General features: G+C 45.0%; 8 protein-coding genes across 13 annotated transcripts in view; 4 read left to right on the plus strand and 4 right to left on the minus strand.

The window, feature by feature from the left end:
• Positions 1 to 27898: 27898 nt before the first annotated feature.
• Positions 27899 to 29593, plus strand: rxfp3.3b (relaxin family peptide receptor 3.3b). Its single transcript, XM_085280948.1, has one exon. The coding sequence runs from the start codon at positions 28036 to 28038 to the stop codon at positions 29191 to 29193; it is 1158 nt and encodes a 385-aa protein (XP_085137074.1). The 5' UTR covers positions 27899 to 28035; the 3' UTR covers positions 29194 to 29593.
• A 1750-nt stretch (positions 29594 to 31343) lies between these two features.
• Positions 31344 to 34082, plus strand: LOC146571678 (uncharacterized). Its single transcript, XM_085280947.1, has 5 exons — positions 31344 to 31522; positions 31857 to 31948; positions 32327 to 32521; positions 32610 to 32686; positions 32943 to 34082. The coding sequence occupies exons 1-5, from the start codon at positions 31372 to 31374 to the stop codon at positions 33580 to 33582; spliced, it is 1155 nt and encodes a 384-aa protein (XP_085137073.1). The 5' UTR covers positions 31344 to 31371; the 3' UTR covers positions 33583 to 34082.
• Positions 34083 to 51820: 17738 nt separating this feature from the next.
• Positions 51821 to 60418, minus strand: calml4b (calmodulin-like 4b). Of its 2 annotated transcripts, XM_085280952.1 has the most exons (5): positions 60365 to 60418; positions 60259 to 60289; positions 57422 to 57562; positions 56209 to 56397; positions 51821 to 52159 (listed from the first exon to the last, which is right to left on the minus strand). In XM_085280952.1, the coding sequence occupies exons 1-5, from the start codon at positions 60365 to 60367 to the stop codon at positions 52062 to 52064; spliced, it is 462 nt and encodes a 153-aa protein (XP_085137078.1). In that variant the 5' UTR covers positions 60368 to 60418; the 3' UTR covers positions 51821 to 52061. The 2 variants fall into 2 exon arrangements, with proteins under 2 accessions (XP_085137078.1, XP_085137077.1); XM_085280951.1 differs by lacking the exon at positions 60365 to 60418 and having other exon boundaries at positions 60259 to 60354.
• A 1324-nt stretch (positions 60419 to 61742) lies between these two features.
• On the minus strand, positions 61743 to 69338 carry LOC146571680 (ceroid-lipofuscinosis neuronal protein 6 homolog). The gene is made up of 9 exons (XM_085280950.1): positions 69200 to 69338; positions 67998 to 68163; positions 66786 to 66906; positions 66439 to 66537; positions 66162 to 66350; positions 65533 to 65588; positions 65192 to 65314; positions 62557 to 62685; positions 61743 to 62193 (listed from the first exon to the last, which is right to left on the minus strand). The coding sequence occupies exons 2-9, from the start codon at positions 68075 to 68077 to the stop codon at positions 62046 to 62048; spliced, it is 945 nt and encodes a 314-aa protein (XP_085137076.1). The 5' UTR covers positions 68078 to 68163; positions 69200 to 69338; the 3' UTR covers positions 61743 to 62045.
• Positions 69339 to 69701: 363 nt separating this feature from the next.
• Positions 69702 to 76330, plus strand: fem1b (fem-1 homolog b). The gene is made up of 2 exons (XM_085280949.1): positions 69702 to 69950; positions 72215 to 76330. Exons 1-2 carry the CDS (start codon positions 69703 to 69705, stop codon positions 73848 to 73850), a joined length of 1884 nt encoding a protein of 627 aa, XP_085137075.1. The 5' UTR covers position 69702; the 3' UTR covers positions 73851 to 76330.
• A 1048-nt stretch (positions 76331 to 77378) lies between these two features.
• LOC146571682 (integrin alpha-11-like) lies at positions 77379 to 113560 on the minus strand. 2 transcript variants are annotated; one of them, XM_085280954.1, is made up of 30 exons: positions 113475 to 113560; positions 106101 to 106212; positions 99765 to 99874; positions 99326 to 99417; positions 98688 to 98802; positions 98485 to 98612; positions 97973 to 98121; positions 97238 to 97382; positions 96959 to 97124; positions 96704 to 96774; positions 93631 to 93775; positions 93063 to 93211; positions 92800 to 92943; positions 91166 to 91369; positions 90938 to 91068; positions 90148 to 90320; positions 87004 to 87143; positions 86807 to 86917; positions 83932 to 84017; positions 83635 to 83839; positions 83459 to 83557; positions 82727 to 82803; positions 80353 to 80436; positions 80153 to 80249; positions 79960 to 80073; positions 79475 to 79558; positions 79274 to 79384; positions 79025 to 79120; positions 78171 to 78284; positions 77379 to 78040 (listed from the first exon to the last, which is right to left on the minus strand). In XM_085280954.1, exons 1-30 carry the CDS (start codon positions 113521 to 113523, stop codon positions 77960 to 77962), a joined length of 3582 nt encoding a protein of 1193 aa, XP_085137080.1. In that variant the 5' UTR covers positions 113524 to 113560; the 3' UTR covers positions 77379 to 77959. The 2 variants fall into 2 exon arrangements, with proteins under 2 accessions (XP_085137080.1, XP_085137079.1); XM_085280953.1 differs by having other exon boundaries at positions 79475 to 79561.
• A 9732-nt stretch (positions 113561 to 123292) lies between these two features.
• Positions 123293 to 126324, minus strand: LOC146571683 (sperm axonemal maintenance protein CFAP97D1). Of its 2 annotated transcripts, none has more exons than XM_085280973.1 (5): positions 125994 to 126324; positions 124141 to 124221; positions 123922 to 124040; positions 123638 to 123821; positions 123293 to 123465 (listed from the first exon to the last, which is right to left on the minus strand). In XM_085280973.1, exons 1-5 carry the CDS (start codon positions 126003 to 126005, stop codon positions 123376 to 123378), a joined length of 486 nt encoding a protein of 161 aa, XP_085137099.1. In that variant the 5' UTR covers positions 126006 to 126324; the 3' UTR covers positions 123293 to 123375. The 2 variants fall into 2 exon arrangements, with proteins under 2 accessions (XP_085137099.1, XP_085137098.1); XM_085280972.1 differs by lacking the exon at positions 125994 to 126324 and adding an exon at positions 125415 to 125962.
• An 8813-nt stretch (positions 126325 to 135137) lies between these two features.
• The window catches only part of LOC146571684 (zinc finger protein 609-like), a 32102-nt gene continuing 25603 nt past the window's right edge, over positions 135138 to 141636 (plus strand). For all 3 annotated transcript variants that reach the window (XM_085280958.1, XM_085280955.1, XM_085280957.1), the window contains exon 1: positions 135138 to 135548. The gene's annotated coding sequence lies outside the window, so the exon portion shown is untranslated. The remainder of the gene's footprint in view (positions 135549 to 141636) is intronic.

Here is a 141636-nt window from a genome sequence, read left to right on the forward strand (position 1 = left end):
GGCGACTGTTTTTCATATATGCATGGAGCTACCTGCCAGAGAGCAGCAGGTAAGCGCATAGTCCCTCCTGCTAGCCCTCAATGTCTAAGTGTATTTAACATTGAGAGGTGGGCAACGACGCCAGGGGTGGGGTGTACACCCTGATGGTACTTTGGACTCCGTGTATCGTGCCCACCCCCAAGATCTTATATGTATGTGTAATGAGAGTGTGAGTAATGTGAATGTCTAAGTTGTGGGATAAAATTGAGGCAGAGGCAGCCAGAAGGGGACAGAGGGGGGGGGGGGGGTAGCCTCCTCTGCACCCTGGTGACATACCCCTACTCCAAGGCCCTGCATGTGTGGGTGGTTGTGGTGGAGCGGGAAGAGAGAGGCAGCTGGAGATGGGGAGGGAGGGAAGGGAGGAGCAAGTGACTCCTCCCTGGGGCCAGCTCCCCCGCTGACCCCAGTAGGCACCCCCATACTCCGCGACCCGCCAGGGAAAGGGGGCCCAGGCCCATCCAGACCGGGGCCCAGTGCAGCAGCGCCCCCCCGGCCCCACAGAGCCCGGGACAGTCCACCCAACCCCACCACAGAGAAAACTGCACCCACCCCACCATCCACTCATCTTCCAGACTACATGAGACAATAAACACCCAGGCTGAGATCTTCCTCCACCTCTCCTGTATCTCCCCCTCCTGCAGAGAGAGTTCCTGAAGAGAGTAAAGCTCCTGCAAGATGTGACAATCTCCCCCACCAGTTGAAGAGCCCCCCAGGTGGCTCGACGCACCGGCGGCACACTGCCCCAGGCCTGGGCCCCCATGCACCCACCCGCCCACAACCCCGGCAACACACCAACCAGGGTCCAAGCCCCCGAGGCCCGGCCAGGGCCCCAGCCCAGAGACGGAGCGCCCCCAGAACCTCACGCCCATCCCGGACCCATCCAGGGGCAGCCAGGCTACCAGGTCAGTAACCCACGTCCGTCAGCACAGACCCTCCCCTAGCCCCGCTGCACGCAGCCGCGAGGAAACAGTCACCTGAGAGCCAACAGAGCCCCCAACCGGACATGACCGCTACCCCGGGTTGAGCCCCCCAAGGAAGATGCCTCCGGGGAACCCCCCGACGCCCTAAGCCTGTCCCTACCCCCACACCAATCACAACAGTGAAGGCGGGACCAAACTATGACCCCCCCCACCCCCACTAGGTGATGGAGCTGATCAAAGGAGCCCAGAGCAATTGATCTGATGTGGTGGCAGAGGCTGTATCAAGGCTAATGTAATCTAATAGATAATTTCTATATTGGTTAGAATTAAGATTGTTTTTATTTTTCCAGTTCATGAGGACTGTTTTCTTGGCTATGCATAGGGCAGTGAAAACCATATGGGCGATATTCTTTTCTGAAGTGACATTATCTAAGCTGCCCAACAAACACACTAAGGGGGAAGTTGGAATGTTACATTTCAGACACTTCGATAAGTCTTCACATATCTCGCGCCAAAACTTCTGAACTGGTGGACAGAACCAAAGAGCGTGGATATAATTGTCCGGTGAATTGGTTTGGCAGCGTGAGCAGTTGTTGGTAGACGTAAAGCCCATCTTGAACATCCGATGACCTGTACAGTGCACTCTATGTAATATTTTGTATTGAATTAATTGAAGACTGGGATTTCTAATTAGATGAAAGGTTTTTAAGCAAATCTGAGACCAGAAGTTTAGGTCTAAGTTAACTGATAAATCCGCTTCCCATTTTGCAATAGGAAGGGATATTGATTCATCTGTTTTAGAAAGCATTCTGTATATTTTGGATAGTAATTTGGGGGTTTTAAGAGTAAGAAATTGAACCACACTTGGTGGTGTTTGTAGTTCAACTTGACTGAGGTTAAATTTCTTTTTTACTATGGATTTAATTTGTTGATATTCTAAAAATCTTTTCTTGTTGATCCCATATTGTGCAACTAGTCTGTCAAATGAAATAAATTCTGTTCCTTCTAGTATATGTTCTAAATATTTGATTCCTTTATCACTCCAATCTGAAAAGTTTATCATATTATTGTTTTGTAATATGTCAGGGTTGTTCCAGATAGGTGTACGTTTGCATGGGATTAATGAAGACGCCGTCAATTTTAGAAACTCCCACCATGCTGTCAGAGAAGAGCTGATGTTGATGCTTTTAAAGCATTCATGTCGTTGGATGTTTGAGCTGATAAATGGTAGGTCTGAGATCTCTAGATTATTGCAGAGTGCTTGTTCTACATCTAGCCAAGGTTCATCTAAGAGGGTGTGTTTTAGCCATCGTGAGATAAACTGAAGCCTGTTGGCTAAGAAGTAGTGCTGAAAGTTAGGTAGTTCTAGTCCTCCTTTATCCTTGGTCTTTTGTAGTGTTTTTAAGCTTATACGTGGGGGTTTATTTTTCCAAAGGAATTTGGACATACATGAATCTAGAGATCTGAACCAATCTTGTGGCGGTTTAGTTGGGATCATTGAGAATAAATAATTTATTTTTGGTAAGACCATCATTTTTATAGCGGCAACCCTTCCCATGAGTGATATGGGTAGACATTTCCATCTAGCCAGATCATCTTCTACCTTCTTTAAAAGTGGGATATGGTTTAATTTAGTTAGATCTGCAAGCTTGGGAGAAACATTAATACCTAAATATTTTATATTTCCCGATTGCAGTGGTGTAGAAGAGGAATTATGGAGGGAGCAATTAATCGGTAGAACTGTAGATTTTGACCAGTTAATTGAGTAATCTGATATTCTTGCAAAAGAGTTTATCAATTCAATCACCCCAGAGATATTGGTTTGTGAATTTTGGGGAAAAAGCAACACATCATCCGCATAAAGGCTGATTTTATGTTCCACGTTCTTGCATTTTATGCCCTTAATTACTGAATTCTGTCTAATTGCTGCTGCTAGTGGTTCAATAAAAATTGCAAACAGTGAAGGGGAGAGTGGGCATCCCTGCCTGGTGCCCCTCAAGAGACAGAAGCTGGAGGATGTCTGGTCATTTGTTCTAACACAAGCTGTTGGGGAATTATATAATATTTTTAACCAGTTTATGAAAGAGGATCCAAAACCAAATTTGTGTAAAGTTGCAAATAGAAATTTCCAGTTAACTCTGTCGAATGCTTTTTCTGCGTCTAAAGAGAATATTGTAGTTTCTAGGTTTTTACTGTATGAGTAGTCTATCAAATTAAGTAATCTACGTGTATTTGTTGATGAGTGCCTACCTTTTATGAAACCAGTTTGGTCAGGATGAATTAAGAGGGGGGTTATTTTCTCCAGTCTCTTTGAGAGAGCTTTGCAGATTATTTTAAGGTCTACATTTATAAGGGATATTGGACGATAGCTTGAGGGATATACAGGGTCTTTGCCTGGTTTTAGCAGGAGATTAATGTTTGCAGAATTCATATTTGATGGAAGTCTGCCCTTTTCTTTAATTTCCAACAACGTTCTGTAGAAAACTGGTGCTAGAATCGACCAGAATTCTTTGTAGAATTCTGCAGGAAAGCCGTCTGGACCTGGAGCCTTATTATTGGGCATACTTATCAGGGCTTCCTGGAGTTCACCTGGTGTCAGTGGTGAATCCAGTGCCATTGCTTGAGTGTCCAATAATTTTGGAAGAGTTATGTTGTCCAAAAACTGATCAATTTCTTTTTTAGATGGGTTTATTTGTGGTGAATACAACGTTTTATAGAAATCCCTGAAAATGTTGCTTATTTGTATCGGTTCATATATTGTGTTCCCAGATGAATCTTGAACAGCACATATAGTTGTTTTTTCTTTATTTATTTTTAGCTGGTTTGCTAGAAATTGACCGGATTTATTACCATGTTCATAATTTTGTAGGCGTAGTCTTTGTACTAAGAATTTTGTTTTTTTTATCAATTATCTCATTTAATTCTAGTTTTGTTTTGCGTATTTTGTCCAATGTTTCCTGATCTTGGTGGGACGCGTAGGCTTCTTCTAGTGATTTGATGTTTTTTTTCTAATTCCTGAATATTTTTGTTTTCTTTTTATGTGATGAGAAAGAAATTATTTTACCTCTCATCACAGCTTTCCCTGCTTCCCATAGAACAGAAGCTGATGTTTCGGGAGTGTCATTATAGTCCAAATATGAAGTCCACTCTTTTTTAAAATATTTAATAAAGTCTTCATCTTTAAGTAGTGATATATTAAATCTCCAGTTTTTTCTTGGCGTAGTATTATTCTTGTGCATTAGTGTTAAAGATACAGGACCATGATCGCTGACAGCTATAGGGTGAATCTCAGTGTCTGAAATGTCGTTCAGCAGTGAGCTGCTGACCAAAAAATAATCCAGACGAGAGTAGGAGTGATGGACATGTGAGAAAAAAGTATACTCCTTACTGGTGGGGTGAAGGGAGCGCCATGCATCGCAAAGACCAAAGTCGCTCATATACTGTTTGATTATATTTGTGGACTGCCAATTACGCTGAGTTCCCGCTGTATTGAGCCTATCCATGTCTTCATTTAGTCCAAGGTTGAGGTCTCCTCCAAGAACAAGTGTGCCATCTAAGTGTTCAGAGAGTGCACTGAAAAAACCGTGAAAGAATGAGGGATCATCAACATTTGGACCATATACACTTGCAATACATAGCTTTTTATCACGTATAGATAGTTTAATGATTAAGAATCTGCCCTCTGGATCTATAACTGTATCGAGTACTGTGAAATTAATATTTTTATGTATTAAAATTGCTGCTCCCCTTTGTCTAGAATTATAACAAGCTGAGAACACATTAGGAAACTCCGGTGTTTTAAGTTCATTCGAACCTCTAAGAGGTCTGTGGGTCTCTTGTAATAGGACAACATCCGCCTGTAGTTTTTTGAGTTGGTTAAATATTTTTAACCTCTTTACTCTGGAGCCAGCTCCATTTATATTCCATGTAATGAACCTCAGTGTACCCATAGATGTTTGTGTATAACTAGGGATGTATGCTGTGTGCGTTGCTTAGACAGGTGGAGAGAATACGTCACTTGTTCATAAATAAAGAGAAGGAGAGAGAGAAGAAATGTGTGGCGAGATGCTCCCTGAGTCTGACTTTGTGTATGCATAGTTACTAATATGAGTAGGCTTGGCTTAAGTGTGTGTGTGTATCTTATATGACTGTGTGCGCTGTCTGACTGATGTAAATGTGCTGCCGTTGAGCGCATGGTGCGTATGTGTCGAAATAAAGGATGTTTGTGGATGAGTGTCGAAGCAGGTGATCGAGGCAGTGAAAGGAATAAAGAAAGAAACCAAGGACAGGGGTGAGCAGCATAAAACCAAGAGGGGGAAAAGAGAGGAGGGAAAGAAAAAAAAAAAAACAGAAACAAAACGTAAACATTCCAATTAAATCACTGACGGAGAGTGACGGTGTTAATTCTGCTATGAAATCACACTTTAAGATGCGATTTGATACTAGTAAGTTAAACAGATGTTAATGCAAGTTAGTGTGAGTGGATAGGGAAATGGTGTAGCTGATTCTTATCTGGTGTGAGGTTAATACAGCCACGGAGTGATGTTGGGGTCGCAGTGGAGCTGTCCGTCCACGTACAGCCGGTCCACAGCGATGACAGCGCGGGAGCCCTTCTGGATGAAGCCGCGTCGGATTGGGAAGAGGACCCTGCGTCGTTCCAAGATCTCTTTGGGGAACTGGTCGTTCACGCTGAAGTCCGTTCCTTTTAATTCCCTGCCGCGGCTTTTCACATGTTGCTTTTGTTTGAAGTGGCCGAATTTGGCCACGATAGGACGTGGTCTCCCGGCCGTAGCCCGAATGGGGCCGAGGCGATGTACCCGATCGAAGACGATGTTCTTCACAGTGTCCTCCGGCAGCTTCAGGTGGGTTTTGATGAAGCTTTTTACCGTGGTCTCCGCGTCCTCTCCAGCGGCTTCTGGAATACCAGAAAATACCAGATTATCACGCATGCTACGAGCTTGTAGATCGATAACTGTTTCTTTTATTTTTTTATTTTCTCTATTGAGCTGGGTAACATTATCTGTGAGACATTTCACCGACTCCCTTAGCGTGGTATTTTCAGCAGCGAGCGTTTCCACCTGCTGCTGGCTGAACTCCAGGGATTCTCGCAAGCATTTAAATTCTCGGTGAAGAATCTCCACCAAGGACAGCCTTGCGTCGAAACTGGACAATCGCTTGTCGATTGACTCCAATATGTCGGCAATATCTTTGCCGGCTGGCGATGTTGAGCCGGGGGAATCTGCCGGGCGTTGTCTTTTCGACGACGGCGTCTCAGGTTTGGCCGGGGAAGCTGCACACGGGGTCTTCTTCATCACGAGATCCTGAAAGCACTGATCAATGTAATCTTGGAGAGTCTCTAAACTCTCCCCGTTGTTCTCCAGGGTGTTGGAGATTATTTAGACAAATAGTGTTAGTTATAAGACAATTGATAAGTGTATTTGGTAATGCTGAAGCTTAAATGAATTTGTTCAAATCTAAACTACCATTTGCTTTAATTTTCCGCCAAAATCTCCGGCGTCTGACGTCAGTTACAACATGAGTCGCTTACCTTGTCCGTCACTTCCGTCACTTACTCACCTGCTGCCTCACTTCTCCTTCTCCTTCTGCAGGAAAAGCATCAGATTAATTCAAGTTGATTAATAGGCTGGTGTGAAAAATTGCTGCCACCCCCCCTGGTAGTTAGAATGACTCGGGGGTGTTGATTCATTTAAACTAACATAATCATCCTGCTGCAACCAGGTTTCTGTAAGGCAGAGTAAATCAATTTGTTGATCAATTATTAAGTCATGTCCTAACAGACTTGGAGGAGAGAGACCTAATATTTAATAATCCACATTTCACTGTTTTACTCTTTGGTTCAGATGTGGATACTGTATTGTTCCAATTACCAGAGTTAGACCCCCGGCGGGTGTGTCGCCGAGTGGGGAAAAACGGTTAGACACATGAACAGGTTGGTGGTGTACCTGGGGCTTCTGTTTAGGACTATGCTTCCTCCTCACAGTCACCCAGCCGCCCTCTTTCCCCAGCTGCTTAGGGTCTGCTGGGGAACAGCTAGCGGGGCCTACGCTATCTTCGGCTGCACCAGCTACAGGGACATGGCTAGCTACGGGCGAATGAAGGGTGGGAAGCAGAGTCTCTAATTCAGTAATCCTGGCTGTAGCGGCAAACTCGGTCCTTCCACGCCGCTTCTGTGGGACGTAAAGATTCTGACTCGTGCTCTTCTTGAATCGCTTGTATGCCTTTTGGTAGCAAAAATGAGGCAAATGTTTAAAACAAAAGAGAAAATTTATTTGTTCCATAGAAACCGAAAAATACAAAACAAAGGCCTCTGGTGGGAGCTCCGTTTCCGTTCCTTTTGTTACAGTGAAACCACAATAAACGGCAACGGTCAGAAAACTGTTGCTCCACGTCCTGCTTACTTGCCTAAGCTTTCATCGCCCCCACATGTGGGCAAATACACACCCCCTTTACGACATCTTTCTGAGGCTGAAACCTTTTCCGATGTCCGCCAGGAGGTTTTCTATGATGCAGCCGTCGTTCTGCGGCACAAAACCTTTGATTATTTTCCCATTCTCTCCTTTCTGTCTCTTGGACTCTTCCTCTGCCAGCTGCTTCTTTCTCTTCTCAGCCTTGGCCGCCTGTTCTGTCCGAGTTTTGTTTTCCTTCAGCGCCTTGATGAAGAGTCCTCGGAAAGTCCTGATGGTACCGAAGAGTTCCTCCAGTGACAGCTGATTGGCATCTTCACGTAAATAGACAGCCAGTTCACCCTTTTTCGTCTCAATCGTGGCGAATCTCTCGTTTAATTCTCCGAACAACTCCAGATTTGCCTCGAGAACTTTTGCATACTGCTCCTTCACAATAAACGGCAACGGTCAGAAAACTGTTGCTCCACGTCCTGCTTACTTGCCTAAGCTTTCATCGCCCCCACATGTGGGCAAATACACACCCCCTTTACGACATCTACCAACACTTTACAACAACACAAAAGACAACAAAGCAGGATCAATTTATGGAGCACAGCATATTACATTATAACATAAAATAATGAATATTATAACTAGAAAGTCAAATTAAAGATCACAGCAAAATGTTGGCCTAAACTGTCTAAGCTCCACCACTGGCCTCCAGAGCTGCAAATATGCTACATTTGTTACAAGTATCATTACTGCTAAAGGAGGCCGAGGAGTAACTAAACATCTGACATAATGAGCAGGAAAGTGCAGGAGGGACAGGTGAAGAGGCCATGCTGCTAGCGAGTTGGCTATGAGCTAAGCTAGCGTACAGACACAGTAACTGAATACTTTGGCTATAAATTAGGTAGTGAATACACAGAAATGTGCTTCGGATGAAACACGTGAGGATTATACTATGAAAACAGAAGTTATAGTTAACAGAAGTTTTTAATTAAATTGCTATGCAGATAAGCTACTCAAAAACAGCACTGTGTATTGGAACAGGAAGTAATACTCTACTGCTCGCCTCTGTCAGTGCGCTCCAAGGGTGGTTGTGGCTACAATGTAGCTGCCATCACCAGTGTGTGAATGGGTGGATGACTGGATATGTAAAGCGCTTTGGGGTCCTTAGGGGCTAGTAAAGCGCTATATAAATACAGGCCATTTACCATTTGCAGAGAGATGTGTTTGTGGTTGCATAGGGAAACGGGTGATCCATGCAGTGAAAGAAGGGCCGGGGACAAGGACAAGGGTGTGCTGGAGGGATGAAAGAAAACTGAGATGGGGATAAAAATGTAAAAAATAAACTGGGAATATTGTAGTTAACGTATTAGAAGAGAGTGACTGTGTTTTAGCTGTTATGGCATCACATTGCATTAGCAATTTGACATAATCTATTGTTAATCAATTGCAAATGTTAATGCAAGAGTGTCAGAGCAAGAGAAAGGAAAAAGGGGAGTGAAGTGGATTCTTTTCTGGAGTGAAGAAAACTGACTATGGTTACCGGTCTGTCTGCAGTGTACAGGGTGAAGAGGAAAGGGGCGAGCACTGTTCCTTGTGGGGCCCCCGTGCTGCAGACTACCACCTCAGACACACAGTCCCACAGCCTCACATACTGGGGTCTACTGGTGAGGTAGTCAATAATCAACGAGGACAGCTGATGGTCCACTCCTGCTCCCTGCATCTTCTCCCTTAGCACTTAAGGTTGGATTGTATTCAAGGCACTGGAGAAATAACAGCGCACCTGGTGCTCTCCAGATGAGAGAAGCCCCCAATGCAGCAGGTAGGTGACAGCGTCATGGGTACAGATGGTTTGTACCGTGTCTTCCACTCTTGACACTTAGCTCCAGCTCTACAGCCCCGTCTCCTCCGCCGTAACTCCCTGGGGATCTCTGGTCTTTCTCTGGGGTGAATCAGCTGGTTGCTAAGGGCTAACAGCTGATCCCGGGTGTAAACAATGGAGCCGATGTTTGAGATTGCTCTCCACATACTGGGGTTAAACAGTCTGTATATGATCAAATAACACAGAAATAACTTCAAGCTGTTTCTGGCTAGCATTCTTGTGACAGGTTACATGGAAAAAGTGAAAAAAGCAAGGAAAAGAAATTAAATAATTTAAAAGAACAGAAGTTGGTCAGAGCTCCTGTAACTGTAAGCCTCTCCCAAGGTGCCATCAGGGACAGCCTCGAATTGAAACTGGACAATCGCTTGTTGATTGACTCCAGGATGTCAGTAAAGTGGCAGGTGATGATGTGCCGAGGGAGTTTGCCTGGCGACATCTTTTCGATGACTGCGTCTCAATTTTGGCCGTGGAAGATGCGCTCTGGGTCATCATCACTCTGTCCTGGAAGCACTGATTGATGAAACCGTGGAGAGCGTCTAAACCAGGGGTCAGCAACCTTTAACACCCAAAGAGCCATTTGGACGCGCGTCCAGTGTTTTAATGTCTCTGGTTTTATTGCTTGAACGTAGGTAAAATGGTAGATTTGTGTGGTTAAAATCGCACATTACACCCACAAACATAAACGGGCTTCGATTCAGGTCTGCTGTCACCGAGCTGATGATGTGTTGGGGGAAAACTCTGTAAAAAACCCAGGAGAAATAAAGACACAATGAGACAAAGTTACTTTCTTTATCAAACGTGTACACGGGTGAGCTGCTAAGAACAACTCACACCATGCACAGTGGCTTGGTAATTTTTATAGGCACAGAGCACAGAGACAGTGAGAACAGGATAACAAATAATAAACAGATAAAATAAAACAACTCCATATATGGTGCTAGTCTCGTCAGCAGAGGGCTAGGGAAGATAAAACAATCTAAAACAATATGTCCCAGAAACAAGATGTGTTTGCTGGGAAAGTCTAAAAAGATAATTCTAAACTAATCTAACCATAGGGAGAGGGCAGACAAAAGGCATCTTTATACATTTAAAAGAAGGTAAAGAAACAGAATCATTTTTCCTGTAACATTCCCTCCTGTTTTAACTTATTTTAAATGTATACAACAATTGTCTGTGAAGGTTATTTATTAAGTATCTTAAGCAATTTTTTAATTTTCAAAATGTCAGCATAGCAGAAATGGAAGTCATCTGGTCTAAAGAATAAAACAAAAGAAAATAATAAAAAGAAAAACATAGTAAATGAAAATCATAGTAATTGAAATAACAAGTGGAATAAACAAGAAAAAATAATAAAACTAAAACTACAAAAAATAAAAGATAAAAACCTTATTTTAAAACGAAAACTACAAAAAATAAAAGGATGAAAACTAAAATGAAAACTTTGTATTTAAAAATGATGAAAACTTCATATGTAAAATGAAAACTTCAAAAAAAATACAAGGATGAAAACCTTATACTTAAAATGATGCAAACCTTAAATTGAAAACTTTATATGTAAAATAATGAAAACTTCATATTTAAAATGAAAACTTCAAAAAATAAAGGATGAGAACTTCAAAAAATAAAAGGGTGAAAACCTTATATTGTACCTGCATAAACTACTAATGTGTTAATCAGTGCATGATCACTTGAAAAAGGCAGAAGTCATTTTTAATCACCACGTCATTCATTAGCAGTTATTACAAGTTCTCCTCTAACAGAATTGCAACGGGATGCTGTTCTTCTTTAGGCACGGCAACATAAGCAGTCATTGTAGTTGTTATCATCTTTGAAATCATTACTCTTAGACATGGCGGTGTAGCTGCTCCAGATGTGTGGTCAGTGACATATTTTTGCAGAATGGAAAAATTCTGCAAAGTTTCATAAATGTCTCCTCCAGTTTCGTATCCATCAGGGATAAAAGTGCAACATGTTTCCCCGATCAGCTTGCAAACTCCTCCTTGTGATGCTGTTAGCAGGTCTAGTGTCAGTCTGTTCTGCAGCACCATCGTTCTGATGGCCTGCTGTTCTCCTGCTAAGGCGGTTCCCAGGGTCTTAGTCAAGTTGATGTGTCGTAGCAGAGCATATCGGTTGATTTCCACATGATCCCGCACCTCGGCAACTCCAATGCCGGGGATCAAGCTCTGTAAGAATTTCACTCCTCCTCAGATGCGAAACTCTGGTTCCTTTACTGCTTGGTGCCGTCCGTGCACATCCTGTCTGGTAATGAGTCTTTGTTTGTAGTATCATTCGGTAGCTGTAGTTGGAGCGACAGTTGAGGCTCATCAGTGTCGCGTTACTGGCACAGGTTTCGTTGAGTGAACAGTCCATACACTTCCTCTCGTTCCTCGGTGGGCAGAAAGTGTATATGTATTTGCATAGCAGTCAGTTTTATTATTCCAGTAAGCTGTAGTGTTCATAAACTGCCACCAGAAATTAGTGGCATAGCCATGGGGAAACTTGGTGTACTTTCCTTTGTCATACAGTGTCTGCCTTTTCTCCATATAACGTGACTTGTTGTCCCTCACGGAAGCAAAGGTGAGGAGCCCGGCCATGGTCAGGGCCGCTGCAGTTGTTAAGAGCCACCACCTCATGACGACGGGACACACCCTCCTGTCGCGAGTAGACCCCCCGGCCAGGAAAGCTGACCCCTCCACCGGGCGAGATCACAACAAGTGGGCAAGCCTGCCGTCAGCTGTGTTTAGATGGCTTCACTTACTGGCTCTGATGGATGCAAGATGGTCGTTCCGCTATTTTGCAACCTCCAGTTTTTCCTTTGGAGCACTTTGATCAGAACCCAGTCACCGGGCTGTGATCTGCAAGACACTTGATAGACATCATTACATTCTTCGTCATTTACAATCATCTCTTTATTTTCCTACAACTTAGACATACATTTTGCTACTGAAATTGTATCTGCCTTTTTCACTGGGTAGATTTCTGGCCACTTTGAGAATACATCTATAACCACTAGGGTGTATTTTTACCCTTGGCATTCATTTAGCTCAAAGTCCATATGGATTGTGTGGTCTCAGGTTTCCCTGAGCATTACATTTTTGACACGTCATGCATGTTCTGACAAATTGTTTTGCTGAGGTTTCAAAATTTACAGTGTAGAATTTACAGTGTAGAAATGAGAGTTGACAATACTGGTCAGTCCCCCCGTTGACAAATGCGTACAGCCATGAGTCACTAATGCCGCCATTTTGTGGAGGAATTTTGGCAACACTAGCTTGCCATAACACATCATTAAGTCGTTTGTCAGAACTGCACCGTGTTTTAGCCATTTTGCCTGCTCTGCTGTGCTTGCTGCTTTTGTTCATTTTTCAACACATCCAGTGGAATCTGATGTGTGTTCACTGCCATCAATGTGATGTTTGCCTGTTGTGCCGCCTATTTTGCTGCTCTGTCAGCAAAATTGTTGCCTGTAGTAATGAAAGAGTCAGTAGGCGTTGTAAGAGGTTGGCATGCTGGTTTGCCAGTTGGTGTAATCATTCCTCTGGTTTTCCAGATTTTTTGCAAAATGATGCACAGCAGAGAAAACATACTGGCTGTCTGTATGTATGTTTATTAGTTTGTCTTTGTGTATTTCACATGCGCAACAATCTCGTGTGAAGTGACCTTCCTCTCCACGGTTCTAGCAGGCGTTGTCTCTATGTTATCTGCTGTTTCTGCGTGGCTGTCTGCGGCCTTGGTGTTTGTGACTTTGCTCGCCTCTCTGTTCCTGATAGCCACCTGCGAATTAGTGTTTTAGTCTGTTGTCAACAGTCAGCCTTATTTTTAAGTTACAGAATGCTTCTCCCTTTTTTTGTTTTTTGTTTGGGAGAATAGATGCAACTCTACATTTTCACTTAAGGCAGTTTTAGATAATTTCTAGTTCTTCAAACAATGCATGGATCTCACACATTTCAAACTTTCAAGTTAGGGTTGTTTCTCATTTATACAAATATATATATTTAACTTTGCATTGCTCACAGCTCATAGCTCACAGCTCTAAACCTAGGCATTTTTCAATCATATGCCTAATCACTATGTGTCACTGTGATTCTCAAGTATTGTCACAAGTTCGTTTAAATTCGTTTCCAAAACCAACAAAATAATCAAACAAAACCAAAAAACATAAACGTGTCAGGACACAAAAGAAAAAAGAAAAATGCTGCCACCCGAACAAGGCAGAAGTCTGCATATGTTGGCTTGTAATAGCATGCAGCTTGTAACATGGTAGACTAATGTGCCTGTGTTAATTCAGCTCCATATTATTGTGTGAAGTTGCACTGGGTTGGGAGTGGTTTTGTGTGTGTCACATTTTTGGTGAGCCAATGGCTGGAATGGGGTTGGACTAATTAGAGGCAGGTGTACTTGATTGCACTGATACACCGGTCTTCTTATAGCCCACACTACAAACACTGCTGTGTTGTTTTGTCTCTCTGTGCAGGTATGTAATGTGATGAAATCAGATATGTTTGGGATGGATGGGTTTTGCCCTATGAATTTTATATTAGGTGTGTCGTTTTGTCTCTCTGTGCAGTCCAGGGCCTATTATATGCCACAGCCTAAAGGCAGCAGGGTTGCAGAGGCTTGAGTGACCACTGACTATATGCTTGCAGGGTGGTGGGTCTCCAAGGACAACTTCTAACCCTGTTAAAGGCAACATGTGGGGTGCAACTTGGCTGTGTGGCATAGCTGGCTCTGGCCTTGGGACTGTGTGTTTTTATACAATTCATAAGTGGGACACTGGACTGTTTTATCTTTTATCTCTTGATATATTTTTCATCAATAAATTATCTTTTAGAATTTTATTGACTGACATCTTTTTGCCCACGACTGAGACGGTTGGTCAGACCTACAGTCTTTCTTTGGCAGAATAGCAGCTTCTGCTCTAAAAGAAACAAATAAATAAAAAGAAAAGAAAATGTGTAACATGCTCATCAGCTTAGCAGTGTCTACATATTTAATTCAGCTTCTCAATCCTGTAGTTTTAGCTGTTGTCTACAGGGTTTTGCTTATTGGTTGTTATTATAGGTGTGCTCTATATCTCAGCAATGTGTCATTCTAGGATGATGGGTTTCAAGCTGGTCAAGTGCCTCTATGCACTTCATTAGTTTAGTTATTCTCCGTATTGTCTTCATCTCACATGTCATTACACTGAGTTTCAGCAAACCTTAAGCTTGATGCAGACTACTGCTTAACAATTATCCACCTCACATCATAACCGATTAAGGTGCCTCTTCATATTAATATTATGTCATTGTTAATATTATCCTCTGTCTTATATAACAGCAATAGCATATTATAATATTTTATCAGTGTGTACCACTATACTACTCCTGAGCCAATTTGATAGTTAGGATCATCTTATTCAGCAAACAGATAATTTAGAATTCATCCAATCTGCGGTCACATTTGTTCTCTCTGTTGCATGGTGGACCAGGCAGTTCTATTATAATATATTATTTATATTTTATTTTGTATCCATCAAGGGCTTCAGATGACCTGCAGAATCATCCTTTTCCCAGGGTGGAGACAGTTACCTTTTCACACACTGTCCTTGGCTGAACAATGACACAGCCTTAATATACTTTATTTATTTTATTAAAATATTTTCGTGTGAATTATTTGCTTTATATTCATTTTATACATGCTGGGCATGGTCATCATGCCAACTGTGCTTCATTGTTAATATCACTTTACAGGTTGTTATCCTTGCTATTATTAATTTCAAATACTCTAAAGATCATTTCTACTGTAATTTTCCCTTTGTTCATCTTTATTTCGTACTCTGTTCTCCCGACTGTTTATATTTTTTCTTAAATCTCTCAGTTTACAGACACTGTTTTTGTCCGGCGTCTGGACTTTTCTTTTCTCACCACTGCTCGTCAGCAGGAATGAGTTTTAATGTCACTTGCTTGATTACCCATCTTATTTATGTATTTACTTATTTTTGTTTATTAAGTAATATATACACGATACAGCTGCTATCACCTTCGCTGGTATTAGAGACGAGAGTGGTTGCTCACACGCCCTTCTACTTTCGGACTATTTCCAAAAGCGGTGTGAACTTTACGAGACGGAACTCGACCGTTCTCTCAACTCACCAGCACGTCAGTGAATAGCAGTAAAAGAAAAACACAGTAGGAGCAGCTCAGTCTCTTATTGGACCGTGAAAATTCAGCTTGCTCCGTTAATTAAAACAATACACACACACATTCACATTCACACCTATTCGCGCAATCGGAACCCTTATAATAAGGGGAGCTGCCAGTCTTTCTGTAGACGAGCTACTTATTCCCTAGACCCTGTCTAGACCCAGCTGGGGGAGCTACCCAGAGCTCCAAACCTAACCCACAGAAGTGGGGAGCTTCCAGTCGACGAGCTCCAAGCTACCAGCCGACGAGCTACTTTAAACCCACAGAGGTGGGGAGCTTCCAGTCGCGACGAGCTACTTTCGCTATTTTAAATTCCCTGAATTTAAAATACGCTTTTACGCAAGATTGTGTCAGTGTGTCTGTATCTACCTGGTCGGTGTCGCCGGGTCTGGTCCACCTCGATCGGGCCCCACCACCGTGGGTCGCTTTCTAAGACGTTGGCCAAGACCCGAATTTAACGCTCTTGGTCTTTTTCCACACACCTGGTGTGTGGGCTGTCGACAGGCGAACAACGTGGACTGGTCACGGAGATGGGACACGATGGAGGTGCTCCGGCTCCGAAGGACCAAGAAATGTTGGGGGAAAACTCTGTAAAAGACCCAGGAGAAATAAAGACACAATGAGACAAAGTTACTTTCTTTATCAAACGTGTACACGGGTGAGCTGCTAAGAACAACTCACCCCATGCACAGTGGCTTGGTAATTTTTATAGGCACAGAGCACAGAGACAGTGAGAACAGGATAACAAATAATAAACAGATAAAATAAAACAACTCCATATATGGTGCTAGTCTCGTCAGCAGAGAGCTAGGGAAGATAAAACAATCTAAAACAATATGTCCCAGAAACAAGATGTGTTTGCTGGGAAAGTCTAAAAAGATAATTCTAAACTAATCTAACCATAGGGAGAGGGCAGACAAAAGGCATCTTTGTACATTTAAAAGAAGGTAAAGAAACATAGAATCATTTTTCCTGTAACATGATGTCATTCACCTTGGGCGATTTAAACAATGATAATTATGACAAGGGGAACCTCTCGCAGTAAATAATACAGTTCAAGACTCACTGCTAACAGTTCAATGTGTGTATTGCACACATCCGGGGTCCCAGTCTGCTCTCACACACCTGGTCCAGGAACTTTTTTTATGCAGCGTTTCATGTCCTTGTTGGCGTCGCAAGCTCGTCCATCTTATTCACCAGCAATCTGACGTTACCAGTCACTACTGACAGGAGAGCAGGACGAAATCTTTTCCTCTCCAGTCATCCTGCTTTCCCGGCTCTGCAGCCGTGGTAGTTCCTCTTGATCATCGTGGGGATGACGTGCTGAACGCCAGCGCGGCTATGCCATCTGAGTCCCAGCAGCTGTAGCCAAAGGAGCAGAATGGCGTCGCAGTCATCACAGAGGAGTTGTAGTTTTAGGAGAACTGCGTTTCCAAGTGAATAAAAGATTACTTGACTGTGCAAGAAGTATGAACTAAGTAGTGGAAAACAAAGAATAAATAAAAGGAACAAAAAAGAGTGAAGTAGCTTTAAAAAGCAGAGAGCATGCCAGACAGGCTGCCGTCCGAGACGAGTGAAATTCTGTTCAGTGCTCAGTTTCATCTGGAGCTGCAAAATGCAGTCGAAGCCTGGCCTGTCATCGTGGAAAATGATAAGATTCTTATATAGCGCTTTTCTACTCTCCCGGAGTACTCAAAGCACTGTATACAACATGCCACCTTCACACCCATTCTCGCAAGCACTTTCTCTATACTTAGTGCTTTCTAAGAACATTCACACACATTCATACTCCGATAAATACATCGGAGAGCAACTTGAGGTCTTGCCCAAGGATACTTGACATGCAGACTGGAGGAGCCAATGATCGAACCACCAACCTTCCAGTTATCAGTAGGTGACCTGCTCTACCTCCTGAGCTACAGCCACACCAATGCGGTAGGCACAGTGAACAGTGTGCTGTGGAGCGGGCCACACACTCGGACATATTATTAGATCTGGCTGTGTAAGCTGTCGATCCAGCCAAGTATTCTTGTCTGTTTCTTCTGGTGAGGTAATACTCAGGTACTTTAGTAAAGGGTCATTAGGTAATTTGAGCATTTGTTCAGGTGTAATGAAAGTGGGAGTGGCCTCGGTTTGTGGTTTGAAGTTGACACATGGTGCAGTTTGACCTTTATTGTACCCACTGTCTGTTCCTGTCTGATCGACTCCTATGATGAAATAAAAGGATGCTTGGTCTGCTGAAGAATGGGTTTTGAGTTTTAATAGTCAGTAGTAATGGGTTCAGACCAGTACCAGTCCCCAACTGGGGCCTAATAAAAGAAACTATTACTAATCTTTACCTTACCAGCTGTTGGTTTTGTTTGTGGGTCCCAGTACGCTGGCTGGAAATGACCAAAAGTTATGAGTTGCTGCCCTACGTTGAGGAAGGTCTTGTTCACAAGTGAGCAAGAGGGGAATGAGAGATCGACGGATGGATTGGGACTGGAGCTGCAGTGATGAGCCGCTGTACCAGTCCATCATGGTGAAGTCATTCAAGAGGGGCTCAGAGTAGAACTGCTACTCGTCCACATCGAAAGGAGCCAGATGAGCTGGTTCGGGCATCTCGGAAGGATGCCTCCTGGATGAGGTGTTGCGGGCATGTCCCAGGACCAGGACACACTGGAATTCCCCTGGATAAGCTAGAAGAGCGAGGTCTGAGGTTTTCTGCTCAGGCTGGCAGCCTCCACGACCCAGCTGCAGATAAGTGGGAGAAAATGGATGGTATAATTGTTTATATCAAATTTACAGTATTGTTTTGGTAATAGTGCGATAATGCAGCTCGATTGTCTAACTTGAGGTCTGTTCTGTAGCAAATCCAGAAGAAATATGTTGTGGAAAGGAAATCGTTTGCTTGGAGGACACCAGGAGTTCAGTGAAGATGGTCACCTGCAGGTTCAAGCTCATTGCATCTCCAACCCACGTCCACTCAAGGGAAGTTAAAGACTTTCTTCTGCACTTACTTTTGGATCACAAAAATCCATGACAGTCATTCAGGCAGTAATTCCTGGACTGGAAACAAGCCATCCTTAAGATATTACAGCATGCCAGCTCCTGTGTTTGAATGCAAAACAAATGTGTAGTTTACTCTAGAGACAACCCATATGGAAAAAAACTTATAAAAGACTTTCGTCAGATGTGGCCTACTTCATATAGTGAATCATATAAGGCTTCTATGATCTACTCATGAAAGTGGCCACTTTCTCATCACTTTCATATATTGTTTTAGTAAGTATCCAAAACATACAAGTTTCATTTATATAATTTTTCAAGGGGTCTTATATCTGTTTTCACTCTTGTTTGCTTTTCATACAAGTTTCACACAAGACGGATAAAAACTTTATAAGATTTATATAAATCTTTTCCATATGGGAATAAATACTCGTGTGTGTGTGTGTGTGTGTGAGAGAGAGAGAGAGATTAAAAATAACAGTACAAGTAACTGAACAAACTGTAAGCGGCCTGGGAGATAAGAGGTAAACAAGGCGAGTGCTGTACCACTGATGCCAATAGATGCTTATCTGTGGAGAAGGATGCGGTGGGAGCAGCTGTGAGGTCAAGGAGAATCAGCTGCAAGCAGAGGATCATTAGTGATTTTTACTAGAGTTGTTTCTGTACCGTGAAATAAACGGAAGCTGAACTAAAACTGTCCATACAGGTTATTTCCAGTGAGATGATGATGATGATGATGAACCTGTGCAGCCACTATTTTTTCCAGAACTTTGGCTAAGAAAGGCAGATGTGAAATTGTCCTGAAATTGGTTCACAACCTTCCAATCTAAACATTCTTTTTCAGTATTGGGGTTATTATTGCAGTTTTAAGAGAAGATGGAACAGAACCAGATATAAGAGAGGAATGTATTGGCAATCAGTGGACCAAGAGAGGGGAGTGAGAGTTTAGTAAGATTAGTGGATCAAGTTTACACAATGACTTTAACTTAGTAATTATGGAAGATGGCTGAATTATTGTAGGAAGTTCAAATTTGGATAGAGAGGATGACAGTTGAGTAGGACAAAAAAATGCAGATAGAACAATTGACTATATCACAGGACGAGGCCAAGTGTTGGTGAAGAATCTCAGAAGCTGCTGTGGAAATATATTTGTTTGTTGTTCAGCAGAACAGTGTCCAGTATGTTGGCTGATAGACTTTTTGCATTTGCAAATAAAAGTTGGGCTGATTTTAACTCATTTACAGGATTTGTTGTTAATTATTCTGTTTGAATCATACCTACATACATAGTGTTTTGGGGGTTTTTTTCCTGTCCCGTTTGGCTCTTTTGCCATCAGAATTATTTTCTAAAGGTGAAGAAAGATGCCCAATGGATTTACTTTACCAAATTGACCATCCCAGCCTTGCCATAATGGTCCATTTGATTCACCTTTTATTGTTTATTTTATTTATTATTTTCACTTGCTAGATACGGGACAGACTTGACTGGGGGAAAGAGAGGAAAAGAAAAACAGCTGAGAAGAGGGACGGGGGAGAAGGGCAAAAAACAAAAACCAACAGAATAAGCAGAGAAAAAAAATGCATATATCAATCACCTGTTGAGAAAGGGAAAAAAAACAAGCAGAAGAAAACGAGAGCAATACAATAAACAACATCACAATGATATATGGGAATATGGCAGTAAATACTAAATATTAAACATTATTGTGCAGCACATAAGATCAACAGAACACAGTGTGCTTTGAGGTAGGAGCCAAAAAGGGTGCAGTTTGTGGGTGTGATCACCCGTGTGTACACCTGTGAGCATGGACGCGCTTGTTTTTTTTAAAGGTTCCTTCATGTAACGATCTGCTAGGGAGTGTGGGGGGGCCACAGCCCCGTCCTCCAGGGTATGAAGCAGGTATGGAGGAGATCAAAACTCCAGACATCCAGAGGCCCCCAGAACACAAGAGACCAAGGAAGACCAACAGAGGGGCAGCCGCGCCACTGTCCCAGTAAGAGCTGAGGAGAGTCCCAAATGAGGGCTCACTCAGCAGCCGCGGAGCAGAAGCCAGGGGGAGTTGCAGGGAAGCGCCCGTGAGCTCCGCCGGCCCCCAGCTGCGCCTGAGTGACCGAGCCCCAGGCCGAGAGGCCGGGGGCACCCCACCTCCGAAGTGGCCCGAGCGAGCCCCAGGCTCCAGGCCCCGACAAGCGGCCGCCAAGGAGTGAGCCGGTGTGTACCTGGACGCCCATCCCCGGACACAAAGAACCACCAACGCACCGATGTCTGAGGGGGTCCGCCACTGGGAGGGGGAGTGGTGGTAGGGGGAGATAGGCCTCCAAACCTTGGAGGGCCTGAGATGTCCCCAGAGAGGTGGCGCCTGACACCCAACCTGACATATAGACACAGACATACAGGCACACACAGATACAAACATCCATTCCCACCCTCATGCTCTCATATGCACTTACTCCACACTCAACCAACGTGGAGACAGACATAAAGAGACGCTGTACACACAATCACACTCCCCAAGCGTACTCTACAAACCGGGTCTAGGTACCCTTGCCCCTGGAGGGGGGAACTGCACCCAGACCCAGGTGGTGTTTCCCTTTTCCCTGCGGTGGGGGGAGGCAGACCACCCCGACTCCGCAGCAGCAGGAAGGCTCCACACTCCAGACCGCAGTCGGACGGCCAACTCCTCCTCCTAGCCCCCCCGCTCCAGCAGGTCGCAGAGAATGGGGGTGAGAGAAGACTCCAAACCTCCCTCCACCCGCTCATTGTAGTGTTGATGCATGTTTGTTCTAAGGTGCAATTAAAACCCAGGAGGGCTTGGAGCTACCTGCCAGAGAGCAGCAGGTAAGCGCATAGTCCCTAATGATAGCCCTCAATGTCTAAGTGTATTTAACATTGAGAGGTGGGCAACGATGCCAGGGGTGGGGTGTACACCCTGATGGTACTTTGGACTCCGTGTATCGTGCCCACCCCCAAGATCCTATATGTATGTGTAATGAGAGTGTGAATAATGTGAATGTCTAAGTTGTGGGATAAAATTGAGGCAGAGGCAGCCAGAAGGGGGGGGGGGGGGGGGGTAGCCTCCTCTGCACCCTGGTGACATACCCCTACTCCAAGGTCCTGCATGTGTGGGTGGTTGTGGTGGAGCGGGAGGAGGGAGGCAGCTGGAGATGGGGAGGGAAGGAAGGGAGGAGCAAGTGACTCCTCCCTGGGGCCAGCTCCCCCGCTGACCCCAGTAGGCACCCCCATACTCCGCGACCCGCCAGGGAAAGGGGGCCCAGGCCCATCCAGACCGGGGCCCAGTGCAGCAGCGCCTCCCGGCCCCACAGAGCCCGGGACAGTCCACCCAACCCCACCACAGAGGAAACTGCACCCACCCCACCATCCACTCATCTTCCAGACTACATGAGACAATAGACGCCCAGGCTGAGATCTTCCTCCATCTCTCCTGTATCTCCCCCTCCTGCAGAGAGAGTTCCTGAAGACAGACACTTCACAGTGTCCTCCGGCAGCTTCAGGTGGGTTTTGATGAAGCTTTTTACCGTGGTCTCCGCGTCCTCTCCAGCGGCTTCTGGAATACCAGAAAATACCAGATTATCACGCATGCTACGAGCTTGTAGATCGATAACTGTTTCTTTTATTTTTTTATTTTCTCTATTGAGCTGGGTAACATTTTCTGTGAGACATTTCACCGACTCCCTTAGCGTGGCATTTTCAGCAGCGAGCGTTTCCACCTGCTGCTGGCTGAACTCCAGGGATTCTCGCAAGCATTTAAATTCTCGGTGAAGAATCTCCACCAAGGACAGCCTTGCGTCGAAACTGGACAATCGCTTGTCGATTGACTCCAGTATGTCAGCAATATCTTTGCCGGCTGGCGATGTTGTGCCGGGGGAATCTGCCGGGCGTTGTCTTTTCGACGACGGCGTCTCAGATTTGGCCGGGGAAGATGCACACGGGGTCTTCTTCATCACGAGATCCTGAAAGCACTGATCAATGTAATCTTGGAGAGTCTCTAAACTCTCCCCGTTGTTCTCCAGGGTGTTGGAGATTATTTAGACAAATATTGTTAGTTATGAGACAATTGATAAGTGTATTTGGTAAAATTGAAGCTTAAATGAATTTGTTCAGATCTAAACTACCATTTACTTTAATTTTCCGCCAAAATCTCCGGCGTCTGACGTCAGTTACAACATGAGTCGCTTACCTTGTCCGTCACTTCCGCTTACCTGTCTCTCCTTCCTCCTCACACAGTGTTTCTATTAAGTGTTGTACCAGAAATATAAGAAAAATCATAATTTGATTTTAGTTGCATTTCTTTTGTGTGTAAGCAAAATTAAAAACGTTAATTTACCACAAATTGTTAATAAAATATGAAATGTTTCAGTGGGTATTGCACCCCAGAAAAATCAAGGCAATGAGTATGCATAATCATCATCAACAGCCTGATCATCAGGAGAGTTCACTCGTGACATAAACAAGTCTGACACAGAGCAGGCTTAATGGCTCCGCTGTCACTGTGAAATGAAGTTCATGACTCCAAATTTGAACAACGGGAACTGTTTAAAGTGGCCCTCAAAGTCCAAGCTGTGCATTTCTGATGAAGCAGAGACTTTGGGCCCTGCTGTCAGTAACTTCCCATTTTGACAAATGCTTGTTGGATCCAGAAAAAAACAATTCTGATGGATCAAACTTTCACACAAGCTTTAAGAAATAAAACTTGCTTCAAGGGTCTCCGTCTGCAGAAGTTCTTACTTTGATATAAAAAAATCTCAAGCTTTTGCATACAATTGATTTCACTTCACTTTGGTTTTATTACCTCTAACGTACCCCGTATTAGTCTTTTATGAGACTTCGTGGACAGAATGGTTTCTTTATTCGGCTGCTCTTGCAGAGCCACACTGACCCTGTGCACGTCGATCTCTGAATAAATTTCCTCAGAATTTAGCCTCCGGTAACTGAAAATGCCAGAAAACTGATTACAACCAGCAGTTTGAGATGATGGGAATATAAACTAAAGACAAAGGCTGTTTAAATGAGCGTGACATGTGTTCATGCTAAAGGCTTGTTTTTGCTCACGTGTTCAGAAACCCACTTTCTCTGTTGCATTTGCAGCATTCTTGCCCTCACTCCGCAGCACCAAACAACCAGGCAGCCAAGAAACTGAGAGTGTGCTCTGTAAATTGCATTGTTCTGAGGGGGAGTGTCCTTTCTATTAGCACAGGAGCTCCATAGCAGACTAAATAAAAGTCAACAGCCATAAGAAGACACTTTAAAACTCCAACACAGGCTGCAGGCTTTAAAAACACTCCCTTCCTCATTTGTAATTCAGCAGCAGACTAATGAGCTGAAATACGTCCGGTTAGATTCCCTCCTGACGCAGCAGATCGCCTTTTAAAACCTCTGTTTGTTCAGTGTCCAGCATCGCATCCCTTTGTTGCTTTAGTGGCCTGATCTTCCCGCCAGCGACCGTTAAAGTTGCACTTATCCCGGATCAGAGTCTTCAACTGCGCCTTGGGCGTCTTTCGGGATAAGAGGTGTTTTATTAACCCTCATTTAAAGGAGCCGGCGCCGAGTGCCTGCAGGCAGAGCAGAACCCAGGTTTAGAGATGTCCCTTACCTGCACTACATGCAGGTAGTTGTACTGGGTGTTTGAAGAAGGCTAAGCATGCTACAAATGTGGTTGTGCTGAACGGACTGTAGAAAAGCTGCTGGGTCAGGACATAAGCCCCGCCCCCAAGATGATTTACTCATCACATGCTACCTCACCTTTGGGAAGGCTCTCTGTAAACCTTGTTCTAGTTCATCCCAAAGCTGTTGTGAGGTCATGTACAGGTTTCTATTGTAAGGAAAACAAACGAAAGTGGAACTTCCACCATAAATGTGGAAATTCGTTGTTTATAAAAGGGCTCAAGACAAAGCAACCAGATTGTTCTCCACATAAGGACTGAGAGGAAATCTCCTCGTGTCCTACTGCAAAATCAGCCTGAGTCAGTATTTATTCCAGAGGTTGAAGAGCGGGACAGGAGGCGTCTGACACCCACTGAACACGCTTTGTGTGTCAGTGTTAAACTCTTCCTGTTCAGCAGACGAGTGGGCAGCGAAGCAAGCGGAACACGCTGATACCTCATTAAAACGGGGACACAGGGTTCATCGGGTGAAGAGCTGCTCTAATAATCCAGAGTCAATGATCCAAATGCACAAATCCCTAATTACTGATTTTTAATTTGAACATTTTCATATGCTCTCCAAAACACCAGGAAGCCAATCTGAGGAGATTTAATTGGCAGCTGTGACAAAAAAAAAACAGTTTGAGGAAAAAGGACAACTCGGTTGTTTTTGTTTGGATTTTTCTTTGCGGGGGGGGGGGGGGGGGGGGGTCAAACTACATCACAGACTTTATAAAACATTATGTGAAATTTTGACCTATTCACTTTAAGGAGATGATATAAAAAATAGTTAATTACATTCTAACAGATATCAACTGATCTTGATAAGCCTGATATTTAAGTGTGAATCAAAGTTAGAGTCAGGGTACGAATCACAGTTTGGACATGTTGTTAAATGCACATATTTCCCATTACATATAAATAAATATCCCAAATGTTACTTGAGACCAGTATGTTTTTCTACCTGCAACTGTTTCCTGGATCGAAGCTATGAAAACATTTAAGGAATAGCTTCGTTTTGAGTAAAATGAATTGAACTTCCATGACTGACCAACAGGTGGCAGTGTTACGGGCTATAATAAAACGTGCATATACAAGAAAACAGCTTTTGAATAACTGCATGAAAGAGCTGAAGTCACATGAGGCCGTCTAGCTAAAACTTCTCCACAGTGAGGTGAGAAACCGAAGCATCACTGTGGCCTGTGAAGGCTCTCAGTCATCCACGTCATTGTAGGAAGGAGCTTGGAAAGGAAAGCGTCCGGACTTCTTTAAGTTTCCTTGAAAACGTTTCATCCGAGAAGCTTCTTCAGTTGTCAGAGGTGTGCAGCCGGTGGTGGAGGGTCCCAGATTAAAACGCTGTGGGAGTGTCCCCCCCAAGTGGGTCACAATCAGCCAAGGTTTCAGGTGAACCCACTCTGAAGCCTAGCCCCACCCTATCATGTGATTTCCACTCACCCAGGCTGTGAGTGGCCTTTAGTCCGGACACTTTTCTTTCCAAGCTCCTCAGATCACCGCAGCTTATTGCTGCTGAAGAAGCTTCTGAATGGACTCTGTTATTCCATAAACTTTCTCGTGAAAAACACGAAGCTCCGCCCCTTCTATAAAGGGAGCTACAGAGCTCATATTTCACAGTAAACTGAAGCAGGTCCAGTGTTCATGCATACTTACTTACTTGCAAACTTCCAGGCTGTGCGGTCGGATAAACGTCATCCTCGGCTGTGTCAGACCCTCCCCGAGGAGACGAACCTCCTGAACTGGTGCCTGGATGCTTCCGCACAGAAACATGAAATGTGCATAAACTACGTACAGTAGGACTGTTTGCCAGAACACCGGGCTAATGTGAATAACGAAACGATCATGTGTACATGTAATGCACCCGTTTGCCACAGCAGATGATTTTCAGTAAGTGTGTTTAATTGTAGGCAGGGACATTACTGGATATTCTTGTGTAATTGCTACAGAATAATTGATGTTATACTTTGTTATTGCTACAGAAGAATATTTATTTTATTATTTTACATTTACATTTTTTTCCTGGGGATCCTGTGACACCCATTGAAGAGCCGTAGGCTGGATCTCTTAAGATCTCACTGTTGGGTTTGTAAGGCCATGTTACTCCTAAATGTCTGTCTTGTTCAAAGAGAAGATATAAAACAAAGTCCTAAGCTAATCAACCTTAGTGTTCTCCTTTTTAAAAATAATCGAATCGTTAAACAGAATCGAAACTGGAATCGGAATCATGAAAATCTTATCAGTACCCATCCCTAGCAGCAGAGCTGGTGACGTTCCTCTGAGTGTTCATGCCGGGCTGTTAAATCCTCCTGTGTGTGGGGGGGAAGCAAAGCTCCCACAATCTGGGGTGAAATCGATGAAGCCTGCTGGCACCGAGCAGCTGGATCACAGGAGCATGATGGGAAAATGTTGCTGTGTGCCAGCTGGCTCGCTGGACCCTCATCTTATCTATGCGTGGATTCATTAACTGATGAACATGTGTCAGGTAAGTAAGCCACTTAACCGCATGTAAGCCAGGAAGTGGTTTATTTATGGCAGCTTTTATTGGCTGCTGAGCACGTCCTGCATCATCCCGTTACAGTAACCATCGGACCCGTAACGGGCAGGTTTGGAAGGACTTGGAGCGCAGAGCACATGGACAGATAGGGTGGCATCGAGTCATTTCAGTAACACAAATTTACGCAAAAATGTACACATCGAACACGCGCCTCCTTCGTCTTAAACAACAACGTTTCAAATAATTATTCAAATCCATTCAGGCTGAATAATGAATGAATTTCGAGTTTGTACAACTCTGCCGACAAAGTTTGGAAGCTGAAATTTTAAATTAGAACAGAATGCAGTCATTTGTAAATTATCTGAAATTATCTGACTTGAAATGAAATGCTGAAAGGCAGAAAATGTGACATTTATGAAGATGTTACTGGGATGAGTGTCTGGAAAACTTTCTCTGGTTCGTCATAAATCATCAGGACTGACTTCACGCCAACACTAAGCTGTCTAAAGAACCAGCGGAGGAACCACGTCGGTCCGTCTGAAAGGTTACAGAGACAGAAAACATGTGCTCAACCTTCCCAGGACCGACCAGCCAACAGCAAAGACCTGCAGGCCGTTTGAGTCTCGTCACATCTGCATCAGACGAACAGCGTTTCATAAAGAGAGCGTCCAGCAGCAGCCGCGGCGGTGGTGCTGTGATGGTCTGGGCTGCTCTGCTGCTTTAATGAATTAAATCTGATTCATAAGAAGTGTCGGCTCAGAGACGGCGACAGCTGCGCGTTTCATGTTCGTCCTAGAAGACGCGCTGGAGAGGAAGTCAGTGTCTCTGCTCGGAGACTGGATGGACGTTTTTTCCTCTCACTGAGCTTTTTAACCTCCGTGAAACTTTGCCTCATCTTAGCTTGAAACAAAAATAACTCATTGGCTGCTGTAGCAGGAGTTTAAAGTGATTTTCTTCTCGAGGTTTTACTGTCATAACGCATTCAGAATAAGAACTAATAACTCAGGACGATGAAAATAATATACTGCCAATTGTGTGTGTGTGTGTGTGTGTGTGTGTGTGTCACCCCACCGTGAGCCTCGTGCACCTGCTGACAGCTAACAGCGCATCAGTTTGTTTGTTTTTTTTAGTTGTTGTTTTTGTTTGGGAGGAAGCTAAAAAACACTGAGCGCGTCTCTCTCTCTCTCTCTCTCTCTCTCTCTCTCTCTCTCTCTCTCTCTCTCTCTCTCTCTCTCTCTCTCATAAATATCAGGAACCGCCTCCGCGGGCACCAGCAGCATTTAAAGCGCGTTGCGCGCACACGGCCCGCCAGTCTACCCTCGGCCCGCCAGTCTACCCTCGGCGGCCGTCGGGACCATGCGCACGAGGAGCTCCGGGCAGCTCGCCGCGCCGGCACCCCGTCTTGTGCCCTCGCGCGGGACGTGACGCTCACAGGCGGCATGGCGGAGCCGTGGAACCAGAGCGCCGCGTGGAACCGCTCCTCGGCGGGCACGAGCCGTTTCAGCAGCCTGGACGACATCGACGTGCCCGCGGACGGCTCCCCGGCGCTGCGCATTCTCATCTCGGCAGTGTACTCGCTGGTGTGCGCCGCGGGGCTGTTGGGAAACTTGCTCGTCTTCTTCCTGATGAAGGCGCGCGGCGGCCGGAAGAAGCGCTCCAGCATCAACCTGTTCATCCTCAACCTGGCCGTCACGGACTTCCAGTTCGTGCTCACGCTGCCGTTCTGGGCCGTGGACACTGCGCTGGACTTCAGCTGGCCGTTCGGCAGCGCCATGTGTAAGATAGTGCTGACAGTCACCGTCATGAACATGTACGCGAGCGTCTTTTTCCTCACGGCTATGAGTGTCACGCGCTACTGGTCGGTGGCCTCGGCGCTGAAGGACCGGACCCGGCGGCGTGTGTGCCCGGTGCGGTGGGTTATCGCCGCGCTATGGCTGTCCGCGGCGCTCGCGTCCCTGCCCACGGCGATCTTCTCCACGGTGAAGAGCGTTGCCGGCGAGCGCCTGTGCCTGCTCGCCTTCCCGGATGGCCAGGCGTGGCTCGCGCTGCACCACCTGCAGAAGATCCTCGTGGCCTTTGTGTTCCCCATGCTCATCGTCAGCGCGTGCTACCTGCTGCTGTTGCGCTTCGTGCGTCTGCGCAGCATGAACAACAACCAGGTGAAGCGCAGGTCCAGGGTCACGCGGTCCGTCACCATCGTGGTCCTGTCGTTCTTCGTGTGCTGGATGCCGAACCACGCCATCACCTTCTGGGGCGTGCTGGTAAAGTTCAACGTGGTCAACTGGGACAAGACCTTCTACATGGTGCATACATACGTGCACCCGGTGACCGTGTGCCTCGCGCACACCAACAGCTGCCTGAACCCGGTGCTGTACTGCCTCATGCGCCGGGAGTTCCGGAAGAAAATGAAGGACCTCTTCTGGAGGATCTCCTCTCCCTCGGGGCCGAGCACGTGCCACCTGCGGCCGTTCTCGGGGACGGTAAGGGCGGAGCCGGATGACACGCAGGTGGCCATCCCGCTGAACAACGTGGAGACGGAGAACTGCCGCCTGTCGGTGCTCACGGACCAGTGCGCCACGGACGCGATGCGCAGGTGAAGAGATGGATGGACCGCGCCGGGCTGCAGAGGACGTGACGTGTTTTGCTCGACGGGCGGCTCCGGACTTTTGTGACTTTGCATCAAAGGGATTTATAAACGCTCACAGTCTGAAGCTGTGGCGTGGACAGAGAGCGGGGCCGTGCGTAAATACGCGGCGGCGCGTAAAAGCGCACAGAACCATCTCTGTCCTGAGACGTGTTCAGGATCAGTTCTCTGTGCAGACTTGATGCTGGGGGTTGTCGGGTGAGGGTCATGCTGCTTCTGCTGCTTCACGCGTTCTTCTGTGGAGTGTTTTTGGCGCTCGTGGCTGCTGTGTGTTCTGTAACTACATGAATGTAAAAAAAAAATCTAAAGAAACCTTAAAAACATGTTTCAGAATAAAAGTATTAGTGTTGGCATCAGTGTCGTTGCTGTTTGGTGACCGCGGACAGGCAGGGGAGGGGTCCGGTCCACTGACTGCTTGCTCGCTCACATGACTCACAGGCGCGCGCTTGCAGTTCCTCTCTCTCCATCTCGGCAGTGTTCATGGAGAGGAACCAGGGAAACGTCGGAAACGCTGATAAACGACCGCGCTGTGGACTTTCTGTGACCCCGCATATGTTTTATAGTGTGGATAGTTTCCTTTGCCGGTGACGGCAGCAGTAATTAAAACCTGATGTCTGGATCCATCAGCGCGCACAGCCTCTGCTCTCCACACGGAAAAGTACTCAGGATGTTTTCCTCTCAGAACCCACGGGAGCTGGGAGGTACTGGATCCTGAGTTTAGAAGCGTCAGATTTTCTGCCGAACCGGGGATCATGTTCTCTGTCCGTGTTTTCGCTCCGTCCGGTCCTAGAAGTCCTCGTTCGCTGTGAATGCGCGGAAGGTTTTGGACCTGAGCAGAAATCTTACTGAAGCGCATCACATTAAAATCTGGAGCTTAATTTCAGGTAACATACACAAGAAAGGCACAGACGTGACATGAATTTAACCGTGTAGATCACAGCCAGCAGAGAAAGATCGGGTCGTAAATATGGAAAATCAAATTCACATATACACATGAGTCTCAAATAAATAATTTTCATTATAATTGACCATAAAAATGACGCGTGTGACCTGAAGTCCAAATGTGCTTGTTTACAATGTAACATTTGCTCGTGTTGGGCTCTTTGCTGTCTCGGCCCCTCTGCTCACTGAGATGATGCTCAGTGTTACTGATAACCTCAGCTGCCTCATTTAACCTGTTGTTAGTGAACTCTTCTCTTCCCGGAGAAGCAGTAAGCATGTGAAAGCTTCAGAATCAAACGTGAGGCGTCTGCTTGGGATCATTGATGTTGCCGATCAAAACACGAGTGTTTCTAAAGCCGGGCTGAGTCCCACACTTTGTTTCAAGCATTTAACCCCCGATGTCTGAACTCTAATACAGTGAAGCTCTCAGACTTTACTGCACACACACACACACACACACACACACACACACACACACACACACACACACACACACACACACACACACACACACACACACACACACACACACACCGCCTGGTTTCAGATATGGGGCTAACTGTGGATCTTTAGTTTAAACGTGTTTGAATGATCGCTCCTGGACTTTACCCACTCAGATGTGTTTCAGGTAGATTTCTGCTCATGTCCACACACACCTGTCCTTCAAAGATGCTTTCTGTCACTTCCTTTAAAAGATGTTTAAAACCTTCCAGATGAACTAAAGCTGTGAACAGAACCCGAAGAAACGACTGCTGTGACTTTTGAGCTCATATCTCAGATTTGAACAGAGTTTCTCTTCAGAGCAGCGAGGTGAGCGGATCGATCCAAGTATCTATAGCACTAATACCAACGCTGGTATCAGATCAGTATTTTTTATTTTAACACTGCCACTTGATGTTCATTTGATTTTAAATGAAAAGTGATCACCAAGCCTGCGGTATGAAACACATCTGAAGCTTCCTAAAGGCCTGTTTTACTGTGTGAACTCACACTGTGTTACGAATTTTCAGATTCATGACGATCCAGCTCATAAATCATGACTCTGCCTTATAAAGGCAGCTGTAGGGAGAGCACTGAGCTACTGGGATCTGTCATACTGTGTGTCGCATCAAAGCCAGAATGGACTACTTGCACTAACACTTCCGCGTTCTATGTAGTCCTGCCCCAGTGCTTCCGGTGCGGTAAAACCATGGCGACGTTCTACACTCGCTGCCTACAAGAGCTCCCAAAATTGAACATCACCGATGTTCATCGGATTTGCAGAGTGACGACTACCCCCGCCAGCAAATTAGATAAAGGATTTAAGTTATATGCTGCATCTTATATACACAACTACGAAGGTAAGAAAACGTAAATTAACCGACAAAGAAACGCTAGCTAACGTCAAATGCAAACACTACGTTACTCCGCTATGTCCTTCATTTGATGTCAGTTCTCTACATTACATGTTTTCTTAAACGGTGTTTTATGTCGTCCTAAACTATAGTTGAGGTTTTCTTAACTAATGTCACTTTTGTAGTTAGACACTGTTATATTAGCGTTAGGTAGTTGGCTAACTATGGAGGTAGTTAACTACCTAATGCTACTCTTGCTAAGTGTAAAATATATATGTTTAAGACATGCTGAAATGAGTAATACAGAAATAATGCTAATGGTACTTGTATCTTTATTCAGTGTCCAATAAAGACAGGTTGTCAGGGGAGGTCGGTGTGAGAGCCCTGTGCTACAGGTCGATGAGGAAGAGTGAGGCACCACACAGACTAAGTGTAGGCAGGAAGCTGTGTAAAGTTGTTAATCCCCGTTCAGTGGGGTTCAGTTCATTTAAGCATTAGTTAAGTTCATTCCTAAAGGCCCATCAACTTGAATGTTTTCCTTGTCTCCCTGCTTTATCACTCCTAATTTGACTAGTCAGATAGTTAAATCAACGTGTGTTTGGGTGATCAGAAACATTTGACAACAAGTTAATACTGCAAATATACACAATCTAAGTTATTACAGTTATCAAGCATGGTTAAGTTGTTTTAATAGGGAGAGAAGGAAACACTAAGCATTCAGGAGGGTGCGTAACCATAACACTGAACTATGTTCCTGTTCGGCTCTTCCATGAAGATGTTACATTTTTAATTTTCGTTCTTTCTTCTTAGATTAAGCTTCTGGATTCGTCGCCGGTGATACTGACACACAGTCAGTGCTCCTGTGTGGCAGGCGCTGTTATGTGCAATCACACAGTGGCACTGCTCTTCCAAACAGCACACTACTCACAACTCAGAGTGCCGGTTGTCCCCCCTGTGCATAGCTGCACGGAATCTGAACAGCAATGGCACAAGCCACGGACAGTGGTAATTTAAATGAGGTTAAAGTTGTTGAATTAGTCCATGTTTACATATGAACAGCAACACCATCCATAGTAAATGTGTCTTCTGTTAGGGTGTGAAGCCAGGACCCATCAACTCCATGATCTTCACTGAGCCAGTACCAAATAGGATGGCGCAGACTGGAGTACGGTAATTACATTTGTAAAATTTGGTTTCACGTGTTACAAATGTATGTTGCTATTTTTTTCATACATACATGTGTCAGAATAGGTATTAATTTACATACAACATTACACTTTCTGAAGACGGCTAACTCAGTCATGTACATATACATCCCAGTCTCTAACTTATGCACCACTGTTTTACACCTTTTAGTTTTTAGTTTAGTTGTTGTTCAGTATAACAACCTTCTTCCTTACATTATTGTCATTGATGTTTTCTTTAGGAGTGGCTTCTACAGAGGCATGGTGGGTCCGTTACCAGATCCCTGCTTGTTCAGAATAACGGAGGCATATGCAAAATTTAATATTGAGGACAGGCCACTTGTGACCACAATGAACATGAGACCTGACAAGCCCCTTGTGGAAAGTGCCTTTGGGCTGGTGCAGGAGGGCAGTGTTCTGTCATATCAGCAGCCGGTTTTGACAACCCGGTACATCACACTACACCGCGATGCACCACCAACACCGCACTTGCCTCTGGAGGGGTATGACATCTTGCCATCAGATTGTGTGTTTGTGTGCTCAGAAGAAGAGCTTCTGCATCTGAAAAGCTTGTCTGTAACTCTGGAAATGGCTCACAAAATAGAGGAAGCTACACGTGAGCAAAGCTCTTCGTCTGAGTGGCATCAGCTCCGCAGGCCCAGAGTGACTGCCTCTAGGTTTCGGGAGGTGTGTCACGTCAGAGGCCAGAGCTCGGCCGAGTCACTAGCAGAGCGTATATTGAAGGGAACAAGGCAGACAGCAGACATGAGGAGAGGAACTGAGATGGAGCCTGCAATAGCAGCAGAGTATAGTAGGCTAATGAATGTTAACTACTCACCCTGTGGTCTGGTCATTCACCCCATTGCTTGCTGCATCTCCTGATGGTGTTGTTTTTGACCCCAATGAATACCCCCAGTTTGGCTTCGTCGAATTCAAATGTCCCAATGTACAAAACTTTATTGACTGCAAATATGTGCAGATGGAACGTGGTACCCCTAAACTAAAAAAGAGCCACGCATATTACTGGCAAGTGCAAGGACAACTGCTCATCAGTGGGATGCAGTGGTGTGACTTTGTTGTGTGGGCACAAGAGGACTACCTAGTGCAAAGAATATACATGGATACAGATGTGCACAATGCAATCAGAGAAAAGGCAGACTATTTCTTTTTTTACATATATATGCCAAGATACCTGTGTTTGAAAAAATGAACAGTGAAAACATAGCAAAAAGAAAAACAGATCCTTCAGGCTGGCTGGAACAAAATAACTGATGTTTTATTTTCAATATATTTCATGAATTCTTTTGTTGTTACATGTTACTTTTATGTGACATCAATAAACTGTTATTTAAGCAATGGCATCAATTTAATTTTTAAAAACACACATTAAAACGTTGGATTTGTGCAGAACTTATTTACATGGTAAGTATTTAAAACTCCATGCCTAGCATACTGATATACATTTAGACAATAACACAACTGAACTGTAGAAAATGACAAATGGTATTTTTGATGTTCCAAAAGCTCAATGTCACTTGTGGTTTTAAAACGATTTAGTGATTTACTTTATAATTTTGATAAATAGTTTTGTTGAATCTGAATAGTAATATAGTAATATAATTAAACAGTATTATTAACATTAAACATTTGCAATGAATTTGAATTATCAATAACTGAAACTCAACTATCAGCACTCAAGTACCAGTTCTGTAATCAAGTATTGTCAGCTGAGAAGGAAGAAATGCAACTGTAGTGGCCTCAGCTGCAGGTCATTTTCCATAAGTTACTTGTACTGGCACTGGTGTCTTGGGAAAAATCCATCTTGTCTCACTTAACCCATTTTTTAACTAATGCTGTGTTCTGGTAATTTGACAGCATACATGCCACTGCAAACAGTTGGTTGATATTATAAACATGTGACATGGTAATGATGCTATCAAAAAGTTTGTTCTGTTTGATCCTCCTAATGACTCGCTCCACATGTACCCTGAGTCTGGCTATGGCCTGCGTCTCCTTAACCTGGTATGCTGGCATCTGCTTCTGCTTAGATAGAAAAGGTGGGCAGTACACTTTGCATTTACAACAATCAGTGATTAGGAAGCCCTTATCTACCATCACTGCCATGTCTTCAGTCAACTTCTCAGCAATGCCTGATTGTTTGAATAGTTCCTTGTCACTAACCGAACCAGCATACAGATTAGAGATGAAAAGTAAATATCTATTTTGTTTTCATTAAGACTGGAAAAACTTTCGAAATTTAACTGATGGTGACCTTGGTATATTTTAAACAGTTAGCTTGAATAGAACTTAGATGTACCTGGTATAGAATCGGATGTCAGTGTCGGAGCCAGCAAAACGCTGTAACCCAAATTCTCGCTGGACACGTAACTCCTGTATTTCCTTCCTCAGTCTCCACGTCTTTGGACAGGTCTTCTGCAGCTGATGCAGATATGTCCAATGCAGACGGCTCAGGGACTGAGCAGTAGTCATGATCTCTTGTAAGACTTTGCTCTTCTTGATCGTCAGGAGGAACTAGTTCAGGGCGTCGCTCCATTCTCTCCCAAACACTACGCCGCGGTGGTTCAACTTTATAGCCATTCCACTCAAAAAGTGTTGGTACAGCACCTTTAATAAGCCTCCTTCGACCATCGAGGGTTGTTGGCTCTATGAGTTGATCACTGGCAAAGTGTCTGCAGCAGACCCTGGTGTGAGAGGTAATCGTGAAATGATCCCGGCGTATGTTTACCAGCCATTGTCTTCTCAAGTCGGAATGGGTCGGAAAGGCATGAAAACTTAGTATGCCGTTAAATTTGGCTGAAGCTGAACAAAGTGGGACACAGCAATGCTCGGAGTATTTCTTCTCCTGTTTTTGAAAATGTTCTGTTTTAAATACTTTCCTTTTTATACTCATTCTGAAGCGACATTAGCATAGCTACCGATAGATAAGCAAACGTACCGGAAACGCACAAGCGGTACTATTTGGAAACGGAAATACGTCACATGCCCTAGTGCAAGTAGTCTAGCCTGCAGGTTCCAACAGAGGAAATGTGTGAAATGTGGACGGGCGATGTGAAAATTGGGACACTGACAGGATTTCTAACGATGTAAGTTTCTGATCGTTCATTGTTTTGTGCTCTGAGAGAAAGCTACTCTCATACTTTCTCTTTTAGTCCAGCAAACCTTCTGTTTTTTTCTTTCTTTCTCTTTTGTTCTTGTTCAAAGTACAGCTGACAGCTGTTTGGAGGTAAAGTCACAGACGTTAGTTCTTCACATTCTGCTGACACAGTAACTGAAGCTCTTCTCAAACAGGAACCGTGACGAGTATGTCTGTGGTTTTATACGTCCTCAGCTATAAACTGAGATCAGAACACTCAGAGAGACTCAGTAGTGGGATGAAATTCATTCACTGGGACGAACAAAGAAGACCCGATGAAGCAAGCGGTCCACCACAAAGATCCAAAGCATGGAGGAGGTTTTAAAAAAGGAACACATGCAGTAAATGTATTCCTACAGATAGAAGCTGGGGTGGTGTCATAATTTAAAGAAGAAAAACTCGTGCTTAAACTTCTCAGCATATTGAAACACTGACGTCTGAGCCGCCTCCACCTGCTCTGATTTCAGGCCTGTCTCCCAGGAGGCCGGCACGTAGTGTCGCGCTGATCTGTTAAATATTCTTCATTTTAACATCCGAAAATGTGGATTTTTATCCAAACTGTTGGCCTTACTGAGCGGGCTCTGCTAATCATTAACAGTGGTGGTTAAACAGTGAGTAGTTTGGGAGCTGAGATCATTAAAGAAGTCGTGACTGAAGGTGTTAAATTTTGCCTTTACTTGAACTCCTCCTCTGACACAGACAATTTATTTTGCCAGGAACATTTGAATCTCAAGAACAAAATGTTCTTTTGCAAGTGTCCTGATGACAATTGGCAGAGCTCCATTAGGTTAGTGATTACATAAACTAACCAGTGAGATAAAGAATCTGGATGCTTTCTCATTCTGGGTCTGGTCTCGGTGGTCTCAGGCTTCACCTGTGGACAGTTTTCTGATTCCAGCCAGAAGGAGCTTTGAACTTTGAACGACCGTGTCAAAGATGATCATGAGCTTTAGTGACAGCTCGAAGAAATAAGTCTCAGAGCTGAAGAAGGTAACTTGTTCTGCCTTTTATAACTTAAATCGGATATTATAGTTGTAAGCTGCCCTAGAGCTCCCTCTAGTGGCTGCTTTGGGTTCGGTTACTTTGGGAAAGGAAAAAATGAGAACGTGAAGAAGAAATAAAAGATGGCGGAAAGTGATACCGTAATGTTATCGTTCTAAGCTGATACGGACCTTAAAATGTTGTTGCCTTGGACAAGATATGTCTGTAAGTATGAGTGTCGATAAAATAACTATTATCTTTTGTTTTGTGTAAAAATGGTACGATAATTTGTACATTTGAACGTTTTATCTTGTTAGCTTGCAGTAAGAGTGTAACAAGCTAGTTTACAATGTTAGTTAGCTAATACAGTATTTTGTACTTTCAGTTTTACGATGGTCAAAGAGAAAGCAATGGTCAGAGGCCATTCTTCAATAAATCAGCGCAAAAAGGAAAATAAGTCTGGTTATTGGAGCATCGTTATCTCGCTGTCTAGCTGGTGAAACCAAGAGACTCAGGGCGAGGACAGCACATAACTTCTGTAGACCTCCGACTTAGGATTGTATCGAGCACAGAAAAGGTCCCAGTGAGCACAGCGGCCTCCGTCATCCAGAATGGGGATAAGAGATAAGGGCTTTAGTCAGGGAGGTGATGGCCACTCTGACCGAGCTCCAGCATCGCTCCTTAGAAAGAGGGGAACCTTCTTGAAGAACAATCATTTCTGCAGTACTCCACCAATCAGGCCTGTCTGGTAGGGTGGTCAGATGGAAGTCACTCCTCAGTAAAAAAAACACATGACAGCCCACCTGGAGCTTACCAAGAGCCACCTGAAGGACTCTCGGAGCGCGAGAAACAAAATTCTGGTGTGACGAGACTGAGATTGAATGCCGAGCATCGTGTCTGAAGGAAACCAGGCAGAGCTCATCACGGCACCAACAGGGAAGCACGGTGGTGGCAGCATCATGCTGCGGGGATGTTTTTCTGCAGCAAGAACGAAGAGACTCGTCAGGGTCAAAGGAAAGATGAACACAGTAATCTGCAGAGATGTGCTTTCACCGTTCACCTGACTTTATCTGAGTAAACTAAAGAAACTCTTAAATACTCTGGAGACAATTTCCTGCATTATCAGGTGACGCATTTGCACAGGCGAGCAGCCTAAAGTAGCGTGATAACTGTCATGGCTGAGTAGCAGGTGTGTTTGTGGTAAGGACCCGAGGGTGATGAGGGAAGTGGAAACACCTGGAAACACAGCTGACACAAATGCACCTGAACGCCGCAGGGGAAGTACAACTAAACACACTGAACATGGACACACAAGACTTTCAAAATAAAGCAGGAAATATAGTGGAACGTAGACATGCTGTCCCTTCCGGGCGATCGTGGCTCAAGAGTTGGCAGTTCGTCTTGTAATCGGAAGGTTGCCGGTTCGAGCCCCGGCTTGGACAGTCTCGGTCGTTGTGTCCTTGGGCGAGACACTTCACCCGTTGCCTACTGGTGGTGGTCAGAGGGCCCGGTGGCGCCAGTGTCCGGCAGCCTCGCCTCTGTCAGTGCGCCCCAGGGTGGCTGTGGCTACAACGTAGCTGCCATGTGTGTGAATGTGTGGATGACTGGGTGTGTAAAGCTCTGTACAGATACAGACCATTTACCATTTACATGACGACACATGACAGACTGCACAGGGAAAGACTCATAAATCAGGAGACAAAGAAGAAACAGAAACTAGACTAAAGCTCAACTAAACTCTTCAGCCTTAAATGAGTAAGCTTCAGTACTTTCCACGTTACCCTGTGACTGCTGCTGCTCGCTCGTCTCTGTCATAATCCTACAGACTTTCTAAACAACTTGTTTGTTCTTGATGTAAATCCTCATAAATGATGGATTGGTATTTCTAAATAAAGTATAAAAATGTCGTAAAATCTCGGTGTCGGTAATAAAGTGCAGATGATGAAACAGATATTTGAATGTTTGTTTTATGGTTGAGACGTGCAGCGCTAGGATGTCAGCTGATTGGCTTACTGTGCTGTTACATAATGATGGTGATGACGTTTGTGCAGCGAGCTCCAGGACGTTACTGTTTCTATGTTTCTACGTGAGCTCCGCCCACCCCGGCCAAAGTGGTTCGCTATCTTCACCCCAACACATGTCACATTTCCCTCGAGCCGTTGGGCAAACGGAACCCCGCCCCCTCTCGGTGACCTCGGCGATCCAAACCCTCCACGGGGCGTCTCAATGCCTTTTTATATTCACAACACGGCGCGAGGAGAAGCTCTTTCATCAGAGTGATTCACAAACACCAGCGCTTCGTTAACACCGCGCTGATGCATGAAGCTCGCGCTCTCATCCATCTCCATCTGCTGAGCTTCAGCTCATCCCTCACTGCAAAGTGCTTTCAGCTGCTGGAGCCTAATCACTTCTAAAGCACCAAATGATTATTACAACACCATGTTTCATTTCTTTGTAGCCCAGAGCAACGTCTCAGCCTTCACCAGTCATTGATGCTGCACGTCAGGTTGATGTGGTGGCTTTCCAGCTAAAGCACTTCAAGACAGACATAAGAAGTTTTTTGAAGGAAAATGATGAAGGCGTGGGTGAAGAGGAGGCGGAAAAGGACTTCACAAAGTCAGGATGCTGAATCAGAGACTGTGAGAGCTTCTAGCATGTTCATCGTGACAGATTCACTCCCGCTCGCCACTTTCTCGTCAAACTGAAAAATAATAATAATAATAATGGAGTGGATTTATATAGCGCTTTTCAAGGCACCCAAAGCGCTTTACAATGCCACTATTCATTCACTCTCACATTCATACACTGGTGGAGGCAGCTACGGTTGTAGCCACAGCTGCCCTGGGGCAGACTGACAGAAGCGAGGCTGCCATATCGCGCCATCGGCCCCTCTGGCCAACACCAGTAGGCAAGTAGGGTAAAGTGTCTTGCCCAGGGACACAACGACCAGGACAGAGAGCCCAGGGATCGAACCGGCGACCTTCCGGTTACAGAAACTCATTGTTTTAACGATGTTATAAAAACAGGGGGAAATATCCACAAATCTGTCGCGCTGCGGCAGAAAACCAGGCTTAAACAGCAGCACGCCGATTGGCTCTCCCTCTCATTGATGTGTATGTTGAGTAATATCCTCACTTACATTTTGTTGTGCTTCCCAGAGACACGTCTGTCAGTCGGCCATAAAGAAGATGTTTAGAGGCTCGTGCACTTTGTTATGTTCATATTTTACTGCACAGACGGGTTTGTGTGAGCAGAGGAGGATTATTAAAATACTCAAAGAAAATAACAAGCGAATGATGAAGGAGGTGATGCTGCGAAGGCAGGTGGGAGCAGCTCTGTATCCAGCAGCGACACAGCACAACACCTGTCTGCAGGTGTTAGCCTGCAGCTAACAGCCAACAGTGACCCACGATGACTGTGTGACGGGCGTCTGTGTGGCGACAGGATGTAGATGCAAACACAAGTAACTCAACACGGAAACAAAATTACAAACAGGAACGGGAAAAGCAAATACTGGAAAACATGGAAGAAGAGAACATTTAAACTTCCATCCATTCGCTTCCGCTTCTCCTTTTCAGGGTCACGGGGGGCGCTGGAGCCTATCCCAGCTGTCACAGGGCGAGAGGCGGGGTATGTCCTGGACAGGTCGCCAGTCTGTCGCAGGGCCAACACACAGGGACAGACAACCATTCACACTCACACCTAGTGACAATTTGGATTATCCAATTAACCTATCCCCTCAAGCTGCATGTCTTTGGACGGTGGGAGGAAGCCGGAGTACCCGGAGGGAACCCACGCAAACACGGGGAGAACATGCAAACTCCACACAGAAAGACCCCGGCCTGATGTTGGAATTGAACTCAGGACCTTCTTGCTGTGCGGCAACAGTGCTAACCACCGTGCTGTTCATTTAAACTTTATTAGCTTAAATGAACAGAAAACTGAGGTGATTGTGTTTGGTCCCTGTGACCACTGCAACTTTGGCCCTTTAGAAATGTATTTTCTTTAAAAAGCCTTTGTGAGGAACATAGGAGTGATCTCTGGCTCTAATCTAACGTTTGATAAACAGATTAACGCTGTAATCAAGTCCAGTTTCTTTCATCTTTGGCTACTTGCAAAGTGAAACCATGTTTCAGAGACTCTGAGAGAGCTGTTCATGCCTCGACTGCTGTCTTTACTCTGGTAAGATAAGATAGAACTTTATTAATCCCTCGGGTGGGTTCCTCTGGGAAATTCGATTTCCAAAAAAGCACAGCACCGACAGAAGTTACAGAGTTATACACACACACACACACACACACACACACACACACACACACACACACACACACACACATATATATAAATACAGAGACAAATATAAATAAAATATACAAAGGGGATAAATAGAATAAATAGGAATAAAAATAAAAATACAAGTGAATTGCACATTTCAAGTATTGAGTCTATTGCACTGTTGACTATTTACAAAAGTATTGCACAAGGTATTGTACAGTGAGGTGAAGAGGCACTACAGCTTAGTTGTTCCCTCCTTTGTCCTCCTGTTTCCCCTCCTTCTCCCCTCCAGAGAGGAGTTAAACAGTCTGATGGCGTGTGGGACAAAGGAGTTTTTAAGTCTGTTAGTTCTTGTCTTGGGGAGAAGCAACCTGTCACTGAACAGACTCTTCTGGTTGTTAATGGCCGTGTGCAGAGGATGTCCAGCATTGTCCATAATGTCCATCAGTTTCTTTAATGTCCTTTTCTCTGCCACTGTCACCAGAGTGTCCAGCTTCATGCCGACCACAGAGCTAGCCCTCCTGATCAGTTTCTCCAGCCTGGATGAGTCCTTCTTTGCTGTGCTGCTCCCCCAGCACACCACAGCATAGAAAAGTACTCCAGCAACCACCGACTGGTAAAACATCCTCAGGAGCTTCCTGCAGATGTTAAAAGACCTCAGCCTCCTGAGGAAGTACAGTTGGCTTTGGGCTTTTTTATACAGGTGCTCTGTGTTGCATGACCAGTCCAGTTTATTGTCCACCCACAGCCCGAGGTACTTGTACTTGTTGACCACCTCCACCTCCTCCCCCTCTATCTGAACCGGCAGTGGACCTTCTCTAGACCTCCCGAAGTCCACAACCAGTTCCTTAGTCTTTGAGGTGTTGAGTTGCAGGTGGTTTGTGTGACTCCATGCGACAAAGTTCCTCACCAGACTTCTGTACTCCTCTTCCTGATCATCCCAGATACACCCCATGATGGCCGTGTCATCTGCAAACTTCTGAATGTGGCATAATTCAGAGTTGTAGCAGAAGTCAGAGGTGTACAGGGTGAAGAGAAGAGGGGACAGCACAGTTCCCTGTGGTGCTCCTGTGCTGCTGACCACAGTGTCAGACGTGATGTCCTTCAGCCTGACATACTGTGGTCTGTCGGTGAGGTAGTCGGAGATCCAAGCCACCAGGCAGGGGTCCACCTCCATCCTGTTCAGTTTTTCCTGAAGCATACAGGGCCGGATGGTATTAAAGGCACTGGAAAAGTCAAGAAACAGGATCCTGACCGTGCCTTTTCCCCCATCCAGGTGTGAGTGGGCTCTGTGTAGGAGGTACAGGATGGCATCCTCCACTCCGACACCCGCCTTGTATGCAAACTGTAGTGGGTCCTGGGCATGTTGTACCTGTGGTCGGAGGAGGTTGAGGAAGAGCCGCTCTAGAGTCTTCATAAGATGTGACGTCAGTGCCACCGGTCGGAAGTCATTCAGCTCATTGGGCCGGTTCTTTTTGGGGACCGGGATGATGCAGGATGTCTTCCATAGGGCGGGCACTCTCCCCAGTCGCAGACTGAGGTTGAAGACTCGTTGTAGCGGCTCCCCAAGTTCAGCAGCACACGCCTTTAGCATCCTAGGACACACCTTGTCTGGGCCTGCTGCCTTTCTGGGGCGAAGCTTCCTCAGTTGCCTCCTGACCTGATCCACTGTGACACTGGGAGATGTTTGGGAGGAGGGGAGGGGGGGAGATGTCTTGCTGCTGAGAGAGGGATTGGAGGAGGGGGGTGTCATGGTGTCAGGAAGGGGGGGAAGCGAGGGAGGCAGGAGAGTGGGGATTGGACTCTGTAGTGAAGGTGAGGGTGGGGGGGTTGTGGGTTGGTCAAACCTGTTGAAGAAGTTGTTGAGTTCGTTTGCCTTCTCCACAGTCCCCCCCACTGTGCTTTTCTTGGTGTTGTGGCCTGTGATGGTTTTCACACCATTCCAGACCTCCCTCATATTGTTCCTCTCCAACTTCCGCTCCACCTTCCTCCTGTAGGTGTCCTTTGCTTCCCTCAGGCAGCGTTTCACCTCCCGCTGTGCTGCCTTCATCTCCTCCTTCACTTTGCTCCTGAAAGCCTTCTTCTTCATGTTGAGGACAGCTGGTGTCAGCCTGCCATCAGTTAGCCATCTGCAGCTGGTCCAAAATGCTGCAGCACAGTTACTAACTGGTACACGCAAGCAAGAACACATATCTCCCACACTGGCATCATTACACTGGCTGCCAGTTAGTTTTCCATTTGATTTTAAGATTTAATTATTTGTTTTTAAGGCGTTGCACGGGTTAGCACCCTCATACCTTTCTGATGTTTTGAATTGGTACACTCCTGCAAGATCGCTCAGGTCTGCAGGTCAAAGCTGTCCTGAGGTCCAGATTAAAGCACAGAGACCAGGTCTTTGCTGGGACTGATCCTAAACTGTGGAACAAACTGCTCCTTCACATCAGACACTTTCAAAACCCGTCTGAAAACCTGCTTTTACTCCTTGGGTTTAAAACAAAATGAGTTTGTACGACTTTTATTTGTCTTACTTCTCACTGACATCTTCTCATTTTATTCTCCTTTTCCTACTTTGATCAACAGAGAATAATTCATCATAATCCAGACCCGTGACATCACCTCTCACATCACGAGACAGCGCATTAATATTTTGTTTTTCTGATCGCTGATATGTATTGATAAAGTATTATAAAATAAATGGATGAATAACTTAATAATCACATGAAAAATGAGAGATCTGGAGGTAATTTGATTGACACATGCAGATTATATTATGTTTACAAAACAGGAGGGAGGAGAGGTGGAGCAGAGAGGAGCATTTCACAGAAGTACAGTTTCCATCCATCGATCGTCTTCAGCCCGGGCAGGTGGCCAGTCCCACAGGAGCTGAAGCTCTGAGAGCAGAAAAGGTCAAACACCGAACCGAATATTGGAAACATGCAGTCTCACATATGACTAATGCAAAAACACGAAGGTCTGAATTTTCCTCAGATTGATCATTCTGGTCAAAAACAGCCGAAAGACGCCTGATTTCACATGCAAACGATGAAAACATCAGCTCAGCGGCTGATCCATAAATCAGTGGGAGAAGATTTATTATTATGCATCGTACTGCTTTCAGGCCGGAGAGCAAACTGTGCACGACACTGTGAGAGTCCAGCGCTGATGTAAAGCCCGGCGCAGACGCCGCACGCCTAATGTTCCTGCTTCAGCACCGGCGTTTTAATGCCCTCAGAGCGCATTAACGCCCCTCAGCTTCATCAGCACGTCAGCAGCGTTGAATCCTGCTGCTGAGGCCGCCAAAGCTGCTGCAGGCCGATGATGGATGAACAGTCTGAGGTCAGGAACGCATCACGGCGCCGGCACGCTGAGACCAATCAGAATCACCGAGCCGGAGAGTCTTCCTTCAGCCGCGTCATCAGCCTCCTGCGTCTGTAGTGAAACACTCTGTGTGTCGTTCTCATAAACCACATGGGCGCTGTTATTTGCATTTACCATGTCAGACCTTTTGACAAACAAAATTCTAATGAAAGTGAGAACATGTATACTGTTACATCTTTCAGAAAATGTTTTGAAATTGTGGTGCACAGTTCAGAATAAATGTTTTTCAAAACCATTGCGTCTTTTTAGTAAATGTTTATTTCCAAAAGAAATTTCTAGAAGTTCAGAACAGTAAAATTCCCGCTTTTTAGAATGAATTAGAAGATAACTCTTACGTAGTTAAACTAAAATACTCTTTGAGAGTTAATATATAAACTCTTAACACCAAGTGTTAAATTATCAACTCCAGACAGATTTGGTGTTTAACACTAAATCAGAGTTAACGTACCAACTCTCCAAAAAGAGTTAAATTAACACTCTCTGGTGTGGACCCATATAGACACTTTAATAGTGTTGAAATCAAATCCGACAGTGTTAATTTGGACATGCTGGATTTGCTGTGTAGAAGTGAAAAAACATTTTCGTTAACGGAAATAAAAATAAAAACAAAAAAGGAAAACTAACTAAAGCTGTAATGAGTGTTCACAAAACTAAAATTAACTGAATTTATAGCAAAAATGTGTTTAGTTTTCATTGATGTGTGCGTGTCCTACAATAGTCGAGGGTGAAAATGAAGTTTAGTTCCCAGATTTTTTCTTGCTGTGTCTCATTATGCCAGCAGGTGGCAGCACGTTAGTCGAGTCGTCTGTGTTGCTGCTCCGTCCACGCGCAGAATCATGTCAGGAAAAGTCAGGAGAAAGCGCCAGAGTCCAATTTGGGATTACTTTGAATATGACTGTGTTTGGATAAAGCAAGTGTCTTGTAGTGGAAAGAGACAAATTATGAGGGACATTTCTAAAGGAAAAAATCCCACAAACCTTAAAGTGCACTTGAAAAGCTCACACAAGAAGGCTAACCTAGCTTAGCTTGAGAAGGTAAGGGAGCGCACTCAACCCTCATCCCAGAAACAGAAGCTAACCCAGGCAAGGCAGCGTGATGCATCCCGAGACAACAGGACAGAGATATCTACACAACTGTGTGAGTCAATCACCTTCAAAAAGTTTATCAATTCACTTGAACCAAAATTAGGAACACCCGGTGCTGCAAGAGTTAATAGTCTCATTGGGGCCAAGATATACATTTTATAGTTGCCTGGTATCAATGGTTGTTCATCTGCCCTAATTTATTTATTTATTTATTTATTTATTTATTTATTTATTTATTTATTTAAAGAACCCATAGGTGGGAATGTGAGTTGTCTGTCTCTGCGTGTTAGTCCTGCGACAGACAGGCGACCTGTGCAGGGTATGGTAGCTGGAATAGCAACATACCCAAGGATGAGCAGAAGAGCATGACTGATGTGATGAAACTGGGATTTTGTTGGACTTAATTTTTGCAAACACGACTAAAACTATAACTGAAACTAATCAAAACTAAACTGAAACTAAGGATTTTCAAAAAAAAATAAAAACTAAACTAGCAAACAACTGGTAAAAACTAATTAAAACTGATATAAAATTGAAAATCTGAAGTCAAAACGAAATAAAAATAAAAACTAATGAAAATTGCAAAACTATTAAAACCCTGGTTGTTGCCTTCCGGCCGCCGTTGTAGAGTACCTCCAAGGAAGACTAAAAGACTCCAGGTTTCTTTTATCCCCACTGCATCCTGTCACCTTAATGGCAAACAAGTGTCCTGTGACTTTCTATCACTATTATTGTCATTATTATTTAATATTATTGTTCTGTTTACTTTTATCCTGCTGCTAAACTAATTTCCCCTTGTTGGACAATAAAGAATTTGAATTGAATTAAATTAAATTGAATTGGGAGGTGAAGAGGTGAGGGAGGGGCGCTTTATCGGGAGGATTTGCTGCTTCTGGAGCCACAGAGCAGAAGATGCGATCCCCCGACTTACCTGACAGACACTTTTCAGCGCACTGACGCCGCCTGTGCCTCGTGCAAACATGCTGACAGTAACACACACAGTGAGGTTTTGTGCAGATATTTGGGTCATATTTGGAAATAGCTGCGTCACGCTGACGTCACTGGATGGAAGGCTCCGTATTGCGTTCTTCTTTGCATGTAATCTTGCAGATGAATGTAATGTGCGAGTTGTCTGTTGTTACACCATGTTCGGACTGTTCTGTGACCACGGCAGATACAGAGCTGAGAATATTCATGAAGACAAGCTGGTGAAAGCCTGCAGACTGCTGCTGTGTGACCTCGCTGCAGAGTTAAAGGTTGTGTGAATTTATTTCACATTCTTACTTTGAATGATTTCTTTGACGTTTTCTCTTTCCAGGGTGGAATGATCGTACAGTATACATCTTTAATGAAAAACAAGAAGTGTGTATAAGAAATTGAATTTATTTCTCTGCTGTCAAACGCAAACTGTCATGGCGAGTGAGGCGAGCCGTGTGGAGGAAATGAAGGAGGATCCAAATGCAGGCAGTCGTGAAGGTGTAAAGGTGGTTTATTGAACATGAAAGTAAATACAAACGGCAAATGGAGCTAGAACTAAACTATACTGGGATCAACTAAACTACAGAGCACAAACCTTAACGAGAACGACCAGAAGAGACTAACGGCGGACTGCAGGGAGAACACACGGGTGAGCCATGGTAGAAACACAGATGAGGCAGGGTGGAATACACAGACGGCCCAGCAACTACAATGACGGAGGACATGACTTAAATACACCCAGAGAAACACAGGGGAATTACACACAGGTGGTGGACACAGCTGGGAATGATCAACAAGACGAGACAGAGGTAAAACTGAACACACTCACATGAGACGCAGACCTTCACAATAAAACAGGAAATGAGAACACCACACCAAGACGCAGACCTGACACTGAGAGACAGACAGAATGACACATGGAACCTGAACTAAACCAAACGTGAGATACAACCGAGAACAAATCCTTAAACATGAAACTCAAATAGTAAACATCATAATCATCATCATAAACACAACAAGAGAACAAGAAAACAATCCCTGATGCAAACTAAAACCAAAACATAATAACCTCAAACATGGAATAACAAAAACATGAAACTCCTCCAACGGACCCAGACCCGTGACACAAACAGGCTCAAATATTCACAAACACTCACTTTCATCTTTAATAAATGGAGCTGAAGGTTCTACGGTGTCGGTTAACTTCTCGTAGGTGATCGTGGTTGACACTTTAAATTAAAAGCATTTGTTTGACAGCACTCGTCGGAAGGACTCGGATCTTCTCTGAGGTTCTTGGAGTCGTTCTAAGAAGATGAACTGCGCATTTCCACAAGTTGTGAAGGTCTGTGAATCATTTCTGAACAAGTTATTCAGATGTGCCACTTTATGAAAGGAAGAAGACCCAAACTGTCACACCGTCACAGTGGCGCTTCCACAGTGAAGCCAGTCTCACATCTCCATGGACTGACTAAGAAAGAAGCTCCTGCTCCAAAATCAACGAGCTCACGTGGACGAGCCAAAAGTTTGATGGTCAGACGAGACAAAGATGGAGCTGATTGGAGGAGCAAAGGTGAGGCTTTCAACCCTGAGAACACTGCAGCTGTGACGCATGGCGGTGGCAGCATCACGCTCTGGGCCGTGGTTCTGGAGTGATGAAGGAGGACGGACTCCAAAATCTGCAATTACACCTCAGATCAGCAGCTGGACACAGGCGGGTGTTCCAGCAGGACAATGACCCCAAACACACATCAGAGCTGGTTTTGGATAAAGCAGCTTAGCATTAAGCTTCTGGAAGGTCTTTTCAAAAGTTTATGGACTACACTTAAAGTCGGGTCGGTACCAGGAAACCAACTCATCTAAATGAATCCTGAAAAAGAAATCATTAAAAAAAATGACATTCATGCCCACGATGAGTGACCACAGCTGTGTGCACCATGTGCTGCTGCAGTGTGACAGCTGTGCAGCTGGTGAACATCAGCAAAAATAAATGGAACTCAGTCCGAGACCAAAATAACTGAAAGTGCTGGGAAACACAGTTTTGTTCATGCATCACTCGATGCCTGACTAGTATCACCTTTCGTGCGAGCTATGCTTAGGCTAGCCCCTCACCCAGGACTGATTTGGCTTTGTAGATCCAACCAGGGGCAAACGGCCCCAACAGCAAAGCTCCTGGGAAGACTCGGGCACAAACACCTGGAGCAGGTGGATGGAAGACGGACATCTGGGCAGATCTGCTGGGAAAAGTCCGTCTAATTAACTACAGTAATTTACTTAAGGACCACAAGCAAGAGAAGCCATACTGTCCCTCACCTCCATAAATAAAACTGAATTTAATCCATTCACACAATTGAAACATGTTCTCACAGCGTTGGCTTTTCAGCTCGACTCAACTGTGATTTTAAAATCCACTCGATTCTACAAACCTGCGCCCTCCGGTGACTGCAGCATGAGCCGAGCTTCGTCACACGATAGGGAGGAATGCAGCGCAGAGAGCGGCCGAGCGCCTGTGTGGGTGAACTGTCTGATAATCAGTATTAATGAGGGCAGAGACAGCAGGCCGGTGAGGCCTCGACGTGACCGTTAGTGCTGAAAGTTATTCAGCCCCGCTGCAGACAATTTGTGGGTCAGAGTGAATAACAGCAGGCGTGCAGTACGATGCAGATCCAGCACTTCTGGAGACAGAAGAGTGGAAAGGAAAGTCGAGCGCCGTCATCCAAACATCCGTCACAAACCGGCTCCAAAGGACTCTGACAGAGCAATGCTTTCAAACCTGTGTCCTCCTCCAGCGATTATATAAGAAATGTCACTGTGAATTACTAGAGGACGGTTACGCAGGTTTGTCTCGACTGCAGCCAAACCTGCCTGATGGGTTTTCCATACATAAAACTCTGCTAACAGGAAATGACAGGACGGTTTAGTGTGGAATATTCTCCTGAGGAAGATGATTGAAGCAGTGTTTGTGGTGCAGATGTGGCGCTCGTGGAGAAAGGAAGGATCCTTGCAAAGAGCACTGAGTCTGGGACTGTGTCACAGCTGAATTAGCCTTTGATTACCGAGCACCAACCTCCAGGGTGCAGAAGTAAAGCAGCAAAAGCTGCACTTCCTCTAGTGTTTGAGTTTCACTGCTTTTTTCACAGAAATCTTTCTTTGTCAGGATTTAAATCCCAAAGGACTTCCTGTTCACAAACACACTGATGTGGGAAAAACAAGCAACAATGTGCCGAAACCTGCCGTCTGTCTGAGGTCACCGTACGACAAAACAGTTTAAATACTGTTGGGTTTATGTTCGAATACTTTGTTATCACGTCTTTATCTTTATGCCGTGTTCTTCTTATTACCATCTCGCTCAGTCCCTCACTCAGCACCTGACGTCCAATCAGCCTGCAGCCAGTCGTACCTGCCCCGGCTTCTGCTCCACTTTGACCAAATAACCAATTAAAGGATCTGTTTGTCTGATTGTAACCCACTTCCTGCAGCCCTCGACCTCCTTAACACCGATCCTCAGTAATCTGCCTCGCTCATCCGTCTGCATCAGCCTGCTGGCATCTGGCAGCCAGACGACTCAGCTCAGCTACACCCTGCTCTCTGATCCAAATCGGTTTCTTCTGCCTGGCTCTGATATTCTCTGATTTCTCCCTCTGAGTTTCTTGTCTTTTTTGGCTCGTTGTGCCTGTAAAAGAACTTTATAGTGTCAAAAATATGAGTCAAGACCAATAAGCAGTTATAACATCAGGCAAGTTCACTTTGTGTGCTGGAGTTACAGAAATACTCAAACAGGCAGCCCGAGTAACACCGGCCGCTACAAACACTCCTCGGTGACCCCTGCACAGGCGTCCTCTCTGTCAGCTGTTTCCAGGACCTCACATTCTCACATTCAGAGCCAACTTCACGTCCCTGTTAGAGATGTTCCTCTGACTATTAAACTCTGGCTGAATCGATGCTGATTAACTGATAAAGTCTTTACAACAAAACAAAATCAGGGGCAGTCCAGGATAGAGACATGGAATGGAATAACTTCCTCTGAGCGGAATAATCTCCCAGCTTGACTCCATTTAGTTTTTCTTTTTAAAAATAAATACACGAAAAGATGAAAAGGTTTTCTGTTTCGTGCCTCATCATCCTCTTCATTTGATACTGACATGAGAAATGATCACAGCTGATGTTTATCTTCTCTCTTTGATGTAGGCCTATTAAACGTCTCGATATCTTTACAAAATATTAATCAAAGTCCCTCTGCTCATCAGTACTTCTCCTGACAGCCGGTTTGCAGCTTCTTGACTTTTCTGCACAAGTGTCACCTGATCACTCACTTTTACATAATCCAGCAGCAGCCGTGCTGCTCTGGTTCAGGTCTGGAGCTCTTCCTGAGTTATTCTCAGACTGAAATTTGGGGTTTGGTGCCATCTCTGCGTCGGCCAGCCTCTCCGGACAGGTGGAGGCTGCTGACATCAGTGGGTTTTTTTGTTTCATTTATATTTATTGTTAGAGTGGATACAGTGACGGGTGAAGTGAATGCACTGGTTATCTCTGCATCGTGGCTCCTGTTTGCAGGTGTCAGGGAGCAAGAACCTCAAAGCTGATGTTAGAAGGCGGCGTCCAGATTCCCGGGTCTCAGTCCAATCGTGCATGTGTGAGACGTGCTGGACAAAAACCTCGCAGCTTACAGGAGGTGAAGCATCTGTCGGTGCAGATACCACAGCACACCCTCAGCGTCCACGCCTCGACAGATCGGATCACCAAAGTGTCATCGTTTATTTTCCAGTCGTCTTGGTTTTTTCTCCCAGGTCCTCGTGGAAAATGTGGAACACACCATCTGTAAGTTTGACGGTATCAGTCTGGCAGCGGACTCACTGTCTTTGTCCCCAACGAATCAACTCTTTGTTTGTTCCAATTATAAACTATTTTGAGTTTTTTGGGGGGGGGTTAAACTTGTAGTTACAAAAAAATTATAATAAATTGGGAAAACTGATAAAAGTGAAATGAAATGAGTTAATGGGGCCAGTCAAAGGTGTCAGTTTTACCATCCCATCCCAGTTCCTGCTCCGTTCCAGTGTAAGAGCAGGAACACCCGGAGTGAGGGAACACAGACTCTCCTCTGACTGATGTCAGTTTGTGCAAACACAGCGACCTGAGATGATGATGGTGATGGTCTCTACGATGAGACACTTGGCTGCCAGTTCATGTGAAGTTAAAGTAAAGCTTGAAGTATAGCAACAATAATCAAAGGAGGCAGCATGTTCTGAACAAAAGGTTTTATTTTTACTGTGTGTTGTGCGTCAGATGGTCCCTTTGTTTTCTTTCTCTTCTAATAGAAATAAGGCGGCTGCTCTTCCAGCTGCAAATATTCCTTCTCACCAGTCAAGCCTTTTATTTGTCACATGCAAAGTTTGCAGCTGCAGTGAAAGACGGACCTGCCTCCAAACGTCTGACTTTATCTACACTCTGACTACGTGGAGACGCTTGAGCACAGTGTCGTTGTTTCGACAGCAGAGAGGATGTCAGTTGTGACGTCAGTGCTTTCTGTGGCAGCGTGTCGCTACTTTAGCGAACTGCTCGCAGTGGACCCGCCCATCTGCTCCAACACCCGCCTCCTGCAGCAGCTCGTCCACTGAAAACACAGACACAGCTGTCAATCACAGTTAACTCATTTGTTCCAGATGTAATAGAAACCTGTAGAAAGTGTGTATCCATTCTTCTCCCTGTCAGCAGCTCCAGTTTTAGAAAAGCAAACCAATCATCAGCTTTTGTCTGTGATTAGAAGGAAATTCTGATATTTAGTTTTATATTCTGTTTCAGGGCCATAAGTGTGTGCATTCATGTCACATGAATGAAGCATATTTATTCTGATCATTCAGGTTGTCCTGAATAAAATGATGGAAATTAGATGCCAATTTCTTTAAATAAAGTTCTCATTAAAACCCTTTACAGAGAATTTCACAGGTCCCACATGACGGCGGGTGACAGGGTATCAGTATAAACTCAGCCTCCTACAACATTTCCAAGAACCTCGCCACCATGCTAGCTCCCCACCAACTCTACCAACACGGTCCAGAAACTTGCACTGGATCCAGATGAAACCATTGTGTCCTCTGATGTGGTCTCAGTCTTGTATCCCTACAACCGAGGCAGCAGAGACTGTCAGGAAACAACTGCAGACAGAAAACAGAACCAGCTTCACCCTGATACACCTCCACAACGAGGGTTTTTACAGACACAAACATGGATGTGCCATGGGCTCCCTGGTGTGTCCAACCTTTGAAATGGTAAATGGTCTGTATTTGTATAGCGCTTCACAAGCCGGGACTCGAACCGGCAACCTTCAGATTACAAGGCGAACTCCCAACTCTTGAGCCACGATCGCCCGTCGTTTACATGCAGGAAGGGACAGCACCTAGCCGATGATACCGATACATGGACGACACCTGGGTCAAAATCAAAACCCAAGAAGTGGAATCAAATCTGGATAGAAACATCAAATACACCAGGGAAGACACAAAGATAACAGTGCCATGAACACTGAGGACAATGGAAACCTCAACACTGAAGTTTACAGAAGCCCACACACATGGACCAGTACCTCCTCTCTGACTCCCATCACCCTCTGGAACACAGACTTGGAGTAACAGGACCCAACACCAGGCAGAACATGTTCCCTCTAAGCCTGAAGGGAGAAAGAAGGAACGCACACGTAAAGGAAGCATGTGTAACATGTGGCTCTCATCAAATCAGCAAAGATGCAGAAAAAAGAAGATCAGACACCAGCTATGGAGGATGAGAAGGACAAACAGAACAACGCTTCATCCCTGATGTAGCAGGTTTATCAGAGAAACTCAGGAGAGTCTCAACATCCCAGTGCACTTCAGACCACGCTACACACTCAGACACAAACTAAACAGCGTAGTGTAGCAGTGCAGTGAGGAGTGCTCAGACACTGGAGACACCAAACAGCCTCTCGATAAAGCCGTGGCATTTATGAAGAAGTCTTCACAAACTAAAGGACGTCATGTTTCCTTCTTTTTTCCAGCTCCAGGACCTGAATGACTGTGAACCTACATGGATGTAAAGACATGAAGAGTGGCTCGAGATTTTTGCAAAGCGCTACACAACATATGTTTGACATTGAGTAATAGATCCTTTCATTGAGTTTTCATAGAAAGTCATATCTGTTCATAAATGTTGCCTTACAGCCTGTGTTGGGTTTTTTGGCATCGCAGATGAAACTGATAACAGCCGAGTGCTTGAACACCACCACAGGAGAAGCTGAAGCTGCTACGTTATTCAGCAAAAATAAATATTAATGTAATATGCTGTTAAAAAAGTAACAGCACAGCCAGGCCAAATGCTGAAGTTCTCCAAATTCATCAGTTACAAAAAGTATTTGAAGGTTTTCTATGATGTCTTTTTCTTCCCTCGGTGGGATTTTGGGGCTCTTGGTGTTTCATAACCTCCATCTCTTCTTTCTGAGCCATTCCTTGGTGTATTTGTTAGCGTGCTGAGCATCATTATTACTTTCAAAGTTGGACTTTTGTTTTAACTTTCGGACAGATAGCCTCACGCTAGCTTCAAGCACTCTTTGATATGAAAGAGCATTTCTTCCATCGGGCTCCACAGTTGTTTTTGGATTTCAGCGCCTTTAGTCTGCGCTAAAAACATCGATGGTCTGTTTCAGCCAAACAAGTCTATCTTTAATTAGTCGTGCAGAGCGCTTTCTTCCAAAGAGGCGGCTCTTTGAAAGCACAGTGTGCTCAGTGCAAAATAGTTTTGCAGTAATATTCTTCTAAATGAGGACAGGCTTCATTTGTTTCTCTTTTATTTGAAGTATCACAAAACATGCTCTCCTCAGTCGGGTCAATGGTCCTGGACGACTCATGACTCTTCTTACAGTGGACTCGTCCATTTCTAATAACTGGGAGCATTTTTAAATCTCTTTCCTGCTTCTCAACCTTCTCTTTAGAGAGCCTCAGAGAGCTACTTAGATCAAGAAATGATGACATAAAATACTTTAATTACCAATAAGACCGACATGTTTCATGAGCTTTTTGACTGAACTTAAACTAAACCAGCCATTTCTGTAGTTTTTATATTAAACGTTTCAATAACTATTAGCATTTTTTTAAGTTAAATTGCATTTTAGCGTTGCACTTTTTTGACCCGTCAGTGACTTGGTGGATGTGTTGATCAAACATGGCAGTTCTACTAACAGGCCAATCATTTAAACAGAGATGCAGCCAGTTTGTTTCAGTAATGATGAAAGCAACAGAAAGAAAGAAGGATGGATTAGTGTAAGGTGTTCCCTCTCTCTGGAAACGACACAATCATTCAGATGGATTAGACGCGTCCTCGGGGAAATGACGTGTTCTGATAGGAGCTCCTTAAACGACCTTTTATCAGCAGTTAAAGTGGAGAATGGGAACCAGTCAGACGAGTGCAAACCAAAACCCTGCAGGATGTGGAGAAGAACACAAAATATTATGAACCTCCTTATTGCGGCTCCTCCAACCAACGGCCGCGGCAGGCTAAACATGAGGACAACAGGAAACACATGAGATGCACTTCTGTACTATTTGCTCCTTTTATTCCACATGGTACTGTCCACTATACGAATCAGCACATGGGATCAAACTATTAAACAAATGCACAGACTGCACAAACAAAATAACTGCAACTCACAAAAAATTCCCCCAATTACTACACCAAACTACAACATCGGCCTGTGGCATAAATTAGTGCATAAACCATACATCAAGTTACAGTCAAGCTGACTCAAGCTGCGGTCGACAGAAGGTTTCCCCTCATGCTCACCCTACTTTTCTGCTCATCAACATCAGGTGCGGTGAACAGGTGAGTGCAACCACATTTACCACCTAACACACCCATGAGTCACGCCCCACGCCCGTGCACCAGTACAGTGATTGCATTTAAACCAACCCACTTAATCAAAAAAGGAACAACTCATATGGCTCCTACACTCCTCGTGTTCATTCCACATGCATAACAGCACGCATTCTTCTTGCTATGTGAGGCTTCAGGTATTAAAGTCTACAGAAACAATCTCGCTCAGCCATCTGTGGGCAACAAAGAAGCAAAATGCTGAGTTGTTGGTTTGTGATGCTGCAGAGCTCTGTTTTCACTGTCACCAACTTCTGTGTAGAAATGGATTAAAAGTCTGAAATGCTGAAAACTGCAGAGCTCAATGAGCAGTAACTTTGCTGCCTGTAACAACACCGTGCACGAGGATTCACTTCCACTTGTCAAAAGCATGTCTTTGTCCTGTCTTCCTTATATCACAGCAGATGGCCCCGCCCCTCCCTGAACCTGGTTCTGTTGGAGGTTTCTTCCTGTTAAAAGGGAGTTTTTCCTTCCCACTGTCGCCAAAGTGCTGCTCATAGGGGGTCATTGTTGGGTATATCTCTCTATGTACTATTGTGGGTCTACCTTACAATATAAAGCACCTTGAGGCGACTGGATTAACCCTCTCAGGCTCAAATTAAGTTTTTGTTGCTAATGCACAAGAGAATACCTGCAGTGGTACTTCTGAGTAAAAAAAACTCATAAAACATGTATGTGGGGTAATCGGGTTGTTAGTTTTTAACTGTTGCAAATCTGCAACGCCTGCCTCGAGAGGGTTAAATGTGAGTGGTTTTAGGAGACACTCACCCTCTTTGTCTGTCAGTTTCTCTCCCAGCCCGGTGAGTTTGGCTCGCAGCTCAGAGGCCAGGATGAAGCCTTTCTGCTCCTTGTCGGCCATCCTCATGGCCTCCAAAATCTCCTGCTCTGGCGCCTCCTGCTGGAGCTGCCGGTGCATGATGCTCAGGAAGGTGGAGAAGTCCAGCTCTCCTTCCCGGCCTGTGAGCAGAAAGAAAACAGAGATCTGCTTTTACTGGCACAAAGAAATGAGGCCACTGCAGGAGAAGGGAAGGGCGGGGGAGAAAGTACCACACAGTGTATATGAAATGAGCAAACACTAAAGCAATAAAAGCAAATGTAAAGAGTGTGGCTGTGAGGTAGCTGCTGACGATATGCAGTTAATTAACCAGAACACACACAGCTTCCTCCAGGCTGATCTCAGTGTGTATGAGAGAAACAAGGAAAAACAAATATCACCTCCTTTATGGAAACAGACACAAATATCAAAACTACAGCAAATTTAAAATTACTCCTCAAACTTTCGCAGCTTTCCAGGAAATCTAAGGTTCAGGGGCGCTGACATGGAAACAGGAGCTTCGTTCAGGCTTGCTGTCTTCTTACAACAATGACTGAATAACTTTTTCTTGATCTCAGGATATTAAAATCTTTATCTTCAGGTAAATCCATTAATCTGTCCACATTGGATTATTTATCTCAGCCCCTTCTGTCAAACATGATGGAAATACCAGCCCAATCTTGCATATCAGGGTCTCATTCCTCTGCCACGTCCTCCACCTGACCCAGCTGAGAGACCTGATCTCAGGGATCTGCCCCGGGGTCTCCAGTCTTTGGAAAATAAGGTGAACATTATCCAAACAGTAACACTCTCCTCCAGGACCTCCACAGCCTCTCGTGAGCATACGGGGGAAAGTGGAGGCCGAGAGAATCAATCATCTGCGTCTCCGACAACTTTTCACATGTTTTTGACTCCGTTGGTGCGGTGAGGAAGATGAAGGCAACACAGGGGACAAAGCAAGCAGGTCAGGTTTGATAAACACAAATGGAGCCATTAAGATCACATGAGGTGATAAATGCTTGGTTTGCTCACTGAAATAGCTGCGCTGCTCGTGGGCTGGTGAGCTGAACTGTTTCATTTCAGCACTTTCCCTGATTTGAGTTATTACTGCGTCACCTCAGAAATCAGAAATAAGGAGTCGGAAGGATGATTTCGGGAATACTCTACCCATGTTGTGGCTCAGGAGGTGGCGCTGGACCTCGGAGGGGGTGGGGCTCGACCCAAGGCATCGCATCACTGTTATCAGCTCCTTGGCTTCGATCTTGCCTTTCCGCTGGCGGTCGTACAGCGAGAAACACTCCTTAAACTCTGCGGACACATGAGCACGTTATACACATGTGCAGGAGTCCACATTGTTGCTTTGTCATGTGGACAGAGCAGGATCAGTGATGTCAGCAGGTCTCAGCCTGAGTGCGTCACCTGCTGGGAGAAGGTGGATGATGCTAACAAGGTGCAAAGGAAACTAAAGAGCAACTTCAGCCTTCACTCCTGAGACAAACGTGTTAAACTTCACTCACAGCTCCTCCAGAGGCAGCGAGACCAATCGGACACGCGTGCCCGTCCCATCTGCTGCAAATGAGCCTCAAAGGCGCCTTTATCTTTCTGTACCAAGGTTACATCTGTTCACATACTACAGTGGATGCAAAAGTATTCGGCCCCCTTGAACTTGCCCACAAAGAGTGTGGCTGTGAGGTAGCCCCACTTTGCAGTTATTTATTTGTACAAAATGTATGATTTGTGTTCCATTTCTCACGTGTGCACCACTTTGTGTTGGTCTTTCACCTGGAATTCCAATAACACTGATTCATGTTTGTGGCTGTAATGTGACAAAATGTGGAAAAGTTCAAGGGGGCAAAATACTTTTGCAAGCCACTGTACATACTATGTAATACACAGCCGTGCTTCACAGGACTCTGCATTCACTCCAGCCGAAGAACCTGTTTTAGCACCAATAACGTGCAGTGATGTCTTTATCTGCCTCATCACTGTGGAGGAGTTTTAGTTGCGTCGCCTCATTGAGGTTTGCAACATCCGCTCATGCACAGCTCTCTGAGCTCTGCAGCAGCTCCATTCTTTCCTTCTTCAGTCGTTCTGTTGCAGACCTGCTGCTGTGCTGGGTTCTTTGTCCTGTTGATGAGCCGGTTTGGTCCAAGCTTCAGCTGTGGGACACACGGCCTCACACTGACTCTACAGAGGAGCTCATGGTCCACTCAGATCATCGTCCCTCCTCCACCGTGCTGACGGCTGTATGAGGTCTTTGGTTTCTTCAAGCTGCTGAAGTCTTGTTCTTTGTTTACATGCAGCTTTGATTCAATTCAATTTTATTCATATAGTGCCAACAACAGTCACCTCAAGGCGAAGATCAAGATGAAGAACAACATCACAGCGATGTGTTGTATCAGAGTTATTTCTTGTTAAATCATATTTCTCATTCAGTTCAGTTTTATTTATACAAATCACAACAACAGTCGCCTCAAGGAGCTTTATACTGTAAGGTCGACCCTACAATAACACATACAGAGGAAACCCAACAATCATATGACCCCCTATGAGCAGCACTTTGGCGACAGTGGGAAGGAAAAACTCCCTTTTAACAGGAAGAAACCTCCAGCAGAACCAGGCTCAGGGAGGGGCGGGGCCATCTGCTGTGATTGGTTGGGGTTAGAGAAGGAAGACAGGATAAAGACATGCTGTGGAAGAGAGACAGAGGTTAATAACAGATATGATTCAATGCAGAGAGGTCTGTTAACACATAGTGAGTGAGAAAGGTGACTGGAAAGGAAAAACTCAATGCATCATGGGAATCCCCCGGCAGCCTACGTCTATTGCAGCATAACTAAGGGAGGATTCAGGGTCACCTGGTCCAGCCCTAACTATATGCTTTAGCAAAAAGGAAAGTTTGAAGCCTAATCTTGAAAGTAGAGATAGTGTCTGTCTCCTGAATCCAAACTGGAAGCTGGTTCCACAGAAGAGGGGCCTGAAAACTGAAGGCTCTGCCTCCCATTCTACTTTTAAATACTCTAGGAACAACAAGTAGGCCTGCAGAGCGAGAGCGAAGTGCTCTAATAGGGTGATATGGTACTACAAGGTCATTAAGATAAGATGGGGTCTGATTATTTAAGACCTTGTATGTGAGGAGCAGGATTTTAGGCTTTGAAAAACTAAAACGTGCTGCCTTGTTCTTTTTAGAGAGACGAGTCTTGTTTGTTCAGTCTGTTTCTAGCTGCACTGTCACAGATTTTAACCTGCTAACTGAGGTCTGCAGAGTCTGAGATGGAGCTCTTGGGACTTTTGGTGTTTCACAGGCTGGATGCACATCGAGAACACATCCTGTGACCTCAGCTGAGATATTTCCAGTCCACTCTTCCATCCTGTCAAACTGTTTGACACTTAAAGACATTTTAATGATTTTAACAACTCAAACAAGAAAAGCCACTTCTTCCCTTTCCATTGTTGTGTTTGGAACATCAGGGAAATCTCACGATCTTCATCTTTTAATGACTCTTCCCAGCTGATTCGACTGTCATCCACGCAGACACTAAGTTTGCTGAAAACACGAAACTGATTGTAAAATGAGTGAATAAAAGCTGCATCTGTGCATGTTCGCCTGTGTCAGAATAAACTTGTGTCCCGTGGGAAGCCCTGACGGCAGTTTAACAGACTGGAAGATGAGAAACCACCAAACACAAGCAGACTGAAAATCAGTGTTTGGATGCAATACCTCCTCATTAGCAAACACTGCGCTCGGACCCTCGCTGTCTGATCGCGTTAGCGGGTCAGGGAGGTCAGCTGAACTGGAACAAGCGCTGCTTTGTGCCGCAGCGGCCACACAAGACTCTTCTGTCTGATTAAAGTCCTGCTGCCTGTGGCTGAAATAATAACCTGTCCTTCCTGCTGCACAGAGACCATCACGGTCAACGCTTCGTCATCTGAATGCATCAGTTTAAGTTCCAGCAGTAAGCAGCTGTGTCAGGACAGCAAGGGCACATGTGTCAGCATCTTACCGTTAATCTGATCCTGAGTCAGGAACTTTGCCTGGAATGAAAGCAGGAACAGCATTAACAGAAATCTGGACGACAGCGTGAAGCTTCAGCGGGGACGTTATCTCACCATTGTGTCTGCTGTTGTGACGAAGCAGCCGGCTGTCAGCGCTCAGGAAAACTGATCCACGCTCTGAAAGATGAGGAATGTAACGGGAGCGGACGGCGGATGCTGGCTGGGACAGCCAGGCTCATCCCTCTGCTGCTGAGGTGTCGCGTTTATGTTTGAAAGCATATATATTTAATATCACACATGCTGCACATACGAGCAGCTGAAAGCCTCCTACACACCTCTGTTCACCTCTGACCCACGTGACCAGGGTCAGAGGTGAACAGTCAACACTGGAGGACTCCTGAACGCCTAAAAACTGCTGCAAAATCAACAATTATTTGAAACAAAATTCAGTTTTCATTAGATGGAGCAGATACTCTCAGAGAGTCGATGCACAGGAGCAGAAAAGGATTAAAGGTTAATATTATTTCTAGAGCTACACATATTTTTTTTTATCTTAAATCTGTAAAATGCTGTTTAGTTGGAAACCTGTGAATTCTTCTGTCTAAAGACAGACTCGGTGAATCGCTCACTGTAGGTTATTTAAAAGTAGAATGGGAGGCAGAGCCTTCAGTTTTCAGGCCCCTCTTCTGTGGAACCAGCTTCCAGTTTGGATTCGGGAGACAGACACTATCTCTACTTTCAAGATCAGGCTTCAAACTTTCCTTTTTGCTAAAGCATATAGTTAGGGCTGGACCAGGTGACCCTGAATCCTCCCTTAGTTATGCTGCAATAGACGTAGGCTGCCGGGGATTCCCATGATGCATTGAGTTTTCCTTTCCAGTCACCTTTCTCACTCACTATGTATTAACAGACCTCTCTGCATTGAATCATATCTGTTATTAACCTCTGTCTCTCTTCCACAGCATGTCTTTATCCTGTCTTCCTTCTCTCACCCCAACCAATCACAGCAGATGGCCCCGCCCCTCCCTGAGCCTGGTTCTGCTGGAGGTTTCTTCCTGTTAAAAGGGAGTTTTTCCTTCCCACTGTCGCCAAAGTGCTTGCTCATAGGGGGTCATATGATTGTTGGGTTTCCTCTGTATGTGTTATTGTAGGGTCGACCTTACAGTATAAAGCTCCTTGAGGCAACTGTTGTTGTGATTTGTATAAATAAAACTGAACTGAATGAGAAATATGATTTAACAAGAAATAACTCTGATACAACACATCGCTGTGACGTTGTTCTTCGTCTTTATCGGAGCTCTTATCGCGGTGTGCTCGTATAAACCATACTCTGAGCCTGAAGCCTCTCTCTACATGAACTGAGGTTGTATTAGAGCACGCTGCTGAATTTAATACATTGAGGATGTTTTTGAGGCATAACTCCTCCAAATTAAATTAAAAAGAAGGTTAAATTAAAAGATCTGAGAACTGAGACTTTGGGTATTCAGATACATTTACTTGGTTCAGTTTTATTCACATATATATCCACGCATATTTAAACAAATATTTGATTTTATATATTTCAGCTGCATTTTTCATGTTTCTTAGGGAAAATCCTTGAGCGTGAGCTGAGGAGAATGAATATTTTTGGTGGTTTGTGAGCTGCTTTCAGTTTTTGTATCCCAGTAATAAACAGGTGGAAAAGTGTGGATGCTGTGAGGCTGTATTTCTAATATCCAGTGAAAACCATAAACAGTTTCATCATGGCGTTCCTGTGATTCTGCGACAGATCCTCATTCTTCTCCTTCTAACTCCGTCATATGTGGCTCATCTGGTGGAGGTGGAGCGTGTAGACGGTGCAGGGCCGTGGGATGTAGATCAGTCCGGGGACTGTCGTCCTCAGGATGCTGTCGTTCCACAGACAGGCCACCCAGATCGCCACCAGGATCAGAGCTGCAGAGAAACTATCAGCACAGAGTCAAACAAAGGACATCTTATGTAGGAGTTTGCAGGAAGGCAGCAACCACTCAACAAGCAGTTGGGAAATGCTCATTTTCCCCAGCGTGTCACCAAACAGTCGCCTGTGTGAGCGGAGCTTTGGGCCCACAGATGGAGAAGAAAAGGGTGGAGGACAGTGAAAACGAGCCGTCTGCGTTAATGATGTGAGATGTTGTTTTAACTATTATTGATCCTGAGAGCCTGAATGAGTCGGTGTATTACCAACTTAACCTTGAACCTTTAATGTTGGTCGACTAAAAACCTGAAAACATAATTATTTATGTTTCCCAGTTTGCTCATTCGCTGCGTTTTCTCTTTTTTTTTTTTACCTGTAGAACATGAAAAGCCCATCACTGTTGAGAAACAAGCCCCGCCTCCTCTGATGCATCACTGTAGTGGTCATGGCGAAGAAGGTGAAGGTGAAGAGGATGAAGGTCTGTCCTTCTGTGATTAAATACCTGTCGCCAGGGACAAAGAGAAGCATAACCAATCAGCTCAGTGGCTCCATCAGGTGGCCGGTGGGTGAAGTCGCCCTGCAAACGTCCACTGGTGTAAGCAGACCAAGCCGCTTCAGGGATCATTTCAGGGGAGGAGCCAGTCGGTTCGTTTTGAAGCTGTTTTTCTATAGGTGAGTGTGAGGAAGCTTCCTGCCATGTTAAAAATGTGTTTTCCACTCAGTTTCAGTGTAATTCTAACTGACCAGAGTGCAACATAAGTGCACATCGGGCAGTTTTCCACCGTGTGTGTTTCAGTAAGGTGACCGTATTTTGATTTTCAATAAATAGGACACTTGGACCAGTCATGAAGAACTTTAATAACACTGTTTCATATTTAAACTATGCTTTCTCTGTACGGTTAATGAATGGTGACATAAAAAAGGTCATATAGGCTTTTACAAGTCAACGAGTGCAAAAAAAGAGGACAGTTGGTCACCGTAGTTACAGTGAATCACAATCGTTTGAAACTTCCTGCATCCGCCAGCAACCTTTTGCTATCCAGCTGCAGAACGCACTTTGTCTCCGTCACACTCAGAGGTCTGAGGCTTTCACTATTTGTGTGTCAGAAAAATGATGAATTTTAGGTTTGTGTGTGAAAACAGCCATTCACCTGTTTGATGCGTTTATGTTGAAGGGAGCAGTGAACTGAAAAAGTTGCTTTAATTTAACAGCAGAGAACGAGCAAAGGTTTAAAAACTGCAACCAGCAGAAGCACAAAGTAAAACACTCGTTTGGTATTTAAAGGTCTGAGTCGACCTTCACTCGCTTCTTGAATTCTGTCCTCACTGCATAAACCAGGAAGTCAGCAACACCTGAGAAGCAGCTAATCAATTATTACTAACAGCTGGAGGTGATCACACACACACACACACACACAGCCTCAGGTGGTCGGGTATTGTTCTTCAACTATTTACAGGTGAGTTCAGCTGTTACCTGGTGGGAGGACAGCCAGCAGATTAAAGCAAAACTTTCAAATGTCCGAAATTCAACATAATGAAGATTTAACTTATAAGAGTTCTAATTACTGATATTTCTTTATTAAAACTCAAAATATCCACGATTATCTGTGACTTCAGCTGTGACCTGTGATTAAAACAAATATTTAAAAAATGATAATATTATTTTATCACTTAGCTTCAGTCCAACTCGGCCACCACAAAGGTCATTTTTGTCCATAAAGAAGCAAATATGGCGTCTTAAACTAAAAATAAAAACATGCTTTTATTTTATACTCACGCACTAGTCAAAATTCATTCTGTATATTTTTCACGTCCACGCATCTAAACTGTGTGTGTGCCGCTGTGATTGTATACTGGGAGAATATTTCATGCTCTGTAACTTCAAAGCTTCTCCGTTGTGTTCGTTGTTTCTGCTGCTGGGAGCCACCTGACCCCTGAGCTCTTTAGATCTTCTTAATTATGAATGAATTTAATTTTGTTCTGCCTGGCTGGCTGTGTGAGTGAGTGTCTCAAAAATATGGAAATGTCCTGGAGTAAAGTCGAGAATGAGCCTCTGCACGTCTGACTCTCACACAATACACAAACCTCTCACTGCAGACTAAATGCAGATTTATGTACCTGCTGCTGGACTTTTTTAATTACTACTTTCAGCCAACACAGGTTTCACTTGGTGCCTCCATCTGTTAGCTACTTTGGGTTTAAATAGAAAACTCTGTGGTTAATGTTCCTCTGAGATGAAAATAACAGCTTATTTGATGCTCAGTCATCCAGGTAAGGAAATCCCAGAAAGCCCACTGAAGACGCTACGTCCAGTTTTCAGTGGGAGAAACGGTCCGTCACTCATCCAGGTGACCTCTTGGTGTTGAAACATGTACCTACAGGCCAGTGGCCACGCCTTCAATGATGAGGATGTAACATCCTGGACAGGGAGGAACGCTGGTTTGAAGGCGGAGTCAAGGAGGCCATTTATGTGAAAAGGGTAGAGACCATCTCTGAATGGAGGAGGGGCCTAAGGGTACATCTGTCACCATCTTACAATGCTGGCCATTGATTGGTGGTCAAGACAGTTTGCATATTATTGATCAAGGAAGTGACCTCACAGCCCATTGTTCCTTCAGTGGGCTGGTTTCAGTCATTATGCAAATGTCCTGTTTCTAAGGTTGGAAAGCTGCAGTCAGCTGAGACTGAAGACGTCACCTGATGATGACGAAGCGTTGATGATGTGTTTTCGATGTCTTGGCTCTCACAGGGCAGACGGACGCATTTCATCAAAACTGGCAATTATTATTCCAAGTTGCTCTTTTTCTTTAAAACTCTGGATTAACGTTGCTGCACGCCTGTAAGCTGCTTTGCAACCCACCTCCAGCCCTTCACATGCTGTTTATGAGCTAAATTAGTATCAGTAAAACCTAAAAGTAAGTTTTGTTCTTCCCTCAGATATTTGCAGGGACTGAACTTTAAGCACGGACAGAGCATGTGCAGAGGATGTTGTAGTAAAGCAGACTGACCAGTAGTAGGCAGCGTTTGGAGCGAGTAGCATCCACGCTGACGGTGGCATCCTCTCCTCCTGCTCCCTGCGACTGAAACAACCATTGAAGAAGAGCACGAGGACGAGGAAGAAAGGGACGTACCTAAGGAGGAAAACGATCCTCGTTACAAGAATAAATGTCAAACATCGACATCGTCTGCTCTTTTGTTGAAAAATCGCTTTTCCTTTGAATTTAAAGCTGCATTTGTTTTTGTCTGTTTTGCAACATTTTTCTGCACTTGTGCTTAATTATAATTATACATTTTTGTCCGCATGTGGAGTCATCGCTTAACACAACACAACAGCTTTTTCTCTTCTTACCACATCATGTGACCAACAGTGTCATCGTAGTGAAACAGCAGCTCAAAGACGTCGACCTGAAAAACACAAAAACTTTATGAACACGAATCAATTTTATTCATTTATTTGTTTTATTTCTCAAATAGCAGATGATGCATCAGTCATTCAACTGTTTCCCCAAGTTCAGATTCACATGTGTCCTCGGGTCTGCGGCGCTGTTCGTCCATCTGGAAGGTTTTGGTGTCAGCTGTCAGATTTCTGCTGCCTTCTGTATGAAGATCAGTGGAGGTTTCTTACATTCTACTTTCTCTGAACCACACTTCACTCACCAACTTAGACTGAAGGATCAGAATCAATGTGTCAGAAACAGACCTGGAGTCCTTTAAATTCTCACTGTGTTGTTGTGCATTCAGTTCAGATTGTAATGGGGACGAGCTGAACTCTGTATCAGGAGAACAAGTGTTCAGCTTCCGTTTCACTAAATCTGACTCACACCGAGGGAGGATGAGGAGGAGGAGGAGCGGTTCGGTTCTTACAGAAGGATCTCAGCTCAAGGACCCCCTCCTGAGCTCAGATGTATATTTTCCCACCGTTCACGGTCCGGGGTCCTCTCACTGTTTGTTATTCGGTCTTTCGAGTGCAGCACCTACCAGGGCCGAAGGTTTGAGGTTCCTCATTATTGGATTCTCTCTAACAGGCAGGTGCAGCTGGTAACCAATCAGCAGCAGGCGTCTCGTGATGGAGTCTGCCACCAAGTGAAGGGTGGTTCCCATGGAAACGGCGATGATGCCAAGGCGGACGGCGAGGCCCGGGAGCATCCAGGGGCTGCGTTCAAGCATCTGAGACGGAGCAAAGTCAATTAAAACTCAGAAAATCGACACCAAAGGAGTTCGTCATGTGGGATAGCCTGAGGCGCGTCACAGTTACTTTGAGAAGTATGAGCGGAGCCGTGACGTTGTACAGGAAGTGGAGATGGTCTGCAACCCCAGGATGCTGCAGAGGGAGCCAATCGGCAGGGAGGACGAGCTGCCAAAAACAAGACACTTCATGGTTAGGTTTTCCCAACATTATTCCACTAATGCTTTATTATTATAATAATTATTATTATTATTCCAATGCAGATGAGCGAGGTGGCGTCTTAATGAAAATATAGCGACGACTGAAAGCGATCACGTTTCAGCAGCAGAACAAAACAGATGCTGAATGTCCTGTTAGGCTCCCTCTGGGTGAAAATAGAAAGTCCCGAAATTAAGCGCTAGTCATCGTTTTGTTACCATGACGACAGGACGGCCAACATCCAGGATCCAATTCTGGAAGGTGAAGCTGAGCCAGAGGTCTAGGTGGAAGCGAGGCCTCGGCAGAACCGCCTCCACCTGCGTGGAACCGGCCGAGCGGCTGCAGGACACAGAGACGAGCGGAGGAACGTAAACGCACCGTTAACACAGAAAAAACATAGAAGCAGCTGAAACAGGAAGACGGGAAAATGGGAGCTCGGTGATTGCAAAAGGTGAAAAATGTCTCCAGCCTTCACAGGTTACGGACGTCAGGAGGTCTGAAACAACAGCACAGAGCCTGTTTGAAGGGAGGCTGCAGTGGACTCTGACTCTCAGACTTATACAAGCTTATACTGACTAGTTTAAGAGAATGGGTCGTATGAATAAAAAGAGCTTGTCTTCCATTGAAGTTAAATTGATATTCAGACCTGTCTGAAATCTCACAGAGCCCTCGTCTGGGCGCACACGCTGGACTGATCTCAGGAGCTGAGTTATGGATGTGGAGCGGGCTCCTGAGGTAAACTGGTCCTGGATGAGGGCCCAGAGGGCCACACAGAAGAAATCAAGTGCCCTGACCCTGGAGCCAGGACTGGGGAGGAGGGGCCACCTTTCTCTGGGCCAGGGGTGTCAAACAAAAGGTCTGGGGGCCAAAAGTGGCCCAGCAAAGACCCAAATCTGGTCAAATGAACAGCTCTGGATGTGTTAAAGCAGACATAAGTGTTGGTTTTAAACATTTTTTACAAGTTTTACAGAAACAGACAATCAACTAACAGAAGTTCCTGTTTTTTCACAATCGAAGAAGTTTATTATTTTCATCATGAGGCACAGTTAAAAATGTAGTTTATTTCTCACACGTTTTAGAGTTGTGCTGATAGATATTTCTTTCATTTACTACAGCAGCGTTTCTTTATCATGAGGTGTTTTCAGGAAAGTCGGACTAACAGGAGGCCCTGAGCTGAATCTGGAATACTTTTATGAGCCCTGAGGAGAACTCAAGGACATGGACGAATAGATGGATGCAAGGATGGATGGCACAGTTTAGAGGTTAAAATTTTCATCTAATCTCATGAATTAATTAGTAAATAAATAAATTAGATGTTTCTGTAGAGGCGTCTGCAGATGTCTTTTAATCATTGGTCCAAAGCTGTGACATTAATTAAAGGTGAATAACTGATTATGGGTGGGAATTATGAGAAATTGAACTGCACAAACCTGCACATGAAAGCTGCTGCACGCAGAGCTGGGTTCTCTCTCTTCCTCGTGGACGTCTTCGTGTCTGTCCGTAAAGTCATATTCTCTGCGTTATTGTCCTTTTCATTCCCACCGAGGTGTCAGTCCCACAGCGAGCACCGGTGCTCCAGAAACGGTTTCTCTTCATCTGAAATAAATCAAAGCAAATGATTTCACCAGCACAAACACAGAGCTTCTACAGGAAGTCCATCCATCAGGTTAATCTGTCAGCAGATTAGCATTAATCTGCACAAACCCCCCTCCCAGTTTTTATTAGATTAATCTGGTTTAGATGAGCTGATCTCAGAGCTTATGGTCCTGGAGTTCAGTGTAAAGAGATAAAAACCTCAAAAACATGTTTTCATTTTACTGAAAAGGAAAAAATGAACCTGCAGCATCTGACTGAGCTGAGCTCAGACTGAGCTTGCTCTGCTGAAAGTCAGCACTTTGTAGTTTGAACTGCTTTCAGGTGACATCAGGCTGACTGGGACAGTACAGCTATAGCTCATCTTTTCACCTGCCGAGTGAAAGTAAAAAACCCAAACTTTGAAACCACATAATCACAACTACATTTTTTAAGCAGTCAAACAGTCTCAAAATGAATCTGCCTGAAATGCAGCATAAAATCAGGGAATGTACAGAACATAACGGATTAATGGCCTCTCAAGAAAAACACCACACTCACACTTTAATAAGTGTTAGAGAAAAAAACTGTATGGCAATTAATAAGAAAGAAATTGATTAATGACACATATCAAAAATTAATAATATAAAAATTGCAAATTTACCACAACTTGACACAAAAATTTAAAATAAGCAAAAGAAAAACTGGAAGATTTCCTTTTTAAAAATGTGAAAAATAATAATAATAATAATAATAATAATAATAACAATAATAATAATAATAATAATAATAATAACAATAATAATAACAATAATAATAATAATAAATTATAGGCAATTTTAAAAACAAACTACGAAATATATGAAATATTTAGACAAATTTCAAAATAATCTGAAGCTTGGGAAATTAATGGCAAAAAATATCTATATAATTTTTTTTTTATCTTAATTTAAAATTCAAGTTAAAGTCATTGTTTTATACTAAACCAATTCAAATGGATATCTCGTGATTATCCTGACGGTTTTTGTTTTGATGAGCAGATGCAGTAATTGACCCGGACCAGAGGGTGGCGCTGCAGTGCGGGCCCTCTCGCGGTGAGCAGCAGAAGAAGAGGCGGGAACAGAAGTTGCTGGAGAACGTTCCTGTCGGAGGTGTTTTAAAGCGGAAACTTCCGTGAACGCTGAAATCAGCTGTTTGTTTCTGAGTGTTTGACGCTGCGGGACGTCGTTTTTATTTTCAGCAACAACAGGAGGTGTCATTTATCTGACCTTTGACCTCAGACACGCTTTTGGAAGCCGCTCGCTGACGTTAGCAGTTAGCCGTCGGAGCTAACCGGTCCACTCGCTCTGCTGCTGCCCGGAGACTCACACCCAGAGTCCAGTGCTTATAGTCAAACCAGCCGGGACCTCTGAACGTTTCCTCCGGGGCTGTAGGTAGGACAGAGCCGTTTCATGTCACCCCCGGGGCCGGTGTGGACTCTTTAATGGGAGGCGGATCGCTCCGGGGGAGTGGACGCTGTCAGTTTGGAAGAACGCGGAGCTCCTGGCTTCCTCTCGGGCTCTCATGGAGTCTCTGGCCGGGTATGTGTACAAGGCTGCCAGCGAGGGCCGAGTCCTGACCCTGGCCGCGCTGCTGCTGAACCACTCCGAGGCGGAGACGCAGTTCCTGCTGAGCTACGTGACCCACCTGAGCGGCCAGAGGTCCACCCCGCTGATCATCGCGGCGCGGAACGGCCACGACAAGGTGGTCCGGCTCCTCCTGGACCACTACAAGGTGGACACCGAGCAGACCGGCACGGTTCGGTTTGACGGGTACGAGCTCACCCGAGGCTACCTGCGCTCCACAGCCAGGTTTATTACTCAGATATCACCAGTTTCATGAAGTCAGGCAGGACAGAGGTCACGCAAAACTCAAAGTGTTTGTTAAAAGAAAAACCGAGTTTACAGAAATTCGTCTGATGTAGTTTGACTGGTCCTCACCTGCTAACCTGCTGCACCAGCTTATGTCCACAGCAGCTTTCATATAGTGCCCTAAATAAGTGTCAATCAAACTAATCTTGGGAAATGAATAAACTTAACAGAAGTTAACAGAAACAAAACTGGTGCATTTGTGAAAAAAGGGTCAGAGGTTAAAAATGGAAAAAGTCTGACATGATGATGGAGAACTAATAAGACATTTTTGTTGGAAACAGTTTTAGAGGATGTTTAAAAAGGACAATTATTACATTTTACAGCCGTTAGCTGCTGTTAGTCTGCATTAGTGAAACTGTTTGAAATGGATCTGTCGTTGTTGGAGGAGGAGGAGAGCGGGATGATGAAGGCGTACATGTGTGAAAGTCATAGTATGGTCTGACAGCGGTTTGTGGTGTTTGGGGATAAGTCGTACTCTGTGCGGGCGTCTCTGATCACATACATAAAATGTGATCAGGTGAAAAGACGATTTCCATCTCGGCCACTGTATTCCACTTCCACACGCTGCGAACCATATATACCGTATATTTTAATGGATTAATTCTAAGTTGATTCAAATTCAAATTTTATTTGTCACGTACACAGTCATACACAGTACGATATGCAGTGAAATGCTTGGACAACTGCTCGTGACCTAAAGAAAACAAAAAAGGAAAAGGCTATGAATAAGATAGGAAATAAATATGAAAAATTAAAAAGGGTAAATTTAACTAGGAAGGAATAAAATATAAATTAATGTTAAAAATGAAATAACTGTACAACACAAATTAGAATGAAGGGTAAATTTAACTGGGAAGAATAAGATAAAGATAAATATATAAATTAAAGTTGAAAATAAAATAACTGTACAACAAAATACACAATATAGAACTATATAAGAATGTATGAAGAAATATAAATAAATATATACACAATAACAGCAGCTGTACAAGTATTAACCGGAAATGAAGAATATAGTGACCAGTGTTGTGCAAAACCAAAGTCCAGAAAGTCCAGTGTGTGTGTAAGAACCATATGTGTGGGTCAGTACTGTGTGGTGGTGTGATTGAGAGACCGTATCGCCTGCGGGAAGAAGCTCCTCCTCAGTCTCTCTGTGTTGGTCTTCAGGGAGCGGAATCGCTTTCCTGACCTCAACAGAGAGAACAGTCTGTTGTTGGGATGGCTGAGGTCCTTCACCATCTTCCTGGCCTTGGTCCAGCACCGCCTGCTGTAGATTGAGTGCAGGTCAGGGAGGGGTGATGCGAACACATCAAGAGGATATATATGAATACTATAATCTGGTTTCTATCAAATACTCTAAAAAAATGAGGTACTGTATGTTTACCGTTATATAAGCGATCTGTTTCACTGCAGCGAGGTCTGCCTGTAAACGTGCTGTTAAATGTTCTTCAGTGCTTTACGTGATGAGGCTGAAGGCTCGGTTAGATAATCAGAGCACCTTTGAAGTGATAAGAGAATCCGGATCACGGGGAAAGACCAGGTTTCTGTTTCATTTTAAAAGCATTGAAACCAAAAGCTTCATTCAGCGGCTCTTTACCTCAGCAGAAGGTGTTTGCTTTTTAAATTATTCCTCGTTTAATGAGCAGTTTGTCAGGAAACAGATGAGCAGCCTGAGGGGTCGACATGCTGCAGGTCTGCTGCCGCTATCCAAACGTGACGGTTCAGAGTCTCCGTGGAACGGCACAAAGACCGCGGCGTTTTATCTCTGATGGTTCAAACATCTCGTGGAGGTCGACAGATGTATTCAAAGCATGTCTGTGTCCTCTGGTCCTCAGTCATCAACGTCACAGTCAGTCCCACTGTGTGCTCTCTGCAGTAAAGGAAGAGGGCGCGCTTGATTCATAACCAGACAAAAGAGAGCTTGAATTTTACTGAGATTGTTCTGTTTTCATGAGTTTTGGTAAACTGACACCTGCTCTACGTAAACGGCTTTCATTTAGAAAACACTGAATGGGTGAAGGACAGAACTCCTGAAAATTACAATTCAACCAACAGTTGAATCTGTTTTTATTGTTCTTGTAGTCGTTACTGTCGTTGTTGTTTGAATCGTGACCATTTAACCGGAGGATGATGACACGTTAACGTTTGTTGTCTCTGGCCTGCAGCTACGTCATCGACGGTGCCACGGCGCTGTGGTGTGCAGCCGGCGCAGGACACTTCGAGGTGGTGCGTCTTCTGGTGAGTCACCACGCCAACGTCAACCACACCACCATCACAAACTCCACCCCCCTGCGAGCCGCCTGCTTCGACGGGCGTCTGGACATCGTTCGCTACCTGGTGGAGCACAACGCCGACATCAGCATCACCAACAAGTTCAACAACACCTGTCTGATGATTGCCGCCTACAAAGGCCACACGGAGGTGGTGAGGTTCCTGTTGGAGAAGGGGGCGGACCCCAACGCCAAGGCCCACTGCGGGGCCACCGCGCTGCACTTTGCAGCTGAGGCAGGACATCTGGACATTGTCAAAGAGCTGATGCAATGCCAGGCATCCATGGTGGTGAACGGGCACGGCATGACGCCGCTGAAAGTGGCGGCGGAGAGCTGCAAGGCTGACGTGGTGGAGCTGCTGCTGGCGCACGCCGACTGCGACCCTCACAGCCGCATCGAGGCCCTGGAGCTGCTGGGCGCCTCGTTCGCCAACGACAGGGAGAACTACGACATACAGAGGACGTACCACTACCTCCACGCGGCCATGATGGAGCGCTACCGCGATCCAGACAACAACATCACCAAGGAACTGTTCCCAGCCGTCGAGGCTTACGGAGGGCGCCGCGAGTGTCAAACGCTGCAGGACCTGGAGGCCATCAGGGTGGACCGCGACGCCCTGCACATGGAGGGACTGATGATCCGAGAGCGGATCCTGGGCTCGGACAATATCGACGTGTCGCATCCGATAATCTACCGTGGCGCCGTCTACGCTGACAACATGGAGTTTGAACAGTGCATCAAGCTGTGGCTGCACGCCCTCCGCCTGCGGCAGAAAGGAAACCGCAACACCCACAAGGACCTGCTGCGCTTTGCCCAGGTGTTCTCGCAGATGGTCCACCTGAAGGAGCACGTGTCAGCCGCCGCTGTCGAGCAGGTGCTGAGTTGCAGCGTTCTGGAGATTCAGCGCAGCATGGTTCGCGTGGAGGCCGCCGCTGAATCCGAGCTGCCACAGGCCATGGAGAGTTACGAGTCCAACGTCTTCACCTTCCTGTACCTGGCGTGCATCTCCACTAAAACCACCTGCAGCGACGCGCAGCGCGCCGCCATCAACAAGCACATCTACGACCTGATCCAGCTAGATCCGCGGTCACGCGAGGGCGCCTCGCTGCTCCACCTCGCCATCAGCTCCACCACGCCGGTGGATGACTTCCACACCAACGATGTGTGCAGCTTCCCCAACGCGCAGGTCACCAAGCTGCTGATCGACTGCGGCGCGCAGGTCAATGCCATCGACAACGAGGGCAACACGCCGCTGCACGTCATCGTCCAGTACAACCGGCCCATCAGCGACTTCCTCACGCTGCACGCCATCATCATCAACCTAGTGGAGGCCGGCGCGCACACGGATATGACCAACAAGCAGAACAAGACGCCGCTGGACAAGAGCACGACGGGCGTGTCCGAGATCCTGCTGAAGACGCAGATGAAGATGAGCCTCAAGTGCCTGGCGGCGCGCGCCGTCCGGCAGCACCAGATCACGTATCGCAACCAGATCCCCAAAACGCTCGAAGAGTTCGTGGAGTTCCACTGACGCCGGACGATTTTTAAAAACGTTTTTCTAACAGTTCACACGGTGCTGAGGTTGGCAGCTCAGATCGTTTTTTGAGCATTTTTATATAAAAAAAATCTTTTTTTTCTTTTCGGCAGCACCAGGCAGCTTCCTGTTTTGCCTTACCTCTCTGCCAGGAAGCTGCCGCCACGTCGCCGTGATTGTGTAAGAAGAAATGATCGGACCGAAGGAACGAGTGCCTGAAGAGACGCCGCCGGACGACCGAGCTCAACCACCAATCAGCCGTCGCGCAGAGGATTATTTTTTAATTGGAGAGAAGTTTTTATTGGGGTTGTTCCTGACTGTGGCGGGTCGAGGCTGAATTCAGACGTCTGCTTCATCACGTTTGAGTTCAACTTTTTCTTCTGGCTCTAAAGAAACTGTGCGGACACTCCTGCTCTGAATCCTTCCACGCCCTTTTATTTATAGTTGTGGGTATTTATTTGGGCAGCGTTCAGCCTTTTTCTCATCAGCTGTGTCGGGTTTTGTTTTTGTTGTTTTTTTTAATGAGATTTCTGATAAAATAACTGCAAATGAGCTGCTTTGACTTCCTCTCACTGTCTGAGAAATTCTAAAAAGAAACAGCATAAAAAATGTCAAAGTTTAGTGTTAGAAAGAAAACAGACGACCTTTACACGGAGTTTCATCAGATTTGTCTGAATGCAGATTTTATGTCCCGATAAAGTTAGTTTTTTTTTTAGTTAATGGATAAGTACGTGCCAAAAAGCCTCCGCCGAGGGTCGAACTGAGTCTTGAAGCCCAGATTCAGTTGAAGTGTTCAAACCGACGTCTCTCCTGCTGTTGTAGAAATCAGCAGGAGTTACACTTTGATGCCATAACGTGACAAAGTTTTATTTTATTCTAACTTTTGACACCAGGATGTGAAAAGTGAGCCAACAAAAGGCTCGTCAGTCGGTCTCTTACGGTTTAGATAACGAGCACATCTCAAGCTCGCCGTGATGGATGTTTCTCCACGCTGACTCTTGGGAAGCTGCGAGCGTTTCGGGGGCGGGGGACTCGACTGCCGGCGGCCTTCCGACTGACACGTGGGGAGCTGGTGCGGCGTCGCCTGGGCGTTAATGACCATATCTGCGTCACCCTTGCGCACTCGCAGACTTGAAAATTGACCGAGGCGTTGGGGATCTGCAGAACCGCCCGTGGAATTTACTGTAATGTTTTGGCGTTTGTTGAAAGCCTCTCGTGTTGGTGAACGCCCCGCTGCAAGAATCAAAGATTTTAAAACTGGATCTGAAACCAAACAAGGAAAAGAAATCAGTTTTGAGTGCAGGTTTCAGATTTCTGCATCGTAGGCGTCACCTCACCGGGATCAGCAGTGCCTTTAAGTAAAACGTCCGGATAATCCCGACTCGCATCCAGTCTGATGGGCCGTTTCTGGCTTTAAGTTTTAATATGAGCGTCGTTAAAGTGAGTGGTTGAGAAATAAATGGTAATCTTACTCGGTGCTAGCGTTTAGCGGTGTGAGACTGGAGTCGGCGGATTAATTTTCCAGATCTGGAGCAGGATCCTCCAGGAGGGACGTTAGAGGATGAAGGTTTTGATCGATGCTCTGCGGGCGTTTTTTGCATTCCTGCCGGATGTTGAATATCGACGCCGCGGCGTTTTATTTATCTGGGAGCAGGTCCGACTCTTCTCACATCCCTCCCCTACTGAAGCTGCCTGTCACTTTATAAACACCTTTAACCCAAACGTCACGTTCGTGAACATTTGTGCTCAGGTCGTTGAGCTTTAGATGCTCGCTAAGGCCCGGCCTGTTTGGTCCAAAGTGAGGATGAGACGTTTGAGAGCAAAGCTGTGGATGCTCCAGCAGAGGCCCGCTCTTATTTTCCACACAGGTGCCAAATCTCACCTGCTCTCATGTTTATTGCAATAATATGATGTTCAAATGTAGACCTGAGGTGGGAATGGTGTGAGATTTAGAAAAGTTTCCTGCTGATGTTTCCTCCTGTGTTTAACATCAGACTTTATTATAACACTTGGGAGGACGGCCAAGCGTTCGGGTTGTTTTACTCTGTTTGGGAGCGCTCGCACCTCAATTGACCGTTAAACATCAGGTTTAACAAGCCGATCATGGTGGAAACTTTCTCGAGGCTCTTCTTGGGCCACCGTTTGGCGTCCTGTAATCAGGTGTTGGAGAGCGTTTGCTCTCCTAATAAAACTCCAGCTTTTATTACCCATGTGCTCACAGGGCATTAGTCTGTGCCATCCACAGAGCTCGTTCTGTTTAATTCATTTTTAATTTCTTACAACTATCATTGCAGGAGTGTTTGTGTCCTGGTGGGACCTTTTTTTCATTAAAAGCAGGTTTCTGTGGCTGAGATGAAGCCAAAGATGCTCAGTGTGCCAGGAAAACGTAAGAGATGTCAGCTGATGGGTACTTCCTGCGGGGTGAATGCTGTTAAATTAAAGTCTTCTGTCTGAGCTCAGCTGCTGTGTCCTGTTGTTGATTTCTTTTCCGTCTTTGAAATTGAAACTGCCAAAATTCAGATGAGTAAAGTGTCCAGGTTCAGGACTGCGGGGTTCCCAGCAACCACCTCAACGTGAGGAGGAAGAGCGGCTGAACGCCGAGCTCTTCAGCCTGTCTGAGGAGGAGCCTTGTGTCTGCGATGGCCGCCTTATTTCTGCCACTGGGCGGGAAAATGCAAACCACGAGTAAGGTAAATTTCTGAAAAAAGTTATTGGAAACGATTCTGCAATCATTCAAACGTCGGGTGTTTCAAACTTTCAAGCTGCTTCTTTATAAGATTTCCAAATGTTTAAGTCGGAACTTCATTGCACATCGACGTGCGGGAGAACGTGACACAATCCCAAATTTCAAGGATCAGAACCTCCAGATGTGTGGGTGTGTTTTGTGAAAACATATAAAAAACTGATCCTGGAGTCGAAGCTTTGGTCCGTGTTTCAGGACTCAGTCAAGCACTGAGAGGCGGGACCACACCTGAGGATGCAGACCGACCTGGAGCGGCAGCCAGCGGTGTGTCGGGCGTCACACGTGACTGTTTTACTAGTTTTATATTCAGTAGCGGTGTGCGTTTGAGCTACGAGTAAGAAAATGCAGTGATCTGATTGGTCAGATCTGAAAAACTGAGCTTGATTAAAAAATAATAATAATAACTGCCATAAATGTGTCTGGTCAAGTTACACGTCCCTGTAAAGGCTGTTACTTTTCAAAGTTTGAGTTGGGCGTCTCAAAATTTCAATTTTCGTCTAAATAAGTCGAAATTTGAGATTCTGAATTTAGAATTTCAATTTATCTCAAAGTGACAAGAACACGGATGGATGGGTACAACAAACAGACTCGGGAGGAACTTGAAATTTCAGGATCTCTGATTCAAACTTTTAAAATATTTACTCAAACTTTTGAGATTTATCCAGAAAATTTAAAGAAAATTTTGAATGATCTCAACATTTCAGGTTATTAAAGAGTCCAAATTTCAGACAAAGAAGGTAAACGTGAGCGAACAGACGGACACGACTTTTATATTTCTCGTCTTTATTCTGACATTAACAGGCAGAGCGGAAACCGCTTCGACGGTGACGCCTCGGCCCTCATTCGTCATACATGTGAATATTTACACAAGTTCAAGTTTGACTTTTAAACAAAAGTGCATCAGCTACAATATATAAGCATTAATAGGATATATTTACAATTTAAGAAGATGAAATCAGACGAATGTTAGGTAGTTTTCTTTCTGCCCCGTCAGCCTCCGTTTAAATATTTACTCCATCGCTCTCCGTTGTCACGAGGCCTCCGTCACACCTGTGAAGTTCTCACATGAAAGGCAGACGTCGGCGACGCTGAAGAATCCTAACCCTTCGATGTTTCTAATGCTGACTCCGTCTTTTATATACAGTCTGTGGGTAGCTTCAATCGCACATCGCGTGGACGAAGAGGCGGGTTTAAGGTGAGGGTCGCAGTCCCTGAGTGACGGGTGGAGGCACGTGATGCGTTCAGGTGACCCATGTGAGGTCGTCAGATTTTCTCAGTGTCTTTAAGGTTAAATTTCATCGGGAACATTAATTTAAGACTTTGCAGGCCGGCGAGGAATGATGCGGCGGTGATGTCAGCCACGTTATAGCTCCTGTGCCGTCTTCCCATTGGCCACAGGCTGCTCCTCTTCCTCCTTTCTTCTCCGTCTGTTAAAGAAGCCGAGCTGAAGAGAAAACAAGGATTTACGGTTTGTGACGGACAGTAGAGCCGTTTGATCCAGACGTCCACTGTAGAGCAGAGCTCAGAACAGAGGAGTACTCTGATGATGTTCGAGGCTCCGTGTGTGTTTTTACCTTCCACAGAGCGAGGACCAGTAAGGCCAGCAGCAGCAAACCTCCCAGTGAGCTTCCCACTATGATCCAGATGGGGATGGAGTGATCCTCCTCCTTCCTCAGGTCCAGAATGATCTGCAGTTACAGCACAAACCACCTGAGTGTGTGTGAAACCAGTGTTTGACAGATTTCTGTTTTTATGTCAGGCGGTCTAATGAAGTCCTCAAACACGGAGTATAATTTAACATAGAAATATGGAGTCAAACTTAAATAATGTTGACTGAAAATGATGAGTTCAGGTGTTTCTGAGGTTTTCTTCCCTTTTCCACCATTTTTAAATGTAAACTCAGAGACACGATCGTTGCTTCATGTGTAACAAAGAAATGTTTGAAGAAATGCAAAAATGAAACAAGATACAATAAAGAAAATACATTTGAAAAAATATGCAGAAATAGAAAATTAAAGAGACGTACATTATTGGAGAAATTACACAGGATGTAAATAGAGGAACCAATTAAAAGGAAATAATATCAGAAATAAGGTTTTATCTTCATTTAGATTCCGACATAATTAAGGACTAGTTTCTTTTTATATTTTATTCGTTGCATTTTGGCACCTTTGGTCCTCCGTACTCCATGTGGCTCAATGTGTTTTTAATGTAAAGCAAAAGGGTGTAATAGTTCCTGACAGCAGGTGGCAGCACCGCTCTGTGTGTGTGAGGCGCTGATGATCAGGTGATTTAAAACGTTGGCGTGAACGTTGTGGTCAGCTGATAGAAGGCCACTGGGTTCAGTCACAAAGAGTTGGGAGGTTAAACCTGTTTATCCCAGAGTGACCTCTGTCCTCCAATGGGAGAGCGATGCTGATGGGCTCACCTGTCTGACAGGTCGGTCCTCCTGGAGGAAAATGGGACTAGACACTTCCAGCTGGATGGAGGCGGCGGTCAGCAGCTCCAGAGACCTGAACTTCACCTGAAAGAGTTAAACAGGTAGTGAGCGCCACCTGTGCTTTCTCCTGCGGCTAATCTGAGTTTCACTAAACTGAGCCTGTTTCTGGTTAGTCGGGAATTTGATGGACTTCCTGTTTCCTGAGCTTTATGAAAACGACAGATGGGAGGAACTCACGGCGAGCAGAGCAGCGAGCTGAAGGCTTCCTGTGAGCGTCACCTTCACCTCTCGGGAGGGCGGGAGGTTCAGTTGGCACCGGACCTCCATGTTCGCGCTGTTACTGTGGTTCTGCGCACACACACACACACACACACTCTGGGAAACACTGTTGTTTAACTCCACTGTTATCCTGACTCTAACAGGCTCCTTCAGCCTTACCAGCTGTGACAGGTGAGTCAGATCCTCAGGTGTGACAGGACTGCTCATTCTAACGTGAGGCAGCGTGCAGCGGGATCCCGCTGCCTGCTGGGAGGAAGAGGAGGACTCCGTTATAATGGTAACCTCTAGCTTTGATTGCTGCTTCGCCAATCTGGGCCAAAACATTAAAAAAGCAGCTGAGCACAGTAAGTCAGAAACACGGCGACAGGACAGAAAAAGAGAAACCCTCCGTTTGCAGTAGATATGTGACAGGCAGGTGGCGCTGCTGTCACTCACGCTCCTCACAGTTTAGTGAATAAGTGATGCCTGTACAGTGAAAGCTGAGGGCTTTGCAGCAACAAAGGCGGGAGTTTCATTTTAAATCGATTTAATCCTTCATTAAGGGTAAAACCTGAAAGTACAGGGAAGGCTCATTCAAGCGAGCCATCTGTTCCTGCAGCGTCGGTGAACAGAGATAACCACAGCACAAAGATTTCCAGCGTCACCTGTTCGATGCTGACGTCCGTAATGTTCAGCAGCTGGTTTCCTCTCATGGTCACAGCCCAGACATCAGCCCCGAACAGGACGCCCTGCACCGAGAACAGGCCCAGGTTCTGGATCTGCACACACGGGAGAACCGCATCAGAACGTCTTTATGAGCAAACATCTGCAAACATGCACACAGTTTGTTTCACTCACGTAATAGGAGAGGTTGAAGGTGTGAGAGCTGCTGTCTGATTGGTCCCAGGACGAAGAGGAGGAGGAGTCAGCTCTGATTACAAAACGAGGAGGGTCTCTGTCCAGAGAAGGAAGAAAGCAGACACACGTGAACTCTTCTGAATGCGCAGATGCAACTTTTTAAACTTTCAAATCACAAAAAGCTCAAAAGCTTCAGCCACCTGGTGAAGAGGAGCTCGGTTTGGTATTTCAGGGGGAGAAAGATGTCATTGGTGTTGTCGTCCGGGTAACCCTCGTCCCCCTCACTGAGTAACACACAGATAAGCACGCTTAAAAGGACGAAAGCTTGAAAGTTCAACGTAACACTTTACAATACAGCCCACGGCGAAGGGCATAATTAATCTGTGATTACAAATAATTCAAAGTATTTTATTTATATTTACTTACAAATACTCAACCAAACACTCCAGGCTGTGTTACCACCAAAATAAATGAAAGGTTTAAACTTTGTCCAAGATGAGCAGGAGAGAATCGCGCTCGTCCCACCACGTGTCCATAAATTATGACATACATCTGGCTCCATCTGACCAATCAGATGCATCCAGGTGTTTCTTTGGTCGCACCAATCATCGAGCCTTCGCCATCACAGTCAAACCTCCCACAGGAAGCGATTCTTTTATTTGGAGCAAACTTCCTCTTTCCTCCTTTAAACAAAACATTTAGAAACCAAACCTGTATGGACTGGGTTTCTTAAAATCAAGTTTTTATCGTCTTTTTTACTGTTTCCGTCTTTAAATCATATCATCTGTTTTCTGGTTGTTTCTTCTGCTTCATGAAGCTGAACAGTGATACCTGAGTCCTTGGATCTGGATTCATCTGTGAGTAATCACCAAAACACCATCACACACGCTCAGGTAGGAATTCACCTGGTCTCCTGTCGAAGTTTCTAATGTTCTCCTGTCTCGCAGCCATAAATGATCCTTCTGGAAATTCCTGGATCCAGATCCAGATGTTAATCGACTCCAAAAGTTAATCACTTCACTACCTCTGGGAACACTTTCATGCAAATCCATCCATAACTTTTAATCTAATCCTGCAGCAGTCAGGACAGAAAACTCACATAACCTCATTCTTTCCTCTTTAATAAACACGGCACAGATTCCCAGCTGATGTTTTATGAAACTGGATCAGGGATTAAATAATTATTTGTCATTGACCACGAAGAACTAGCTAGTTACTTACATCTCTGTGCTACGGTTAAAATACGACCTAATCAGAATAGTATTAATATAATAAAATATTATATAAAATATCATATAATAAATGTTACAATAAATACGATAAAGACTCATTACAATAACAAGTCAGTTAAAAATATACTGCTCAAACATTTCTCCTGCTATATTTAGGTTGTCAGTTTTCTGTGTCTGCCCGTCCTCGTCAGGTTCAGATGTACACTCTTCATCTCACCTGTTCCCGATGAGCTGATTCCGTCAGCAACTGCTTCCCTGCAGCTTTCCAGTGATTCCCAGTGTTCCACATGCTTCTCATTTGGTTCGCACATTCCTACTCAGGACCCTGATAATCATATTTTAGGCTGCTTTCACCTGCTGCTGCTGTCAGCCTCTCTGCAACCCACCTCCACTCCAGCTGTCTCATTTCATATCTATTCTTCATGATGTTCTCCCCAACGGACGTCAAGGTGTCAGGGTCCTGGGTCTCCTGACCCAGCATGTTTAGTTCTTTGTGATGTTTGTATTATCGTACTTGTGTGAGTTATTCTATGGTTTCTAGTTTCGATCCCCTGCCCTTCATGTGTCTCTGTGTCCCCTCTGTTCTGTCTGCATGTTTGAGTTTCCCTCTGTGTCTCTCGGTTCTTAGAGTCCTCTGCATTATGGTTTATGTCTCTGTGTTTCTTAGTTGCTGTCTCCACTGTGTTAAGTTTGCGTCTCTGTGTCATACTTCCTGTTTTACTTTGAAGGTCCGTGTCTTATGTGAATGTGTCCTGCTTTGCTTGTCTCGTCAGTCCTGATTTCTCCCAGCTGTGCCCTCCTTCTATGTCTCATTCCCCTCGTTACTTCCCAGTGTATTTAAACCCTGTGTTTCTCTGAGTCAGTGTCGCGTCGTCCCTCATGCTGTGTGGATCTCCCTGTGTCTCTCTGTGGGTTTAGTTTACTTTTGTATGACTTTTTCCTGCCAGCAAATAAAGCCGAGTTCTTCGTGTTTAAACCTCGTGCCTGAGTGCCTGCATTTTGGGTCCAACTCCTTCCTGCCGCACAGCGACTCATGACACAAGGAGGTCCCAGAACACAGCGGTACCACTAAGTTTACCTTTCTGAGGTCAAACAGCTCATCCTACCCCGATCGCCCCAATCACCCCGATCGCCCTGATCCTACCCCGATCGCCCCGATCCTACCCCGATCGCCCCGATCCTACCCCGATCCTACCCCGATCGCCCCGATCCTACCCTGTGAATCACAGGATGGAGTTTTTGTTCTCCTTAATATTGTTGTATAAAATCTCGTCAGAGGACAGAAAATAATAATCGTGATTTACTTCTGTGACATCACGTTACACATGTTCAGTTGTCTTACCTGGTAGTTACCATGACCACATGTACGTAATCCAGGAAGATGTAGCGGCTGAACTCAAACTCCACATTGAAAGTTACCTGGACAGGAAAGAAGCAGGTGCAAATTCATCCTCTCAGGATCAAAAGCATTTAATCGTCTCCTTCTCCTGGCCTAACATCCTTAATTAGAACATTTTAGTCAGAACGTTAAATGTCTGCTCCATCACATCATCGTGTGAAGCTTCTTTGTTTTCTGTTTTTTATTTATTTTATTTTCCACTGCAGCCTGTCGTCGTCTGCGGCTGAACCCGTTTTCCCTCCGGCTGTGTTCTCCCCCCAACCAGCAGCCGGAGCCTTTTTAACAGGAAGCTGGAAATAATCTCCAGCACAGTCTTATTCACACAGCAGCCCTGAGGGGCCTCACAGTGAGGGGTGGGGATCACGGTCATGTTTACAGGGACACTCGTTAAGGTAATGAAGGATTTTAGTCAGCAGCTATCATTGGCAGCATATTTCTGCCCAGTTTAATCACTGTTATTAGTCTGGCTGTATAACAGCGGTATGATGAGCTAATAACCTGTTTATCTGTGATGTTCAAACCTGTCCACATATTTAGGAGGAAGAAGAAGCTCCATCACCCTAAACAAAGGGCTGTTGTATCAGGGCAACAATAATAACCAATGAGGAAACTGCAGGTGGTCGATCCTTTTTTCATCCCAAAATCATAATTTGAATGAAAATAGCTCTGCCCTACCTGAGACAGCGACTTCATGAATGGCACGCTGATGTTGCAGATCCTCTGGGTTGCCAGTCTGTCCTCAGAGGAGCACTCAATCTGGATATCTGATTGGTCCTGAGGGAAGAGGCGGCATAACATGAATCCAGCATGCACTTTGACCTTTTTAGGATGAGAAAAGAAAGTTTGAGTACCTTCACTAAGAGGCTGGAGAAGATCAGGTTGGAGGAGGTGGAGATGTGGATGGCAGCTCCGTATGCGTTCTCTCCCTGGTTCTCCAGTCGGGCGAACACCACCATCCTCCTTCGCTCGGACTCCACGACAAACGGCTGCCTCTCAGGCGCCCCCTGGTGGCTGCAGATGGAGCTGGCAGCCCATCGGTTTGACCTGCAGAACTGCCTACAGGTGAAGCAAAGAAATAATTACCAGTCTCTTAATAATTTACACGGATAGACGTGAGGGATTAGTTTAGTGGAGACCGGGTTACTCACTGAGCACTCATCAGGTCCGTGTGACTATGGAGGATGAGGTCAGGAACGCAGGTGTCTTCCTGCTCACATCCGTTCCAGAAGTGAATCTACAGGGGAAAAAAGATGATTAACGCATTTATCCATTTGTTGCAGGACATAAACACTGAAGGGAGAATTCTGAGATACTTCCAGTACAGACGACAGGCTTACAAAAGTATTCGGCCCCCTTGAACTTTCCCACATTTTGTCACATTACAGCCACAAACATGAATCAGTTTTATTGGAATTCCAGGTGAAAGACCAACACAAAGTGGTGCACACGTGAGAAGTGGAACAAAAATCATACATGATTGCAAACATTTTTTACAAATAAATAACTGCAAAGTGGGGTGTGCGTAATTATTCAGCCCCTGAGTCAATACTTTGTAGAACCAGCTTTTGCTGCAGTTCCAGCTGCCAGTCTTTTAGGGTCTGTCTCTACCAGCTTTGCACATCTACAGACTGAAATCTTTGCCCATTCTTCTTTGCAAAACAGCTCCAGCTCAGTCAGATTAGACGGACAGCGTTTGTGAACAGCAGTTTTCAGATCTTGCCACAGATTCTGGATTGGATTTAGACACCAGACAGGTCAGGGATAAAGTTATTGAATAATTACGCATACTTTTGCAAGGCTGAATACTTTTGCAAGCTACCGTATGTATGTGTGTGTGTGTATATATACATATGTGTATATATATATATATATATATATATATATATATATATATATATATATATATATATATATATATATATATTAGGGGTGCAACGATATTCGTATCGATATTGAACCGTTCGATACAGTGCTTTCGGTTCGGTACGCATATGTATCGAACAATACAACATTTGTAATTTATTTTATCAACTTTCCTTCTGACGATGCTGTCTGTGTTGAGCGCTCAGTGGATCTGTGTTCGACTACTCCGCCTAGGCTGCACTGTCGAGCGCAGATCCACTGAGCGCTCAACACAGACAGCATAGTCAGAAGGAAGAGCGCAGGGCAAGCTAGCAAGACAGAAGTTAAGCTCTGCTTGCAACATGGACCTCCCCCACCCTCATTCAGATCTGGCGTTTGGAATTATTTTGGTTTTCATGTGACGTATGACCCTGAAGGTAAGCGAGTCATGGACTAAAGTAAAACAGTATGTTGGATGTGCCACGCAATGCTCAATTACATTGGTGTGAACTAGTGTGTTAGCGCAGTTAGCTCGTTAACGTGTTGGCCGTCTAGCCCCATGCACGGAGCGATCGGCGGTAGCTCGTTAACGGAGATTTGCCGTGTTGTGGCGTTAAGGTCATTTCAACGAGATTAACCTGAAAGCACTAGTGGGAACACAACGAATATGACTGCACATTTACGCCGACATCATCCTAGTGCAAAGACAAAAACAACAAGCATGCTACTAACTTTAGCCGAGTCATTTAGACAGCTGTTAGCACATGATTCTCCTTATGCTGCTGAGAATATAGCCCAGAAGAAGCGGATAGTATAGCTTTTATTTTGGAAAGAGACATTTCTCTGTAATAAACTCTCTTTTCCAAAGATGAGTGATTCCTCAATCAGATACAGGGCTTGCAAAATCGCTAGCCCGACGTCCCGTGGCTAGCGATTTTTTTCAGTCGGGCTACCAAAATCTCTCTCTTCCCTGCCCGTCGGGCTATTGTAGGAAGGAAAAATATATGTCAATGCTTTTGCATTCTTTCAGAAATGTAGCTGGGTAATTATGTCATTGGCATCGGTGAGCCACTGTCAATATGTGACATATTGAAGTCGCGTTTGAATTTGCGCTTGTTTTTTTGCTTTCACTTTGCAATCGTGCGAACTGTGTATAGAGAGCGACAGCACTGATCTGTGAGTGATGATAATTTGTGCACCAATTCCTCTGACATCGTCTTATTAATCGTTAGCTTACTATGCAAACATGACAAGTGAAATCTCCCGCAGCTTAAACATGTGAGAGGTTGATCGCGCAGAGAATCGCTGAGCTTATGTGAGTGAGTGTGTAAAAGCAGCAGGATATATATTTTAGTTCTGCTGAGCCAAATAAGACAGGTCAGGGTGAAGAAGTGACAGCCAAAGAAAAGCTTACCACAAAACGGAGAAGTTATGACAAATCAGACTATAAGGCAAAAAGAAAGTGCAGCTTTATGGTTTCATGGACAAAAGAATTTCTGTGGCTGCAATATGACGAGCTAAATAACCAGGGCTGCACATAAGTGGTCCGCAGGTGCGCATTCGCTGTCAAAATAAAAAACACGCACAAGGGTTAGGGTTAAATTTAAAAACTGTACTTTTGAGTTAAAATATATATTTATAATTTTAATAAATGACAAATTAAAAAGGCATGAACATTTTTTTTGTATCGGAAAAATATCGAACCGTGACACCAAAGTATCGAACCGAACCGAACCGTGAATTTTGTGTATCGTTGCACCCCTAATAAATATATATATAGCAATTCTAAGTGTACCCCGCCCTCCAGGGAAGAGCCTGATTAGTTGCCCAACGTCCCTGAACTGGCTCTTCTTGACATAAAGTTGGAGCCAACTTCGAGCTCCGTCAGGATGTCTGAACTCTTCACCTTTCAGAGGAAACTCAGAGGAGCTGACCTCATACTTCAGGCTGTTACCCAGATCGTGACCACAAGGGCGGGTTTAAGATTGACCAGTAAATCCAAAGCTTTCAGATTATCATCTTCCCATCAGAAAATACATCTCAGAGAAGCTGACTCTGGTCTGCTCTGAACAACAACTTCTTTCTTACCTTTTTTCACTTTATAAAAAGTGTCCTGTGCAAAAAAAATTTCTCTGCTCTGAAGCTAATCAGGCAGTTCAAACCCGTGTTCGAAGCTCTCACCTCGGTTCTTTGGGTGCTCTGCCAGTCCGGGTCCAACACCGGCCCCTCGTCTGGGTTCTGCAATCCTGTCTCCAGGACGACAACTATGGGACGCCCGTAATCTGTCGTCTCCTGTTTGTCGTATTACATTTTCGTGTTTAAGGACTCACACATAATGGGAATCATTTGACCGTGATTGTGCCCGGGCTGTTTCTGACCTGGACGGAGAAGCCAAGGCGTTTGCATATCTGACTTCCTGTCTGGAGAAACAAACTTCGGGGCTGCTGTCGATCCGATTCGTCCAGCACTGCCCGGGGAGGGAAACGCCTCTCATCCAACAGCAGACTGTACCAGACCGCTGAAGAGGAGGAGGAGAAGGAAAATGTGAGCTGAAACAGAGGCTTAATGTGGCACAATGAGACTGTAAATACAAGCAGACTTTTACAGGTCCTTCAGAGGATATGAAAGGAAGTGATGTCATCTTTTGTAGTCGTTAGTCCGAACTGCTCCACTTATGCTTCCAAAAATGTTTTGGAATAAATTAGAAACAAGTCCACCGACTATTGTTTCACAACATAATCAAGTACCAGCTTTACAGCTTCCTGTAAAGAGGGAACTGTACACTGTAATATTCATTCAGCAGTCGCCTCAAAGGTACTTTATATGAAAGTAAAGAACCTACAGTGTTAGGGAGAAAACCACAACAGTCAGATGCTTATCAATGGTCACCACTTAGCAACACTGGGGAGGGAGAACTCAAGATTAGGGAGGGGCAGAAGAGAACACATAGTGACCATGAAAAATAAAAGAAATTGTGTAATATAAACACATTGGGAGGGACAAGAGGGGGTCACCTGGTCCAGCCCTAACTCTATATGCTTTAGCAAAAAGGAAAGTTTTAAGCCTAATCTTGAAAGTAGAGCTAGTGTCTGTCTCCTGAATCCAAACTGGAAGCTGGTTCCACAGAAGAGGGGCCTGAAAACTGAAGGCTCTGCCTCCCATTCTACTTTTAAATACTCTAGGAACAACAAGTAGGCCTGCAGAGCGAGAGCGAAGTGCTCTAATAGGGTGATATGGTACTACAAGGTCATTAAGATAAGATGGGGCCTGATTATTTAAGACCTTGTATGTGAGCAGCAGGATTTTGAATTCTGGATTTAACAGGAAGCCAAAACAGGAGAAATCTGCTCTCTCTTTCTAGTCCCTGTCAGGACTCTTGCTGCAGCATTGTGGATCAGCTGAAGGCTTTTCAGGGAGTTTTTAGGACTTCCTGATAATAATGAATTACAGTCGTCCAGCCTGGAAGTAATAAATGCATGAACTAGTTTTTCAGCGTCACTCTGAGACAGGATATTTCTAATTTTAGAGATGTTGCACAAATGGAAGAAAGCAGTCTTACATATTTGTTTAATATGTGCGTTGAAGGACATGTCCTGGTCAAACATGACTCCAAGGTTCCTCACAGCGTTACTGGAGGCCAAGGTAATGCCATCCAGAGTAAGAATCTGGATCCTGAAAACTAGCAGGTAGCTGCCTCTCCCTGATCCTGGGTCTGATTCAGGTTCTTCATTAAGTCATCAAAACAATACCTGTGAAGGTTGAACTCGGATGTGGTTGTATTACTGAAGTTTCAGTGCTGTGCTGATGTTTGTTTTTATGTCCGGGACTCGTCGTGCTTTCAGGCTAAACTAAAGCAGATCCTAATAAATAAATATGTTGACAATGCAGCTGGTGTCAGTCCGTTATCTGGACCTTCGTGAGCTTTCACAAACACGTTGCCGGTGTGTGTTCTTCATCTCCGTGTGCAGCTAATGTCTGAAACGGCATGCAGCCAAACTGTTCTTCAGTCTGAGAGCCTTTAGAAACTTTCATAATAGCAACGCACGCGTAAAATACAGCAACTACTTCTTAGTGCTTGATCTACAGTAATGAAGTGACGCATTTCCTGCGTCCTTATTAGTTGCTGGATGCAGCAGCCTACAGTGTAACTGCAGAGCTCGTGTTCATCTGTTTAACAACTGAGTTTGATTTATGAGAGCACGGAGAGCCGAGGTAAGCTGCTGCTCAGCTGGTGTCAGAAACGCCACGTCCACACTGACAAAAACGGGTCGATATTTGGTCCAATCAAACAGAGGTTCAGCCTGTGGCTCAGATCTTCGATCTGTTGAGCCACGCTCGTGTTCGTGTTTCTTTAAACGTCCAATCCAGGCTGGACGCTTAGGGAGGCGGGTGGGCAATAAGGAGCTCGAGGAGAGGGAGACGTGAAGAAGGTCTGAGGTGACGGAGAGAGAAGCAGCGACACAGTTAAACAGCTGGCTGGCGTTAGCATGTTAGGGAGGTTTCCATGCAGCCGGCCCAAACATCTGGAGCTGGTTACACAGAGACACGACAACAGCGTGGGCCTCTGCGACCACGACAAGCTTCCCTCCACACAGACAGAAAACAGCTGCGTCCACTCAGCTGCAACACTGCACAGCTGTTAGCAGAAGAAGAAGAATTCATATTTCTCTTCTTTTGAATGACACGTAAACTCGGCCGGTTCAGAGAGAGACTGGATGAGCTATTCCAGGATGATCTCATACTGTGACATCACAACAGCAGATTAGCTGCTACCTTTTTCCTTCGGACACAAATTTGGCTTTTGTTAGCGGCCGACCTCATTTCCAGGAAAGTGTGAATGCTGCCAGATGTAAAAACAGAAGGAAGCGATTTGTAACTCATAACAAACACTAAAGACAGAATCACGCCAACCTCCCGTTCAAAGTCATCTTCTCCTTCACCCCTGGACCTCGTCCAGCTTTGCTGCTAGGCTCAGGTCTCTAGGCACAAGTCCTAGGATGTACATTTTCCTCTCAGATGGGTGCTGCGTCTCCTCTGGGCCAGGTTCCAGAGATAAGATGATGCACCATAGTTACCTCCGGTGAGGGAACTAGTGGTGTCGAGGTGTAGAGCGGGGTCATGTCAACAATCCATTAAACTTTGATTTCCATCCACTGAGATCTTCAAGGTCGCCTTCATGATTTGTCAGTGGAAAGTTAACAAAAATCCTCAGAACTTAGAAACTATAATCATTACAACTGTGCTGTGTGTTGTCAACATATAGAAAGTACCACTGCATTTGAAATATGTCACATTTGACCTCTGACCTCTCCTTCAATCAGAGGTGTCAAAGTGATAATAATGTTTCTGGATCTTTGAACTCTATGTGTGGATCCAGTTTTTTGATTTGATTCAAAAGCTCATTTGAGATTGATTTAAATGTCATTTCTGAGGAAAACGTGCCTGAACCTGAGGCAGGACCTTTCAGTGTGGTGATCAGATCCCACGCAGGTGAATAAGCAGACATGTTTGTGTACTCCTACCAACATCTTTCCTGGTCTTCGTCCTGGTCTTTGTCCTGAAGTCCAGACTCAGACAGACGATCACGGACATGCAGGTGACCTCCTTCCCTCCTCGCTGGCAGTCCTTGTTAAAGATGTTGACCTTCTCGGGTTCAAAGGTTAGTTTAGCCTGAATCTGCACCACACCACGTGACCTGCAGGGATGAAGCATTCTTATTATGAGTGTTTGTGCGTATTGGAGTTCCAAACTGTGGAGAGTCAGGTCCCGCATAACTCGGTTTTACTGGATGTACTTAAACTAGGGTTTGGTTTCACAAAGACTCCTCAGTGAGTGCAATGCCCTCCAATCTGATAGGAAGAGTCTATCTGTCTATAGTTTCCTATGGACCACATTGATCCCTCATAGGTGGTGGTGACTCATCGTGAGTCTGGTTGCTGTTACTGCAACAACCTCATACAGGCTCAATCTGAGGGCCTGAGTTTTTCAGAAGGAAAAAACACCTATTGGGAGGTGACTTGTCAAACACAAGTTAGCCACGCCCTAAATTATCCCCTGCTTTCTGACCCTTGTTTACTGAACAGACATCATGTTGTGTTGAAGATGCTTTGAACACAGTCATTAAAGCTTAAACTCATCACAAGTGTTTAGGTCAGTATTTAAGTGAGCTGGAGGCTCATTTTCTCATAAACTGCTACAGCCAGACTTCAGAGGAGTCGCCCCCTGCTGGCCTTTAGAAAGAACGCCGATTTGATTCGTTTTTCCAGCCTTACAGGGTCAAATCATCTGTCAGTTTATGAATGAGGCTCTGACCAGACAATGACAGCAGCTCCCAGCGCTCCCACTGCGAGGTCGACAAGTCCGTCTGCATTGATGTCCAAGACGCCATGAAGGCTTTGGCCAAAATACTGAAGACCTGCAGAAAAACCAGCCGCAGACAGACGCTGGAGAAGCAAAGCGAGAGAAGATTAAAACTCTCTGGGTTCTCTGATGCTGCATTATCTCTTCCAGCTAAGGTCCCTTAGCATCCGGACTGGTTACCTGTCTGTACTGAAGCTGGATGGTTTTGTCTTTGCCATGGAAGACGTAGACTGCCCCCTGGTGGTCATCCTCCAGTGGTGCTCCCACAACAAGCTCTTTGAACCCGTCTCCATTCATGTCAGGTACCTGAGCCAACGCTGAGCCCAGACGGGAGTTTTGGGAGTGGTCAGACACTTCCAGCACCCCCTGCAGGACAAACGACGTCTGGACAGAAACAAAACATTCTTTGGTTCAGGTTTTGTTCTTTTTTAATCAAGGTTTCATTTAAAAAAGTAATTTCAATCCAGTCGTGGACAGATTACTGAACAGGCCTAACAGCACACAGATGGGGCATGAACAAGGCTTTGTTTGAAGTCATAGTTCACATTTGGCCAAAGGAGCTTGGAAAGAAAAGCGTCTGGACTTCTTTAAGTTGCTTGAAGACGTTTCACCTCTCATCCGAGAAGCTTCTTCAGTTCTAAGGTCAAATGGTGGAGAGTCCCAGATATAAACCTAGTGGGAGTTTCCCCCCACAGAGGGACAAAAGGACCCCTGATGATCCTCTAATCGCCTGAGCCAAGGTGTGAAACTGGGTGTGGGTCCCAATCAGCCAGAGTTTCGGGTGAGCTCATTGTGAAACCTGGCCCCACCTTATCATGCGAATTCCTGAGGTCAGATGGCCCAGGATGTGAGTGGGCGTTAAGGCGTCTGGGAAGGGATCTCAAAACTGGATTATAGATGGCAGAGAGTTGGTGTCGTAAACCCCGTCTCTGTTCAAAGATGGTCGCTCACAGTGGACATAGATGCTTCTTTCACTCCTCTTTCAAACCATCTGTCCTCTCTGTCCAAAATGTGAACGTTGGCATCCTCGAAAGAGTGACCTTTATCCTTAAGATGCAGATGGACTGCTGAGTCTTGTCCTGTGGAGGTGGCTCTTCTGTGTTGTGCCATGCGCTTGTGAAGTGGCTGTTTGGTCTCTCCAATGTAGAGGTCCCACTCCCACTAGGTTTATATCTGGGACTCTCCACCATTTGACCTTAGAACTGAAGAAGCTTCTCGGATGAGAGGTGAAACGTCTACAAGTAACTTAAAGAAGTCCAGACGCTTTTCTTTGCAAGCTCCTTTGACTACGATGACCTGGATGACTGAGAACCTTCACAGACATAGTTCACATTAGGTGATGGAAGGTCAGTCACACAAACAATCACAAAGCGACAGATAATTCTGCAACTCTTTTTCACCGTTTTAAAACAAGTGAAAAACATTCAAAACGACACAGAAACCAATCAGGAGGAGAGAGAAACTCAAAATAATCACGAAAACCAGCAAACTGACCACTAGTTGAACCTCTGTGGCTCTCAGTCATCCAGGTCATGCTAGTTTTAAGAGCTTGAAAAAGAAGACAGCTGGACACCTTTAGGTTTGAGCCTAAAGAAGTCTGCCTGCCTTCTTTTTTGAGAGCCTGAAGAGATAAAACTAGATAAAGCTGTCAGTGGGGGTTGAGGTACTTTTACCAATCTGTGCACAGGACCTTTTGTCTCATAATTTGTCCATGACTCTTGTGTGGGGTTATCATCTTGTGACAACTTCTTCTGCTATAATGACAGTTACAGAGAAATTGGTTGCTCCTTTGTAGCAGTACGTGGTTTTTATACCTGCGGTGTAACAGAGTAGATGTAAACCTTGCCTCTCTCCCAGCCATGGCTGTAGTACATGGGTGCTGCCACCAGGAGGACATCAGTCTGTCCGTCACTGTCAATGTCCATCGATAGCAACTCACTGCCAAAGTATGACCCAATCTAGACAAAAACACAAATAAACCATAGAAACTAAACAAGATATTACACCAAGGAAGAGATACCTGAATGTCCACCAGGTTTGATTCATTCAAATATGGTCACAGTGGATTAAAACACACCTGCTCTCCCAGCAGTGCATGCCAGATGGTCAGGTCTCCACTGTTCTTCAGGGTGAATATGATCACCTTTCCAGTGTGGTTGAATCTTGGAGCTCCAGCTACATAAAGCTGAGAGCCGCGGGATGAAATGAGTGAACCCACCGAGTAGCCTGAAAGAAGATGAAAAACTGATTCGTTTGACTTGCACACATTGACCGTTCCATTTTGTTAGACCTATTTCCTCGGATTCTTCCAAGGTAAGAAAGCTTAAAGTAGACCGACTCTGCATTTTCTTATTTCCTGTCATATGTTTCCTGTTCCAAAGGGGGATGTTCCCATTAAACCTGACTAAAGTTTCTAGTAATGTGACCAGAATGGGCCAAACACACACTTTAGACTGCTCTAAACAGTCAGTTTATCATGTTTTATTTCTACTACTGAATCTGTATGACATCATAGAGGGCATAGCCTTAGAGTGATCTCATGTATCGCAGCTATACAACCCCTGTGCTCACCATTCCTTCTGAAGACCCACAGACTACAGGCTGGTATATCACATATCATGTTGTACACTTTATATCAATATTACCCAGATAGGCTGCATGGTTCTTCAGCTCCTCTGGAAACTCATCCTGGTAGGATGATTTCGGTGGAACAACTTTCCCGTGTTTGCTTTCTTTCAGCACGGCACCATTCCAGTCATAGGCGCCCACCGCTCCGAGAAGAACACCATCCTAAAGGAAAACATGGATTTAAAGGGAAGGCACTACCACCCACTATGTTTGAGGACTCCCAGAGGCGACCCTAGAAACTCTAGGTACCCACTCTAACCCTGACTGTATGTCCAGATATTAAAGTTGTTACTGAGTCATCGGACAGCATTGAATGACCAAACCTTTGGGAAAAGCACAGAGTCCCATCTGGGAGGTCTGAGTTGGCCCTGACTGATTTTGGCACTGCACTTCCCCATTAAAGGCCCTTTAGTCACTCGTGACCAGAGATGGGCAGTAACACGTAATCCGATTACTTTTTTCAAGTAACGAGTAAAGTAAGGGATTACTATTGCAAAAACGGTAATTAGATTACCGTTACTTTCCCGTAGGAACGCTGCGTTACTGCGTTACTAAAACCGTGATTTTTTGCGAGAATGTCTCACGACAGTGACGTAAGCGAGTGCGACGTTCGTGACAACAGCTGTGTGCAGATCAACAATGGATCACATATCGAGTGCAGAGAGAGTATGAGCGTGCAGCGTTTAAAGCGTGGAAGTACTGACCTTACTTTGAGTTTGAGTCCATAAAAAGTGACAAAAACATTAGTGTCCGCTGTGCGTGGGAAGAAAACTTCTTTTTACAGCGAAAAAAACCCCTAAACTTCCAACAAGCACCGAGTAGCTACGACGTAATGGGAAACTCACAGAGAAACTCGCGGATTCTTCCACTGACCGCGGCACACCTGCACCAGGGTAAACCTCCGCCTGCCCCACTCCTGCTTTACAGGTGAAAATAGAGCAACAGGACCGCTGAGTCTTTGACTTTATTTATTTTCTGCTGTGTTTTACTTGCATCTATTTGAAAGACTGAGTGTAAACACAAAAAATATTTTATTTTATGTGCTGGAATGTGCAGAAAATAGGTTTAAATGTTAAACTAATTTCTTCCAGTCAGAGAATGTTGCAGATAATTACATTTTTGTTTGATGCATAAAGTTAAAAGATTAAAACTAATAAAACAAGTTTTAAAAAGAGACTTTTCCATCTGATTACATTTTGTATGATGATTATGCAGAAAAAGTAGAATTGGGCTGAAAGATCTATTTATCACCTCTTCAGGTTGTAAATCGGGTTTTTAAAAAGTAACTAAGTAACTAAGTAATTAATTACTTTTGAAAATAAGTAATCAGTAAAGTAACAGGATTACCTTTTTGGGGAAGTAATCAGTAATTAGTTACTGATTACTTTTTTCAAGTAACTTGACCAACACTGCTCGTGACTCCTGTACTGTACTTGAGTACTTTTGATAGGACAGTAACATCATCAGGTGGCTGGTGAAACGCCTGGGTTAGTTAGGTTGTATTTTAGCCACGTTAAACAACTGTTATTTGAAAAGAAAACTCTGGGAAACGTCGCTTTCTAAATGAAACCTTGCAGTTTTATATGATTTCCATCTTGAGAAGAACTGGATAGAAAGACCATATAAGGGCGTGTATGAGGACGTAGGCCCTAAACAGTTCACAAGTGACAAGATGTTACACAGGGAAACTTATTGAGCTCTGAGCTGCAAACCTGAAGACCCCACGATGAAAAAACCTGCTGGCAATGTTGGAACTGAAATGGTTTCTGAATCGTCCTTAAACTCAGTTGAACTGTCTCAACACACGTGTGAGCAGCCAGGCCGTCGTAAAGTCCAGATATGAACGTTTTTAAATCTTTGAGTCATCGTCTCTCCGGGACAGAAAGTCGAGGACGGCAGTGAGTGACCAAATTTTTGGCGGTGCCAGCGCCACAAAGTGTCCCGCCTGCAGGACCTGAGCTGCTGAGCCCTGCATGAGTAAACCTGAGCTGAGGATGGTTTTCCTGCAGGCAGAGATGATGCTATGATGCCTGTTTTCCTCATCAGTCTGCCTCATTTTACCTTTTTAATCCCAAAACTTAAGAGCAGAAACACTTTGCATATTTGTCTGTGTGCAGTCAGTGTGTGTGTGTGTGTGTGTGTGTGTGTGTGTGTGTGTGTGTGTGTGTGTGTGTGTGTGTGTGTGCAGATTTGCATCTATTCTCCAATGAGTTCGTGCCTGCAGCTTTACGTTCAGGAAAACCATCTGTTCTCTGTTACACACACACAGTTTCCACCTCACATTTTCACTCCCTGACGCTGGGATACGATTTTCCCTGGATGAGAAACAACAGAAATATTTCTCGAAGCTTCTCATCCTGCAGCTTTAGATATTTGTCAGGACCAGAACCAGGCTGGTGATGGATGTTCGAGGACGATACCGATACCAGCATTTAAGTTTCTGTTGGCAAAACCGCCGCTCTGCTCCTGTCTTCTTTCTGGGTTCAGCTTTAGTGAAGAAAACTTGAGGAAATTGAATAATTGATACTTTGCCAAGTCCCTTTTTATGCAGAAAAAGTAGATGAAGATGTTTTTCAGCAGTAATTTAATGGAAGTTATTATTTTTTCTGTCCAGAGTGGACAGATCTTTGAAATCTAATCCTAAAATGGAAAATCCACAGATCTTCTTTTCCATTTTACTTCACAAATTCTTGTATCGCTTTATCCAAGTTAAACTTCTATCACTTAAAAAGTAATACTTGTCCTTTGATTTTCTCAGTCAATAAAAACCATGTGCCGTCCAAATATCCCATCACTAAGTCGTGTGTTACTTCGTATTTCTTTTAAAACATGAACTCGTCCTCTAAAAGCTGTATTTACTCTGTTATCTGTCTACTGCTAGCATTTGTTTGATGATCTGAAACACATCAGTGTGACAAATATGTACCTGCACCTGTTTCTGCACTCAGTGCTCTGCGTGTTGAATGTAACAGAGTGGGTCAACAGGAAAACCATTTTCCTATCATAGACAGATTTGTGGAAGCTTTTGAAAGCGCTTCATTTATCACACATCACTACCACTGTGTAAGAATGCAGCTGTGAGTCACTCACTTTGACTAAATGTGAGGAGAAACCGGCCTGAGCCATCTGCAGACCGAACCCTCGACCCTGACTGCTGGTTCCTGCAAACCGGACAAACAACAAAGACGACTTAACTTTTCCCTCCAGACCCTCCAGTCCTCCTGTTACACTTTAATGAATATCATTAGATAATACTTTTCAGAGTTAATTGTGAAATGCTCGTTAGTACGATGGATTCCGCTTTTCTGTAAATACTACAGTTTAACAGGATAAATGTTAGCTGACCTTCCAGAGAGAAAATCCTCTCTCCCAGGGCGTCCACAATGTCCTTCAGCGCAGATTCATCTGTCACGTTGAAGAAGTGCATCTCATCAGGGTCACTGGCAATAAACTTGATTTCCTTTAGAAAGGCTTCGGGGTTGATTCCCCGGCGGTTGTAATAACCCAGAACCTGCAGGAGATGCAGAGGAAACAGGATGTTAGTCAGAGCTTCGTAAGTCCAGAAACAACCAATAGAAACAGAGTTCGATGGGTGGGGGTGGGGGGTCTGGGGCTAAGACTCACAGCGATGGCATACATGGTGATGTTGTCTCTCTCGCTGTCTGTGACGGCCTGCACCAGGTGAGGACTGTCATGTGATTCACCGTCTGTAATCACAATCATCACCTTCTGAGCTCCCGGCCGGCCGCCGCGCTGGAACGCCTCGGATCTGCACAGGAACATCGGATGAAGTTCAGAAGATTCAAAGCTCTGAACGCTTGTTCTGGCTAATCTTAGCTAGCTGCTTAATGTACCTGCTGGTGTAGCTTGGTTGCTAACATTATCTCTATCTAAGTCCTCTGTGAAGGCACTTTGTTAGTTTTCATCCAGAGCTTGCTTTGGACTTTTCTTGGTAGTCGTCTCAGAGAGACTCAAACATCTTTTGGAAATCCTTGGCCTTTAGCTACGAGGCCAAGAAAAAGAAACAGGAGCTACGGCCTCCAGGAGCTGATGGGGAAAGAAAAACTTGCTTTGGCTGAAAAATGCTGGAGATGCTTCATCTGTGGGTTCATGTTTGAGAACTTTTATACTTTGCCATATGGAAGTAATTAATGTTCTGACTGGTTTAATTTTGGTAGGTTTAGTAAATTATACACTAGGAAACTTTGGTTCAATCCATTTTCCCAACATGAGTAAATGACTGGAACTCTCAGGGTTGCTCAGAGTAGGTGGGTAATGGTATCAGACCAATAACTATTTAAGGGTAAGTTTGTGTAGGCCCAGCACATTTTTGTTTGGGGTCATAATTTGGTGTCGTACCGGGCCACGTTGATTCCCAATGCCGTCCTCGTTTCCTCACCACCTCTTTGGTCGATGCGCCTGGCAGCGTCCACTACGTCCTCCACCGTCTGATACTCATCCAGTGTGAACTCGTGGACAACCGAAGAGCCGTACTGAATGACTCCCACCTGCAGCCAAAATACAGCTCTGTCCACATGAACAATAAACCACTCATGCAGCACCTGTCACCTTCAAACTATGAACAGATGAACTCTCAGATCTAAGATCAGTGGTAACCCAACATTTCGGAGAAGGTCAAAATTGACTTTTTGGGGGAAATGTGAATAGTTTTGGTGTTCCTTGTTCCCGGACTGGAAAAACTTGGCATGACAATATAATTAAAACAAGAATTGCATATTCTGACTGTGTGGGGTTTAGAGCCGGGCACTGATGATGACTCTGACCTCAGAGGGTTAAAAGCACTACAGTCTTTGTGTGCAGGTAGGGCAGGATGCTCACTTTATCTGGTTCTGATCAAGAGATAAACTAACCTGTGTCTGACCTGGTCCGATGTAGAACTTGTGCAGGATGTTTATGAGGAAGTCTTGAACTTCATACCAGGGGTAGATGGAGTTGGAACCATCCAGAACAATCACAATGTCCATGAACGTCTCACACCCTACAAGATTGTAAAGGAACGTTAGAAACTGGATGGACAGATGGACGGATAGGTGGATGGAAGTGTGCTGATTACTCTGCAGGGCAGGTGCGATGGTGTTGGACAGCTTGAAGTTTCGGCCGACTCTGGAGCAGATCCCAGTGCTGTACAGGGAACTTCCACATTCGTGAGACCAGAGCGGACCGCAGGTCTGAGGCAGCACACACACCGAGTGGACAAACACAAGAGGAAGGAAGAAAATCAAAGCTTAATGACTTGGTGTGACGTGCAGAAACACATGAAATAAAACAAAACCAGTGACAACAGCAGAAGCTCTGCACGGTGTTTGTGCTGTTGGTGCTTTTTAGTGGCTCAGGAGGTAGAGCGGGTTGTCTACTAATCAGAAGGTTATGGGTTCGATCCTCAGCTCCTCTAGCCTGCATGTTAAAGTTTCCTTGACTGTAAATGTTAGGTGAAAAGCACTTTAGGGAAAGGTTGACTAAGCTTTGGAGTAAGAGAGTACTAAGTACTCAAAGTTCTATGTAAATATGAGTCGTTTACCATTTTTTGACCATTTTTACTACAAGTATGTTGTAAAATCTATAAGTGCTGAGCAGTTAAAACAATGGTGACTGTTTGTTTTCACTTCCCTCTGCTCTGTTCTTAGAGGCCTCTACGTTAGCTTTGATTCTGGCGGTGACTTTATCGTGATGAACTCTTTCGGTGGGACTCACCACAAAGCTGCTGTCTTTGGGGTTGGAGGTCAGCGTCATTCCCAGCCTCATCTTGTCCTTCCTCTCAGACACGTTGTTCAGAGTGAGTCTCCCTGATCACAGCCAGAGCAGATGCTTTGTGATTTTAAGTTGAATGTTTTAGTGTGTTTTCCTGTGAAAGTCCTGAATCTTCCTTCCTGTAGCAGTTCCTGCTGTCTGAAACATCTAACGGAAGCATTCCTACATGCAGCAGCATTTCCACTTTAAAGGGCCGACAAAGCAGTGAGCCTGAGGTGGCAACAAACCGACATGAAACCTGAGGCCAAGGCGATGACACCATGGTGAAAATGTCTTCACCATGAGGTCCACGACCTTCCCCCTGCAGGTTTTACTCTGACCTCTGTGACAGTTTACACACCTGAAAGCACCTGATCATCAATATTCATGCACTGCTGCTCACCCAGGTTGAGTCGGCTGCAGTTTGCAGAGTTCTTGCTGTCCAGCGGGCATCGGTACACATCGCCAGTCTGCTTCTTCCCCGTGGACTCAAAGGGAGCTCCAACCAGCAACCTGCAACCACGCACACAGTTTGAATCACAAACTTTATTTATAATGCAAAAGTCACGAATTCTAGAAAAAGAGGGACTCGTCTTTGAGGCTCGAACGCCGTATCGGACTGGTTTTATATGGTTAGATGTCCAAAGCCGAGCTGTTGGACTGCTGCACGTACACTTTATAATACAGCTCACAAAGCTCATGACTTTTAAGTATTTGTGGGTAAATATAATGACCTTATAATTCTAAATAAAATATATTATTACACCCTTAGTTGCGAGCTGTATTATGTCACCAACTGAACTTAAGTGTGTGTAACCTGAAGCATTATGTCATTGTCTTTGTCCAGGCTCAAAGCAAAGAGGAGGGTTTGCTAGGATTAGCCCGAGCGTTCAGGAGCTGTGAAAGACAGAACAGGAGGTTTCTGCACCATCACTCACAGCCTCCACTCCACTCAGAGCTACAACAGCCTACAGTGTGTGTCTGATATGAAAACGTTATGTTTTGTGGTCTGTTAATCCTTTCATTGGAGTGCTCTTGGTTGGGTTCTGGCCCAGTATGAGCTGCGTTTAAATCACAGACCTTCTTGGTATTTTTCTGCACGTACAGAAACTTTTTCACTTCCCCTCCTCAGAGGTCAGTCCTCGTGGCAGCGGTCATGTTAGACACAGATCCTGCTGCCACAGTTACACTCAGCAGGCGGGTCATTAGTGTTAACCGGCGTAAACGCCACCACATGTGGCCTCAGTGGCGGTTCTGGGAAGAGGGCTGACTCACATACCAGAGGAGCTGCTGCGGCAGAGCGCTAACCCTCAATCTGCTAAAGTGTCTCCTGTCCACATCAAACGGCGGAAAAGCAGGGCTGACAAACCACATCCCAGAACGCAGGCGGCCCGGGTTCACATCCTGCAGACAGAAGCACGCCTCCGAGCCTCTGACATCATCCCGCCATGCTGATCACTTCCTGAGCAGGTGATGTTGTTTAGCTTTCGGTGAAACTTCAAACTGCACGGGCTCTTCTGCTGCTGCTTTACGGGACTCTTTGTCATTTAATTGATGATCTCCGGGATGTTTTCCCCGAAACCAACAGCTCGAAGGTGAAGCCTGATAAATCTACCGGCGTAGACGCTGCTGGAGTTAAAAGTGGTGATCTTCTATCAGACAATTACAGTGTTGCAGACTTTCTGGAGTAATCCGATTACAAGTCAACCAAAGCTTTCCTCTCACAGGTTTGATTGCTTTTATGACCTCAGCCTTGTTCCTGCACAAACATCCCAGCTGACCACCGCCGAAGAGCCCAAACCAGCCTGTGTGGAAGACAGCGTCAGCCATGCCTCCAGCATCTCTTCTTCTTTCGATGCCACTCGTTCCCCGATGACGATGACCTCACGTCACAGCTTTTATGATCAGTTTATATGAAAACAAGTGTTCATTTATTCCAATATCTTTACTTGGTGATGCCACTTTTAGGCCATCGCTTGTGTTTCTTAGCGTTGTCTTTCTCCTCGAGTTCTCCATTCGTCACTTCCTGTTTTATTTTGGTAACAGCCTGTGTACATCCTGTCCTGCCCAACATAGATAATTTAATTACATGTAAATTTTGTTAAAAGTAACAAACTTTCACTGTTTAAAACATTGAATTTAATCGAGTGTGGTCAAATAAAGTGTACGTGGCATGGTAGAGATTCATACTAAGCTCATTTTCCTTAATAATTAATTATTTAAATACAAAAAAAATTAAATAATAATCAGTTCCTGCGATTTTATTTTGGATTTGTGATGAACTTGTTTTTATTTTTGCCTGCATCTGCTCGTCTCCTGCAGCACCTTTTGTTGCTCTTTCACATTTAGCTTCATTAGAGTAGATGTCTTACAGCTGGCTGTTACTGAAGGAACGCAAGTCAGAGCCTCTGGTAGCAGCTCGGCCTGATGGTGCACACACACACACACACACACACGGACAGCAGCTTGAATCCTGGCTGAGGAAACGCACAGCGGGAGGTTTGACCTCAGATGTAACTGAGGTCACCACAGGTCCTTCGGCGGCGACTCTGAGCCGTCGCTCTCACAGATGTAACCGAGGCAGATGTTTGCTCTCTGTTACTTTCAACAACCTGATGAGCAACACATCTGCTGTCTAAGTGGAGCGACACTCGATTGTGTTGCAGTTTTGCAGACGCAGCACCTGAACCAATCGTGAGTGAGTAATCAGTCCTCACTCGTACTTCGAGGGAATCACAGACTGCAGATCAGATTAATGCAGAACAAAGAAGGGGAAACAGGGATGACCAATCTCTGATTACACTGCGATTTATGCGCTTTGGGACTATGATAAGGAAAAAGTGAAACTCGTGTTGCACACGGTTAAACAAAACCAGATAAATATCCAAACCAGGACACGCAGGACAAATAGAGTCGATAAGAGATGCATGAGGACATTTCCTCTAATGTTACAGACTCAGCTGACCTTTATCAGCAAACAGTTTCTGCTTCAACATATTTGAAAGGTTTCACACAATCCACCGAAATCGATATCGGGGATCATTCGTCTTAGAGACGTTTAAAGGAAGAGTCAAACTAATGAAGCCACTTTAAAACGATGAAAACAGCTTCATGATCAAAGCGGGCTCGTCCTCACTCTCATGGCAGCTCTCTGCGCAGTGAGCGAGGCACTGAGGAACATGGAGCTGCTAGTGAGGAGACCACAGCTTCTCTTCATGGTCATTGGCCAGAGGGGCCTCGCCTCTGTCAGTCTGCCCCAGGGCAGCTGTGGCTCAACCGTAGCTGCCTCCACCAGTGTGTGAATGTGAGAGTGAATGAATAGTGGCATTGTAAAGCGCTTTGGGTGCCTTGAAAAGCGCTATATGAATCCAATCCATTATTGTCTCAACCCTGCATGTGGACAGTTCACTCCTGTGGGTACCCGCTGCATTAAAATGCAACCTAACACAATTGCGACCGACCCACGCTGAGCTTCGAGAGCGCTCCAGCTGAGCCGTCCACAGAGGAGAGGAACACTCCGGGGTTCCTACAGCCTTTTCTCCCAAAATAATCTGACGTGTTTATGCTGCTACACGAATACGTTCAAAGGACAACCTCTGACCAAAGCCTCGCTCTTGTGTGACCGACCTCCAGCAGAGAAGGTGAAATGGTCAGCATTCAGGTCAGAGCAGCATCCCTGAGATCTATCCATACAACATCTGTTTGACAGAAAGTCTTTCCCATTTCCTTTATATTGGGCTGCCTGTAGATCAGGAAGCAGACCAGATGATCATCTGTTAGCCTGAAGGTTGACGGTTCGATCCCTGGCTGCTCCAGTCTGCACGCTAATGTGTTTGTGAAGCTCAGGTACTCCCGATGAGTCCATTGGAGTGTGAGTGTTAGATAGAAAGTACGCAGGTGTAGAGGAAGTGCTTGTGTGAATGAGACATGTAGTATAAAGCGTCCAGTGGACCGCGTCCAGCTGCAGACAGCCACCCACTGAAAACATCTGGAGCTTCATGAAACCAAAATAATAATTGTCATTTCTATGAAAAGGAGTACCGCAATCTTTTTATTAGCCTGAACAAACAGGACTTTAAACCTCATCAATGTACAGAGCAGGAATGAGAAAGACGACTGATCGCGGCTGAAACAGGAAGCAGGCGGCAGTCGCAGAGCCTGACGGTTTATTGGTACAAAGAATTCTCCCATGAACTCAGGAATATTGAGGATAACTGGGAAGACAGAAGGCGAGGATTATGCCTCTGTGCCGAGTGTCTGCTTAGAAGTCAAACACCTGAAATGCAGATATCACCGTGCAGAAAAACAATCCTGCTGAATTACCGTGTCAGATCCCCTTTACAACACGCACACACACACGCACACACGGTGGCGAGCGGCGTGATGGGCTTCACAGAGGGAGGCTGGGGAATAACAAACCACAACACATAGTTTCCAGATCCGGCGCTCCGCCTCCAGATGCAGGAGAGACTGCTCGCAAGACAAATGCAAATACTTTCCACTTGTTTACCTGAGACTTCAAAAGGAAGAGCGATTCTGTAATCCTGGAGGATCGCGAGGTATGCGTCACGGCTGAAAGAGTTTCCAGATAACAAAAAAACTGTTGGACAATCTCACCTGCAACCGCAGACAGAGGCTGAGAGGAAAACAACAGCGTAACCTCCTGATAATTAACTAAGTGCTCACAGGTTTCTGCTGTTTCATTTTCTGCCCTTCTGATTCCCAGGTGACGAACAAACACTCGCTGACGCTGCCAAACGTTTCATTCTTTCCACTGATTCTGAACTTTATTTAAAAGATTTCAAACAGCAGCGCATCATGCCAAGATCTAAAGAACCAAAGTCAGCGACGTCATCAGTCTGAAAGGTTACAGGCTTTGGGAGTGCAGCGAACCACAGCGAGAGCCGTTATCCACACGTGGAGGAAAACTGGAGCAGAGCTGAACCTTCACAGGAGCGGCTTCAACGGCTCATCCAGAGGCCGCAGAACAACATCGACTCTGCTCGGTTAAGGTCAGAGGTCATGATTCAACAATGAGAAAAACACGGGGCAAAAATGACCTCCGTGAGAGTTCAAGGCTCATCTCACATCTGCCAGAAAACATCTGGATGATCCCAGAGAGGGTTTGAGCCCCGTCACATCTGATGAGACGCCATCACGGCAGCAGCAGACATGGTGGTGGTCTGGGCTGCTCTGCTGCTCCAGGAGGATGTCCTCCCATCAGTTCATGCCATGAAGCTCAAGAGCACTCAGGCAGCAGGACAATGATCCAAATGAAGGTCTCGGAGTGGACCTTAAACAGCTGTTCATCCTGGAAAAACCTCCAACATGTCTGAATTCAAACAATCCTCCAAAGATGAGTCGACCAAAGTTTCTCCACAGTGACGTGAAAGACTCGCTGAAGGCATCACAAACACAGCACTGCTGTTTCTGCTGGTGGAACAACCAGTTACCAGGTGTAGGGGCAGCTACTTTTGCACACAGGGCAGGTAGGTTTGATCACTTTGTTCCCTTAATGAATGAAATCATTGGTTTTGTGGTTTCCTTTGTCTGATATCAGATACTTTCCCACAGCTCTGTGCAGAGTTTTTGTCACCAAGACTTGATCAGTTTCTCAGTGTTCCTAATATCTCGTTTTTATTCTGAAGCTTCTTCGTATTTTCATATTTCTTTCTAAAGTCGTCTTCTTTCATCCCACTTTAACACACCTCATCTCCTCTGAAGGCCCGCTGAGAGTCCATGAAGGCTGAAAATATAAAGATGAAGGATGGGAGAGCAGACTGAGCGGGGAGCCAAGGACAAACTGTACAGGAACAAGTGTTTGCACGAGAGCGCGAGAGTGACGACCTGCGTTATGAAATCTGGATTTTCATCAGTAAGAACTATAAATAATGTCCACATGCTCTGCAGAGAAATGTTCCACGTTTCAGTCTCGTTGGTGGAAAATGTGTCATCCTAACATGATCTTGACATCTCGACATAATTCACGGCCACGCTGCAGAGGGAGGACGGAAACAGACGAGCGGCGTTCCAAGTCGAAGGTATTTCAGCTCCATGGCCCAGAACATACAAACCTGCTGCCTTCAGACGGGCCGCGGCCTCCAGTAAATCCCAGCACCCCGCCATTATCTTTCATCCTCAACCAGACACGCAGACACGCAGACACCATCTATTCTGTCCTCACCTGGAGGAGATGTTCAGCTTGAGCTGAGCCTCCCCGAGGAGACGAGAACATTTTCCTAGAACTCTCTCCAGTTTTGAACGTGTTGGAAGCCTCGAGATGGAGCGCTTCGACATCGCCGGCCGGACACGACGAGCAAGAAACCGAGAGATGTGGCCCCGCCCTGAGTCCTCGCCTGCGTCAAAACGGACATCACGTTTAATTCAGGCCTGAAACTCACGAGGGAAGACTTCACTGAGCCCTGCAGGCTCATCTTCACATAAACCTCCTTCAGTCAGACTTTACAGGTGTCGCCCCCTGCTGGCTGTTACAGTAATGCAGGTTTAAGGCTTGGTTTTGTAAGCTGCTGCCATCTTTTCACTTCAGCCTACACCTGACTGCACCTGTCAGCCGTGTGCCATCCTGCTAACGCCAGCGGGTTAAACTTTGCTGTAACCGTTGGACTCTCAGTGGAGTCTCGGAGCTACTTGGACCCTGAAACAGTTCATGAACAGGTGGGTTAAAGTAAACCAAGGAATCTATAAGAACGGGTTCGGGACGCGACGCCGGGATTCTCACCACTGCTGTCCTCCCGCCTCGTGCTGCTGCACCGTGTACCCGAACTGAGCTTCTTTAGACCCAGCGAAGATCTTGAAGTTCTTCGTGTCAAAGTTGAAACAGAGCTGAAGATCTGAAAGACAGAAAAAGGTTTGTTTTTATTCACCACCCATTAAAACCAGTCCACAGTGAGTCCTGCAGCCACGTGAGCTGGGAACGGCCCAACAAAGTGAAAGCAGCTGTAACGCAGGCTGCTATTGCTCTCAGAAGCTGTGCTATCAACCTAACATCATCAAGCTGCTGACGTAGACGGTATCTCTGCAGTCCAGACTTTATTCACGTATCACCAAATCACAGCAACAATCACTTCAAGGTGCTTCATGTTGCAAGGAAAAACCCAACAATCATATGACCCCTATGAGCAGCACTCTGGAGACAGTGGGAAGGAAAAACTCCCTCTTAATAGGAAGAAACCTCCAGCAGAAAATGGGAAATACTATTTTCACACTGCTAAAAATGACTTGTGCTGTACTTAAATTTACTTAATTTATCATTTGTGTTTCCTTTCCTGTAAAAACCTGACGCGTGTTCCTGCCTTTAAGTGTTTGCAGGTAAACATATAATACTTACACATATATATATATTATCATAATTATAATACATTCCTTTTAATCACAGGGGAATTCTGCCTTTAGTCGTGGGCCGTATCTTAAAGTGTTACGGAGCGTTTTATTGTTATTTTAGTTTTCGTTATTTTAGTTTCGTCTCCCTCTGTCTCCCTCTGTCGCCACGACCGCCGGGGTGATCGTGGCTCAAGAGTTGGGAGGTCGCCTTGTAATCGGAAGGTTGCCGGTTCGAGCCCCGGCTTGGACAGTCTCGGTCGTTGTGTCCTTGGGCGAGACACTTCACCCGTTGCCTACTGGTGGTGGTCAGAGGGCCCGGTGGCGCCAGTGTCCGGCAGCCTCGCCTCTGTCAGTGCGCCCCAGGGTGGCTGTGGCTACTGTAGCTGCCATCACCAGTGTGTGAATGTGTGGATGACTGGATATGCAAAGCGCTTTGGGGTCCTTAGGGACTAATAAAGCTATACAAATACAGACCATTTGGTAGTCTCATCTCTTTGTGTGCCTTTTACTTCCTGATTGTGCCTGTTGCCTGCTCAGACCCCAGTGTGTACATACAGTTGGTCCTGTCCTGTTATTTTGATCTAATCCCATAACTCATCCATGCCGTGGTGGATCTGATGTCATCACTGGTTGGTTTTGTGTCTTTCCTCCTGCTCCGATGACGTAATCAGCTCTCAGCTTTCTCACTGAGAGCGTTTCTGGTTACGGGATCATCTGATTGGCTGATATGTCATTCACCAGGTTTAAAATGCATATGGCATTCATTCACAACCTTTTGATCTCAGTGTGACCTTTTGACCATTTGCTTTTTGTCCGTATGCTGCTGAAGTATTTCCTGAGCACTCCGGTTTGCTTCTCCCAGCTGTGGCGCGATTGGAAAACTGGGCACGCTGCCGGGATCGTTGGCCAGCAGTGGTGATGAGTTTGGCTGCTGAGGACAAAAGTGAAAGACGCTGGAAGCCAGAAGAGTCGTGTTTGTTTGCTCGTGGCTCAGAGGAATCTGCCCCTGTTTGAGCTGGGCCAGGAATCCGGGCAGGGATCGATCCGGGTCTGACGGTCGCTGATGTGGACGATCCTCCCGACCTGTGGTCAGTGACAGGTTTTTCTATGTGCGTCTCATAATTGAAGGCAGATTAGAATCCAGATTGAGTATCAGCTGTGAGATTAGTTTTGTTCCTGTTTCCACAGAAATCTACACTTTTTTTAGAACAGTTCAAAGACGGGAGCGTTTCATGATCACTGCTCGACGAGCTGCCAAAGCCCGTCTGTGCCGCTTCCTGCATCAAACTAACAGCATTTCATAAAGAGAACGTCACACGGTGGAGGTGTGATGGTCTGGGCTGCTCTCCAGCTTCAGGACGACTCGCTGTAAGTGAGGAAACCGTGAGTTCTGCTCTCTACCAGAAAGCCCTGAAGGCAGCAGGACAATGAGCAGAAATGCATGTCCACCTCTGATTGGCTCAAACAACAAAATGACGTTTTGGAGCAGCCAGTATTAAATGAGCGTTCATGCTGGAAAACCCTCCATTGGTCCGAATTCAAACAATCCTCCACAGTGACGTGAAAGACCCACTGAAGGCATCGCAACACTGGACTGCAGTTCTCACTGCTGAGGCTGGAACAATGAGTTACCAGGTGTAGGGGGCAGTTACTTTTGCACACAGGGCAGGTAGATTTGATCACTTAATGAATGAAATCGTCATTTAAAAAGTGCACTGAGTTTACTCTACAGATATCTCCAAAATACACAAACAGCACCACGAGCTCCACAAACACTTCACTATCTTCGTCCGAGACGTTCTATCAGACCTTTGTCTGTTTTTAAATATCTTCAAAAACATCACTTTTTCCAGTTTGCTTCAAAGTTTCTGCTTACATAAGACGACACGTATCAAAGATCATGCTGATCATCATCCAGAGCAGGCCGAGCTGCTCCCAGAGCTGGCTGCGCCGTTAATACCTCTGCTTTCTTTAGTTATATAAAAGTTTTCTATGTATCAGAAGAGTTTCAGGCTGTTCTGTGCCTGAAGCAGACAAAATCACAGCAGCACGCTGCATGTCTGTGGTTTCTGTAAAACGCCAAAACCAGCAGAAACACGAGAAGCTTTTCAACTTTCAGTTTGTTTGGTTACTGTGGCTGGAGGTGGGTGTAGAGCAGTGCTCCCTCTAAGCTGCCCACTGCTAGCACAGAAAATCTGCGATGCGCACAAAAAAAATCTGACCTGCACTGAAATTAAAATTAAACTTTAACAATCCTGTTCTGCAGTGTTAGTCAGTGACTGGCTGCTCCCGTGTGGGATCAGAACGATGCCGCCTTATCCCACAGTCCAGCCAATGATGCGATTCGCATTCGTATCCAATCAGCGTGGTTTACAGGCTATGACGCGTCCTTATGTGCGACACCGGTGTTTTAGCAAAGCAGCTGATGTGGAGTGAAGCCACGTTAATGCCAACGTGTACAACCATTGGAGATGTGAGCAGGACAGACGGAACAACTGACGGACAAAGTGAGGACTTTATACCAGTTTTTAAATTGTGTTGATCGGCCACGTAAAACCAGAGTTATGATAAAATATCTGCAATGTTTGGTTTTCTTCCTGAATACTGTCGTTGTTTATATTTACTGCAGGAAGAAACGGTAAAAACGGCGTTTTATAAGGAAAACGCTCGAAAGCCTGTGAGCAAAAACAACATCAAACCCCTCCCCCTGCCCTTTCCTATTGGTGGAAAAATGTACCATGTTGACCAATCAAAAAATGATATGGCAACATGGCCTTTAGTTGTTTAGGGAGGGGGAAGTTTTAGGAGTGACGGCGTGTTTGAGATGTTTAGCACAAATCTTGTGTAGTTAGCGTGTAGTTAGTGTGTAGTTAGAGTGTAGTTAGAGTGTAGTTAGTGTTTAGTGAGTGTGTAGTTAGTGTGTAGTTAGTGTGTAGTTAGTGTTTAGTGAGTGTGTAGTTAGTGTGTAGTTAGAGTGTAGTTAGTGTGTAGTTAGTGTGTAGTTAGAGTGTAGTTAGTGTTTAGTGAGTGTGTAGTTAGTGTGTAGTTAGAGTGTAGTTAGTGTGTAGTTAGAGTGTAGTTAGAGTGTAGTTAGTGTGTAGTTAGTGTGTAGTTAGAGTGTAGTTAGTGTGTAGTTAGTGTTTAGTGAGTGTGTAGTTAGTGTGTAGTTAGAGTGTAGTTAGTGTGTAGTTAGAGTGTAGTTAGTGTGTAGTTAGAGTGTAGTTAGAGTGTAGTTAGTGTGTAGTTAGTGTGTAGTTAGTGTGTAGTTAGAGTGTAGTTAGTGTGTAGTTAGAGTGTAGTTAGCGTGTAGTTAGTGTTTAGTGAGTGTTTAGTGAGTGTGTAGTTAGTGTGTAGTTAGAGTGTAGTTAGTGTGTAGTTAGAGTGTAGTTAGTGTGTAGTTAGTGTGTAGTTAGTGTGTAGTTAGTGTGTAGTTAGTGTGTAGTTAGAGTGTAGTTAGTGTGTAGTTAGTGTGTAGTTAGAGTGTAGTTAGTGTGTAGTTAGAGTGTAGTTAGTGTGTAGTTAGAGTGTAGTTAGTGTGTAGTTAGTGTGTAGTTAGAGTGTAGTTAGAGTGTAGTTAGTGTGTAGTTAGAGTGTAGTTAGTGTGTAGTTAGTGTGTAGTTAGAGTGTAGTTAGAGTGTAGTTAGTGTGTAGTTAGAGTGTAGTTAGTGTGTAGTTAGAGTGTAGTTAGTGTGTAGTTAGAGTGTAGTTAGAGTGTAGTTAGTGTGTAGTTAGAGTGTAGTTAGTGTGTAGTTAGTGTGTAGTTAGAGTGTAGTTAGTGTGTAGTGAGTGTGTAGTTAGTGTGTAGTTAGAGTGTAGTCAGTGTGTAGTTAGTGTGTAGTTAGTGTGTAGTTAGAGTGTAGTTAGAGTGTAGTTAGTGTGTAGTTAGTGTGTAGTTAGAGTGTAGTTAGTGTGTAGTTAGTGTGTAGTTAGAGTGTAGTTAGAGTGTAGTTAGTGTGTAGTTAGTGTGTAGTTAGAGTGTAGTTAGAGTGTAGTTAGTGTGTAGTTAGAGTGTAGTTAGAGTGTAGTTAGTGTGTAGTTAGAGTGTAGTTAGAGTGTAGTTAGTGTGTAGTTAGTGTGTAGTTAGAGTGTAGTTAGTGTGTAGTGAGTGTGTAGTTAGTGTGTAGTTAGAGTGTAGTTAGTGTGTAGTTAGAGTGTAGTTAGTGTGTAGTTAGTGTGTAGTTAGAGTGTAGTTAGTGTGTAGTTAGTGTGTAGTTAGTGTGTAGTTAGTGTGTAGTGTAGTCAGTAGTGTTGTTGTGTGTCAGAACAATGAGGCGACTGCTGAGTGTTACAGGTGTTACAGCAGTGACACATCTGCTGCTGTCAGGCCTGCAGGTATCAGGCTGTTGTTCTCCTTCATCTCATAATAGAAATTATTTTTTGTGACACAAATAATTTGTGTGGCATCAGATTTGATGCAGAACAGCTGATTGTTCTGTAAATAGTTTGAAATGTTTGTTTAAAAAACACCTTGGCTGCATTTTTAGGTAAACAGCTGCAAAAACACTTGTTTGCAAAACTCAGTTACTTTTTGAAGAAGTAACTAAATAATTAATTACCCAACATTGGTCATTATTTACTGTATTTGCAGACAGAGTTACAGACTCTCTCCCAGACCACAGACTCACAATACAATCAGAGCTTTATTGGAGTTCAAGTTATTTTTGCTTCTAATAGTGTTAACATGCTGCACATGAACAAGATTGTTTACATTCTCATTGTAAGTGGGCTGAAGCAGTTAATTAAAAGTCGTCTAACATAAATGCTGTAATTTGATTACTTTAGTAAACATGTAACTTGGATGCTGGCGTGACCACAGTGCACACGTCTGCTGGCGCTCACAGTGGTCCACGGGACGCTCAGGGAGTTTGTGTGTTCGCTCAGACACGTGGAACATTAGAACGCTGGTGTAGAGACAGCTCTGAGCGGCAGGTTAATCGGTTTGCAGATGAGGTGAAATCAGATTCAAACAGCACAGGAACGAGTTCTCAGAGCACCTGTCGAGGAGGGTGTGGTAACTAATGACTTCCTGTTTGGTGCAACCAACCACAAACTGAGGAGCAGCAACAACAGCGAGAGCGTAACGATCTGCCTAAAAGCCACGGCGTGCTGTTAAATCGTTTTATCCTCTGACATCCTGCAGAAAACCTCATCGCCCTGCAGACCGCCGAACCTCCGGGGACAACAGCCTGATCCTCCAGCCATCACACTAAACTGCACTGATGCAATAAAGAGGAGAGGGACGGCTTCAGTGTGAGGAAACAGTTTAAACAGAAGAAATCAGGAAAAATGGTTCCTGCGACCGTCCGCTGGGACTGAGGAGGGCCAGTCTGTAATCCTACACCGCAGTGCTGCAGAGGATGGAGACATCAGCAGCGCCAACACGGCCTCGCATGCTTTCCAACAGATGTCACAAAATCAAATGATGTTCCTGTTATTTCCTGTTTTATTTTGAAGTTACTCCGTTTACATCTTACTGCGCTCAGCTTCCTGCCTTTGTTGTTTTCCCACACAGGTGGTCAGCTGATCGCTCTGCACAGCAGGGATGCTGCTTCCTGCTCGCTCAGTTTTCTTTTCCTACTTTGTACGTTTGTTTCCTCGCACTCCCGCTTTCCCTGATGGACTGCCCAGCCTGGACTGAAACACCAGGGTTTCATTTGGGTCTTTCTACCTGGGAATTCTTGCCTTGTAGTACCATCAGGTCATTTTTTACCATGATAAATAAGCATGGCACCTTTTTAATGGATTTTGGAATATTCCAGTTTAGTCTGAAAGTTGTTGGTGAAGCTTCAGTGCTCCCTGTCTTCACCAAGTTAAATGCAAAACCAACATAAACCTCTTGAACATCCTCTCTGAGACCTCGATCTTTAAAGACTCTGCAGTTCCTCTGACGTCCAGCAGAGGCAGCAGTGAGTCAGTCCCCATAGACTTCTGTGTTAACCCTCTCAGGCTCAAATTAAGTTTTTTGTTGCTAATGCACAACCAAGTCCTGCAGTGGTACTTCTGAGTAAAAAAACTCATAAAATATGTATGTGGGGTGATCAGGTTGTTAGTTTTTAACTGTTGCAAATCTGCAACGTCTGCCTGGAGAGGGTTAAAACGTTACAGCAGAAATAAACATGTTTGCAGCCTGACACACAAACTTCACACCAACTCTATTGAAGTTTGAATTTCGCATTAAGGAGCTTGAGCCAGAAACCGCAGTCGGCCGGCTACATCTACTTTTGCACACTGCTCTCCACACACCTGAGTGTCTGAAGCAGCCATTACTCCAATTTAAAATCTTCCTTCTCATCTGGGAACTCTCTGCTGCGCCTCAGCAGCAAAACACAAGCCTGCCGTCGGAGAGCTGCATGTGACGTCCTTGTTTTGCCTCATCTGCGCATGCGGGTCTCTTCGGGACCGCAGAAGGCTTCATGTTAAACTAATCTGAACACCTGCACTAAACAAAAAGGATCTGTGTGCACTCATGCTCACGAAGGCTCACTGTCTCTCGAAAATGTTAGAAAGTCTGACAGAGGCTGATAAATGTCAGGATCTAAGAACTTTTAACAAACCAGAGCGAAATGAATTTTGGGAAGAGAAAGAAAAGTCCAAATGTTGAAGGAGCTGCAGCCTGTCTGCAGTTTCAAAGAGGAAACAGTCCACATCCAAAAGCTTTCTATCCAGATTTTGGACCTGGACTCAAAGTCCTCATCTTGCTGGTGGACCATCAGCAGCACCTGTCTGATGTGACCTCTCTGACCTGCTCTGTGTTACCTGTTGCATCGCTCACCTGGCAGGAAGCTGTAGGTCCACAGCAGCAGAAGGTGGTGATAATCCATGAGTGCGTCTGAGAGAGAAATAAACAGAGTGTGAGTGAGTGAGTCCCGGCTCTGCTGCTCTGATGTGTGAAGAAGAGAGGAGGAGGAGGAGTAAATGCACCTCCTCCTGCCTCATGTGTCTGATTTTTTAAAGAGCCTCTTAAAGGTCACCTTTTCTTTTCACAGCAGGAGCTTTAATGTCTCAGTCGCTGCACAAACAGGAAATGCCTCCATGTGAGTCTGTGATTCCACACGGTGCTGAAGCCCAGATGTGAACATCTGCCCAAAACTCCCCGGGAGCACCGGGATAATGGATAAACAGTCAGGAAGTGCATCCAACCACAGAGCGGTGCAGTTTTAAATACATCTGTAAGTACACGTGTCCATAAGCGCACTTGATCATTTTGAATTGTTTTGTTTCAAACCTGCTAACAAAAAAAGCTACACAAAGCCTGCAGTTCCTCTCACGCCCACTCCAGGCTCCAAAAACTGTATATAAAAGATGGACATAGTCACCATGACGCCGCCTGTTGGTTTTGGACGTAACGTAATTTTAGGATTGTGAGCGTGACCGCGTTACGTATTTGTTTGGAGCGAGAAGTGACCACGAGTGGGATAGAAGTGATACGGTATCAGCTAATACTGCAAACTTTACACGTTAATACGATTAAACACGTGAGTAATACAAACATCCTCCCTCGTTCAGGGAGAAATTAAGAGGTTTGTGTATCAGGATGTAAACGTGTTTGTTCCTGCTTGCTCACAGGGGCCATGTGATTGTTGAGTTTCCTCTGTATGTGTTATTGTAGGGTCTACCGTACAACACAAAGCGCCTCGAGGTGATGTTGTTGTGATTTGACGCTGTATAAATAAAGTTTAAGTTTGAGGAATTATTCATCTGGCCCGTGACAGGAAGTTTACTTCCACATGTTGAACCTGAAGCTGAGCTTATTGTCCTTGGATGGGACGAAACTCCACAGTGTGACTGTGTCAGCACACTTTCCACTCTGTTAATCATACTCACACTCACAGACGCTCCCTCCCCATCAATAAAAAGATGCTGGCGTGCAGCGAGCTGGACGGCGGCATGCTGCTGTCACTCTGTCTGGAAAAACAAGTGGAAACTGGGAGTGAAAGCAGCAGAATTAAAGCGAAACAGATGGACGAGCAGCCGAGGGTCGGTCAGCGAGCGCGGCTCCCTGCGTGACACCGATTATGTCCTGGTTCACTTTCACTCAGCCTCTGTTAGCTTCAGCTCTCGCTGCAGGAAAAGCAAACAAAGCTTATATTTATATTTCCCTGAGGATCGTACAATTATTTCTATCACACAGCAGGAATCAAATCTGAAGTGAAAGATGGAGAATTTTCAGTTCTTTTTGCGTCAGTGTTATTTTATAACCCATCATAATTTATGTGACATGAGGCAGCAGAGAGGAAGATTTTAAGCTTTCAGCTCAGGTAGAGGTGGATGTCTGATACAAAAAGGACCGAGTGTCTCTTTAACCGTGCCCCGGTCCAAACGCATTTCCTGAAATCACCTGAACATCCGCACTGAAACCGAGCCGGCCTGAGAGCGATTCTTTCCTGGGGCATTCAGACGGCTCATGTCGGAGCCCCCGTGAGCCCGTGGGCTGCAGTTACACCCTGAGCTGCTCATCAAAGCTGCAGAGGCCAAGAGTGAGGAAGAGGGCTCACGGTCGTTGCATCAGACACCAACATACTGTTTTCAGGGTTCTGAGTCTCAGTGACAGAGACCTGCAGCCTGTCACGTGTCTGTCAGAAAGACTCGTTTCTGGGTAAAACAGTCTGCTGGACAGTTGTCATGTTGTGTTTGTGTCCTCTGTCATGGACGTGTTGTACAAAGTTGTATTTTTCCAGTACTTAGCTGAGCTTACTGGGAGTGAGGAAATTAAAGAGCTCGGTTTAAAGGCTCGGTGGCAGAGTTATGAGTCTGCTCTGTGGTTATTTCTGTGGATGAAATGATCTCAGAGCGCTGTGGTGTTTTCAGTCTGTATTTGTCACCCTGTTGGTGGTTCTCGTGTCAGAGCTTCATGTTATTCTGGTCTGTTTCGACCTCTCTGGTTACACTTACGTCCCCGTCTGTGGTTTTCTGCTTTCGAGCGCACCCGCATCATGAATCAAACACCTGCTTGAATGTTTGATGCACCTTCAACCTGTTTTTGATCATCAGGTTTTTCTCTCTTCAGTAATCAGACAGGAATGTGTACTTACAGAGAACACGTTGAAACGGAGATCAGTGTAGTTTACTGAATGCTAACCATCACAGTTCAACTTCACTCAAAGCTCTTAAGCATCTTACATTAAATGGAAAACAGTGCATCCAGTAAGTATGTTGTTTTTTGTTTATTAATTAGAATAAAATGATAGATTTTGCTCCAGTAGAATAAAGTAGTCTGTATTCTAACAGTCTAATTCCAGACCAACTTGGTCATGATTGGCTCCTCTCACTGAAATTTACTGACAGCCATCCAATCAGGTCAGACTGCAGCTTTAGCAAAATAAGTCATACCTGACATCGGGGGGGAATGGAAGAAGGTTAACACTGATCTGACTCCATGGAGCAGACATGACCATTGTTAATCAGCTGTTCTCACATGTGATGAAGGTGCTGGGAGTGTTGGGCCCTCCTCAGGTCACAGGTGAGACCATCTCTTGGTCCTCGGGAGTGGATGGTGCTGTAACAGCTGCACACTCGCCTCCTCTCATTGCTCAGGTGCATTTAACACAATGTCATGACATTCAGATTTAGTGTAGATGTAGGTGGGTGTAAAACAGGAAACTAACTTCATTAAAGGCAAAGAAAAGTCCAGAACACACAAAGTCCACAAGGAGGAAATTAAAAAACAGACGTCCAGCAAGAGAACTGATTGTAAACACATGGAGACAAAGAACAGAAGCAAGACGGCACAGGACGAATGAGGGGGGACACAGGTGATCACACAAGGGAAGTCACAATAAATGCAAAACAACAGTGACAAGTAACTATCAAAATAAAACAGGAAGTGAGAACCATAACTAAACTGGTGAACAGACACATGGATGAACTTAACCTGAGGGAGCTGACACAGAAGGATGGAACAGGAAACACCGAGGAAACGCTGATGTGGACCCTCGGCCTCCGTGGACCCTCGGCCTCCGTGGACCCTCGGCCTCTGTGGAATCTTGGCCTCCGTGGACCCTCGGCCTCCGTGGAACCTCGGCCTCCGTGGAACCTCGGCCTCTGTGGAACTTCGGCCTCCGTGGAACCTCGGCCTCCGTGGACCCTCGGCCTCTGTGGAACCTTGGCCTCCGTGGAACCTCGGCCTCCGTGGAACCTCGGCCTCTGTGGAACCTCGGCCTCCGTGGAACCTCAGCCTCCGTGGACCCTCGGCCTCTGTGGAACTTCGGCCTCTGTGGAACCTCGGCCTCCGTGGACCCTCGGCCTCCGTGGAACTTCGGCCTCCGTGGAACCTCGGCTTCCGTGGAACCTCGGCCTCCGTGGACCCTCGGCCTCTGTGGAACTTCGGCCTCTGTGGAACCTCGGCCTCCGTGGACCCTCGGCCTCCGTGGAACTTCGGCCTCCGTGGAACCTCGGCTTCCGTGGAACCTCGGCCTCCGTGGAACTTCGGCCTCCGTGGAACCTTGGCCTCCGTGGACCCTCGGCCTCTGTGGAACTTCGGCCTCTGTGGAACCTCGGCTTCCGTGGAACCTCGGCTTCCGTGGAACCTCGGCCTCTGTGGAACCTCGGCTTCCGTGGAACCTCGGCCTCTGTGGAACCTCGGCCTCCGTGGAACCTCGGCCTCCGTGGACCCTCGGCCTCCGTGGAACTTCGGCCTCTGTGGAACCTCGGCCTGCGTGGACCCTCGGCCTCCGTGGACCCTCGGCCTCTGTGGAACTTCGGCCTCTGTGGAACCTCGGCTTCCGTGGAACCTCGGCCTCCGTGGAACCTCGGCCTCCGTGGAACCGGCACTCTATGGAGACCACGCATGATTTATATGTAAGTGACAGTTTTTCTCAGTCGCTTTGGTGCTGTTCTCAGATCAGAATGAAAACTCTCAAAACCATTAGTGCAACCTCCACAACATTTAGTCATTTGTGAGCATCATAGTGTCGCCTTCCTCTGAACAAACTGCAAATGCTCTTGGACGTATATCAGTTGCTTTCAAACAATTCTCTGCTGTAATCTGCTTTACTCTGTGTAGTTTCATGCAGTACAATGGCAATTCAGTGTATATACTCACAGAACATACAAAATGCATTATGTTACACAGGAAACGTTCTTACATTTCTCTCTGTAAAGTGTGGAGCTGGAAGCCAGAGCACCACTGCACACATTCATATACATTGTTGAGGTGGTTTCAGTCTGGCCAAAGGCAGAAGGCGTGGAAGAAATCGCACTGACAGAGAGCAACCACTGATGTCCCAGGCCGTTTTCCAGTTTGCACCAGTTTTGAGAAATACACAAACTGCTGTGCAAATGTTAATAGTGATGTGAGAAAACTGTAATAAACAAATAAAACACCGTGTATGTGTGAAGATGGCTGATCCAACAAAACATGGAGGTGGACACGGCGGTGCAGAGCAGTCGGCGGCATTTCCAGAACACTTTCCTCAAACATCTCTGATTGGATAAAAGTTTTACGGTAGAAAGATTGAAAGGTTGAATGTATATTGATAGATAGATAGATAGATAGATAGATAGATAGATAATGTTAAGAAATATACTCTAAAACACTTCTTCAGTAAAGACTCAGAGAAGAGAAACACATAGAACTTCTTGCTAGCAAGGGCGGCCTCCAAACTGAGGCTCGCGCTGAGGACTGCCCCGGTCTTTATTTATACTTCAGTGTGTGTGTGTGTGTGTGTGTGTGTGTGTGTGTGTGTGTGTGTGTGTGTGTGGGGTCCTGCTGATCAAAGGGTCGTATAACATGAAAGCACAAAAGGTACATCCTTGGTCATAAAGAGGGTAGTCTCCCCCTCACCCTAGATGGTTCATCCTAGATAACACAGTGAAGAAGTCCAGCAGTTCATCTAAACAAAAGGCACTTAGACTATAACAGACATAGCTACGTTAAAACAATAAAACAAGGTACGACCTCTCCCCATGCTCCCAGGATGTGGGGGTGGACGCTAAAACACCTTGAAGTGTTACAGGCCCCCTAGGATGAGACATTCTTTCAATATGCCACCAACTGTATACTTCTACACACAAATGATTACATGCAGCATTCTACCATATGCAAACTTATATCACTAAAAGATTATACTGACTACTAAGTACAATTTTCCTATTAACAGATAGATAGTATTGTAAATCCCATTGTCCTTCTCTCACCCCAACCAATCACAGCAGATGGCCCCGCCCCTCCCTGAGCCTGGTCCTGCTGGAGGTTTCTTCCTGTTAAAAGGGAGTTTTTCCTTCACTGTCACCAGTGTTGTTCATAGGGGGTCATATGATTGCTGGGTTTTCTCTGTATGTATATTTTTAGGGTCGACCTTACAGTATAAAGCACCTTGAGGCGACTGTTGTTGTGATTTGGCGCTGTGTGAATAACACTGAATTGAACTAAAATATGAACAAAATGAATGCAGTCCTGTAAAGCCCGATATGTGAGCACACACTAATACAAACACAAATCTCACTGCAAAAATCAACCAGTGACAATATTCAATTACAATTTTATATATAACATGAAATTCTTAGTCTCAAAATGAAGAAAATGCTGTTTTCATTCAGCTTTCATGCTGGATTGAGCAAATATGACGTTTTATCTGACAAACTAAAATATCAGTAGATAGTCTGATCTGAACAGAACTGACATCTGGAGTTTCCATATGGCACACTAATTATAACAGAGAAATTAGCCAAGACTCAGACATTTTGTAATGTATCTGTCCCAAACTGTACTGATTGGTTTGGATGGTAACAAAGACCAGTGAAAACATCAGGATTTTATCTTTCTGAGACATTTTAATGTGGCCTGAAAGTCAGTTGGACAGTCCTTCTTCTTTTAAAATAAATAAATATAAAAAATCATCATATATGTTCAAACTTTGTACCATAAAATCTGCATGTAAATCGTCCCGTGTTGACCTGTGATGGAACGACCCTGTTAGTAATATCTCATCATTATCACGTCGACTGCTGTAACAGAAGAGGAGCGGTCCAGTGTCTCGTGTACTTTTGCAACCCAGGGTCCTCCTGATACTCCTTCTGTGGGCTCCTTAAACAGTGCTGGCTGCTGGTTGGAGGCCCGGCTGCTCTGCATTAAGATTCAAGGCAGCGTTCCCGACAATCTGCCAATTTTGATAAACGGCTCAACATTTTCTCCAAATCCAGGACGGCTGAAGTCTACCCTCTCTTCCAGAGGGGATGAATCCGGCATGCTGACGATCTGACTGTTTTTGGTTTTTGTCAGAGATGAAAGTGAAAAGTAGGGAAATTTGGGAAATTTTCACCCTTTTTGTAGCTCAAGAAGGAAAGACGCTGAATTCAAGGAATGCAGTTAATAACAATAATAATAATAATAATAATAATAATAATAATAATAATAATAGCAACAACTTTATTTTTAAAGCGCTTTCAAACAAAGTGCTGTACAACTATTTGAAGCTAAAAAGATAAATAAAATAAAAGCGATACAGGTTAGACATTAAACTGTCATTATGTTGTTGTTATTATTATGTTACTATGTAGATTATAAATTAAAATAACACTGCAATTAAAACTGCTGAAACAGAATCAGAAACATGTCTGAGAGATGTTTCTGATTTCACACGGACCCCCTTATCCCTTCCTCCACCCACGACCAGTTCTAGGTTCCCTCCTGCACGCCCCACCACTCTAAAAATCCTATTAACGGCCCTGCAAAGGCCAGGACGTGGACAGAGAGCAGCTTCCCACGCGAAAGGCCCATTTTTAACGTTTTCATGGTCGTGGTTTTACACTGTCAGCCGAGGTTAACGTCAGGGAAAGACTGTGGTCCGATTTAATCCAGAAGAATGGGACTTTATCAGCATTTAGACAAAACCGCCTTCTTTCCATAACTTTACTTAAAGTGCTTTCATTTCCTAACCGCAGATCAGATTGTGGAATATGAATCGTGGTCTCGGGCGTGCAAACATCTCTCTGACCTTTACCCAGCGGCTCCTTTTACTGCCTCGGTGTAACCGTGAGAACAGCGACTCTGCTGCTCCTCTGGGGAACATCAGGCCCGAGATGTGATGAAGCAGGTCTGAGTGCTGCTGCTTCTGATCTTAATAAAGTGGAGTGCTGTAAAACACTGAAGCTACAGCCGCTCTCCAATAAGTGCCATGCTGGATTTTCAAGAAATCATCCTGCACATGCACATCTTTAGGCAGGAATATTTCAGCTCAACATTTAAAGGAGAGAGTCACTCAATCATTTCTGATCATTTAATGTTGCTTTTGTTGCCGGGAGAGTTGCCCGGACCTGCTTTACGGTTACAGGCGCCGTTAACTGTTCCCAGATGGCCCGCAGAGGTTCAGGTCCAGCCAGGGATCGGGACAGGCGCACAGCGTTAAAGGGCTTTTCCACAAACAGGTGAAGCTCTCACAGCGGCGCAGAGCTTCAGCTTAACCTGGATATCTGTTTCTTATCTGGCTTCGCTCACCCTAAAATCATCGGTGAGGCTGAGACGTCTCATGGAGGTGCTTATCAGCTCGATAAATTAACCCCAGGTTTCCCACTCTCTGTGTGTGTGTGTGTGTGTGTGTGTGTGTGTGTGTGTGATAAGATGAAGTCTTTTTAGTTGAAAACTGCTACATGGATAACGTCTATTTAAAGCCTGAAAACACAAATCTGTCAGGGCACAGAGGTCCAGCTCATCATCGTGCATTCCTTTACAGTAAAGTGTAGACGTGTGTGCAAGACCATTTTACCCAGCTGACGTGTCTGACAGCAAATACAGAGCAAATTAATGTTTTATAATAAGTCAACAAATACGAGGCTTAGGCGCCCTGGTTTGCATTATATCACTGTGTGAGCTCAGTGCGGCTCCAGCGTGAGTCTGTAATCTTTTCCAGAGACGCGCTTTCTGAAATTTCCATCGCTGCTCATCGCTGAGCAGAGACGAGTGTCTGCTGCCTCCTAGTGGAGAAATCAGGGGACAAGCTGAGACGTTGTCCGGTCCATACATGACCTCAGCAGAAATGTGCCCTAATTTATAATGAATTACTCCAGGGCTGTGTTCATATGGCGTTATTTTTGTGCCTCTGAGCGCACGTAAAAAAAAACGTTTGCAGGTGCAAGTGTTGCATTTTGAGGAGAAATTTATTTTGAGCGAAGAAAAGCTGAATCTGAGTGAACAAAATTCATTGCTGCGTATTTCAGTGTTTGCTATGTGTTTTGTGGCACAAATATAACGGTGTAGAGAAAGAGTTGAGCGCGCACGGGCAGAAATGTTGAGAGCGCGAGCGACACACTGCGAGCGAGCGCAAATTCAAAAGCTGAGCGAGAGGAGCTGCTGTTGTGTGTGTGTGCGTGTGTGTGTGTGCGTGTGTGCGTGTGCATGAATGTGTGTGTGCGTGCGCGCGCATGTGTGTGTGCGCGCGCATGTGTGTGTACGTGTGTATGTGCGGGGATAACAGCAAACACTGAAATACAGTTTTTGCACGCAGCAATGACTTTTGTTCACTCAAATTTCTCCTCAAAATGCAACACTTGCACCTGCAATTTTTTTTTACGTGCGCTCAGAGGCACAAAAATAACGCCATATGTTCATGGGCTCATACACAGGTGTGCAAAAGTGGAACCCCTTCACTCCAGGAGAGTGACGGGGTTAATAACAGAAGGATACCCGAAGTTCAGCATCTTTCATTTACAGTCAGCGACTCCTTCAGTCAAATATGAAAATATTTCATTCAAGTCCATCATGGGCAGAAACTAGCAGCTAGTTAACAGTGAAGGTCAGCAGGCTGACTAAACTAACCTTCACCCCTTTAAGTTCAATATCATTGCTAAATTAGTTTAATACTAAATGATCTACTCATGAGTGAGTGAAACCTCAAAAGCTGACTTAATAACTGAAGCTCCTTTTAATTCTGCTAGTTAGGCTCAAAGTGGTTAACTAACTCATTAATTAGGCAGAACCAAAGTATCCACTAGTTACGAGTTTTGACTTTAAAGGTGAGATTTTAGTTCATTACAGCAAATAAATCCAAGTAGGTAACTAGTAAAGGTAAAAATGATGAGCAACGAACTAGTTGAGCTCTTTTTTCACTTACCAGTAAAGTAGCAAGAAAAGTAAGGCTCAAAGTGTGTAGTTCACTGGAAAGGCCACTAGTTAATTAGTGAAGATCCCTAAGCTGATTAACTTGTTACTCTTTTAGTTTGATCTTTTAGATTACATACTACTTAACCTACAGTTAACTAGTATCTTTAGTACAACTTTGAGACAAATTGTGACTTTGTTCCCTAACTTGTCAAAATGCAGATCAGCTAACCGTGAAGGCAGCTATGTTAATTAGTGAGACTAGTGAGACCCAGATGTCCACTTGTTGCGCTCGCACATATGAGGAACACCAGGAACAGGGTTTTTCATACTTTGTACCATCTCCACATTTACTTTTTAGTGAAGCTCAGAGAACATTGATGAACCTGTTTGGTGCACAGCGCCACCTGCAGGTACCGTCACTAACCCTTTGGGGTAGAGTGGTAGGAAGGATGTGCAGGTACAGAAATGGACTTTTGTAAAACCTCTGAAATGAATCAGCCTTTGTGTGGAACAACGTGACCATGCACAGTTTGTGAAGAGAGGCAGAAACGTGATCATGCTCGGACCCTTTTATTATGGGACAGGACAGATGGTCTGGTTGGAGACAGACGGTTGTGTTTGTGTTTCAGGAGGTTTCTCAGTCGGTGCTGTCAGTGTTGGAGTCTCTGCAGCTCGCAGACGGCTCGCTGCTCTCCACGGCGGCAAACTTCACCTTTCTGCTCGGCCTCTGTGGACACAGAGACACCAGTGATCATCATCATCATCTACAGGGTTCCAGTATCCAGGGAACCTGGGAGTGCTGAGTGTGCACTGAAGAGCATTTTGTGAAGAGTTCTTACATTCAGCATCTTTGAACACCAGGATGTATCAGGACACCTGAGCAACCTCCGTCAACTCACCTGTTTGTCTGCTGGCTTTCTCGGGTAACGAGAAATGTTGTCCAGACGACGCTCCGTCCTCTCCCAGTCATCCAACCACAGCTGGCGGCGATACTCTGACTGGCGAGATGTGATTCGTTGGTAGATGGCCTGATTCTGATGGGTGACCAACAGAAGCTCGTGCTTCCTCTTGTTCGCATTCAGACTGGAAAAGATGAGAAATCAAAAGAGAAAACATGACACAGACACGCTGCTGTACGGAAACCCAGATACCCGTGAACGGCTTCATCATGAACACACCTTACCTCCTCAGGTGGTACTGGTTCCTGTGGTCCACGAGGCCTTTGGAGGAGAAGATGTCGGCTAGTTTGGAGGCCAGGAGGTGATTGTCTCTGTCGACGACTGACAGACGCTCATCCTGCAGCTGAAGCACAGAAGCAGATCCCAGTCCCTCAAACACAAGGTGTGTGTGTGTGTGTGTGTGTGTGTGTGTGTGTGTGTGTGTGTGTGTGTGTGTGTGTGACCTGCAGTTTTTTCAGCTTGAGCTGGATGTGAGCTGGTGTCCTGTTGCCCTTGGTGTCCACTGCAGGCAGGGCGGAGTTCACCTGAAAAGGTAAACCCAGGTCACTGTGACTCACCGGTTTATAGTTTTGTTTTTATTGTGAAGGACAATAAAACCAGTTTTTATTGGCACATCATCCTGGGGGAGGTGTAGGTGTTTTTCCTTTTTTCTTTAGCGTCTTTAATTCTTCATCGTTCTGGTCGTCCTTGTCCAGACTTGTTATCAGAGTCCTCTCTTCTTGCTGACGACCTGGTTTCTCTTCATAGTCATTCATATTTAATTCCTGCCTCCTGTGACTCGTTAAGTCTCTGTCACCTTTATCTTGTACTCTGTGTTTAGTTTTACTTCCCGCTCGTCTCGTTGTCTTGATTGTGTCCAGCTGTGTTTCCCTGGTTACCTCACGCGTGTTGAACCCCTCGGCCTGTGTCTGTTGCTGTGTCCTGTTTCTCTGTGTTACTGGAGTTTTGTCTGCTTCTGTTCAGAGATGTCTTCTATCATTTCTATAATCTAACACATTAGTGTTAACGTTTGTCAGAAGCTTCTGCATCATCTCTCAGATTGAAGCTCTGTAAAATAAAAGCTATGGCCTGTGGCCCCACCTCCTCCACCCAAGTTTCTGATTAATGTGCCATCTACATTTTAGCTGTTTTTGGTTGAAAATGTGAAGGTCAGTTGATACGAGCTAATATTATGATAGGAACATGTGCAGACATTTAATGTCAATTACAAAAATTAAACCAGTCAATGTTCACTTTGCACCAAAACCAACTCTGTTAACGAGCGAGCATTTGGCTGGAGTGTGGGGCCTCCCTGCTGCTGCGAGTCGGGGCGGCCTGCTTCTCCCCACCGCAGGGAAAAGGGTAACACCACCTGGGTCTGGGTGCAGTTCCCCCCTCCAGGGGCAAGGGTACGTAGACCCGGTTCTTAGAGTACGAGAAACTTTTGCGAGATCCCGAGGGCTCCACACTGAGTCAGTCCCCATAGACTTTCATGTTGAAACTTTACAGCAGGAATAACCGTGTTTATATCCTGATACCGAGCCCTAGTTTGGCCTCTAATCTAAACCAGTTTCCACCCGTCCTTCATTATCACCTCCAACTGTAGCTCCTTCAGTCCCACCTCACCTGAATCCAGCTCTGATGGAAAACCAGCACAGAGCCCTGTGTGTACCAGTGGCACCTTCCACCGTTCATCCTCCACCCTTCAGCCTCACCACCGTTCATCCTCCACCCTTACCTTCCTGCGGTGGTTTTCGTAGTTTATCTGGTCCCATCGCTGCTGCAGGTAACGGTTGGTGACGGGTTTCAGAGGCTGGTATGACTTGTGCATGTTTCTCAACTGGTGATAACCTGCAGCTCTATCACATCCATCCACCTCAGCAGGAGGTGTGTGTGTGTGTGTGTGTGTGTGTGTGTGTGTGTGTGTGTGTGTGTGTGTGTGTGTGTGTGTGTGTTTGCAGGCCTTGCAGGTTGTCACCATGGAGATGTACCCCTTTGTGCCATTGCAGCCAGGTAAGTTTCCTATTAATTATTACTGAGCTTATCCTCGAAACTATGCTGAGCACACACACACCTGGGATGACCATGCTTACTTACACCAGCTGAGTTGTCTTTTAACTTTGTGTCTGAACACACGTCACGCTTTTGCATTTTGTTTATGCTTCATTTTGTGATTTCTGCTCACTCGGCTCTGGTCCTGACTTTGTCTGGTTTCCTTCCTTTTTCTCCAAGTGGTTGCAGTAAGTTTGTTAATGGGATATCACAAGAAAATGAGCCTATCATAAATAAGAACCAAACAAAGTCAGTCATGGACTACCTTAAAATTCATTGAGTTTTTAATGCAGACAGAGCTTCATATGCAGAGGAAGGAGAAAGGAGGATGAAGATGGGGCTGCCAGGCAAGAGGAAAAGAAGAAGATCTCAAGGAGGTTTGTAGATGTAGTGAAGGAGGACTGGCAGCAGGTTGGCTGCTGGGATAGGAGGAGATGGAGGCAGATGATCTCCTGTAGCGACCTCTAAAGAGAGCAGCTGGGAGAAGAAGTGGCTCAAACCACTGTGAGGCATCTTACAGGGGAGTCGGCTTGAATGGCTAAACATGGATTGTTGTTCATGTTCATCTAAAATCTGCACAAAAGGTTAGAGCAGGGGTCGGCAACCTGCGGCTCTTTAGTACGGAGCCCCGCAGGGGACATGGGAGAAAAAAAATTAGGGAGAAAAAAAAAATTAAGACGGACTTTTGCGAGATCTCGCAAAAGTCCGTCTTAATTTTTTTTTTCTCCCATGTCCCCTGCGGGGCTCCGTACTTTAGTCCTTTTAGTGGTTTAGGAAAATAAATTATTTTTTTAAGTGTTTAGCTGAAGTGTATTTTATTTATATTAGTTCTTTTTTAACTTGTAGTTCTAAATTGGAAGATTATTGTGATATTGACATATAAAAATAAAATTATATTTTATTATTTTTTCATCGCTCAAAATAAGCGTCACACGCCGGCACGTGCAGAGGGGGGGGAGGGGGGCTAGAGGGGCTTGAGCACCCGCCCCTTTCCTGATGGGTGCCCAAAGTGCCCTTTTGTTGAGGCAACTTTTTAAAAAAAATTATTATTATTATTTTTAATGTGTGTGTGCGTGCGGAGTCCTGTCTGTGCCCCTCAACAATAATATTTAACTATTAATCACAGTTTTGCTAAATAAAAGGATCTGGCTTGCATCAGTCACATGATCACATTTGACGGCAGTCAATGGTCGCCCTTGACGGCAGAGCGCGCTGGTTACGAGCCGGGAACGAGCTCACAAAGAGCACGCGCATTTTTAGTGGTCCGGAGCTGTAGGAGAAACACAAGTTAACTCAGAGACACAGACTGATGCGACACAACCAGTAAGTAGGTGTACAGCGCACACTGTAGTGTGTAGCACCCAGGAGTATTAGCTTATTATGTACACGTTGGTAAGCTGTCTTGTTGCAACTGACGAACTGAAACAAACGAGCGTGCTGTGTGTGCAACAGCGCGACAAACATTACCTGTCCTTTTATTAACTGCACAGGTAGTGCTGGTCATAGCTGCTGGCTACCTGTGTAAGGCTGTCATGGGTCTGTAGCTCTGTCACCGTTTTAGGGAACATGTTTAGTTTTAAAGGAAGTTTCCGGGCTTTTCCTGCCTTTCTGGAGGGATTATATTTCACTAAAAAACGATCTAATATGCATGTCCACATAATTATGCATTATTATAATATTTTAAAAAACACACGCTGTATTTTAAAGAACATGCATTAAGAAGCAGATTATATTAGATTTATATTTTAAATAAGACAAAATTTGGATTTTACAGCAGTAAAATTATTGTATCTCTGCAGTTTAAAAATGTAATAAGCTTTGTCCCTGCACAGAGTGGATAGTGAAACAAATGGAATCATCATAAATACATTATTTCATATTTATTACTTCCCCCTCCTCATTGCTTTATTATTGTAGCTCTAGTAATAAATAATAATGTAAGGATTCTGGATCAGCACCATGATGCCCATAGTATATACAGTATTCTGAAGAAGGTCTAAAATGTCACTGTGTGTGCATGTGTGTGTTTTATTTAGATGGATTTTTAAAAAAAATATTACTCATGATATAACATTGTGCAGACATGCCTGGTAAGGACATGAGGAGGAAACAGTAGAGCTGTGTGAGGCTACTAAAGGCAGGGCTATAACATTTTTCTGTCATCATTTTATTTTAGATTAAGTGCTGGAGTTGTTAGGTGTGGATAATTAGATTATAGTTTATTGCAATAGCAAGTTGTGCCTTGTTCTCAGATAGACAGCAAGTGGAGAGTGATATATGAAATGATGGGATGGAAGGAAGAAGAGAAGCAAAGAGTGATTCACAGGCAGAGCCTAAATTATTTCTCACAGTTTTTTGTTGCCTTATGGTTCCAAGCGCTGTCACCAATCTTTGCATTTTGTTATTATCTCATGACACAGCTACCATCTCTCCTATGGACTTTTTAATGTTTACAGTCTCAGATCAACACAGCCCTGCCCTCCCATATTAGATTCTTGATGAATGTGTGTTGTTGTTATCCAGCCTGGTTCAATGTGCCCCTTTTTAACTTTGAGCACCTGCCCCTTTAAACCTCTCTGCACGGCCCTGGTCACACTCGCGGAAGCCGGTGTAGCCGCCGAAACGCCTGCATTTATCGAGACTTTCAGCCCCAGGTAGGCCAATTATGGATCTTCGGATCCACATTTTGTCAGCAGCTCCACCGTGAACTGTGTTAAAAACAAACACGCTCACGCCTCACAGACGACAGCTTACAGTCCTGTAAAGATGAAAGTGACTTCGTACAGCCCCGACCTGCAGACGCTGTGCGCAGAGGTTCAGGAGCAGAAGTCCCGTTGTAAACATATCACGGCAGACCCCACGATGTTTGCATGAACACGCTTTTCACACACAGTTGCTGACGCACACAGCCGGCTGTAGCTTTGCAGCTCACAGCCCGACACACACCAACACAACAGCACAGACGTTAAGGCGGCGAGGCGTGTTTGCGGGTAGTGATGCGCGAATCATGAACGAATCGTTCAATACTCGAGAATTACTTTACTGACTCATGAATCATGATTCACAAGCCCAACTGACTCACTGACTCATCCCTGTTGCTGTTAGCAGCAATGTATTAGCTTATAATTAAAATTGTGGAGAAAAACACAACATCCAGTTTCTTAACAAAAAGATTTCTGCTCTGAGCTGGAAGAAAAAACCCTGAGTAGAAGCTCACATCAGGACAATAGCTCCTCGGTTCACAGTAGCATCGCTCTGCTAACATGCTAACAGCACATTTGAGCTACTCACCCCCTCCCTCCTGGCTCACAGCTTCTTCTTCTTCTTGGTTGGCAACCAATGTTAAGGCGCATTACCGCCCCCTGGCTCACAGCTCAGTGGACATTTAGATGAGAAAATATATATTTGACACATTTAAGGAAAATACTAATAAAATAAAAATAAACAAAATAAATGTTTATTAAGCAATTTTGATAGGAAATTGCTTAATTTTAGAAATGTTTTTGCTCTTTTTTGCTCTATAAAATAGTTGTTTTCTTTTAGAATCACTCATCTTAGCAGTAGGATTTACATGAAAAGAGAAACAAATTAAGTTTGAGTGAAAATGTACATTTTTTGCACTCTCTGGTCGACTGACTCAGTGAATCAAATGACTCAAAAAATCCAATTCACTTTGGTGAGTGACTCATTAACACTCGATTCAGTAAAAAGAATCAAATCTTCCATCACTAGTTGCGGGTGCCGCTCAGTTACGCCCCGCCACACACATTAACCAGGTAAAATACATATTTAGGCAGAATTTTGCAAATATCTATTTTTCATTTTCAATTATTTTTTTTAAAAGTCAGGTCAAGGCTCCAAAAGCCCAAAGGCGATATAACAGTTTTTGTTTCTGGATCATTTTAGTTCAGCTGGGTGTCTTTGCTTTGGTTATATTTCTTTAAGAGTTCAAAATGTGTTAATTACAAAAATAAAATGTAATTTTCTCTGTAGCACTTCATGGATTTCATAAGCAACACACCTTAGTTGTTCACACAAAGCACAAAGGTAAAAAACAATATATACAGTGTTATCTTCATTTTAGGTGTAAAAAAGTATTTGCGGCTCCCAGTGTTTTTTTTTTTTTGCGTGGAAATCGCGTCCAAATGGCTCTCTGGGTGTTAAAGGTTTCTGACCCCTGGGTTAGAGGATATGGAACTACATCATGTAACATCTGTCCATTTTAAGTCACTGATCTGGGTCGTGTGGGCAGCAGGGATGCGCTGAGATACATAACCTCTCCATCATGTCCTGAAATCACCCTGGAGTGTCGTCCGGGTAGGACATGCCCAGAGCCCCTCACCTAGCAGGCATCCTGGTCAGCTCCAATCAGTAACAAAGAGCAGCAGCTGTGCTCTGAATGACTGGGGTCCTCACTGACTCCACGACTGCTGAATCCTCTGGAAGAAACCCGTCTATGCTGCTTCCATCCTCCAGACTCACATCGATGCCTCTGTCAAGCTCCTGCTCGTCTTTCCCCTCAGTCATGAATAGGACCTGAGATACTTAAACTCCAGGCATCCGCTCATCCCCAACACAAGCTGCCCATCCTTCTCTCTCAGAACCAAGCATGACCTCAGAAATGGTGGTTACTGTCCTCACCCCTGCACACACGTCTTCAACCCACCCAAGCTTGCGGTCATCACTTGATGAAGCCAGAAAGACCAGATCATCTGTAAAAAGCAGACCCTGAGATCACCAAGCCCGACACCTTTCACCCTGCACCGAGAAATTCTGTCCTCAGAAATTAGGACATGATGACGAACAGCAGCCCTGAATAGCAGCGCCTTTGGCTCCCACACAGACTCAAGTCTCTCTGATACTGAGCTGACCACAAGTGACCACAGCTCTGACAGCCTGGCTGACCTGTGTTCTTCTTCTTAAAGAGGGGAACCACCACCCCGGTTAGATAATCCAGCGGCACTGTTCCCGACGTTTAGAGCCGTAAAGAACATCCAGGCCAGGGGCTCAGTCACAGGTAGTTCTGCATCTTTGATGATGCAAACACAGAGGACTGGAGGTCCTTTTGGCTGCTTTACAACAGGAAGCGCGCAATTGTGGCTTCACTGGATCCAGACTTCCTGGGACTCTCCACAGTGCACGGTTTGGTTCACCTTTAACTTCTGCAGCCCATCTGAGTGTTTGGAGCGACCCCTGCTGGTCAGAGAAATGCCTCCTGGCCTCTTAGCTCCGGGCTTTAATAAGTTTCCCTTCCATTCACCTGTTTCTCTCAGCGGTCAGCTTTAGAAACCTGCTGCACAGCCGCGAGCAGATCGGGATGTAAAGCATGAGCAGAGCTGGAGTTTAAACTCTGAGGAGATAATGTGGATCCCTCCGTGGACTGCAGCCCAGAGACAGCACGGAAATAATGACGGCAGACAAACAGCTCTCTCCTTTTATTGAGCCGTCAGCTCCAGTTAAGCTGAAGGGGGAAAGTGTGCACCGGCCAGCGCTCTGCCTCTGAAGAGGATTGTGTTTCTTGGCTGGTGCGGCTGCTATGAAACCAGAACCTCAGTCATCTATTTCACAGCCGCCGTAGCTGATGCTCTTCTCAAATCTGTGAGAACATAACGGTGCAGTTAACTCTGCTGCAGCGTCACTTGTGTAGGAAGAGGCCTTTTTAATGAGCTGAAGCTTTGTAAGGAGGAGCAGCAGGTTTATTATCAACAAGTCTGACAAGAAAATCGACGACTTTATGAAAGTGCCTCTTACAGTGGAGCTTACGGCCACCTGTTTTCACTCAGCCTTCACGATGGATGGATTTGGTTTGGAGTTTCCCTCACGAAGCCCCCGCAGAGCTCCGTATCAGCTCCACGGGCTTTATCTGTTCACTCTACTTCTAATTCGCCACGCTGGCAGACTGTCACTCCGAATCACCACGCAAACATAATCCTGATTGATTCACAGTCTAATTTCAGGTGGCACGTGATTAACTCATCAATCACGTCTTCCCACACACTCCAAACACCCCGCCGAGGGGCAGAAGGATGCGGAAGCAGTTTTTTTTTCTCGCCCTTTATTTAGTCTGATGCCTGCCAGGTGAGGTGAATCTGTGGACTCAAATATGAACAATTTGCCGCTGTTATCAACGACAAAACTGCAAACGAATAATCAAAACAACTAAATAATTGATGCTAAATAACTGTTGAGCGCCAATAAGTTTACCTTGTGGTTCAGGAGCAACTGAAGTATTTGTTTGAAGTATTTGTGTGTTTTTCCAGTTTTCCTTTTTTTCCCTTGTTATGGCCACTTCCAGGTCTGCCAGGTTTCTAACAGCTCTCCTAAAAGGTGTCCACTGTCATTTCAAACATGTCTGTAGTTGTTTGAACCATCAACCAGCACAGATCAACAGGGAGCTTCTGGAAGTATGAAACAAAGAATGTGCAGCTGAACTGAAGAATCCACCTAAGCAGCCGCTTTACTGTTGATCTGGTGAATAGCAGTGTTCATAACTGCACATCTGCAGAGGTTTATTGAAGAGTTTCAGTCAGGTTTCAGAGCTCATCACAGCACAGAAACAGCTTTAGTGAAGGTTACAAATGATCTTCTTATGGCCTCTGACAATGGACTCATCTCTGTGCTTGTCCTGCTAGACCTCAGTGCAGCGTTCGATACTGTCGACCATAATATCCTATTAGAGCAATTAGAACATGCTGTAGGTATTACAGGTACTGTGCTGCAGTGGTTTGTATCATATCTATCTAATAGACTCCAGTTTGTGCATGTAAATGGAGAGTCCTCTTCACACACTGAGGTTAATTATGGAGTTCCACAGGGTTCAGTGCTAGGACCAATTCTGTTTACATTATACATGCTTCCCTTAGGCAGCATCATTAGAAGACATAGCATACATTTACACTGCTATGCAGATGACACCCAGCTCTATCTGTCCATGAAGCCAGATAACACACACCAATGAGTTAAACTGCAGGAATGTCTTAATATGTGCGTTGAAGGACATGTCCTGGTCAAAAATGACTCCAAGGTTCCTCACAGCGTTACTGGAGGCCAAGGTAATGCCATCCAGAGTAAGAATCTGGTTAGATACCATATTTCTAAGCTTTTCAGGGCCGAGTACAATAACCTCAGTTTGATCTGAATTAAGAAGCAGAAAGTTAGCGGCCATCCAGGTCTTTATGTCTTTAAACAAATATGTAAGACTGCTTACTTCCATTTGCGCAACATCTCTAAAGTTAGAAATATCCTGTCTCAGAGTGACGCTGAAAAACTAGTTCATGCATTTATTACTTCCAGGCTGGACGACTGTGATTCATTATTATCAGGAAGTCCTAAAAACTCACTGAAAAGCCTTCAGCTGATCCAAAATGCTGCAGCATGAGTCCTGACAGGGACTAGAAAGAGAGAGCAGATTTCTCCTGTTTTGGCTTCCTGTTAAATCCAGAATTCAAAATCCTGCTCCTCACATACAAGGTCTTAAATAATCAGGCCCCATCTTATCTTAATGACCTTGTAGTACCATATCACCCTATTAGAGCACTTGGCTCTCGCTCTGCAGGCCTACTTGTTGTTCCTAGAGTATTTAAAAGTAGAATGGGAGGCAGAGCCTTCAGTTTTCAGGCCCCTCTTCTGTGGAACCAGCTTCCAGTTTGGATTCAGGAGACAGACACTATCTCTACTTTCAAGATTAGGCTTCAAACTTTCCTTTTTGCTAAAGCATATAGTTAGGGCTGGACCAGGTGACCCTGAATCCTCCCTTAGTTATGCTGCAATAGACGTAGACTGCCGGGGATTCCCATGATGCACTGGGTGTTTCTTCTTCAGTCACTATGTATTAACAGACCTCTCTACATTGAATCATATCTGTTATTAACCTCTGTCTCTCTTCCACAGCATGTCTTTTATCCTGTCTTCCTTCTCTCACCCCAACCAATCACAGCAGATGGCCCCGCCCCTCCCTGAGCCTGGTTCTGCCGGAGGTTTCTTCCTGTTAAAAGGGAGTTTTTCCTTCCCACTGTCGCCAAAGTGCTGCTCATATAGGGGGTCATATGATTGTTGGGTTTTCTCTGAATCTATTGTTGTACAATCTACTGTACAATATAAAGCACCTTGAGGCGACTGCTGTTGTGATTTGGCGCTATATAAATAAAATTGAATTGAATAACTAAAACCTTTAATATGCTCTGTAAAGAATTCAACTCAAGAAGGTTGGAAGTCGTTCACTGTGGATACTGGGATTTGTGATGCATCATGGGATGAGAAGGTCCTTCGGTGTTTAAAGTCTTGAATCATTCTTCATTTCCTTTTATTTTGTAGGAAAATGAGAAATGGGTGGAGTGGTTTAATGACACCTGTGCAAACATGAAACTGCAATATCTTTGTACAATTCTAACGAGCTTAAAAGTCAATATTTGGCATGAACACCTTTTCTGTGAGGATCTTCAGGAACAGTTCTCCAGGCTTCTTCAAGGACATTCAAAGTTCTTCTTTGGATGCTTCTGCCTTGTGTTCTGTTCTCTGTCAGGATGATCCCACACTGCTTCAGTGATGCTGAGGTCTTGGCTCTCATGGTGTTCCACTGGGTATTTATCTAAGTATGCTTTCACTGCACTGGCAGTGTGTTTGGGATCACTGTCATACTGAAAATGAAGCTGCTGCACATCAGATGTTTCCAGATGTTACTGCAGGGTGGGTTAGCACTCTAGCACCCACAGTTAGAGGTCATTTTCAAGTTTTGTGTAATGGTAGATGCCCCACGTCATCACAATAACACCATAACGTTTTTCAGAATCACACACTGCATGAATAAATCTTGAACTCAGATTTTTACCAAAGATTTCAGCCAATTCCCTTCAATCATGTAGGTAAAGATAATAAAACACACTACACTGTTTTATTATGTCATGGTCATGGTCATAGGTCAAAGGTCAGGTTCACAAGAATTGGGAAAAAACTTTCGTTTCCACTGGATCAACTCCAAACACAAAATAACTTTTTGTTTTAATGCTTTACAACATTATTATTTCAGAACATTATGTGGCTTCACAATAACACAAACATTCATATACTACACCAGATTTACATATTACCGGTGTTGACATCAGCACAAATAACCAATGAAAACATGCAGAATTCCACAAAGCAGACTGATGGCAGCATGTTAAGAACATCATAAAACACGTTTCATGAAGTTTCATGAAGTTTCAGTGTAGCCCCTGCCCGTCAGTGGGAGTTGCTCTCTGAGCTAGTGTAGGTGTGTTTTAATTATAAAAGATACTTAACCCAGATTCAGAAAATTACTGTGTGATAATATATTAATAACAGTATTATTAATGTGTAAGAAGTAAAATATGGCTTACTGTAACCTGAGGTGTAAGAATGAAAGCTTAAAACGGCTGTTGTGTGCGCATGCGCTGACTCCAGGTCCAGATCCAGCTGTCCGGGCTTTGGCTGCATTGTACTCAACAGCCATTTAGCCCCGCGGTGCTGTTTGTCTGTCTGCCGCTGTCTGTGCTTCTGTTAGTGGGAATATCGCCGACGTGGGAACTCTGGGAATATCACAGTGCTTCACGGAATGCCTGGAACTAGCTGTCCCCCCGGCCAGCGCGGAGAAGCGCCCGTTAAACGTCGCCGTTCGCAGCCGCTCTCCGCTTTTCTCCGGGATGTGACCGTGTGATGGCTGCGGTCCAGTGAGCTGGGAGCACGTTGACTGGTCCGCCTGTTTGCCCAGCAGCTTTCGGAGCTTGTCCTCATCGTTTCACCGGGATTTATCGCAACCTATGGAGTGTACATGAATATTGGTCGGACAGGGATTCCAATCGGGGTAAGTGGGGGCCTCGGAGGGGCACCCTGTCTGGGTTTTGGATCCACTTCTTTAAAACGCGGGATAGCCTGCTAGCTATCCTGGGGGTTAGCTCAGGAGGCTAACTGCCGTCTTTGTCTGGAGAGACCGGGAAGCATGCGTCCATCATCGGACACGTCCTCGCCTGACCCTCGCCTTTACCCAGCAGCAAAAATTAAAACCTCCGTATTAAGCCAGACATATTTGCGGATATATTTAACGGTTTGCGTCGCGGTCACGGGGTAAACTGTTCGCAGTGAGCTGCCTGTGATGCACAGAGCTTTTGAAGCATCGCTGTGATGTTTTTGAGCTTCTGCAGTATTTCATTATCTCCTGATGAGTGATTTAGATCAGAGCTCTGGTGTCCTGTCAGACACTGTAGCCTGCTGCTTAATAAAAGCTGCCCCGTCAATGAGAAAACACCACCCGCCGAGAGGTGGTGTTCAACGGTTGTCCGATAATGGATCGCGGGGAGGCTGAAAGCGCCGCATCGGTAATTGTGTCCACCAGGCGACCAATAGGACGTCAGGTTACCCGTTACACGCACTGAGTGTGTCCTGCGTGCTGTCGGTGTGGCTGGGTCCAGCTTCAGTGGCTGCTGTGAGGGCTGCGGACCGTCATGATTGTTTTAAAGTTCAGCAGAGAAGGCTAAATTCTACCTGGCTGGGCTGAAAGTAGCCCGCGTCCGATAATGGATCTCGCTAGCATTGCAGCGGGCCACGGTGGGCCTCGGATTAGCTAGTTAAGCTGTGCTCGGTACCTGCGTGTTAATCGGTGCTGGAGGTGAAGCCCTGATGCCCCAGAGTGTGGCTGGTGACAGTTTCAGGGCTTTAAAGCCGCTGTGGGGCGGTGTTAGCTTTGTGCTAGCATGCAGCGAACTGAGCTCCCGATAAACCCAGCTAACATGAGCTAGCACCAGTTAGCTCAGGTGGCTCCGGGTTTAGTTCTAGCACGCATATCCTTCTTTTACCCAGCTTCACACACCCAGAACCGTACGACTTGCTGCCCCAAAGAGACACACATGCAAATGTGCAGGAGGTCCTAGCGAAGGCGATGTTTGAAAGCTAGCCACATGATGTAAATACCCCCTCAGATGGATTTCCTGGATCTGCTTTGTTTGTCACTGTGATGCACAGTTCCTAGAAAAGTTGTAGTTGGCATGAGTGAATTAAACCTCCAGCTGCAGCACGATAAATGTCACATTATTGTGGCTGTGTAACATTAGACGGTGACTGCAGGCCTATAAATGTACTGTATGTGGGCTAACCTGCTGGACTGAACTCACTGTAGTGCTCTAATCTCGCTCTGAAGCAACACCTGCATTTGTGGAGACACACAAAAGGGCACAGCAGGCATTGCATCGTTATCTTTGTAGTAAGTACACTGACACTAATGGGAGGTGTGTTAATCTGATGGGGAAATCAATAGATTAGGAGGTCGTGGCTTCTAATCTATTGATGTGTGTTCACAGGCGTGAATTCGCCACCTTTGTTTTTGTGTCCTTAACACGAGTTTAACATGTGCTGATTCCTGTCCGTGTCCATGAAAGGAGCAACTTCCAAAAGTGTGAATCTGGAATTTATTCAACTCGTGGTGACTTTGGTTTAAAATTTAAAACACAGTCCGTACTGAGAAATTGTTCTCTGGGATTTCTGAAGGTCTTGCAAAGTTCTTCTTTGGACATTAGCTGCTTTTTCACTTCACTCTTTTTAAATCCAGTCCTTGTACCTGACCATTTTCAGAGTCGTGCTTTTTTGTTGTTATTGTGTTATTGTTTTGTTTTTGGTTTTTTTTGAGCGTTTCTACTCTGAATCATTCAAGCATAAAAGGGCTGGAAGGGTGAATCAGTGTTTTTTTTGTGTGTGTGTGTGTGTGTGTGTGTGTGTGTGTGTGTGTGTGTGTGTGTGTGTGTGTGTGTGTGTGTGTGAATAAGATGCCTGAGCAAAGATAACTCAGATGTTTTAAGTTACAAATTAAAGCTCTTTGTTATGACGAAGATACCAGTTTGTCATATAATGGCATTTATGAAAACTTTGCACATCTCAGCGTGGTGTGCGGTGTTTCCTTAGGAATCGTAAATGGACTGATTCTTGTAGAGCACTTTTCTACTCTCCTGGAGTTATTCAAAGCGCTCGATACAACATGTCACATTCTCCCAGTCACACCCATTCTCACAAGAACTTTCTCTATACTTAGTGCTGTCTAACTACACACACACACACACACACACACACACACATTCATACTCCGATGGATGCATCAGACACAACTTGGGGTCAGTATCTTGCCCAAGGATACTTGACATGCAGACTGGAGGAGCCGAGGATTGAACCACCAACCTTCCGATCAGTAGGTGATCAGAAGGTTGAGCTACAGCCACCGCTGTGAATGAATGTGAGAAAACTGGATAAGTGGAAGCAAAAAAACGTTTTTTAAAAACTCTTGTTCTTAAGAAAGAGGGGCAGATCCAGCAAAGACCTGGTGCAGGCCCTGAGAGGTGCATCTGGACCTTCAGCTGATCATCTACTGCTCACTGAAGCTTCATCAGAAATGGTCTCAGTAGCAGGACGGCTCTCAGGAAGCCATTCTTAAAGAAGTAAAGCAGGAGGCAAGGCTGAGGTACGAAAGTTACACAAGAACTGGACTGAAAATGGGTCTGATGGAGCGAAAGATACAAATCATGGTCCGTATGTACGGAGGTGGTCAGGAGAGAGGTCCGACAGTGAGCCTGCAGCCGTGTGTGAAACACGGTGGAGGCTCTGTCGTGGTTCAGCCTGCTGTTCAGCCGGTGCCGTTTGTGACCGTAGAAAAGTACCGTCAGAGTTTGATCCACCCCGCAGTAACATCTGGGAACATCTGATCAGCAGCTGCTTCATTTTCAGCATGATAATGATCCCAGACACACTGCCAGTGCAGCGAAAGCACACCTGGACAAAACACACACAGTGGAAGTCCATGGTGGTTAGGTGTTAGGTGGTTAGGCAGGCATCTTCCATTACTAGGTTTACCCTGGGGCTTCCTCATGCCCAGCTGGAATGCCTTACCCCGGAGTTGAGAGCCTCAACTGGCTCCCATCAATATGGAGGAGTAGCAGCTGCTTGAGAATAACCAAACTCCTCACCCTATGCTAACACGTTGGAGGAAGCTGATTTCCACTGCTTGCATCCGAGGTCTCGTTTTGCTTTTTGAAATGACTAGCATGGCCAGTGCTGACTAGTGATAATAGTGACAACTAGCAAACTAGTCCCACACATTTGATTAGTTCAAAATCAAACCAACTTTTTCTCGATGCAAAGTCTAAAAAAGATGCCCTCTCTCTCTCTCTCTCTCTCTCTCTCTCTCTCTCTCTCTCTCTCCCGTCTAAAAATCTGTTTTCTTCATTATTCGCTCGTTGTTTACAGGCTGTCGGCGGCTGTTTTTATCCCTTTTACTCACTTCTGAAAAGAAAACCTAATTTCTGCCGTTCAACAGGCTTCTGAACAAATGTAAACTTTTTAAAATTAAGCAAAATGCAAAACGCTGTGTCTGTAATAAAACCGCTGTAACTTCAGAGGTAATGTTCATGTGTTGATTAATGGTTTTCTTTCGTTTTTCATGTACTGCAGAATACTTTTATAAAATCCCAGAACAGGAAAATCTCCTTCATGTTTTTCTGTGTTTTATCTTCAGCTGCTTTGACACAAAGGCCTCACTGTGACGCTCACATCTTTGATAAAGTCTGGAAAGTGTCAGCTTCCTTTTTATAGATACAAAAATATATAAATGTACTGATCTGAATTATAATATTTCTGACTGTCTGAGGAAAAATTTCCCAGATTTAAATCGAATCGAATTGAATCAAATCGTGGATCGAATCGATTCTAGAAATGAGTGACGATACCCAGCCCTAGCACCCTATGCATATAAATATCCTGCAAAAATGTCTATGCCTATGCCCTATTGGAAACCCCCATTGAATTCATTGTCGAGGCAAATTAAATAATATCTTATTTAAAGCATTAAATTGTATATATGTACTACAATAACGGTTGTTTTGCAAGTTTTTCCTGGTTAAAAGTGAGATTTCAGTGTGCGATGATGCACAGCTGGCCCACAGCGAGTGGCTTTTCCCACTGTGTTTGTTCACAGCCAAAGTCCTGATTTATACAAAATCACCGTTGACGTAAGTCAAAGCCGTCAGGTAGAAATTTGTAAGCCGTGTGTGGCTAAAGTTATCTAGGGAGAAAAACCCTTAGACCACAGCATGAAAGTGGGAGTTTTATTGTTTTTTCAGTGTGTATTTAACATGCAGACCTATTCTAGTAACCCCTGTCCTCATTGGTTATCTCGAGCAGGGCAGTTACTGCTCTGTTGCTACTCTCAGACCTGATAAGCTGATGCTTCACAGTAAACAAGGACCCAAAACATGCTGAGAAAGCAACCAAAGAGCAGCCCAAGAGAAAGAAGGGCAGTAGTGTTAAATGTCTGAGTCGATCAGCGGACTTCAGGCCGGCTCGGCATCCAAACAGAAGACGCCACCGTGGACAGAAAGACCCAGAAACGGGCAGCAGCTGAGGCGCCTGCAGTAAAGGTCTGTCTCTCAGGGAGGAAGCATGTCGAGTATGAAGTGTATTTTCTCACTGAAGCCACTTTTCGCTGTAATGTTTGAACACGTTAACGGTTAAACAGGATGCGGGTGTTTCCACTTCTGGCTCTGACAGTTGCATGACAGAGCTCTGCAGGTGAACCGTTCTGTGTTTAGTTTGTTTTCTGGCGGTTGTCGCATCAGGCCCAGGAGGCGCTGCTGCTCACTTCACCCTCATCACCTGAACTGTGACTAAACCGATGAAGGTTTGCACGTGTGGTTCAGAGATGTTTGATTCTTCAAAGTAAGTAAGGAGGAGTCACAAACCCGTCCTGAGTCTAATCTTAGAGACAGTTTGGGTGCATGAAACGTGGTCGTCCGTGTGCAGCATGTCAACAAACAGAGTCAGCCTTCCAAACTGTCCACAGAAAACAACACAGACACTGAGTAAATAACTGGAAAGCAGGTGGAAAATTGTTGGAAACTACAAGGAAAATTATGAAAGGAACAATAATCAATGACTAATCTAAAAGGACTGGAAACTGTTCAAAATGAGAGGAAATTATGAGAGAAACACAGCAAATGACTCATTAACATCAGAAAGGGAAATGTGAAAAATGATTAATGGACAGAGTTGGAACAAACTGCTGTAAAGCATGGAAACGACGACACGTGAAATTATTAGAAAGAACAAGAAAAATGTAAAAACAGCAGGAGCTGCTGCGGCTCGCCACGGCGCCGCTGTATTAGGACCCATAATGTCAATCGGTAGAAATGAGGCGTGGACAGCAACAGGGCTGGAACCGCGTGGGCTGACCTCTGACCTGTACCGGTGCGCTCACCCTCACGGTCTCGTGTTGGGGATGTTTTGTTTAGCTTGAGGTTGAACCTTTGGCCTCGAGGTGTTTTTAACCACATGGTGTCGTCACGCTGCTCAAAGATGTTTAAGAGCTTCTGTTCCTCAGTTTGAATTTCAGGATTTTGAGTGAACTCTGTCTGTGGCTTCATCTGTCAGTATAAGGTGGATTGTTTTTGCCAGCTGTCCCTCACAGGAGCACTTTGTGTTATCGTCATCATCAGTGTCCTCAGCACTGTGTGTCTGCTGTAAGCACCTCAGTGTCTGACCTGTTTTCACTGGCTGTAAATCCCTTTGCTCCACTGCAGCCACGGTTGGGTGTTTGCACCGTGTCTTCACATGAACCGGCTGTTAGCTGCATGGGAGTTTTTCTTCTGTTTATAGCGTCTTCAGACTGCCAGACAGTGTTGCCAACTTAGCGACTTTGTTGCTATATTTAGCGAGTTTTCAGACTCCCTTACCGACTTTTTTTTCTAAAAAAGCAACTAGCGACAAATCTGGCGACTTTTTCTGGTGTTATTGGAGACTTATTTATGACGACTTTTTGACGTGAAAACGCGGATCGCTCATACTCTCAACAGGCAGCGGTGCTGCCGTGGGCACCTCGCCCGTGCCAAAGCGCTCACAGGCGGAGGACAGTCCTCCCCCAG

Source organism: Mchenga conophoros, linkage group LG7 (assembly GCF_057382185.1).
Source record: "Mchenga conophoros isolate Kocher_MC1m ecotype Shallow Benthic linkage group LG7, M_conophoros_male_GT1.1, whole genome shotgun sequence".
Lineage (NCBI taxonomy): Eukaryota > Metazoa > Chordata > Actinopteri > Cichliformes > Cichlidae > Mchenga > Mchenga conophoros.

Excerpts from the sequence above, each read along its gene's own strand:
- LOC146571680 (XM_085280950.1), bottom strand. The coding sequence starts at position 68,077 with ATGACTTTACGGACAGACACGAAGACGTCCACGAGGAAGAGAGAGAAC. Across the intron at positions 66,538-66,785 it reads TTGGCCGTCCTGTCGTCATG|CTCGTCCTCCCTGCCGATTG; the intron begins GTAACAAAACGA and ends TGTTTTTGGCAG. Across the intron at positions 65,589-66,161 it reads ACCTCAAACCTTCGGCCCTG|GTCGACGTCTTTGAGCTGCT; the intron begins GTAGGTGCTGCA and ends TGTGTTTTTCAG.
- fem1b (XM_085280949.1), top strand. The coding sequence starts at position 69,703 with ATGGAGTCTCTGGCCGGGTATGTGTACAAGGCTGCCAGCGAGGGCCGA. Across the intron at positions 69,951-72,214 it reads GGCACGGTTCGGTTTGACGG|CTACGTCATCGACGGTGCCA; the intron begins GTACGAGCTCAC and ends TCTGGCCTGCAG.
- LOC146571682 (XM_085280953.1), bottom strand. The coding sequence starts at position 113,523 with ATGGATTATCACCACCTTCTGCTGCTGTGGACCTACAGCTTCCTGCCA. Across the intron at positions 98,803-99,325 it reads CCAAAGACAGCAGCTTTGTG|ACCTGCGGTCCGCTCTGGTC; the intron begins GTGAGTCCCACC and ends GTGCTGCCTCAG. Across the intron at positions 90,321-90,937 it reads GGAGCTGCTGTCATTGTCTG|GTCACGTGGTGTGGTGCAGA; the intron begins GTCAGAGCCTCA and ends TCATCCCTGCAG.
- LOC146571678 (XM_085280947.1), top strand. The coding sequence starts at position 31,372 with ATGGCGACGTTCTACACTCGCTGCCTACAAGAGCTCCCAAAATTGAAC. Across the intron at positions 31,523-31,856 it reads TTATATACACAACTACGAAG|TGTCCAATAAAGACAGGTTG; the intron begins GTAAGAAAACGT and ends ATCTTTATTCAG. Across the intron at positions 31,949-32,326 it reads AGGCACCACACAGACTAAGT|ATTAAGCTTCTGGATTCGTC; the intron begins GTAGGCAGGAAG and ends CTTTCTTCTTAG.
- LOC146571683 (XM_085280972.1), bottom strand. The coding sequence starts at position 125,657 with ATGGTGACAACCTGCAAGGCCTGCAAACACACACACACACACACACAC. Across the intron at positions 123,822-123,921 it reads AACCAGTACCACCTGAGGAG|TCTGAATGCGAACAAGAGGA; the intron begins GTAAGGTGTGTT and ends CATCTTTTCCAG. Across the intron at positions 123,466-123,637 it reads GAAAGCCAGCAGACAAACAG|AGGCCGAGCAGAAAGGTGAA; the intron begins GTGAGTTGACGG and ends CTGTGTCCACAG.
- rxfp3.3b (XM_085280948.1), top strand. The coding sequence starts at position 28,036 with ATGGCGGAGCCGTGGAACCAGAGCGCCGCGTGGAACCGCTCCTCGGCG.
- calml4b (XM_085280951.1), bottom strand. The coding sequence starts at position 60,313 with ATGCTGTTCCTGCTTTCATTCCAGGCAAAGTTCCTGACTCAGGATCAG. Across the intron at positions 57,563-60,258 it reads GACTCAGGATCAGATTAACG|AGTTTAAGGAGTGTTTCTCG; the intron begins GTAAGATGCTGA and ends ATGTGTCCGCAG. Across the intron at positions 56,398-57,421 it reads CCTCCTGAGCCACAACATGG|GCCGGGAAGGAGAGCTGGAC; the intron begins GTAGAGTATTCC and ends TTCTGCTCACAG.